Source organism: Gadus macrocephalus, chromosome 4, assembly GCF_031168955.1.
Source record: "Gadus macrocephalus chromosome 4, ASM3116895v1".
Taxonomy (NCBI): Eukaryota; Metazoa; Chordata; class Actinopteri; order Gadiformes; family Gadidae; genus Gadus; species Gadus macrocephalus.
The window spans coordinates 10386509-10526996 of NC_082385.1; the positions used below are offsets into that span (position 1 = coordinate 10386509).

At 46.3% G+C, this 140488-nt stretch overlaps 9 protein-coding genes and 1 pseudogene across 26 annotated transcripts in view; 4 read left to right on the forward strand and 6 right to left on the reverse strand.

The window, feature by feature from the left end:
• Positions 1 to 5807: 5807 nt before the first annotated feature.
• LOC132456001 (oocyte zinc finger protein XlCOF6-like) lies at positions 5808 to 9885 on the reverse strand. Of its 2 annotated transcripts, XM_060050123.1 has the most exons (4): positions 9534 to 9885; positions 8634 to 8787; positions 8344 to 8430; positions 5808 to 7973 (listed from the first exon to the last, which is right to left on the reverse strand). In XM_060050123.1, the coding sequence occupies exons 1-4, from the start codon at positions 9741 to 9743 to the stop codon at positions 6574 to 6576; spliced, it is 1851 nt and encodes a 616-aa protein (XP_059906106.1). In that variant the 5' UTR covers positions 9744 to 9885; the 3' UTR covers positions 5808 to 6573. The 2 variants fall into 2 exon arrangements, with proteins under 2 accessions (XP_059906106.1, XP_059906107.1); XM_060050124.1 differs by having other exon boundaries at positions 8634 to 9885.
• A 4453-nt stretch (positions 9886 to 14338) lies between these two features.
• On the forward strand, positions 14339 to 16560 carry LOC132456002 (uncharacterized). Its single transcript, XM_060050125.1, has 4 exons — positions 14339 to 14831; positions 15259 to 15459; positions 15767 to 15877; positions 16210 to 16560. The coding sequence occupies exons 1-4, from the start codon at positions 14565 to 14567 to the stop codon at positions 16258 to 16260; spliced, it is 630 nt and encodes a 209-aa protein (XP_059906108.1). The 5' UTR covers positions 14339 to 14564; the 3' UTR covers positions 16261 to 16560.
• A 1397-nt stretch (positions 16561 to 17957) lies between these two features.
• On the forward strand, positions 17958 to 28897 carry pip5k1ba (phosphatidylinositol-4-phosphate 5-kinase, type I, beta a). Of its 6 annotated transcripts, none has more exons than XM_060050144.1 (16): positions 17958 to 18117; positions 19794 to 19960; positions 20198 to 20248; positions 20370 to 20444; positions 21187 to 21317; positions 21941 to 22058; positions 22180 to 22332; positions 22992 to 23288; positions 24162 to 24346; positions 24650 to 24730; positions 25674 to 25722; positions 25886 to 25970; positions 26337 to 26471; positions 27509 to 27653; positions 27858 to 27891; positions 28141 to 28897. In XM_060050144.1, exons 4-14 carry the CDS (start codon positions 20373 to 20375, stop codon positions 27637 to 27639), a joined length of 1437 nt encoding a protein of 478 aa, XP_059906127.1. In that variant the 5' UTR covers positions 17958 to 18117; positions 19794 to 19960; positions 20198 to 20248; positions 20370 to 20372; the 3' UTR covers positions 27640 to 27653; positions 27858 to 27891; positions 28141 to 28897. The 6 variants fall into 6 exon arrangements, with proteins under 6 accessions (XP_059906127.1, XP_059906128.1, XP_059906129.1 ...); XM_060050145.1 differs by having other exon boundaries at positions 27509 to 27645; XM_060050146.1 differs by having other exon boundaries at positions 27509 to 27645; positions 27861 to 27891.
• Positions 28898 to 29803: 906 nt separating this feature from the next.
• Positions 29804 to 63808, forward strand: tjp2a (tight junction protein 2a (zona occludens 2)). 11 transcript variants are annotated; one of them, XM_060050135.1, is made up of 26 exons: positions 29804 to 29959; positions 36096 to 36246; positions 41640 to 41693; positions 44767 to 44891; positions 45503 to 45605; positions 46023 to 46758; positions 47127 to 47230; positions 47354 to 47507; positions 49886 to 49997; positions 50497 to 50627; positions 50952 to 51036; positions 51289 to 51439; positions 53220 to 53328; positions 53950 to 54169; positions 54786 to 54973; positions 55374 to 55469; positions 55753 to 55832; positions 56132 to 56342; positions 56713 to 56813; positions 57055 to 57282; positions 58033 to 58137; positions 59517 to 59714; positions 60089 to 60103; positions 61027 to 61104; positions 61647 to 61732; positions 62194 to 63808. In XM_060050135.1, the coding sequence occupies exons 3-26, from the start codon at positions 41649 to 41651 to the stop codon at positions 62327 to 62329; spliced, it is 3597 nt and encodes a 1198-aa protein (XP_059906118.1). In that variant the 5' UTR covers positions 29804 to 29959; positions 36096 to 36246; positions 41640 to 41648; the 3' UTR covers positions 62330 to 63808. The 11 variants fall into 11 exon arrangements, with proteins under 11 accessions (XP_059906118.1, XP_059906119.1, XP_059906109.1 ...); XM_060050136.1 differs by lacking the exon at positions 29804 to 29959 and adding an exon at positions 30007 to 30400; XM_060050126.1 differs by lacking the exon at positions 29804 to 29959 and adding an exon at positions 33181 to 33421.
• Positions 63809 to 64357: 549 nt separating this feature from the next.
• LOC132456009 (amyloid-beta A4 precursor protein-binding family A member 1-like) lies at positions 64358 to 84860 on the reverse strand (annotated as a pseudogene).
• Positions 84861 to 89412: 4552 nt separating this feature from the next.
• On the forward strand, positions 89413 to 105920 carry LOC132456005 (MAM domain-containing protein 2-like). The gene is made up of 15 exons (XM_060050140.1): positions 89413 to 89718; positions 89912 to 90022; positions 94328 to 94629; positions 97724 to 97808; positions 98154 to 98285; positions 99400 to 99677; positions 100497 to 100590; positions 100763 to 100909; positions 101409 to 101546; positions 101988 to 102133; positions 102974 to 103070; positions 103875 to 104030; positions 104612 to 104865; positions 105281 to 105365; positions 105496 to 105920. The coding sequence occupies exons 1-15, from the start codon at positions 89688 to 89690 to the stop codon at positions 105540 to 105542; spliced, it is 2103 nt and encodes a 700-aa protein (XP_059906123.1). The 5' UTR covers positions 89413 to 89687; the 3' UTR covers positions 105543 to 105920.
• Positions 105921 to 106723: 803 nt separating this feature from the next.
• slc30a5 (solute carrier family 30 member 5) lies at positions 106724 to 117578 on the reverse strand. Its single transcript, XM_060050139.1, has 17 exons — positions 117315 to 117578; positions 116971 to 117190; positions 116534 to 116656; positions 116338 to 116404; positions 116025 to 116110; positions 114868 to 114955; positions 114589 to 114676; positions 114391 to 114467; positions 113945 to 114115; positions 112998 to 113289; positions 112175 to 112383; positions 110782 to 110939; positions 110085 to 110214; positions 109475 to 109694; positions 108221 to 108447; positions 107599 to 107727; positions 106724 to 107020 (listed from the first exon to the last, which is right to left on the reverse strand). The coding sequence occupies exons 2-17, from the start codon at positions 117039 to 117041 to the stop codon at positions 106850 to 106852; spliced, it is 2307 nt and encodes a 768-aa protein (XP_059906122.1). The 5' UTR covers positions 117042 to 117190; positions 117315 to 117578; the 3' UTR covers positions 106724 to 106849.
• A 314-nt stretch (positions 117579 to 117892) lies between these two features.
• LOC132456007 (annexin A1-like) lies at positions 117893 to 122936 on the reverse strand. Of its 2 annotated transcripts, none has more exons than XM_060050147.1 (12): positions 122815 to 122936; positions 122095 to 122176; positions 121693 to 121795; positions 121494 to 121588; positions 121099 to 121212; positions 120927 to 121017; positions 120512 to 120648; positions 120328 to 120421; positions 119523 to 119618; positions 119204 to 119262; positions 118969 to 119091; positions 117893 to 118474 (listed from the first exon to the last, which is right to left on the reverse strand). In XM_060050147.1, the coding sequence occupies exons 2-12, from the start codon at positions 122164 to 122166 to the stop codon at positions 118418 to 118420; spliced, it is 1041 nt and encodes a 346-aa protein (XP_059906130.1). In that variant the 5' UTR covers positions 122167 to 122176; positions 122815 to 122936; the 3' UTR covers positions 117893 to 118417. The 2 variants fall into 2 exon arrangements, with proteins under 2 accessions (XP_059906130.1, XP_059906132.1); XM_060050149.1 differs by lacking the exon at positions 122815 to 122936 and adding an exon at positions 122487 to 122777.
• A 372-nt stretch (positions 122937 to 123308) lies between these two features.
• Positions 123309 to 138642, reverse strand: tmc2a (transmembrane channel-like 2a). Its single transcript, XM_060048408.1, has 21 exons — positions 137409 to 138642; positions 137010 to 137048; positions 136389 to 136610; positions 136091 to 136319; positions 135488 to 135628; positions 134757 to 134847; positions 134575 to 134656; positions 134389 to 134495; positions 134159 to 134257; positions 133637 to 133779; positions 132948 to 133095; positions 132055 to 132243; positions 131216 to 131395; positions 130439 to 130597; positions 129235 to 129363; positions 128260 to 128327; positions 127345 to 127584; positions 126455 to 126580; positions 125594 to 125672; positions 124982 to 125087; positions 123309 to 124458 (listed from the first exon to the last, which is right to left on the reverse strand). Exons 1-21 carry the CDS (start codon positions 137443 to 137445, stop codon positions 124238 to 124240), a joined length of 2835 nt encoding a protein of 944 aa, XP_059904391.1. The 5' UTR covers positions 137446 to 138642; the 3' UTR covers positions 123309 to 124237.
• Positions 138643 to 138730: 88 nt separating this feature from the next.
• The window catches only part of LOC132456008 (AN1-type zinc finger protein 5-like), a 6276-nt gene continuing 4518 nt past the window's right edge, over positions 138731 to 140488 (reverse strand). Inside the window, exon 6 of the mRNA XM_060050150.1 lies at positions 138731 to 140248. Within this exon, the coding sequence (XP_059906133.1) occupies positions 140100 to 140248 (149 nt within the window). The 3' untranslated portion in view covers positions 138731 to 140099. The remainder of the gene's footprint in view (positions 140249 to 140488) is intronic.

A 140488-nucleotide genomic window follows, 5' to 3' on the forward strand; every position in this document is an offset into this window, starting at 1 on the left:
ACACACACACACACACACACACACACACACACACACACACACACACACACACACACACACACACACACACACACAGAACAAACGCACACACACACACACAAGCACACTGAACAAACGCAGACACACACAGAACAGTCGCACACAGAACAGCAGTGCATAAACACCCACTCACAAAGAGTCACACCCATTCACACACACACTCGCTCACTCGCACTGGCACGCACACACACACACACACACACACACACACACACACACACACACACACACACACACACACACACAGGGAAGACACGCTCACAGAATAAGCACATACTCTAACACACACACACACACACACACACACACACACACACACACACACACACACACACACACACACACACACACACACACACACACACACACGCATACACACAAACACATCCATGCACACACACACAAAACACGGAACAGGCACACGTGCTCTTAAACACAAACACACAAAGACACGCACATACGCTATTATGCTGTGGCATGATGACGATAGTCCTATAAAAAGAAGACAGAACAGGATGAAAGATACATGAGTGAATAACAGAAACATGGCCAGGGAGCGTCTCCATGCACAGGAGAAAAAATAACACGTCATTAATCATTTTTGATGTGTCTGTTTGTTTACTGTTTATCCCCCCCCCCCCGACATGATGACATATGACAGCTTTATTGAGAAATTAAACATGAAGATCATTCTAATGAGCGAATGTTTAATTACTTAAATCTTTGAGTACATTTTCCTCAATGAAAGAAATGCAATGTGTAGGACCTTGGTTATATATTTAGACCTCCACAGGTTCATGGTTTTCCTCTGCCTGGTGAAATTAATATCACCACAGTTGACATGGTACACATCCCATGAGAACGCCCCCCCCCCCCCCCCCCCCCCCTTAATAAAAATAAGAAAAGAAATAGACAGTTGACAAAACATTGCTAACCAACAGTATGAAATAACAAAAGCAACGCCCTGTTGGGCCAATTAAAGCACCATTTTAAAATCTATTCATTCACAACAATTAGCTCTTATATGTTTAGGTCTGCGAACCACGCAGCGGTGTGAGCAGCCAGAATGTCAAGCGTTCGCCTCCCCCCCCCCCTCTGTCAATAGTGCAGCTGGGTCGTCTCTATGCGGTGGCTATTTAAAGCGCTTGTTTTGATTTCCACACATGAAATACCACTCCGTCTTTAAAACCCCCAGGGGGCCTTTTCCTTCTGTGACCTTTCCCTGTCAATCAATAAAACGATCCCCACTTTGATCAAAATGCCCGTATAGGACGTATATATTTATATATATCCATGTCCAGCGGTAGGGGTGGTCGACGGCTCGGTCTCTGGCCATTCCGTTACGGCCAAATAATTGATCATTTAAATGGTGCATAGCGGTGTGGAATAGTTTTGACAAGCTATTATGATGAAGCATGACATAATGAGTTACTGTCGTGTCTGACGTTTTCTCCAAGCGAGCTCACCGTTAAAGGGATCACAGAGTCCAGCAAGAGATCCATCACTGACACCATGGTCACCCACTGAATGAATTGCACCTGATACCACTCTCTTTAATCCATATATTTATATATATATATATATATATATATATATATAGATAAATATATATTTGCAGTATACGTGATTAAGATCCACAGACATTAATGGTGGCTATCCAAGGTCGCTGTCGTCATGTCTGTGCACTGTGGCCCTCTCCTCACTCACTCACACACACACACACACACACACACACACACACACACACACACACACACACACACACACACACATACACACACGCACACACTCTGACACACACACACACACACACACACACACACACACACATACACACACACACACACACATACACACACACACGCACGCACACACACACACACACATACACACACACATACACACAAGCACACACGCTGACAGACACACACACACACACACAAACACACACACACATGCACATGCACACACACACACACACACACACACACACACACACACACACACACACACACACACGCTGACACACACACACACACACACACACACACACACACACACACATACACACACACACACGCCCACACACACAGGCCCACCCTCATATGCACACACACACACACACACACACACACACACACACACACACACACACACACACACACACAAACAAACACACGGTCACCAGCTTTTGCAGACACCACACATTGATTGGGTCAATCTATGGCTGTCTACAGTGGCAGTTCACTGTGACACACCAAAGGCAAAAGCAATCCATTCATCCATCTATCCATCCAACCATCTCTCCATCCATCCTTATCGTAGCTCTAACCCGCCTGCTGTTACTGGGATCATTGCCTCAGTGTTCTCTAGTGGTCCTTCGCTCTGTGGTGAAGTCCTGCGGTCCAGTGATATATGTTCAGACATACACCTTCATATTAGAATATTGGTCCTGTGTTCAGTCCAGGACTCTACAGAGCAGTGGTCCTGTGTTGGACCCGGACCCTATAGAGCAGTGGTCCTGTGTGGGACCAGGATTCTACTTTAAGAGAGGGGACACTTGAAACTGGACTCTATCGATCGCAAATGAATGGTGCTGCAGAGCCAGCCTCTGGTCATGTGACACATCAGAACTGCAGGTTCAGCCGGTCAGGTCGGCCTCTGAGATATCTTGTGGACACCATTGTTAGATTTGTTCGATGCGGTTCGGAATACATTTCATAACAGTATAATTCAGTAAAATACGATACAGTGAAATATAGCACAGTTAAGTAGGGAACAACACAATAGAATAAAGTACAACACATTATAAATACAATGCACTACAGTATATTAGAGTACAGTTCAGATACAGTACAATACAGTACAGTACAATACAATAGAATAAAGTTTATATACAGTTAAAAACAATACAGTCAAATAGAGTGCAATACAGCAGCGAACAATGCAACAGAGTAAAGTACACATACAGTAAATAGAATGCACTGCACAATAGTTGAGTAGAGTTTTGTAAAGCACAGTACAATTGAATACAGTATACTACAGAATAGTAGAGTACATAACCAAAGGGTAAAGCAGAGTACAATAAAGTACAATGCAGGTAAAATTGAAGGTAAAACATGCTTTGCACTTCTAAAAATATACAAACAGTAGAATACACAGACAGACAGATGTGTTTATAGAGTACAAAGAGTCAGTAATGCAATAAATCGCCATTAGTTCTTTGTTCTCAGTCCCTATGCATGGGGGCACATTGCCATTAGAAATAACCTTGATTTAACCTGACCTCAATCCTACCCTGCCGAAGCCCAACTTGATGGGTTGAGAGATGCGAGCGGGAGATTACGACAGTGCGCTGTGTATGAAGCTCCTTCATGAGCTCATGAGGCAGACAATATGGAGGTCATTATGGATTTCATGGCAGAATGCTTTGGTTTGCCTTGCAATGATTAACGTCTGCATTCATTGGATCGTATCACAGCCAGTTGCATCCCGGGTTCTGAATCCATGGCTCATGTCAACACAATGGAGTCACAATCGCAACAGCGCAAGCTCAACTTCAGCTTGGTCTGTGTGGATGTGAGTGTTTGTGCGTTTGTGTGTTTGTGTGCGTGCCACGATTGTGTGTGTGTGTGTGTTTGCTCACAAATGTGTATGTGGGTGTATGCGTGTGTGTGTGTGTTTGTGATTGAGTGTGTGTGGGTGTATGTGTGTGTGCATGAAATGAATGTGTGTGCTTGTTAAGCGTGTCTGTGTGCGTGTGTACATATGTGTTTGTGTGTGTGTGTGTGTGTGGGGGGGGGGGGGGTACTGTGTGTGTGTGTGTGAGCATGGATTTCAGTTTGTTCTACATTTCGTTTAGGCACGATGTAGGGCGATAATGTGAAAGAAAAGGCAGATCAAATGGCTGATTAAACTTAAATGTTGGTAATGCCTTCGACCTTGTCCGGGGTGTACCAGGGTCTGGTACGCAGTGTGTTTAAACGGCTGCGTCATTGTGAAACTAATCCTTTTTAAAAACACTACATTCTTCACAGCATTATCACCGCGGGCCAAAAGGTTGGACTAAACGCAATAAACTGGTATTAGGGAAGTAGCTGCCATTCCTAGCCTAGCAAGGGGTTGGGGCACAGGGGGCAGGGGTGTGGCCAGCCGGGGTATGAGCAGCAGGTTTTGGGGCAGACTCTATAGGGGTCGTTATGGAGTAGTACTGTAGTTCATATGAACAACAGTGTGTGTGTGTGTGTGTGTGTGTGTGTGTGTGTGTGTGTGTGTGTGTGTGTGTGTGTGTGTGTGTGTGTGTGTGTGTGTGTGTGTGTGTGTGTGTGTGTGCGTGTGTGCGTGTGTGTGTGTGTGTGTGTGTGTGAGTGTGTGAGTGTGTGCGTGTGTTTGTGCATGCGTGTGGGTGTGTGTGTGTGTGTTTGTGTGTGAGTGTGTTTGTGTGTGTGTGTGTGTGTGTGTGTGTGTGTGTGTGTGTGTGTGTGTGTGTGTGTGTGTGTGTGTGTGTGTGCGTGTCTGTGTGTATAGATTTCCAGGGAAGAAACTGTGTAGTTTCGGTTTGATGCTTATTAAAGACTGCTCTGATACCTGCGTAAGAAAAGTACGAGTTCTAAAAAATCTATAAAGACCATCTTGATAAATAGGGAGAATTTAACCTATAACCATCCTCTCAACCTGCCAGCTCCGTGTGTGTGTGTGTGTGTGTGTGTGTGTGTGTGTGTGTGTGTGTGTGTGTGTGTGTGTGTGAGTGTGTGCGTGTGTGTGTCCGTGCGTGCGTGCGTTTGTGTGTTTGTTTGTCCGTCTATCTATGCGTCTCTCTATCGATCTGTTTAATACGTTTCGTATGTTGTTACGTGCACTGCAAATAGATGCATGTTCGAAACCATCGGCAAAGAGAACCCCTTATCAAGTTACATAAGGACACAATTTACATTCACCATGTGTTACAATTTGCCTTGAATATGTTTATAGTAATGCTCATACTGTGAATAATGTGAAGGGTTATTGGTGTGTTATGACGGTCCTTGTGCGCCATCTAGTGGCAGATTTAACATATTGGCACGGGGTCATTGTCCAGCGTATTCCACAGCTTCTCGTCTGCATTGAATGTGTTCGCGTGAGGCCTATGCAAATACAATGAGTTGACTCTCCGCCTAGAAGAGTTTCTGCTGGCGTCTCTAGTTCTAGGCTACTTAATGCCACACCTTTTACCTGGCTCAGGTTAGACCGACAGGTTAATAATGACTTCACTGAAGTTCTTCCACAAACAAGCGGAGGGCATTTGCACAGCAATAAATACGTCAACCACTGACATATTTACCATGCATTGTTTATTGCCTGAATGAAAGGATGAAGAATAATGCAGTACATCTGCTTCACATTTCATGAAACATGATTTGGGAGGGCAGTTTTTTCGATGGCCAAACCATTGCATCAATAATATGAATCTTTGTATTATCAAACTATGTTATAGACTATGTCTATAGGGCATGTGGAAAGAAATGTATTGCATTTTGTATGCTACTGTTTAGAATGAGAGAAACCCAACAAAAGCAGGTATTTGTCTTGTCTACATTAGGCCTGTGTGCTTTTAAACATGCCATTATGTTTATTAAAACTACTCCTCACAAGGTTAGGCTCTGCATGAATTCTATGGTGGATTCGCACAAACACACAACAGAACATACTGAACAAATATTTATGTCTGTTATATAAACATACAGTATATCAATAAATATATCAATAGATTGTATGTGACAAAATAATGGTTGGCTGTAACTCAATGTTTATTATAGCCTGGGGCAATGTTGTGAGGAAAAAACATCATACAAACCTTTGGGCATATACGGACAAGTCATCAGGGATTAATTTTTAATCACAATAACCCCTCAATAAGATATAATGTAGAAAAATATACAATTACAATGCAACCTACACATTTTTGTGCAGTTACACCCGATATGTCTCATTTTGGTGTTTCTTAACAAAAAATAACACAAGTAATTCAAGGCACAGATATTCTCACTAAATTTACGGCTGCTGTTAGAAACATCGGAATATGCCTCATTTGAAGAATCCCTCCATTTGCGACGTCAATACTACTAGACTCCCTTGGGCCTTTATGGCTTGATTAACACAATCACAATATATTAGATTCATTCAATGTACATTTACAAATTTGTGTCAATGATAGTTAATACTTCATAACAAAAGAAAATATACATATATATTCCAATGTAACTTTCATCCAACTGTTGGAAGAATCATGAATTCTGATCCTGTCAACGAACACATTTGAATGTGTTGAATCTTCCTGTCCAAAAATAATCGTGGGTCCTTTAGAAAGCAGGGGGGGGAAAAAAAACAGCCCCACGCTATTTCATTTGCGGGTCGCGTTTACAAATACGAACCGAAATCCACACTCCCTTTTCAGAGGGCTTAACACTCTCCAACGTCCTCTTCGGCTCATGTTCTCTGGCGTCGTCCGCCGCCGCCGCCTCGTGCCTCCCCAACCCCGCGTCCCCAGCGCTGCGTCTACTGGCCGCAGCTGAAGGGCCTCTCCCCCGTGTGCTTCTTCCCGTGGAGCTTCAGGCTCAGCGCGCCCTTGAACCGCTGGCCGCAGATGGCGCAGCCGTGCGGCTTGGCGCCCGCGTGCGAGAGCACGTGCTTCCGCAGGTTGCTGGGGTTGCGGAACCTCTTGCCGCACTGCGCGCACGGGTACGGCCGCTCGTCCCGGTGCACGCTCATGTGGTAGCGCAGCTTGGCCATGCTGCTCAGCAGCTTGCCGCACAGGTCGCACACGGGCTTCCTGCCGCCCTTCTGCCCCGTGTGCACCCGCATGTGGTTCTGCAGCGCGCTGGCGTGGCTGCACCGCTTGCCGCACGTCTCGCACACAAACTCCCGCTCGCCCGTGTGCGTCAGCATGTGGTGCTTCAGCCCGCTGCGGTGGCTGCAGCCCTTGCCGCACACCTCGCACACAAACTTTGTCGCCGCCGCCGTTGTTGTTGTGTGCTTCCGGCGCAGGTGCTCCTGCAGCGCGCCCGCGTCGCTGCAGCCCAGGCCCAGCTGAATGCAGCACGCCTCCATGGTCACCTCCTGGCCCTGCCCCTCCCCGCCCCGCTGCCCCAGCAGGTGGGCCACCCGGTGGGTGCACAGCGACGCCGCCGACACGTAGCTCTTGCCGCACACCTCGCACACAAAGTCCCGCGCCGCGGCCCCGTGCAGCGCGTCCTCGTGCTCCGTCAGCGCCCGCCCGCTGGCGAAGGGGCCGTCGCCGGGGCAGAGCGCGCACAGGAAGGCCTTGGCCACCGCCGCGCACGCGTGCCTCTGCAGGGAGAGCGCGCCGGCGAAGCGCCCCTCGCAGAAGGCGCACGTGAGCATGTGCGCCGCCAGGACGGCGTGCCGCCGCATGTGCCGGTTGTAGGTGCTCTTGTAGGCGAACTCGGTGTCGCACTCGTCGCACTTGAACAGCTTCTTGGCGGCGCCCGTGTGCCTCAAGGCGTGCGTCTCCAGCCCCTGGGCCCGGGAGAAGCGCTTGCCGCACAGCGAGCAGACGTGGGGTTTGGAGTGGGTGACAAAGTGCCGCTCGAACCAGCACTTGACGGCGAACGTCTTTCGGCACAGGGGGCACTGGATGGGATCCGGACGGCTCCTCTTGGACTGCTTGCCCCTGGTGGGGTCCGGGGTGGGAGAGGGGGTCGCGGGGTCAGCGGGGAGCGGGTCGTCGTCGACGTCCCCCAGCGCTGCTGCCGTTGCCTCCTCCTCCTCCTCATCCCCTTCCTCGTTGGCGCCGAGTCCCGGGACCCCCGTTGGCGGTGACATCGCCTGGCTGTGCGGTGATGCAGCATGCCGATGTGGTGACACCACCTGGGGCGGTGTCATGTCAGGTAGAGGCTGTGGTGCAGCGGTGCCATCCTCTGGTATCACATGATCACCTACGAAGATCAAACAGGTCAATGTTAAACTTTGTGATTGGCTGACAAAGCTCACAAAATGTGTTTTGTTTAATCGGATCGCTTTTGGGATGCAGTTGTGATGACGAGGGAAAATGTGTAGAGTTTGATTGTGCAACATAAGATACTTTGGTTAATCAGGTTGGATTGTCTTCATAATCTACAATTATGAAGATAATCCAACCTCATCCCCTTGAAGATGAGGATGAGGTCGGATTATATTCATAATCTACAGATAGGTCAATTATGGTGGTTTTAATTCATTGTCAGTACAATTGTTAACATGTAAAATTGAAAGGTAGTTAATTTTAGAGCTCTATGAATCTTTATAGAGACAAGTCTGCTAGCCCACCTTGGTCAACATCTTTGTGTCTTTCTGCCAAATCTGAGTCAGCTCTCTTTTTTCTCATACGGCCAGACGTTCTTCTGAATGGCAATTCTGGGATATAAAATGTACAAAGATTTAAAACTGCAATAAAGAATCAGAACAAGGTCAATTAAGATGACAGATTAATTAATTTAAGTAGAAAAACAAATGCTGGCATTTGATTTCCCATGAGGGGATCAGACCCTGTGTGACACTTGATGTTTAATTAAAGTAGGATTTGACCAGCATGCCCATGCAGCACTTCAAGGACTTACGCTTTGTGGGGCCACCAGCTGTTTTTGATTTGGCTCTCCTGGGTAGAGTCTTCTTCTCGAGAAGACCATCTTCTGCCAGGGACATTCTTAACATTGCTGCTATTTTCTCCACTGCTTCTTTGGTCCATGTTTCCATGAGGGATGCAAATTTTCTCTTAATAATAGATTGAAATTGTATGAAAGCATTAGAAACTATCAGGATGCCAGCCAATCAATTTAATGTACTTTCAAAAGCTTTATCAGCATTAAATGTGAAAATTTACATTCCTTTATTTTAAAGATGGCTTATTTATTTAGAACCATATGTTAATATTTGGTGTATGGAGCACTGTGGTGTTTTACTGTGCAGGGTGTGATCTTAAATATATATTTAAATATGTGTGTATGAATTTCAAAAATGTATTAATTTGACCAGGTTTAGCGATTCATGGAAGCTTGTGGCTTGCAATACTCAACCATTTTGAGATGTAGGTTAACTGTCAAATCATATATTAACGTAAAACTAGCAGCGGTTGTCCGGTGCAGACAAAAATAATGGTTTTTCTATTTTTCAAATTGTCTCACGTAGCAATTACAACACAGCAATTCGTCCATGACGAAGTATTGGAAGGTTATTGGTAGTAATGGGGTTTATCATTTTATTATTAAGTTGAAATTATCATTATGGGGAGAAGTATTTAAGAAGCCACCACGTTTCTCATGCGTAATGTGGAAAAAAGTTTTGATCAACCTAGGTTAAGGTATATGTACTACTTATAGAACTGTACATTATTACGGATGTATCACAAAATGAAGGCGTGTCCCCGACCAAAGGATTCTGCTGTGCCAGCCCTTTAGTAAACACATATAACGTTATACAAAGCTATCTCTATCTCTAGCTCTCTCAACGTATGTCACTACCGTCAAGGGGTTGATGAACTGCGTCCCTTCCTCCGTAATTCCGTTCTCGGCTTTAATAACAATCATATTACGTGAAGTTGGACTTGAACAACGTTTCGAGGTCATTGACGCGCACTCGTCCAGAAGTCGGCTCAGCTCCGAGACCGCCGCTTCTGCTACAGCCGCCATAACACTAGACATTTGTGTCTGGAAGATTTCGTGACTAAACATCTCACTAAATTTAACATTCACAAATAGCAACAAAATCCAGAGGCTACTACCCCTGTTGTATTATTGTAAACAAAGTCTACAAAGAGTGGCAAGTTCCATGGCATGAGCGTAGAACTTTGTTCTTCCGTTGTCTGCTTCTTCTTCTTCTAGAGATCAATGACACGGTACACCCAGTACTGCCCTCCATAGGACCAGGTGTGAAACACACCCGAATAGCTCCCATGTCAACCAGAGGCCCCTTTCAAACGCGGGCGTATGTAATGTGATGGAATAAAACACATTGTGAATAGATTTGAATCGTCAAAAATATAACTATTATCGATTATTGAGTATATCGGGTCCAATGAGGGGAGTACCCATATTATTAACATTCCTTGTTCAGCAGTGATCCACAGCTCAGTACCTGGGCAAATAATGTACACGGACACACAGACAAAGACGCACACATACACACACATACACATCGACACACTCAGTTTATTATTATATATATTATTATATAGAAAATACATACTTTACAATAAGGTTAGCGGTCAGGGAGTGATTAGAAAAGTATTCTACCCTCTATAGATGTTGACTTGACAGATAGGAGGGATTCAATCATGTGATCAAAAGTTCTCTTGACCCTGGTATCTCTTGACCAGACATTCAGATAGAATCACCAAGCAATCAGTTGTTATTATAAAGGTGAAAAAGCACCAAAATGGCTGCTGGGATTGAGCGTTGCATCATGGCTGCAATCAGAATGCTCAAAATTGTAATCTATGAGTTGGCACTCATATAATACATGTTTCGTGGAACATGCTGCTTCTACATGAAGCCAAAATGTATTCAGAATTACAGCCCACCAAACTCCTCTGTGCCTGGGATGCATAGCTTCTGCGGCTCCCCCTGTGATGGACTGTCAGCATCGCTCCATACAGATGCCCTGGTACTCTCTATACCCCTGATTGTTCCTTTAAGGTTCATCCAAGCTGCTCCAAGCAGAACCTCCAGCCCATAATGAGACACACAATGTTCCCTGGCTCCGTCTCTGCATTCCGCTATGCTTGTTGTTGTTACCGGACCGAACTCGGATGGAAATAAAAATACAGAAAATGCGAAGAGACAACCCATTCTATTTGATGACAGCAATAAGAAACAATGGAGCCAGATCCCACACTCACACACACACACACACACACACACGCACTCACACACACACACACACACACACACACAATCAAACGCACAGACACACACGCACACACAAACACACACATAAACACGCACACACTTGACTGCTGCTAAAGGTCTCATATATTACATTTCTGGATTTCGGAAAGGATTTTCAAATAGTGAAACATATTTTATGATAATATGTGCTGGTTTACGACTCACCGGAAGAAAAGGTCTTGCTGTTGTACATGCGCAGATCATGTTCCCTCCTAGCTATCAGATTAAAAAACAATGGCATATTGTTAACAATGACCATTGGCCATATTCCCAATAGGTTCAAACCAGCGAGTTCATCATGGTATCATGGCAGTAAACTCTAAATCATGGCCCTTAAAAAAACGGTGCAAATACTACAGTCAAATACTACAATAACTGTAATGGGAGCCAACACACACACACACACACACATTTGAGGATCCCTCTGCTTTTAATCATATTATTGTACGCGTGTCTGAAACCTATTACCATTAATTTGACAGACTTGACTCTCCAGACAATAGAGGCTGATACGGATGACATGAATGAAGAATGGATGCTAAGCAATCCATCTTTGCGTTGTGCATCTGAAAATGATTGTGAAAACATTTGTCCAACATGAGCTAACAGGGGGCCAATTCAGTGCCAGAGCTAGAATAGTTGATGATGTCACCATCCAATCAGGGGTGATTTATGATCCTCCTCTGTTGTTTATTAAAGCTGTCAATAACCACCCCTCAAAGCCTTCAGTCACAGAACCGTGTGAACGTACAGACTCTTGAAGATGTTTTACTCCCAGTGATGATGGCATCGATTTAAAGGGGACTTATTATACCACCAGGTGTGAGTGTGATTAGCCTTACAAGCCGTTTTGAAAATCTGCCTAATATGACATGGTGGGTGTATCCACCTAGATCTGTGCTGGATAGATCTATCTACCAGCCTACCCAGTGGACTGAAGTAAACATTGCTCATCTATCCAGCACAGATCTAGGTGGACACACCCACTAGTGATGTCATATTAGGCCGATTTTCGAAACGGCTTGTAAGGCTAATCACACTCACACCTGGTGGTATAATAAGTCCCCTTTAAAGTTACACTCAAACAATGAGAGTCCTTATGGTTTGAATTGGTTGCATTGATGTTTAGAGGCACCCAATCTTTATAAAGGTTAAACATAGGTTAAGCCACTGAGACATTTAGTCTGTTTGTGTGTGTGTGTGTGTGTGTGTGTGTGTGTGTGTGTGTGTGTGTGTGTGTGTGTGTGTGTGTGTGTGTGTGTGTGTGTGTGTGTAAGCTTGGTATGTGTCTTTAAGGCCCCGTCCACACGAAGCCGAAACAGGCGAAACCGTTACGGTTTCGATCTATCCGGTTTCGCAGTATCTCCGTAAAGACGAAGCCAAGCGAAACCGGGTAGATCTGTAGAAACGCTGTAGTACACATTCCAGGCCCATAAGGAGCGCTGCTTCTGCTACAGAAATCCTTGCTGTTGTGAGTTCTGAGACTCCGCGGGCTTAACAGTCATTGGCTAGAGGGTCGAGGGGTGGGGCGATGACGTCATGGTTTACGGTTTCAGTCGGTTTCAGGCGTCCACACGAATCCAAAACGAAACCGGGTAGATTTGAAACCACCTCCGAGGGTGGTTTCAGAAGTTTGCGGTTTCGGTCAGCGGATTCGCCGGCTTCGTGTGGACGGAAGGCCGAACCGTACAAGACCTTTGCGGTTTCGCCATGAAATCGGCTTCGTGTGGACGGGGCCTTAGTGTGTTTTAGTGTACCTGAGGCCCCGTTCACACGAAGCCGATTTCATGGCGAAACCGCAAAGGTCTTGTACGGTTCGGCCTTCCGTACACCCGAAGCCGGCGAATCCACTGACCGAAACCGCAAACTTCTGAAACCACCCTCGGAGGTGGTTTCAAATCTACCCGGTTTCGTTTTGGATTCGTGTGTACGCCTGAAACCGACTGAAACCGCAAACCATGACCTCATCGCCCCACCCCTCGACCTCCTAGCCTCCTGGCTCTTAAGCCCGCGGAATCTCAGAAATCACATGCGAGCATGCGCATAAGGGCAGCCTCTTTATGCGCATGCTCGCCTCTTCTTCTTATTTCATTTCTTCTGGATTTCTGTACCAGAAGCAGCGCCCCTTATGGGCCTGGAATGTGTACTACAGCTCTACCCGGTTTCGCTTGGCTTCGTCTTTACGGAGATACTTCGAAACCGGATAGATCGAAACCGTAACGGTTTCGCCCGTTTCGGCTTCGTGTGAACGGGGCCTCAGTGTGTGGTGTGTTTTTGGGACTGAGTGAGTGTCTGTGTTTGAGTCCGTGTTTTTGTTTGGTGTGTATGTGCATGCTTGGGTCTCACATGCATATATTTACATGCGTATTCAAATGCACACATGCAAAACAGGAATTTGTGTAGACTTCCTATAACACATACACTACCGTTCAAATGTTTGGGGTCACCCAGACGATTTAATGTTTTCCATGAAAACTTCAGCTGTGCTAACATAATTGCACAAGGGTTTTCTACTCATCAATTAGCCTTTTAACACGATTTGCTAAATCATTAGCATGCAGGAGTGATGGTTGCTGGAAATGGGCCTCTGTACAACTAGATATTCCATCAAAAATGGGCAGTTTCCATCTGGAATAGTAATTGACCACATAACAACGTGTCTAGACTGTATTTCTGATTAATCTAATGTCATCTTCATTGAAAAAAACACATTTCTGTGTGACCACATCCAGAGACACATGTCAGAGAAACAAGACACATGTTGGGTCAAAATGTTGAGAGTTAGAGTTATCTTGTTGCTTCTTGTGCTTTCACTTTTTTAAAACTAATACGTTTGGCCAGCAGGCGTCAGCATTGTACAACTATTATGCAAAATAGCGTATGGAAATTGTTGCAAATAACGAAATATTTGGCACCTGGTGAGTTGGTACATAGATTTATACTCATTTAGCAACCTAAGCCAACAGCTCCTTGGACTTTTTCTTAGTTACAATTTGAATTGTCTAATAAGTTTTCCTGAAGTGTGTATGTGTTTTTTTACATTTGAATTAACCTAAAATAGTAAACGTTTATAGTTTTTCAACTCAGCCAAACCACATGCTTATAAGACTAGGTAATTTAACATCCAAAGACAATATAAACAAATTGTGAGGAAATTAGAATTGTGTTTACTTTATTTCAAGCAGGGGGGATGTCAGCATGGGAACTCCGACCACGTCTCTCTCTCTCTCTCTCTCTCTCTCTCTCTCTCTCTCTCTCTCTCTCTCTCTCTCTGTCTCTCTCTCTCTCTCTCTCTCACTCTCTCTCTCTCTCTCTCTCTCTCTCTCTCTCTCTCTCTCTCTCTCTCTTCTCTCTCTCTTGTGCAAGCTCTTCTTCCCCTCCTCATCTCTCTATGTTCCACCACTCTGAGCCTGCACCGCCACAAGACACTTCCCGGACGATGGAGGCCTAATCTGGAACCATTTCTCCCACACATTTTACAGCCAGCCAACAATCGTAGTCTTGGGTCAAACCTCCAGTTATTGAACGATTTCATCCAATCAGAGGATCTGTTGAATTATCAGCCTTGGCATCTCAAGTATCCACCACGGCGGCAGGGGTGTCGCGATGGCCTTTAGCCGTGCGCTCTATCAGCTGTCCCTCCTACTGCTCTGCCTGGGGACGGCCCACCTGGCTCCGTTGCTGCCTCAGGTCCCAGACGCCCACCTGAAGATGCTGTCGGTGGGACTGGGGAGGCTGCTGCGGGGGGTGGGGGACAACGCCCAGCGGCTGGAGGGGCAGGGGCGGCGGATGGCCGTGGAGGTGGAGCAGGCCAGCCAGGCCCTGGAGAGCCTTCGTAAGCAGAGCTTTCTGGCGGGCAGGACCCACAGGCAGGTGAGGAAGGCAAACATACATCACGCATGTCGGACCATGAGGAGGGTGTAAATAGCCGAGACCCTCTTATCACCTTTGGCACTCATCAAAGTTCTGTATGGCAACACAGAGGCGTGTGTGACACTCCAACTAAATCCAGCAGGATATTAGTAAAAAGTAAACTGGATTTTACAACACAATGCCAAACAGACATTTATCCTTTCTCTCCGGTACATTGCGTATTTATCGTGTCATCGTTAGTTTGTAGACAGATTATTTGCTGTGTTTTTAAGGTTATTGATAAATCACAGTGATAGGACTACATTCTTGGATGTAGCTGCCAAAATCGTGATACTTGGTAGTTAACGATCATCTGTGCTACCATGATGGTTTCACAAATAGCTCCCGCAAAGCACATGGACTGTGCAAATGTCATGTGTACCCCCAGGCCAGGAAAAACCTCCAGCTGATGAGTGCCAGGGGGGACCAGCTAGAGGGGGTGGTCCAGGAACTGCAGAAGGGTCTGGGGCTGGTGGTGGAGGATCAGGGGATCCTGGAGCACAGGATGGCTCAGGTTCTACAGAAACTCAGGGCCGCATCGGACCCACAGAGGAACACCCAACCACAGCCCAACACAAGCCAGATGAAGGTGAATGAAACTGATTGCTACAACATCAAAAATGGTGGACGGAATTACTGTGCATGAGGGAACTAGATTGAGTTTAGATCTAGATTTTCTTAAATTATCCTTTGTTACATTATTTGGATATCAAGCTCTCGGTCATTTGAGGTGAATCTTTATTTCACCATGCCCAGTTGACGTAAAATGTTCCAGTCATATTGATATAGCATAACTCATAATTTCTCACACCATTGTCAAAGTGGTCTTGTGACTTTTATAGATCAGGTTATATATTGGTTATAAAATTGTGTTATTTCCGGTGTGTCACATAAAGGTCACAGTGGATAATCAGGCAAGGCGATTGGCTAGCCTGGCTTCCGAAGTGAATGCGCGAGATAAAATGATTAACAGACGTCTCCGGTCGATTGAGGACCTGGAAAAACAGGTTGGTTTATTTCCACTTAGCAATTTATTTATTTCAATGCACACACACACAGGTAAATACATGGTTGCTCTTCAATAAACATAATTTCCTCAAATAATTAAGGTGGGATGGCACGAGAATGGCATCTACTTCCATCATCAAACAAGTTGACTTAAGCGAAAAAGTTTTTGAATAAATAAAAGAGTGATACCAATGTCGAAGTCATTTGTCAACTTGTTGACTATTTCAAAAGACAATGAGAAGCTAAAACATGGATGGTTCTTTTTAGTGCGTTTAGTCTTATTCAGGAAAGAAAACCTCTTTTGAAGTTGTTACCTTGTTTTTATTTTCAGCTGTATGACATGAGAGGTGGTATGCCGCTCCCGCCAAAGGTCAGACTCTGACGCGCCGGGAGATGAGACGCAGCTGCATCAACACCCTAAACGATGGAGGATAAGCCTCGTAACTCAGTGCAGACTCTCTCTTACAAAGGTTTGAAATGAAGCTAGCTGTCAACCTCGGGAGAAGGATGCATGGAAGTGTGGACTAGAATATGTAAATGTGGAAATAAAGGACCTCCCTTTTCCTGTGTGTGGTGTGCCTGGTGTGAAAGTTCTGTGCCTCTTTCATTTGTTGAAGCTGCATTCTGCTGTTCAGTATCCATCCCAAAGCATTAAAATAAACCATCAAAACGTGTGAAGAAACTGTGTCTCTGGCCTCAAGCAAAACCGGTTCCTTCGTTTTCACGCATACTGCTCAGACCAGTGTGTGCGTGTTTTTGTGGATGCATGTGTGTTTCTGTGGGTGGGTGTATGTGTGTGAATGCGTGAATGTGTGTGTGTGTGTGTGTGTGTGTGTGTGTGTGTGTGTGTGTGTGTGTGTGTGTGTGTGTGTGTGTGTGTGTGTGTGTGTGTGAGTGTGTGTGTGTGTGTGTGTGTGTGTGTGTGTGTGTGTGATTGTATGTGTGTGCGTGTGTGTGTGTGTGTGTTTATGTTTAGCAGTGAAATTGACAAATAGTTTGTAAAGAAGTATGTGGAAATATGGAATCATATAACATTATGGGGGCATGACACTTCCTGTTTACAGGAAGTGTGGCAAACACACAATCCTCCTCCCAATGTCTTTTGTGAAAAAAAAAACTGTCAACCTCAATAAGTGAAGGAACCCTCTGAGCGAGAGAATCCAGCTCAAGCTAAATTTGTCAAAGGTTGTGTGTAAAAAGCCCTCATCTATCGGATGACCTCAAGGCAGGCATGTCTGTCCCCATCATAACCAAAACAAGGGCCACCACGGAACGAACTCTGGCCCACTGAGAAAGAGAGAGACATTGCGAGAGATGGAGTGAGAGAGAGAGAGAGAGAGAGAGAGAGAGAGAGAGAGAGAGAGAGAGAGAGAGAGAGAGAGAGAGAGAGAGAGAGAGAGAGAGAGAGAGAGAGAGAGGAGTGCTTTAGAGGTGGCAAAAGGAAAGACAACATGCATATGCACGTGCGTTTGTTTGTGTATGTTGGTGGTGTGTCTGTCTGTCTGTCTGTCTGTCTGTCTGTCTGTCTGTCTGTCTGTCTGTCTGTCTGTCTGTCTGTCTGTCTGTCTGTCTGTGTGTGTGTGTGTGTGTGTGTGTGTGTGTGTGTGTGTGTGTGTGTGTGTGTGTGTGTGTGTGTGTGTGTGTGTGTGTGTGTGCGTGCGTGTGTGTGCGTGTGTGTGTTGGTGAGTGAAGGATTGAGTGAGTGATTCTTGAGATTTTGTTGCCTTTCTTTTGTTTCTGAATATATTTTAAATGTATTTCTTATTGGTATGAGAGAAAGTGCATATACATAGCAAGTAAAATGTAAGCCAGTACAGTAGCCAATGTTTAACTTGGGCATGCCTTCAAGACAATTATACTAAGTAATATAAGAGACCTGATGATGATAGTACAGACAAGTAATTACTGTGGTGCAGAAATGAGTAAGCTACACATTAACATAACAGCTTACAGGTAGGCGGAGAGAGAGAGAGAGAGAGAGAGAGAGAGAGAGAGAGAGAGAGAGAGAGAGAGAGAGAGAGAGAGAGAGAGAGAGAGAGAGAGAGAGAGAGAGAGAGAGAGAGAGAGAGAGAGAGAGAGAGCGCGCGCGCGAGCAACCGAGCGAGCGAGCAAAGGGCGCGGAAGTGGTTAGGATGCTCGAGCGGGTTTATCTCCAACCCATATTTACGAGCGCGTCCTGAGGCAGTTGGATTATCTGCTCGCGCTGACACACTTTTACCGAGGACAATGTCTGCTCATGGTAAGAAGAACGCTTCACATTACTGGTGGATCAAAGTTTTGGGTTTGATGTAATTGTAAGGGGAAGGCTTGAGACGCGCGTCTGGCGGGACTTTGGTGCCCCCTATCGACGGGTCCTCTTCAGAGAGAGAGTGGGCGAACACAGAGCGGTACAATGTCTCCGAGGGTCTAAAGGTTGTCATGTTTTTATAATATGTATTGGTAAACTAAATGTGACTCATTACACATCGTCGTATGATACATGCTGAATGCGACCTGTGAGTCACCCATCTTCAATCAGATAAAGCTGAGGAAATCCACCTGTGAACCGGTAGGACACATTCGATCGATTCAAGATCGATCCTCGAAGCACTCAAGCGATAGAACCGGGTAGACCTGCCCTTCTTCAATGTTCCCCTCACGACCATTAAACAACCTAACCTTGAAATATTTAGTTCATTGATATTGCTGTAGGATATTCCCATAGGCCTGTATCTGACTATACTAAGTCAATATTAGGCCTACTTGTGCGTGCCCCATCATGGATCAATAGTTATGAAAGCAGCCATCTCCTCCACATGGAGCCTGATTTAGGAAATCAGAAAAGCTTTGTTGCGGTTGAACGAATCTTTAAGGATAGGGTCTCATGTGACGTGGCTGTGTGGCCCTCTGTCGTGCCTGCTGCTTGTTGATCCCAAGCTTCATTTGCATCATTTGGCTTCTCTCTCCCGTCACCCACACCCAGTGTCAACACAGCGCGCCTATCACTCGCTGCTTTATTACAGGCTATCCCTAGATGGATTCATAGTAACACTTAATTTGAAAGGAATCACCTATGATCAATGCTGCCTTAAATATAGCTTGGTTTCCTTTACAGTTTGAACCAGTTGTGATATTAATGTTCAACTCATGAGCATTCGTCAACGTTATAGAAGTACCAAATCTATTTAAATATATATTGTTAAAAATATATATTGTTAGTGGTATAATGCAAATTACAACCAATAAACAATTAAAATAATAAATGATTAATTAAAGTAAGTAATAAATAATTATATATGCATGTTTGGATAAAAAAAGGCCAATCTATGTGCTGGACTGTGTCTGAAATTAAGAACAATGTTATATCAGGTCAACTATCTGACCTCATTATTATTTTTTTAAGTATTGCCGGAATCTGTTGATGGAAAACTCCCTCAACTTCAACATATGCCTCGACCTTTCACGTGTTCCTCATCATGTTTGTTTCCTTGTTTATCATTTTTGTTTGTTGAAGGTTTTAATCTGTACTAGATGGGGAGGTGTGTTTGTGTGTGTGTGTGTGTGTGTGTGTGTGTGTGTGTCTGTGTGTGTGTGTGTGTGTGTGTGTGTGTGTGTGTGTGTGTGTGTGTGTGTTTGTTTGGGTTTGTGCGTGCGTGAATGTGAGTGTCTGTGTGTTTGTGTGTGCATGCACATGTGTGTTTGTGTGTGTATGCATATATGTCTCGGTTTGTGTCTATGTGTGCACATGCATGCGTGAGTGTGTGTGTGTGTGTGTGTGTGTGTGTGTGTGTGTGTGTGTGTGTGTGTGTGTGTGTGTGTGTGTGTGTGTGTGTGTGTGTGTGTGTGTGTGTGTGTGTGTGTGTGTGTGTGCGGAATGTCCTAAACGCAGGGCTTTGGTGTGTAATGCTTTCTCAATCCTTTCTAATTGGGATCAAGGGTTGTGGCGAGGGGTCCCATTGGAGCAGTGAGGAGTTTAATACTCCGGGGGGTCCACCACTGTAGCACCGTGCGGCTGGCCGGCGAAGACACACGCACACCCACACACCACTGGGGGAAAAGCTATACCCAGCCAACGCTGAGGCGGTGAGCCGCAGTATCCAGAGGTAAATATGCACATGTTCTAAGACAATGGTTACGTTTCGAAGGTTCATTTGATAGGATGGGGATATTTTTTTCATCCATTTTGGACTTTTAATGATAAGACTGAGGTGTCATTGTCCGTTGTGTTTATTTTTTCTGAAACTACATTTTGTAATAGAGTTTTTGTTCCTCTATGGGAAAGTATACACGTCATATCTAACCCTCTCTTGACCCTTCCTCTTTTCTCTTTGTTCCCGTAGGTATTGTGGCACAAGGATATGTGTTTTCTGTAAACCAAAAATCAATTCAAGGTAATTTGCCTTACTGTTTATCGCTGAAGAAAAGGGAAGTACATTTTTGGAAAACGGCTGCATTCCGAAGGGTTTGGGGAACCTTTTAACTTCCCCCCTTACCTGTTTCTCTCTTTCCCAGAATATGTCGACCGCAGCCAAAGACAGCGCAGGAAGTGCTGCCAGGGGTTCAAAAGCGACCAAGGACTTTAAAAAGGTCAGAGGCCATAGGTTTCATTGTATAGTCAGTATTACACTGCAACGACAATAAAATCAATGTGGAAATATTGGTTTATCATGTCAAATGTTACAATATAAACATTTCTCCAAAAAAGTTTGAAACGAACCAAAGGCTTTATAAAAAAGATGTGTTTAAACTACCATAACTGCACTCTCCATACCCTCGATATAATCTGTACATGCCTCAGTATTCAGGCTGTAGAACCGCATCCAAGCCACACTATTTGGATGTTTCATAACCATGCCGTTTATCCCTGCTATTTTCCTGAGATTTTCATTCAGGAATTCATCAGGATTATGCATGCACATGGAAACATCCTGATTTAAAATCGGATCCTTTAAGGCATGGCACACAGTAGATTAAAGGCGTTTAGTTGTGAAATCTTTAAGAAAGATACACAAAGATGTTGATTTTAATAATTGCATCAATCAATATATCACGCAATATTTTGTGTTAATAATAGCAAATGTGAAATCCATTTTGAAAATAAAAAGACGTTTGCTGCCTTGAATGGCTACATACAAAACAAATACCCATTTCACATACACACATCACCTAAAGGCCTACTTTGATAAAACTCTCTTGTGCAACAGGGAGTTTGTTGTGTAGGGATGAAATCCCTAAATCTCTCTCACATGCTTGTGAATCTGCTTGTGCACTTCAATACCAAATAATACATTGTTTGATTTTTCCATTCGTTCTAACTTTGGGCTCCCAGCCGACACCCGCTGCCCTGAAAGGAGCCATCCAGCTGGGCATCGGCTATGCTGTGGGCAACCTCAGCTCCAAGCCCGATAGAGATGTTCTCATGCAGGACTTCTCTGTGGTGGAGAGCGTGTATCTGCCCAGGTACATGTATTGTGTGTTTGCTTGTTAAAAAAATTATTTTAATATAAATCTGTAAATAATGTAAAGCATAGAGGTATCTGTCAATTATGAACATAGTCAGTCGCCTGACCTCATAAAAAAAAAGAAAAGCGTACTACTGATTATGTTTGTGGTTGTGGCTGTTATCATCAGAGCTTGGTGCTAGGCTTATGATAACGTTAGCGATCGAAGATACATAAGAAGACGCAGACCCTGTGCATTGAGTTAAGTGTGCTACATCTTGCTTGGTTTACGATTCCGTGATGGACTATTGCTGTAACAACTGATAGGATGCGGAGATAACTGCTTGTTAACCAGATCTCAGTCAAGTTCACACGCTCTTGGAACGCTCTAGTTAGTGAGTTGCAACTGTGCATGATGCAAACTGTTGTTGCTGTTGTTGTTGTGGTTGTTGTTGTTGTTGTGGTTGTTGTTGTTATTGTTGTTGTTGTTGTTGTTATTGTTGTTGTTGTTGTTGTTGTTGTTGTTGTGGTTGTTGTTGTTGTTATTGTTGTTGTTGTTGTTGTTGTTGAGTTTGTTGTTGAGTTTGTTGGTAACAGTGCTCTTTCTTTTTGTCTGCGATACACCTTTTTGCTCCGTTCCAGTGAGGGAAGCACTCTCACTCCGGCACACCACTACCCTGACTTCCGTCTGAAGACGTACGCGCCACTCGCCTTTCGCTATTTCAGGGAGCTGTTTGGCATCAAACCAGACGACTATCTTGTAAGAGCCACAAAGACACACAAACAGAAAGAAGATACAGGAAATGTTTGACTATTCCACATCCTGGTTCTCGACCAGAAGGTGAAGTCATAAGTGTGATAAAAATCTTCTGTTCCCGCAGTACTCTATGTGCAATGAACCTCTGATCGAACTCTCCAACCCCGGGGCCAGCAGTTCCTGGTTCTACCTGACCAGCGACGATGAGTTTATCATTAAGACAGTGCAGCACAAAGAGGCCGAGTTTCTGCAGAAACTGCTTCCTGGCTACTACATGGTGAGTCTCTCCCTGAAACACAAACACGGCTACTTGACACGTCACTGTCCGCTGAGGGAAATGATTTGCATGTCAGTAAAAGCCACATGGGCCGATGCAAAGCTAAAGTGAAGCACTTGCATGACACACTCCATAACACTACATAACCATTGCACCGCGGGTAACCATGGGCTAGTCTCTAAAGGACAGGTAACCCAATAGGTCTGTATTCAACCTGTCACAACATGTCGTCATTAGAAGCTGAGAATATATATTAATGGGAATTTACAAAGTTGTCAGCTAATTTGTGTAAATTACATCTTTCATACATATTCTACAAAACCAAACCAACACATCAACGCATCCATCTCTCCATCAGTCTAGACCCTGAGCAAACCAAACACATGGTTCTCTAGATCAGTCTAGACCCTGAGCAAACCAAACACATGGTTCTCTAGATCAGTCTAGACCCTGAGCAAACCAAACACATGGTTCTCTAGATCAGTCTAGACCCTGAGCAAACCAAACACATGGTTCTCTAGATCAGTCTAGACCCTGAGCAAACCAAACACATGGTTCTCTAGATCAGTCTAGACCCTGAGCTAACCAAACACACGCGTTTCTATATCAGTCTAGAACCTGAACTAACTCAACGCATGCTACCGACTTAATCATTGCAGAACCTGAACCAGAACCCGAGGACGCTGCTGCCCAAGTTCTACGGCCTCTACTACATCAACTGCGGCGGGGTGAACGTCCGCGTGGTGGTCATGAACAACGTGCTCCCGTGCGCGCTCAAGATGAACTACAAGTACGACCTGAAGGGCTCCACGTACAAGCGCCGGGCCAACCGCAAGGAGAGACTGAAGTCCTCGCCCACCTTCAAGGACCTGGACTTCCAGGAGATGCACGAGGGCCTGCACTTTGATGCCGAGACTTACAACGCCCTGATGAAGACCCTGCAGAGAGACTGTCGGGTGAGTAGTTTGTAGCCCGCTAGATCGCGGGCCGACGGGAGAGGACAAACCCGATTCACGGTAGCCCGGGTTATTGTCCATCACCATCCCCAAGAAAGCACACTGATTAGAAGGGGTCATCGGTCGCTGAAAATCTGCCGTTAACCAGCCAACTGGCGGTCTTTCAGTATCAATCGTACACAAAAAAGAAAAAGAGTACAAAATGAAAAAAAAGAACTATCACAAATAAGTCAATGTGAGCTTCGAAAATGGTATCATGTAATTTTAAAAGGACACTTTATGACAATTCAGCGCAATATATCAACACTGTGCGGTTATAATCCGGTGTAAACACATTCCACCGCCCGCCCTATCAATGCATTATGTAAGAGATATGTCTCTCAGGGACCTTACTATCGTCACGTATCTTTTGATTAAACAGTCCCCTCCGCCTCCAGGATTAGCGCCAGCACAGTAGAACACCTGACTCTTATTAACGGGCCTAACGAGCCTAGGAGCTGGATTGCGGTACAGTAAATACGCGGCTGTGCATGCCATGCCGTCTCGGAAACATTATAAGCCTCCAGTTAGGTAACTGTTGGGATGTTAAAAGGCCCCTTTGTTCAGTGGGAGCCACCTCATGACATCAGGTGTTTGTTCGAAGGGGATTTACAGCTTACGTCTTACTGTATGTGTATGGGTTTCGTACGCAAGGGGGGGGGGGCGAATCCACCTTTATCGCAGGCCTTAATGGCTGTTTACCAAAGGCTTAGCGGAGGGCATTCTTCCCGTGGGTGTTTACATGGGTGATGAGACACCTTAGGCCCACATGCGCGTGTGTTGATATAGGATGGGAGGACTCGGGTAAACAGAATGCTTTACCCTCCCTGGCAGGTGTTGGAGAGCTTCAAGATCATGGACTACAGCCTGCTGCTGGGGGTCCACGTGCTGGACAAGAAGGCGGGGAGCCGCGGGGGCCGCGGGGACAGCCGTAGAGGCCAGAAGGTGCTGTACTCCACGGCCCTGGAGTCCATCCAGGGGAACGCCAAGGACCCCGAGCCTGTGGTGGACGATGACACGTGAGGAGGGGGGGCTTTTATTGTGTAGTACCTTCCGCTCTGCTGCTGCTGTCTGAAGGTCGCTCTTTGACGTCATGACGTTCTGTGGCACATTGGGAGGTGAACCGCTTTTGTGAATGAGAGGATTATTTTCCAAGAGGATCATTGTTTGATTATTAAGACTTAGTTGTTGTTAATAGGCTTGGAATAGTTAGATCCTTAGACAGATCAATTATTAGTGCTGTTTAATTATTATTTACGCAATTCATACCAAAAACAATACAGTTCCGGTGACTTTTACAAATACAGTTGACTTTCTTACAGAATGGGTGGAATTCCTGCAAAGCATAAAGATGAGAAATTGCTCATCTTCTTGGGGATCATTGATATCCTGCAATCATACAGGTAAGTAAAAATGTGCTCATAAATGTCTGCTCATTCTGTTTCCTCGTTGGCCCATTTCTGTTTCCTTGTTGGGTGTTTCAGCGTCATAGTCCCAAGATTCCCTGATTAAATTAGACACTATGATAACATGTTTCCAGTTCCACTCCAAGATTTTGTCTTGCACTAATCTCTTACTCGTTAATCACACAATATAAGCATGTCATGCCAGTATTGGTGCATATTTCATGCACTCTAAACCCACGCACTATTCCACATGTGGGTTAACTGTAGTTAAAAGTGCTGAAGGTAAGATTTAAGGGCTATTATTTGAGTGTAATGTGTGAGACTCCGTCAGCTATGATGGAGTGAACAGAATGTCTGTTTCTAGTTGACCAAGCCTGCCTCTGTTTAAGGCAATTTAGATTCTAGGTTAACTTCTGACCAGATCAGGGTAACTGTTTCTGATTGGCTCATTGAATCCATCTCTCCTGTCAACATTTGACAGGATAACAGACAAACATAGGAGAGCATAGCAGAGATGGATCCTTTTATTGTTTAGTTTCAAACTTTTGCCCTGTTCTGCTCTGTTCTGCTCTCTCTTTACAACTCTTCAATGTTACCGACAGAACCTTTTGTGTGTGAAGCAACAGTCTTGCCTCCAGGATGCATCACATGTCCCAGTCGAACAAGATATAAGGGCGGGATCAGGGTGATTGATCAACATTTGATTGACAGTACCAGGAGCACTAAGAAGATGCTCTAGTGGTGTTAATAGTAATGGCACTCATTTAATATCAGCAATGTATGAATGAATTTCAGTGGAATAGATGTATTTTTAAAGGAAAGTGGGTCCATTTAATGTTTTTGTTGAGACAAACACTGCCCTCTACTGCTGCTGTGTGGTACTATATTGTTAAAAATGAGTTTTGACTTTGACTCATAGTTGAACTCCCTGTCATTTTAGGTTCATCAAGAAAGTAGAGCACTCCTGGAAAGCTCTTGTCTACGATGGGGTAAGCAATCCTATGTGTGTGTGTGTGTGTGTGTGTGTGTGTGTGTGTGTGTTTCTGTAAAAGTGTGCACTTGTGTGTACGTGCGTTTTTGTTGAGTGCCATTTGATTCTGTGTATTTATTTTTGAGTGCACGCTTAATTCTTGTGTCAATGTTCATTTTCAGGATACAGTTTCCGTTCACAGGCCTAATTTTTATGCCGACCGATTCCTGAATTTCATGGGCACAACGGTGTTCAAAAAGATCAATGGTAAGAACTCCCACGTCTTTAGTCCAAAATGCATCAAGACTAGCGTATACGGCACAGCTATTATAAAATGTATAATTTCAAGAAATGATTTAATGGAACCGACTGAATTAAAGACACACTATGCTCATTGTTGTCAGATGTTGTGCAATATCTGCCATATTGGTTTAGTATCTCAACCAGAGACTCAGCCCTGCAGGTTTTATGTGAAAATGTTAGTTAAACAAACTCACTTGGGAAACTGCTGAAGCGCTTAAACACAGAAAGAATAATACTTACCTGTTTCCTCTCTCTTCTTCTCTCTCTCTCTCTCTCTCTCTCTCTCTCTCTCTCTCTCTCTCTCTCTCTCCACCCCCTCCCCCCTCCCAGCCCTAAGGGGCACCTCCTCCAAGAGGAAGCGAGGCTCCCTGTACGCGGCCAAGTCGGCCTCCCAGGAGGTCCTGTCCCCTCTCCGGCCCGGCGAGGAGAAGAGGACCCAGAGCATGGACCACCTGGATGGAAAAAGTTACGTGGAACGATTGTACGCGCTTTCATTCACACCCAGTAGTGTCAGCTCAGAGGGATGGACAACAGGAAGAGTAGAGTAACCACAGGCCAATCACAGAGGGGCGAGGTCCGCCACACACTGCACCCATTATCGTGTCAAGAGAAAGTTGAAAGGTGCATCCATATTCATCTCAGAGTCCGCTAAAGAACTTGGTCTTGGACAGAATCAGGGTTATAGGGGTGTGGTCAGAATCCCTGCTCCTCCAACCCCCCCTCTCCTCGCTGTTTTGTGTACTTAGTACCTTCCTAGAGTCTGAAATGCAGTAGTTTCCTTATGCTGCATCGTCAATGTAGTGGGAGTGCATTGTAACTGGTCACCCGCTTTGCTACGTAGCCAGGAGGAATAAGGAAATCAATAGAGGAATAAGGAAATCAATAGATTTCCTTATTCCTGAATGATTTGAATTTCAATTTCAAATACGTAATTTGCACCTTGATAAGGTGTAATAACTTAATAAGAAGTAGGTTTCAGATTTCAGTTGTCCATCACGAAGTAGGTGTATGGAGTAAGTAGTTCATTTTAGCCCTTTGGCGGATACAGTTCTAACTGTCAGGTACAGCTGGATCACAGAAGACATGTGAATGTAGTGCATTTATGAGGAATAGAAAGATGAGCTGCTCTTTCCCAGTTTCCACTGCCAAACATTCAAGTCTCAAGTCAAATGTGTCCTACCAAATGTTGTGCATTTCATTGACTTAAAACTAAGATTTTTGACTGACTTTTATTTAGACTTTTTGTTATGTATAGCAAGATATACATATATTATATTTGAATTAAAATAGAATGCAAAGCATAATCATGTTCAAACAAATCCTTGAAGAGGCCTCCATTTGTTTATTTGTGGTTTGTAAATGTGAGGCTGCAAAATCAGGTCTCTCTTGAAAAAGAGCCTCAAAGAGACTAAAGCCTGCTGCTACAGCCTTAAAAATTATTTGATATCAATAAGTAAGTTTGAAGTCCACCTATTCACTGCCGACTCTGTTTCCCTCTGAAGGCTTTAGCTCCTCCAACCAGCCAGATCTGGTCCCGAAGAGCAGCGACTTGGCCCACGTTTCCTTTGACCTGGACTGCCCCCGTGACGAGGAGCCCATATTCAGGTCCTTCCTCGGGTCTCTGGGTTTATAACGTCAAGTATGTTGGTACGGCCCATTATGGCGACCATATTTAAGACAAAGGTTAAGATTGTTCAGCAAATTAATATAAATTCAAATAAATGGTTACACTGTGGCTAAGGCCAAAAATCCCAATACAGTTCCCCCAAATCCCTTCCTTAAATGTATAATAGGGCGGGAAATAATTCCAGCCACAAATGCATTGGATAACAGCCTTTACTCTTTTCACAGCAGCCAATCAGATACAGAGATGGACGTCTACTTGGTGAGAATAAATTTGGTGTGTCTGTGTGGAATAATAATGCATTTCCCATTAATACAACAGGAAATGTTCTGTCGAAACAGTGGGCTTACATTATGACAACAGACCACTCAATGTTAGTGTTTTATTATAACCTAGAGAGGGCATAAGCACGACAACTAATCCGATATCTGTACCTGCTGACGTACACAATATGCCAGCGAGAGCTCTTTTAAGAAAATAACCGTTAATTATTCTTTCTTGTTTCGTTAGTGAGGTTGGATGACCTCGCCTCCGCTGTGCCTTTCGAAGAAAAGCTCAATTTTTATTTTCTTGACACACACAATGCAATAGGTGATCTTGTCTGCAGAAATACGAAGTGACTGTGTGGCCAATCAGAGGCCGAGATTCTTTACATCTGTTTTTCTTTCTTGTTTTGTTCTACTTCAAGCAGGGTTCGTCATATCACTGTTCAAATGCTACAAACTGCTGGTAGATCTCAGAGGCTGGATCCCTTGAATATCTAAATATATTTATTAGATCGAACTACTGTAACTATTGATTATTAAGTCAATTTCAGCCACATTTGTTACTGCTTAAATGTGTCCTGTCTCAAATGAACTGTTGCAATACAGTTCTACATCTGTTTCCTCATTCATTCTGTTTTTTATCATGGACAATCTGCCTGCTATGTACTGTAGATTTACCCTGACCGTGTTACATCTTTCAGCACTGAATTTCCTTTTATTATCGGCTTGAGTCAATCATCCTGAGCAAGCAATGATCTTACTTAACATTTTACTCATTCATTGGAATGTATTTGACTGTGTGTGTGTGTGTGTTTCAAAATATGATATTGTAACATATAAATGCACATTGATGCATTGATTTAATCTTTGTATATATTGAAAAAATGGCTTAACGGTGAAATCATACCCATTTCAATTCAGTGTGGCTGTAAAGTGTTCATTATTGTATTATAGAATAACTTTATTTGCTAAATAAATACATACTTTATGTTGAAAATGAATGGTATTTGTGTGTCGAACTCTCTCAATTTGACTATCTTTCTTTGGTGTACCAACTTTAGTCACAGGGGGGCGCAAAAGCAAAAGGATTTCACTGATGGCTCTGCTCTAGTATTTTTTTTTAATTATTATTATTATTATTATTATTACGTGTTTATTAGTGCGTGTGTGTATGTGCGCGATAGTGTTATCAAAAGTGTTATTTAAAACTGGTCAAAAATGAATACCAAAGAGGGATGATAGATCTACCTGGAGATATGTTATATTGTCAGGGCCACACAAACGGCCATTGTCATATAAAACGGATTACGATGCATTTAGTTTATGCATTGCATTGCATTCATTCGATTAAGGCCTATTCGTTTCGAATCGATGCGTGATTGAAAACAAAACAATTTTCTTAAGCTTTATTTGTCCCAAGTATGACTTGTTTGTGAGCCTCTATTGTGGTAGTAAACATCTCTACGCTTTTGTATATGCACACATAAAAGTAGGCAAAAAGGACACTTACTTAAGCCTGACACTAGTCTAATTCGGTCAGAGGGTTAGTGTTCAAAAAGACTTCCTTCTAGACAAACACAGTCCTATATGTCATTCAGTCAAGCCACAGGGTCTGTAGGTCTGCCTGGATTATGGAACAGGTTCAACTAGTTTGACAACCATTGAAATTACACCCGAACCACTACGGTTGTTATCATCAAGAAAGAGAGAAAGATAAGGAATGCGGCAAATATGACTTTCTTTTGTCACAAACTTGATAACCTATTCATGATTGAATTAGACCTTCGCCGCATTAAAGGAAAGTGCGAAAAATATAATTATATCCGTCCATTCATGTGATTTTATGTGTGGGATTAGTAGTTCATTGGATATGAAATTGAAGTTAGTCATAACAAAAGAAAAAAAAACTTGGCCGACATTGCAGAAGTTTGAGCAACAGAGCTTTGAGTCATTGCCACAATAATCTGACGCTACGGGACACACCTGCAGCCAAGATCACGCCCACACCTGCTACAACCCGGAAACCAGAGAGCGCAATTTGACGAAAAGGCAAAGTAGCGTCAGTAAGTAACCTTTTTGATCGCTTTTACATTATGTGAAACCTACAACACGTCAAAACGTACCAACTAATAATTTAGTACATGGGAAATCGGTCTACTGTCTTGTTATTGTCGAAAAATTGAATATGCGTCTAAAACACTAGTCCATATATGGGCATTTACCGTAGCCTGTTGAGTTTACTGGCAGCAGGTGTTTAATGTTGTCGAATTAAAAGTGAACAAAATAAGTCATTTTACAGGCCTACCCTGTTATTTTTCCACCACCAAGGCCAATATATGTTCCTTGATTTGAAAACCTAACACGCCGATTTGAATTCGGTCAAGGCCTTGTTCCGTAGAGCCCCAGCGACTCTGCTGTTGTTATTGAGGAGCTATAAGCCCTGTAGTCTCGGGTAGGCCCCGATACAAAGAGCTAAACGTTCTGCAATGTATATTCAACAACAGGTGAGTATTCCCATTGAAATGATAAGTAATGTATCATTTTGTGTAGGCTATAGCTATGCTTTAGCCTGAAAGCTCGGCTCTGTTAATAATTAATCGGAACAGAATAGTGTAGCCTGTACAATAGATTACACTGTGCATTGGATAAACTTCCAAACACACCATCTGTAAGTCCATTTTGCCAACGAGAATTGTATTTCGAATTTGTATTTTGTAAATTACATTTTGCTTTTGATTTTAACAAACCCAAACCTGTTCATCTCAGATTACGCCAGGGGTTATAATAACACCCCCTCCTCACAATGTCCCAGCGACTTTAACAAAGTTATCTATTGAAGCATGACCGCTCTAAACTCTTTATAATGAAAACCTTACCTTACCCAACATCTAGCAATAAAACGGTTAATGATGTGATTCATTATCTGCGAAATGACACACCCATAACATGTAAAGGTACTTGCGACAGACCGATTTAGGAAGCTTATTCAAAATAGCCTTTACAATATAAATAACAACAAATATATTTTGTATTTCAATTATGCAGATTTAGTTAGGCAAGGCCTAATTGTTTTGTGTGTTGGTGGTAACCATATCTAGATACTGAAATGTTTTGATAATGCCAAATGTTTGTACAGACACACGCAAAGATTTATGGATGGTCAAGACGACACTAATAGTCAACACACCCTTTATCCCATCCCTCCCCACCCGACTTGACCCAACCCTCTGGGCATCGATTTGGAGAGTGAAATGTGTCTCCATCTGGCCAACGCACGCATGGCATCATGGGCGTTGCATAACGGACCCAGTAAGAGAGCAGTAGTTCTATGCAATCAGTCAGCGACTTACAATGGGTCATGGATCTTTGCCATGACATTAAGGCAGTACAGTGCGAGCTTCTCCAGTTCGATACTATTACTACTACTACTACTATTGCAGGAGCACTACAATGTTGCTATACACGTGGCAGAAACCAACTGCTTGTGTAAATGTTAACACATTTAAGGCCGTTGATTAAGGGCTGAACACGCGTAGGGTTGGGGTTCCTCTGCATATTTCCACTGACTCAGAGTTCAGTGTCTTGTAACTGTTTTCCTGGCATTACACTGCACTCCTGGTCATTAGGAATAGTTTGTTTTAAAAGTGGAAATCTTTTGCAGGGAAAGTGTGGTTCTTTGTTTCTCCAGCACCAGGATGTTTAATCAAACTTTGTTCATTGAGGTTAGCCAATTTTATGACAGAAATTACAACAGTATCTACAGTTCAAAGCATAATGCCTAACAAAATGGGAACCTCATGTTAATCTTTGACACACACACACACACACACACACACACACACACACACACACACACACACACACACACACACACACACACACACACACACACACACACACACACACACACACACACACACACACACACACACACACACACACCTCTCTCTTTACGGGTTGGCAAGTCAGAGCACGAGGCCTCTCACGTATCCCAGCTTGTATGTTCGTACGGAGGTGTTGGATTAAGTGGTTGGGCCTGACTGCCTTCTGTTTCTACCCAGCGCCATGGTAAACGCAGGCTTAGCATCTTAAATGGGCATAAGCAGGAGTAGAGGCATTCTATCTTGTCCCTGCGGACAGACAAGATATACAAGGCACCGATTAAGCCTCCCCCTCTTGTCCAATGTTGTTGTGGTTACCTAACATTTTAAAAATAGAGGTTTTCATGTCTGGCCTGAGCCCGCTACGCTTCGGCTTTTTTTTTTGTCCTTCTGGAGAACCGAGGGATTTCTGCTCCCTGGCAGTGAAATCTCCAGCCCTTATGAACCCCCAGCACCCGACCCCCCAGCCCTAATCCACACAGCCCGGCCGCTGGAGTATAAATCCCACCGGCAGCTTGCATTGGCCCACAGACCCATCATGGTGCCGCGCAGATTAGGACTTTATTGATGTGGCTCCTCACGGGACGTGGCAGCGTGCCGACCGATGGAGACGGGATACGAAATGACAAGATGCAGACCTTTTAAATCTGATCCCATAGGGGGTCGATGGTGTGTGTGTGTGTGTGTGTGTGTGTGTGTGTGTGTGTGTGTGTGTGTGTGTGTGTGTGTGTGTGTGTGTGTGTGTGTGTGTGTGTGTGTGTGTGTGTGTGTGTGTGTGTGTGTGTGTGTGTGTGTGTGTGTGTGTGTGTGTGTAATGCGGGTGGGTTTCCGTGCAGCGGGTGAAGGAGATGGGCACATGCACGGGTGTTAATGGTGGGAGGAAGCTAAGCTTGGATGTGGGATTACAGAAGGAAGGGGCCAGGGATGGGAGTAGAACGTGATCCGGACCCAGCTTAGTACCACAATTATATACCGGTGGCTGCCACAGCACTGGTGGCGGACGCAGCGTTTTCATTAGTGTAATGTCCAGAGTCTCCCAGAATTATGTAAGAGATGTGGCGCCGTGCCCGCTCAGATCTGCCCACCGGCCGGGGGCTGTGACATGGCCACGGTTTGTCCTTCTCCGCATCCGTCGGCAACACAAAAGGACATCTGTCAGGGAGAGGAGGAGGCAAAGGCAGCGGCAGTGTAGGGCACCCGACCTGAAGGCATAGTGCAGCCCTGGCTGCTGAGCATCAGAGCGGGCGCCAGGCCGTTGTGGAGCCAGTGCCGCCCCACAGCTTAACGGCGTTGTGTTCGGCGGAGGGAGGGAGGGGGGGGGGGGGGGGGGGCGAGGCGCGGACTCTCAGAGCAGGGGATGAGGAGTGAAAAGGGAGCGTTGACGGAGCGGCGGTGGCGGCGGTGGTTGGAGGAGGAGAGCTGTGTAGCGGTCGTGTCAGCTGGCCCCGGGGACGAGTGGATGCCCTGCGGGCGCCGGGGCGTGAGGAGCGTGAAGGGCGCGGCCGTAGAGCGAGGCGCAGGGTCGTGGTAGGGGAGGATGAAGTTCAAGAAGTTCATCACCATCATGCAGGCGGCCATGGGGGTGGTCCCGCTGAACAAGCGGGAGCTCTTGCCACCCGGCCGGAAACTCTGGCGGCCCCAGGGGTAAGATGTTCCCGCGTCGCATGGGTTTGTTTGCACGCGCGTTTTTGCATGGGGCGCCGCGCACACGTGCCGTGCCCGCCTTGTGCAGGCGCTTGCCTGGTGTGTAGCCGATGTTTTATTCAACATCGGCCGAGGCTTTAAGCTGTAAGCTTGGAATGCATGCACATGGCTTGCTGATTTTTGACACGCCAGGGGGGCGAGCCAATCAGCGCTGCTGCTGTAAGTAAAGTTGAACGCGGTCGTGCGTGTTTGGTTGAGGCGGGCGGTAGTGAAGTTTGTTGTTTCATTAGTGAGATGTATGTTGTAGATTACCATTACAAACAAGTGATAGTATGTCAGGCTAGGTGGAAAGAACGAAACCGAGCGATTGCATTCTGACAATGTAGTGATTTAACAGCGATTTAATACATGTATTGAAAAATGAAGTGACGATTTGAAGTTCAACATTGTCAGGAGGGAAATAATACTTTTTCTCTTTTTTCTCATACTACATATCTGCCCAGCCTAGTTTATCCTGTTTCTGACAAACATTTGGCCTGCAGTTTAGTCTTTTATTTTTTTACCCCATTTAATTCCTTTTATTGTAAGGCATTTGAGGCTGTTCAGAGTAATCATTAGCAGAAGTCCATCATTGGACACAGAATCCTGCCTGCATTTGCCAAACTCCAGCTGCTACTCCCGTTGTACAAATTGAACACAGCAAAACCCTACTTTCTGACTCCCTGCCACAAACGTTAAGTCAAAAAGAGGTTTTGGCTTAGCCACATGTCCCAACATGCTGTCAGCGATTGGGCCAGAGATGCAGCAATTCAAGTGACTGCAGATTATGGAATTATAGCAGGTACAACCAGCACTCCCCTGGGGTGACCTTGTCTTTCACAGTGAGGTCTACATGGTAGCCTGTTTATTTATGTCGCATCTGGCATACGCCTTGTGGGACTCTGTGTACCTGTTGGTCATTACCTCACCTCACATCTTCGGTACGTGCCACAATACTGAGCTGGCCCGGGAAAGGAATGCGTGCGGATTGCTATCTGTAATCAATCTGTGAAGAAAGGAGTCTTTATATATCATGTCTGCACCTCTGTATTCCCTGACTGAAAGGGTGTGCCTTTTTTTTTAAAGGAAAACCTACCCCAAGGCAGTTTGACTTGAATTCATAGTTAGGGTTAGCTCGTCCGAGACCCAACGTGTGACCAACTAGTGAAGTCTGAGGTTCTGTCGACGTTGAGAACAGTGGCAGTGTTTGTGTAGCCCTCGGCAGGGGAATCTAGTAAAGGGCAGCCATCAACCAGTGTTTCCCCAAACAAATCTCAGTGGGGATCTCTTTCTTGTCTTGTTTCTGCTCCATTCGTTCAGCGAGGGGGTGCTTTCATTTAGTTTTAGGTTAAGGAGTGGCACACTTACACATTGTGTTCTGTTGTTGCTGTTACCTTACCTATTATTGATTGCTCGAATATTAATTTTTACACTCCCAACATTTTGTAAGACATCAAAAATCCCATTTTTGCTTCATGCATTAGTCTTACATGCAATACGTCTAACAATCAATTATTTGAGTGTCATTTGTAAGGAACGCCATAAGCATCTGTCAGTTATTGGGGGGGAAATGGGCAAAATGTCTTGCCTGTCAATGACAGGCAATGCGTCAATGTAGGGAGGGGGGGGGGGGGGGGGGGCAGAGATTGGAGGGAGGTTGTTATTTTGGAGTTGATTACTTTCATAATCCTGCTCTTTTCTGCTTTTTTTTTTCTTCTCTCTTTTTAACTAATGAATCGCACCTACAGCCTACACACGCATTATAATTCTGATGGTTTCACTGTACTTGTCTATTTGAGAGACACCGTTCAAAGGTTTATGTGCCACAAAAATAATGTTTTTTTGGTTTTTCCAAACTGGAGGGATTTCTTGTTACCTATGTTTACTCACTACAATATTTAATATAGTAATGTTCCTGGCAATACAGTGCCAGGAACCGGACACCACATCAGTTTATTTTTAGGCGAATGCTTAGTTGCACACTCTAATTGTAATGGAATGTTGTGAGTGCAGTAAGCATGTTTCTGTTATTCTATCTTTAGACCTCCTTCTGATTCATCAGCATCTTGTTATACCAAAATGAACGCTGATAGGTCTTTGTTACACATAGAACAGATACACTGTCAGTTTGTTTGGTAAAATGTAACACACGTGCAGAAGATTTACTCCGATGACAAGACATGAGAAGCAGCAGATTCTCGTCTCAGACTGTATCGTTGTTCCGAGCGATCAACGAGAACGTTCAAACTAATTAATCTTGAACCACCGCTGGCCATTCTCCACTGTCTGCAGATGAAACCGGGGTTGAAAACCTGAGGAAGGAACTTCCTTGCCAAGTGTCGGTTTCCGAGAAAATACTGTTGGAGGGCCAATGCTGATTTTGAGCCTGATGGTTGTACACAACCGTCTACAGATACGGCTTGAAGCCATTAAGGGCATTAAGTTATTTATTAATACACACATCAGTATATGGAGTTGTAACCATTGATCTGTTTCTTAATGACGGGGAGCCAAACTCTACATTTATATCATAACGTAACATATGCTGGGGTACTCCACATTTCCGGGTTCACGTCGCAGACTAACTAGTGTAAATAGTTTAACTTTTTAACATTTTGGTTCTTTCTTCCTCCAGGGAGCAGCCAGGCCCTGAGTCTCCCCCCCGCTCCAGATCAGACCTCCTGACCTCCAGCCGCTCCTGGGACAGGTTCCACTGGACCAGAGAAGCACATTACCTGTACCTCCGTCGCCTCTCCTCCTCACGCAGTTACTCCGCCATTACCCAGGTAGGGGCCGCTCCAAGTCTATTTCGTCGTCCTGCTCCCTCTTTGGGCCTTCACTGCTGGTACCTCAGCCCAAGTCATCGGTGTGACATACATAGTGCAACCAGTGTGTTTTTTTTTACTTTGTTTATACATTTTGCGTGAAAGGACTATGACTGAAATGTGAGGCAAACAGAATAATATGAAGTACTCATTTTCCGTTGTTGAGAATAACCTGTTTGCCATGAATTATTAGATGGTCAATCAGTTAACGAATCCCGTCACAGAGATAGCAGGGCCCAAAGGGACGTCTAAAGTTGACAACGTGTTTTTCTTTAAGCCATAATAATCCGACTGGGATAAAAGCAACCAAATTGATAATTTATTCATTACTTAAAGGATTCATGCAAATAATGATCAATACATTTATGTTCTGTCTGATAACATGAAATAAACGTACACATTACATACAATCTGATGAAACAGCACCATTACCTTTCACACCAAATCAGAGGTAAATTGGGATTTATTTAGTTAGTGTTTCTACACACGCGTGTAGATTCTTGTCACGCCCCAAGGGTTACGTTCAAGCATGTTTAATGTTTTTCAGATGATTTTAAATAAAACAAAGTCTGGCCTTGCGACAGTTCATGTGTTTCAGGTCCGGCCAATAACCCTCTTCAACATATTCTGGTTCACCCTTGCCCTTCTGTCTAATTGCCTCCCACCGACCAATAGGGTAGCCCCTTCTCACGTCAGCTGCGATTAAGCAGAAATATGTCTCTGGAAGCCCCATTGTTCTCACTGTTTGTCAGGTTATTTAGGGTAGTGGAGCTACTTTGCATGAGAATAGATTCCACTTGTTCAGGAATGTTGTGTTGACTTTATACATAGTTCAGTTTTTTAATGGCAACAGTTGTTTATTCCGTTTTGAAGTGTATTTCTTTTTTCATATTTATTAGCAATAAATCTATCAGGCTATTGTTATTATTGTTATTATTATTTTAACCTAATTAAAATGTATAATCTGCAAATAGTTTTGACTTATAACCAACTTGTACGTTCAGGGGGATTTCTAGGGCGCATCTTCATTCTTAAAAGTGTCCAATGTGTCCTTCGATGAGCATCGTCATACGGAACGCACGCGCCCAGAAACACAAACCCACGAACACACACAATAGGTCATTGTGTGTTAGGTTCTCGGGCGAGTCTGTTTTTTCCGGACCTTTTGAGTGCAACTGCTTTTCCTCCTCCGCGCTCGTCTGGGGAGCTCACAGTAGGCTCCCTTAAAAAAATCAATGCGATTTTGGAAGAATCCATCTTGGCAACATCGTAGTTTATTGCGCAAACTAACCTGACTGTTTTTTATCGATGGGAGTGCGGTAGTCGTTATTCGGTTTAGCAAAACATATTTTCAGGAAACGATTACTTTCAGGAAACTATCTTTAACCCATCTCTTTGGACTTGCCGTTGGATAAACACGACCCCTGCTCAGTTGGTACACCCTAAACCTTCGGGGCACGGCGCTAAATTTTTTAGTTGTGGATATTCTAAGCTTTTGGAGTAGTACCTCCATGAAATATTGAGCCATGTCGGCTTGTATACAACCCTACTGTTGAGATACCCTACGGAAGGTGACATCGGATTACAGAATTTTGTACTTTATTAATCATCTTTGGAAGTCCAGTTCAAAGTCCACGATGCCCGTAAACGGAGGGGGTCTCCTCTCTTTGAGCCGATACGCGACACAGTATTTCAACGTGAGTACAACCAGGCAAAGGCGGACACGGATTCAAACCCGATGGCGTGACTAGTTATTGATATCTGCTTAATACTCGTATGACCCGGACGGGTTGACTATGATAATTAACGCCATCACGAGTTACCGGGAATGCGTGCCTGTTGCATCCTACCCCAGCACCTGCTGCCTACATGCGCACTTTAGTCCCGTTGACGTTTTAACAACATGCGTCAGGTTGTGTCCGGTTAACTACATTTATTAGCTTTAAACAGGGGTCATTAGAGTGGACAGTGCCGCATCTTGGGTCTATAGCGGCAAGATGTGTTAGGTTGGCCTCAAAGTAAGACTTTTCTCATCAGCATTGTACAGTTATGTAGTCAGTGATAGTAGCGATGTACATACTGGTGAATTATGTGTTATTGTCCCTGCTGTTTTTCGTTTGTCGCTGCTAATTTCTTTATTTTCTTTCTGGCTTGCAACTCCTGCTGTGTTCTTCGCGTTGTAGTTCACCATTCTGACCAGTAGAGGGCAGATTAGGACAATGTTTAGGTTGTACAACAGTCATCCTGATAACTTTTCAACCGTCTCACAGTAGGGATGTCGTTTTTGAATTTATTTAGTCAGGATTAAAGCAACCCTTTATTTTGTCTCGATCTCCCCTTGCTATGTGCCACATGCTTTTCACATTGTCGCATGGATTGTAGATTACAGTGTTACTAGTGTATTAACTATTATTTGACATAAACAAAACATCCCTGTTTTGGGTGTAATTTACATTGTCTGTTAGTTGAGATGGTTGTGTTGAAAGTGCTGTGTTCTGTATATCTTTGTAGTTGTCAGGTTTGAAATATCAGTGGAAGTGTGTGTGGGATGGTTGAGTACTGCATAAGTACCCTTCACAAAATGCCTGTGTCTAAACCACATTCTGTGAAGATGACTTCACCTTTCATCATTAGAACTCAGTGGGTCTTGTTACATAAGGGTGTACAACTAATAATCTGGATGTAGAATTTGTTGGCTTCTTGGCAAGTAGTTAACATTACAATATATTATATTCTAGGTTAGTTTATTTGATAAAGGCATTTCATGCCCTTTTCTCGTGACTATAAATAGCTTTCTCTAGCTGTTGACGTCCACAGGAAATGGAATCCCTATTGCTGGCTGTCCTATTCCTGTGCAGGAAGCTACATACTTAGTGCTCTCTTGTTATGATACAAAGGTTGTATGCCTAGTACCGATCTTTTGGATAATTTATTGTTGCATAAACCTGGATTGTGTGTATTTATTTCCATCAAGCATGTTGCCGAATATGAACTTTAATCTTGCATGCATAATGGCATAGCAATAAAAATAGCCTGCTTATTCAGCCTATGCTATAGCTTGTGGCATTTTGCAATATGATTGTAATTTGAGCTGAACATGCAAAGATTGCTGTACAAGCACATCCATAACAAGGTGACACACAGGACAATTTATTGGTATTTAGCCTTCATGTCTGCATTGCGCGTAACTCTGTAGTTAGAAATCTATTCTATGTAAACCAGAAGCCAAGCAGGCCTGTATATATAGCCAAGCATGCCTGTATTTATACAGGACAGCTGAGCATGAGCCTTAGCCAAGGTACATTCTCAATCAGTGTTAGTAAGTAATATCTGTCCATAAAATGAGGAAGTAATATATTGGTAGACAATATACACGAGGTCAGATTCTGACTAAAAGTGATCAAAATTTTCTCCTTTAAAATCCCAATAGTGTGTTATGGGTAAAACAATATCCAGCTCTCTCGTGACGGATGACGAGGATCCGAGATCTTGCTTTTATTTTATTTGCGGTCAGGTTTTGAGAAATTTAAATACAATGCATTGTTTTTCTAAAAACAAAACAAATGCTGTGATTTTAATAGGTGCTCCATCCACAAAGGAATAGACCCAAAGCATTGAGTGTCATCCTAAATTCTTCAGTTTCTAATGAGCAGCAGTTGGGAGGGCTGCTGTTCGGGAGAGGATGGTTTGAGGCACATAGTACAACTAATTCTACAAGATGCATGGCATGCAACCCACTGGCAAGCAGACTAATGGGCAGCAGTGCCAGGCCAAAACGCCAGAACATCCTGTTAAGCTTCAGCATGCTTTTAATGTTCTCATGCCGTTTCGTAGTACATAGTTCATATGGCCTTTCTTCCACTGTAGGTACTGTCTGCAATGCCATTTTATATTCTCCAAATGTCCATAATGTGGGTAATGATCTGTCGCCAGATCAACTCATGCCCTGGTTGTGCTGTGTGCCAGGGATGTGTCCAGTGCACTGACTTCACACCCCACCATTCTCGCCAAAAGGATGTCCCCATCATGTTTAGGTCTGGAACTATATATGCTCCATTTTCCAGGTAGTTAATTGTACCTATTGGTTACTTTGGAAAGTTGGAGGTCATGATTCGTAGGGGCCCAATCTCATTACTTGAAAGCGGGTCAATTGTTATGCACAGAGCTAAGAGTAGATTAGGATGCACAACGACACACGTTCCTAGCCAACAACCCCTCCAGAACTTCTCCTTTTGTATATATTATCCCGACGAATGTCACCGGTCGGGCACCGGACCAAGTTTGTGCGTGCGTGTGGCTGGCCTGTGCGTGTGCGTGCCTGTTAGCGTGTCCCTGTGTTTACATGGAGAGCAGACTGTGGGATTTGCGCTGTATGTAGGCCAGCAGTATCCCTCTTACGTCAAAGGCAGGCGAGCAGGCAGGCAGGCAGGCAGGCAGGCATGCAGGCAGGGCGGACAGATGCCGGCTGAGCGTTTAGCGGTAGCCGGTGTTGCCGCGGGTATGGAGGTGTGTCGGTGACCGTGGCACATCTGGGTGGGCCAGAGTACCGCCGCCGCCGCCGCCGCTTCTGCTGCCACTGCCGCCGAACGCAGAGAGAGGCCGGACCGCCGAGATGAAGGCTGTACTGGGGCTGCATAGGAAGTGGGCCCACGCGGTCAAGACCATCCGGATCTTTCAGGGGCTCGTGAGTGTGACCCGGGTTGAGAACAGGACGGGACGGGTCTTTTGGGGCGAGCCGCCATGTGGTTTTGATTTTTTTTTTAGTAATCAAAGTGTTGACTTTGAGTTTGTTCTTCATGTGATGGTACTGATAATTTTCAGTTTCATTGATGGCATGGAAACGATGTTGCAGACCGATAGGAAATTGGACTCGACTTTGGGTATTTATTCCAGAGAATCTGGCAGGTCAAACTTTTACGCTGAGAGGAAAGTACTGGCTCTGTCGATGTGCCATTTAGTGGAGATCGGGATTATAGTTGTGTCATTTGCAAAGCAGTTCATTACGCATGTTCAGCCTTTACTTTTATCAAGGTGTTTTTACCATCTGTTTCCTGGATACCTGAACTGTTTATGTATGGCTAAGCATTTACTTACTATGCCTTCTAGACTGTAAGTCCTTCTTTGAAGGTTTAATTTAACAAACCGCACTCGGGCAGAGATTCACACTTTAAAATCCCAACAATGACACCTTCAGAGCTGGTGTAATCACGGTGTTCAGAGAACGCTGGTTGCGTAAGGTTTTCCATTATTTAGCTGCTCAGTGAAATCTGATCGGCCAACGTAATCATGCCTAGTCTCTCTCTCACTCTCCCTCTCTGTCTCACCGTCTCACCGTCTCTGTCTCTCATCCCCAGAACCCAGCCATGGAGGAGACCGTATGGGAGATGTACACTGTCACCCTGCAGAGGGTGAGTCCACTTATTATTATTGATCATTATTATTATTACATATTACTAGTATTATCGTTATCTGGAATACCACATGCAATTCCATTTGAAATGCATTCACGGCTCAGGCCGGAAGATGATACTTCCATCCTACAGAGCGACTCCATCTGAATTATTAAACCGGCGTCCATCCGTAGCGCTGAGAAACTAGACGTAATCCTACATGCCGCGTGACGCTTGTCACCGCACCACGGGGAAGACACCGATGTGTTGTGACCACGTGTATGTGCATCTAGTAACGCGTCTCATTGATGAGCCAGCTGAGCTCATTGCTGGCCACCCCAGTGATGGTCTAATGTTGGCCTCTTACCACAGCGCTCTGACCACAGGCACCGCCACAACCAGCTGTCCTGGTGCTTTTATACTCTCTCTGTCTGTCTCTCTAGCTCACTCGTGCTCTTTCTCTTGCTTTTCATCTCTCTTTCGGTCTCTCTGCTGTCATCATACTCCAGCAAGAGAGAGAGAGGGACGGCTCTCTCTCTTGCTTTTCATCTCTCTTTTTCATCTGTGTCTCGTCCCTTTTCATCCCACTCTTTCATCTCCTTTTAGGTCAATAGCTGCTGTCCTCTGCATGTTATTTTTTTTGCGCTTAAATTTGGGTCTTTCCTTGTTTTGTCCGAAAAACAAGGATACACACACGCGCATAAATATGGAGAACATATTCATTTTTTTCTAGTCGAACGATTATATAAGTGGACCCTGGGTAAACGCAAGGCGGTCACCTGGTTACAAATCAAAGCAGCCTTTTTGAGGCTTAGCCGATGCTAAGTCGATTCCCCACTGGTTTATTGTTAATCTTCATAAGCACCATTGAGTAGAGGACAATGCATGAGGAGACGTGAGCGTACTGGATAATGTAACCTTGTCCAGCAGGGCTACTGTAGTGGAGGTCTCCTCAGTGCTGAGGCAAACACGCCAACGGCAACATCGCTTTAATGGAAGCACACAGCGGGCCGAAAGTGCCCCGTCATCCAGATCACACCCATGAGTTTGCACTTCGTGGGGGGGGGGGGGGGGGGGGGGCTGGGGTTGTAGCACGTGCTGGACCATGATGACTGTTGTCTCTAGGGAGTCGTGTGGGTAATGGGGATCAACGCGGATCGAGCAGGTGGTTTAGAAACCTGGACGAGACCGCCACTGATGTTGCCTATGTGGTTGATGCTCTGGAGAAGAGTCTGGAGAGCTGGTGGAGAGACCGTAACTGATGTTGGTGCTCTGGTGAGGAGATCGCTTCTCTAGTGAGCTGGTTAAGACAAACATCAGGTGCTGCTACTTGCAGCTCGCACGCCCTTTACAATCCGTCTACTCACAGGTGTAATGCCATTTAACACAATTAAACACACTTCCCTGTGTGTAATCACCAAGGAGTACATATCAAACGTGAAGCCAACGTGGGCGTAAACGTATTCCCATCGCGTGTTTGTCTCCGGTGCTTCACCACGGCAGAGAGCTAAAATTGAGCTGGGAATAACGTGAGGATTATCCCAAAGACAGGATTTACAGAGGTTGCACATTGAAGATGGCCCGTGCCCACAGGGGAACACACTGGCTGAATTCAATAATTTAACACATGAACTAAAGCTCTCTCATCCAGCTCAAGGCAGATTGGAGCGTATCCTCTTGTGCCCCTCATATTCACAACCCCCTGTTATCATAGTGTGGATGGAAGAAGGAACATGGGGAAATACGGTTTTGCTTGGGGTTTTCTACCGGTGGCCGTCCGATAAGAGACTCCACTGTACTCCTATACACAACAAAACACTGCAAAGTACTAGATGTACTCAATTTTACTGTTTCGCCTGTAATGACATAATTTATAATATAACATACTTCATAATTCTAGATGACATGCTCTAATTATTCATTTGTTGTAAAGGGTGAAAAAAAAAAAAGACCAGTGCCCCATTTAGTTTTTTTTCCATAGCTCATGTACAGCAGAAGCGTTCTGTGAGCCTGACTCTAAGTCTTGAGTCTTTATTTACACATGAGTGGAGCCCACCACCCCCACTGTCCTACACGCAATCTGTCAGGGTTTCATCTCCCGGAGGTCTCAGCAGTACGAGTAGCACGCGTGATGTTCTGGAGTGGCTGTATATTCTCTCTCTCTCTGTCCCTCTCTATCTCGGTATCTGTCTGTGTGTTTCTGTCTCTCTGTCTGTGTGTTTCTGTTTGTCTGTCTGTTTCTCTCTCTCTCCTTCTGTGATTTTCTCTCTTTCTCCCGGTGAACCATCTGGCAGGCAGAGAGGTGGTGCTGATTGCATTTATTCAGGCCCATATATATTTGGGTGCAGATGGGAGGGAGGGTGTGTGTAAATCTCTAGTGTAATCTCATCTGGTAGAATCAAGACGGCAGCAGGTACATTTGTAATCTAGGAGCAAATTCCAAACACAAAGATCGGGCGTGGACATTTCCCTCTATGTTGTTTCTAAGACATCCGTAAAACATAAAAATGGGCCTGCTGCAAGTAAATACCTCAAATTCTTCAGGTAGAGATAAGGATAACGCACTGTTACAGGAAATGGGCTGTTATAATAAGACACACACATGCATAAAAATGGCACACACGCATACACACAAACATGCACACGCACACAGACGGATGGCTGGCTAAACTCCTCACACACAGGCCCCCCTGCAGTGCAACGGAGGGACAGAGTGTGTAATCACACTCACAATCTCCTTAATCACCGGCCCGCAGCGTGCAGACGGCAGCCTCGGTCTTATCCCAACACACTCGTACGCACGTGGTTAGCATCACACGCTCTGGGCATCGCACGTTCGTTCTCCCCCTCCGTCCGTCCATTCATTACTCTAGGCAAAGGATAAGAGCTGAATCGTACAACACGACGCCTTGACCTTTCACAAGCGAGACCCAGAGACGTGGCTCAAGTCATATGTACTGACTCAAACCATCGGTGATTCCACACTATGGAGGTCGTTCATCCTCTTATATAGATTGTTACACACAGACAATCACACGCGCGCACACACAAAAGGGAGGTTGTGATGACATCATTGTGTTGACACCCGCAGGATTCAAAGATGGGCTTCGGCATCGCCGTCTCCGGGGGACGGGACAACCCCAACGAGGACAGCGGGGAGACGTCCATCGTGGTGTCGGACGTCCTGAAAGGAGGCCCCGGGGACGGCCTGTTGTTGTGAGTACTGTTGTCTGGGTCCCTCTCAAAGCGTTCCTTGAGGCCCTTAAAGGGACTGTAGCTCCGGTTTGTTCAATGAAGGAGAGTCCAGTTAAGAGAGGGAGAGAGAAGAAAAGAGCAGGATTTTGGAACTTGAAAACCCCCCACAAAAAAGTCCTCTCCCTCTGATTTTTCGCACCTGTGATTGATAGGCAAGATGGATGCTTTGAACCAATCGCAGAAGAGATGCCCTTATTGGTCAATAATTAGCCAGGTGTGGTCTTAAATCTAAATTGTCTAATAGAGAGGCAGGAGCACCTCAAAACCACAGCACATTTTCTGCTCTATTAACTAAGGGATGGCTATACCATTTCTAACAACAAATTACACTCAAATAATAGCTCCTAGATCTTTTTGTACACTATGCGACAGAAAAGACACGATAAGAACGATGCAAGATGCTGGGGTGAATGCAGTGAAATTTGCAGCCTCAGCATCATTCGTCTGCCTCTGTTGTATTTGTCAGCACCAGTCGCTCTGTGAGAAATCCGTCCCCCAGTGTGTAATCTGACCATGAGCGTGTGTGTGTGTGTGTGTGTGTGTGTGTGTGTGTGTGTGTGTGTGTTTCCCAGTGAGAAGGACCGAGTGGTTCAGGTGAACGCCATCCCTATGGACGGAGTGGTGCACTCCTTCGCTGTGCAGACCCTCAGAAAGTGTGGGAAAGTAGCAAAGATCGTGAGTATTACCCGAGACTTTATTCTACCAAATCAGACACGTTTCAGGGGATATGTAGATACGTTACGACGACAGCCAATACGATCAAGAATTTTTACTGTGTTTGAAGCTGGTAAACATTAGCCTGGATTTGAAGGCTGCATTCATTTGCAAGAAGTGAACGTATCTTTAGTTCTAGTTAAAGATAGTCGAGGATTTTGACTCATTGGGTATTCCAGGTATCAGTTAACTGTGCATTGAGTAGATGACAAAGGCTCAAATGAAAGTCAGCATCTCAAAATTGTCAATGTTTGTTGTGATGAGTCAGTGACATGAGACACCAGGCCCTTGTCTATGGGACCGTGCTTTATCATCAGATAGCTTGTACTGCATTTCATCTGGTGCCATCACATTGTCGTCGTCCCCCCCCCCCCCCAGACGGTGAAGCGCCCCCGGACCATCCCGGCCTCCTCCGCCAACCGCCCGCCCTCCCCCGACGACCGCGTGTTCCACAACGACTACAACGACGACTACAACTACGACCAAGACCGCCGCAGCGTCTACAGCGGGGGTCCGCGGGACCACAGCCCCGAGAAGGAGCGCGGCGGCGGCGGCGGCGGCGGCGGCGGCGGCGGCTACACGGACTCGGGCTACCAGACGCGGGAGCGCGACTACGACAACCACAAGGACTACGACCGCGGCGGCGGCGGCGAGCGCGGGCGCAGCGCGGACCGCGACCTCAGCCCCGCCCGGCCCTACCGCCGCGACGGCAGCAGGGGCCGCGTGCTGGAGCCCGAGCGCAGCCCCGACCGCCGCTACCGTAGCGACCACGCGCTGGAGCGGGAGTACAGCCCCGACCGCCGCTACCGCAGCGAGCGCACGCTGGACCGCGACCACAGCCCCGAGCGGCGCTACCCGGGCGACAGCCCCGGCCGGGGGTCCCGGGACCCCAGCTACGAGCGGAACCGGCCCCGGGCCCCCAGCGACCGTAGCGACCGGGACCGGGACTACCGCGAGCCCATGAAGCGCGGCGGCAGCCGGGACCGCCTGGACCGCTCGCCCTCCCCCCCGCCCCCCGCCCTGAGCGTCCCCCTGCCCCGCCCCGCCTTCCGGGACCTGGAGCCCCTGGAGAAGCCCGTCAGCGTGCTGCTGCTCAAGAACCGGCCCAACGAAGGTCAGCGCGCACGCAAACTCACACGCACTAGCACACACATTATTTCCTCAAAATGACACTGCCTAGTAATGACGCTAATGAGAACATAATGACGCACTCGCGGTCACGTAACTTAAAAAAATAGATGAATTAGTCACATGGAAGAGGATGCCTCTTTCAGGCCCTGTACAATTCAAGTCATTAATAAGACGTCCATTCAAGTGTTGCAACTCTAAATCAGCACACACAAATGTCATTTCATTTTCATATCGGAGACTTTTTGTGTGAAACGTTATGAACATTTTAAATGTACTACATTATTTCATGACTGGTATATGTCCTGTGTTGAATGTCCCCCGAGACTAAAACCTGTCCTTCCTCACCTCCAGAGTATGGTCTGCGTCTGGGCAGCCAGCTCTTCATCAAGGAGATGACCAGCACCGGGCTCGCTAGCAAGGACGGGAACCTCAAAGAAGGAGACATCATTCTCAAGGTAAGGCTCAAATTCAGTGCCCACTTTTCAGGAATTAGGGAATAAAACTGTCAGCATTATTAATATGAAGGACATTGAGGTCAGACGAAAACGACGGCCATTTTCTCCTTTTCCCGCCCTCAGATCAACGGCACGGTGACGGAGAACCTGTCACTTAGCGACGCGGGGAAGCTCATCGAGAAGTCGCGCGGGAAGCTGCAGCTGGTGGTGCAGAGAGACAGAAGCCAGGTGCTGGTTCGAATCCCAGCGATGGCCGACAGCGACTCGGAGCTCGATGGTGAGATCCCCTACAAACTCAAAGGCAGCCGCACCTATCCAGTTTAACGGAGCATCCACTGATAAGATCTGATAGGATATGGCCTCATACCGGTGGAATATATACCTGTGATCTCTGTGTTCTGTGCTGTTGTGGTCGCTGTATGTTGTTGTTGATTCTTCACCCCTGTTTTGCATTTGGGAAAATAAAATCCATTTTATCCACATAACTCACCCTCCATAATTCTTCTATACACGCAACCCTGCACAAAAACCTGGTCACTGTGTATTCACTTACATGTGGATAATAAATGCATGTTCCACATCAATATCATCATATCCATGTAGAAATCTGTCTGATGAAAAGTATTCACCCGGCAACACAAATCATATAAAAAGAAAAAAATCACCTTCAACGCTACTCATTATTTGCTTTTCCTCTTTTTTTGGTGGTCACATGAAACCATGCTGTCCCTTGATTGGCTGGAGCCTCTCCTCTAGGCTGTTAGAACACGCCCCCCAGAGACTTGTGACCTACTTTGACGTGTGTGTGTGTGTGTGTGTATTTGTGTGAGTCTGTGTGACTGCGTGTGTTGTGGGCCAGCGAGCACTGTGACATGCTTTTGGCCAGGGGAACTAATCCCTCCCATTATAATCCAGCTATTGGATATGACAGAAAGTCATTCTGTTTGGCCCCAACACATCCCCCACAGCCAGGGACAACAGGGCCAGCGCTCTGTGAGCAGGGATGGACTCCTGTGTCGGTAGGGATTAATCAGATCAGACTTAAAGCCAGGTCAAGTGCAACTATTGTAAAGAAAATACAGAATCACCCAACATTGTAGAGCAAAAAATATTTGTTACTTCAAATTAGAGCTGTCAAGCGATTAAAATATTTAATCGTGATTAATCGCATTAATGTCATAGTTAACTCACGATTAATCGCGATTAATCACAAATTCTTTTTCTATGCTAAATATCCCTTGATTTTTTTGTCCCATAATTCTTCTCATTTTAATTCTCTTATCAACATGGTGAAGTGCATTGGCTTGTCTTGTGCAAATGATTTTTTATTGATAACAACATTGGCATATACTGATCAAAACAGGACGATACAAAAAAAGAGCCTATAGTGCAATTAAACGACTGCTTTGAACAAATGTCATTTGAACATAGCAGTCAGGCTACTGCTTCTTTGTTTTGAGCCAAAGAAAAAAAAAAAAAAAAAAAAAAAGTAAATAAAATATTTGCGTTAATCGCGCGATAATTTTTTTAACGCCGTTAAAATTGGTTTGCGTTAACGCCGTTAATGACGCGTTTAACTGACAGCTCTACTTCAAATCCAATCCGATTTTAATGTTAGCATTAGGAACAAAACAACCGCAGATTACGTTCTCAAAATTCTTAGAAGGTGGTAGGATTGTCAGGCTCGGCATTGGGTAAGAAATGCATCGCTATCGGCAACACGCCCGTATATTTTTGATTGCGCATTTATCAGGTTAATAAGCATCACTGATTCCAGATAGGCTGGAGTTTAATCTTGGAACTGATAAGTGTGTCTTGAGTAGCCAGATACACATGTCTTTTCCTTCCAAAGAATGCAAATATATATCAGCAGACTTCCTCTTCCTCAGCAAAACCAAAAAAACATGTGGCATTTAACATGGCGTGGGTTCCAGGGAAAAGTCATCCTTGATCAAAACTTTGACTTGGTTGGGAAGGACTTAAGCAATGATACTGACAAATAGTACTCTGTAACAGTTTTAGGAGCAGAATGTAATGGACTGTCTCACAAAGTGGTGACTCTTTAATAATAAATGATACATTTATATGGATTAACATGATTGGTCAATATGTACAAAACACAATTACTGAGAAGGTTTGTTGACGCTGACAATAAGGAAACCGATCATTAAGCAACGTGGCACAGACTGGACCGACCGGTTTATGAGCGTCACACGGAAACATGACCTCATGGTAATGAATATGTGCTCTTTAGACATGGATATATATTTGGGTCTAGCTTGGAGGGAGGCTGTGTATAAATCTCTTTTGTAGACTCGGGAGTATATTTAGCATCAAGAACTTTTTCAGTGCTCATGAATATTTATATAACATGATATATATACCTATTTATAGTTAGTACAAGTAGATATTTCCCTAAGAACTGCTTGCTGTTGTTCTCGGGTGCGTTCACACGCGGCTTCATTTCATCCCAGAGGGGCCCCTGGGATTTACTCATCGGAGCATATTCATATTCATATTCATAAATTAATTACAATAAATTAAGAAGGAGGGACACGTGCAGAACAGCTCCCGACCGGTCGGCGCTCGTCTGGGTTGTGGGTGATAACGGCCTCTGTTGTGCTCCTCCTCTTCCTCCTCCTCCTCCTCTGGCAGACATCTCTGAGATTGAGTCCTACCACTCGTACTCCCCACAGGACGACCGGCCGACCCACCACTCAGATCTCTCCTCTCACTCGTCCAATGAGAGGCTCCGAGACAAGACCAGGTAAAGCGACACCGGGGGGCCAGAGAGAGAGGGCCACGCCCACATTCAACAGTGCATTCCTGCGCTGGCTCGCGCTGACTCGGCTAAACGGGGCGGGCCGGTCCCAGCCACAGTGCATCTCGATAGGGTTTATTATAAGATCCACCCTTTATGAGGGATCTATAGACTGTGTGAGTGCGGTAAGCTGTAAGATATAAATACTGCGTGTGTGTGTGTGTGTGTATATATATATGTTTATATCTATCTATCTATATTGAATATTCTTGGACATGGACAAAGGTAATACATTAATGCGTCAGTAACAGAATTATGTATCAGGGATCAATATTCAGATTCTTTAAGCTCGGGGTCTTACTAAATGCCCTTATGTATGCCGTTACAAACTTCAGTCATGGCTGATAAGCACCGTAGTTGCACAGAAGTGCCGTCAGTCTCCAGCGAGTCCGGCCCTCCTCTGACATACTGCGGTGGCCTGTGTGCGTGCCGTCCACTTTTATAGCGAGGACCCACCCAGCAGGCTGGCCAAGATGGGCGCCATGCCAACGCCATTCCGGGCTCCTGATAGGTCCGCGGAGGACCTGCCCCCTTTGGCACCTGACAGGGAGGAGCCCAGGTCTGAGACTCCCCCAGGTAACTGGATCACTGGCGTGTCCTCCTCTGTTTGTGTTTCAGATGACATGGTTTGATATCTGAGTGACGGATTACTGCCTGTCCAGTGCATTGTGTCCCATTTGATTGTCTGGGAGTTAAGTCAATATAGTTTTGGTCCATGAATTCAAGACAAATACCTCCCAAGTATCGGCACCTCATTGTGTGTGTGTGTGTGTGTGTGTGTGTGTGTGTGTGTGTGTGTGTGTGTGTGTGTGTGTGTGTGTGTGTGTGTGTGTGTGTGTGTGTGTGTGTGTGTGTGTGTGTGTGTGTGTGTGTGTGTGTGTGTGTGTGTCCTCCCCCTAGCGCCGGTTGCAAGGGTGATTCCCAAGATTCACGGTCTGCCAAAGTTGCCACTCAAGCCAAGCGCAGAGGACCAGGAAATATACGGGTGTGTACCAGTAACACACATCCCTGACACATCCTGGTGTTACCAGAAGCATCTGCCCTACTTTCATCATTGCTCTTAACTTATCAAACCACCATCAAAACTTTTCTACAGAAATGTATTCAGTCAATTTCTAAGTTGTTTGTTTTACATATTGTACTGTACAGCTATGTGGGAATGAAAAGTGCTGCATAAAGGGACATTATGATAATACTTAGATTATAATCTTGTGCGTGTGTGTGTCTGTGTGTGCAGGCCCAACACGGTGATGGTGCGCTTCCAGAAGGGCGACAGCGTGGGTCTGCGGCTGGCGGGCGGTAACGATGTGGGCATCTTCATCGCCGGCGTCCAGGAGGACAGCGCCGCAGAGAAGGAGGGGCTCCAGACCGGAGACCAGATCATGAAGGTACACCATCAAACCCCTCCCCAAGGGTGTTACCGCCCGAACCCGGGGGGGGGGGGGAGGGGGGGAGAGAGAGAGAGAGAGAGAGAGAGAGAGAGAGAGAGAGAGAGAGAGAGAGAGAGAGAGAGAGAGAGAGAGAGAGAGAGAGAGAGAGAGAGAGAGAGAGAGAGAGAGAGAGAGAGAGAGAGAGAGAGAGAGAGAGAGAGAGAGAGAGAGAGAGAGAGAGAGAGAGCGCGAGAGCGCGCGCGCCCTTGGGAGATGAAACCCTGATAGAGAGAGACTTCCTAGTCAGAGGTGTTTTCGTTACACGTTCTGCACATTGCTTTGACAAGAGCCCTGGGCTAAGTTTGGCACCCTGAACGCAGACACCAGTGGCTTAAGGAATTAGTTGTAAACAGGAAAGCAGAACTAGAACATGTTGAGGAACAGTTGGATATGGTCTCGCCTTGCTCCGTTTTCAGCCCCCTCCCTGCCAGAGACCTTTCTCTGACCCTCATTGTTAGTGGGTGACACCTTTTCGCTGCACTCTCGCCCCTCCCTGCCAAATGCCTTTCTCGGACCTGCAGTCTTGACTGATCAGAGAGTTAATATGATTACACCCTCACCCTGCCCTCACCGCTGTCCCTGCCCGATCCCCGTCTCCGACCTCCGCTTTTAGTTGATCAAACTGTAAATATACTGTCACTTTCCCGCCATTACACTGAATGAGTTGATCAAACAATTGATGTGGATTTACCTCTCTCCTGTTTTGATCCTCGTCCCTGCCAGACCACTCTCTCTAACCCCTTATTGTTCTTAAAATAATTGATTGATGGAGAAACTGATTGGTCACACACAAAAGACCCATTGTTTGCCTCACAGTCCAACAGATCAGTAAGCCAATGTTACCAAGGTAACATTGGCTTACTGATCTCTTGTTCGACTCTTGTTTGAACTAGAGGGGGTGCAGGTGGTTTGTGACAGGGTTGTTTGAATCACCAATGGGAATCAGGGGGGTTGCCCCTTTCTGTATGTTACCAGCCAATGATGGCAGATAATGGATAGCCTAGCCCTTGCGATATCTTTTGATATATTACGTGATGTACTGTGATGAATTAGAGAAAGATAACGGTTGTTATGGTGAATAAGCTTCTGATTCTTCTTACCCTGGGGACTATTGACTGGTGTACAGCTCATAGGAAGTAAGAGACTGGGGAATGTTAACTGTTGTACAGCTCATAGGAAGTAAGAGACTGGGGAATGTTAACTGGTGTACAGCTCATAGGAAGTAAGAGACTGGGGAATGTTAACTGGTCTACCGTTCATAGGAAGTCAGAGACAACAGAAATTGCAGTTTTGGCAGAACGTGATAATAACGATACAATTCGTGGACCTCTCTCAGCCTACATATACTTGCAACAAACTCTGAACCTCTGCCCTCTCCAAATGCTCACGATTACAGAAATGTCGGAAAGGTACAATATATAGTCACTGCGATGTGTGCTATTTGTTTATAACACCAGAGTTCCTACCATCTCCATTGTGTTTCTTTAGTCCCTGCTTGAGCGGTCGTAGAAATGTTTATTGTCCCTCACAATCTCAGCAAGTCCTCGACTGGTTCAATGTGAAATAAACTGAGAGCGGGACACAATCGTCCATATTTATTCACAGATACCAAATATTAGATACTAACGTAATCATTCTCTCGTGTGTGTGTGTGTGTGTGTGTGTGTGTGTGTGTGTGTGTGTGTGTGTGTGTGTGTGTGTGTGTGTGTGTGTGTGTGTGTGTGTGTGTGTGTGTCAGGTGAACAACATGGACTTCCGCGGCATGGTGCGAGAGGACGCGGTGCTCTACCTCCTGGAGGTTCCCAAAGGGGAGGACGTCGCCATCCTGGCCCAGAGCAAACCAGAAGGTGAGCGTTGGCAAGAGCACAGCGCTGGGATGTCCCATACCAGCCGGTACTCTTAAGCTTAAGCTGGTCCAAAGGAGCACTCCTTAACTCAGCCCTGTTGAGTTAAAGGAGCAGTAGACAAGCAACCTTAACTCAGCAGTGTTGAGTTAAAAGGTGCTCCTTTAAGTCCACAGAGTTGAGTTACAAACTACTCCTTTACACGTCCAAATAAATATAGTAGTGGCACACAACGGCGCACGAGTCTGTCTGTGTGTGAGGGTGTTGATGAACACATTTGTGCCAGTCTTCGTTTTCATAGCAGAACGGGGGGTGGGTGCAGCACCCTGAACCCAGCACCCACAGGTGCATCAACGTGCCCTGGCAGGAAACACAGACACACCGTGGCTTAAGGACTTATAGGCAGATGTAAACTGCAAGAGGCAGCTTGGAGACAAATCTGCCAGCTCATGTTTTATTTGCTCTGGCAGCAAGTCTGACCCCGGGCTCCCCGTTCAGACTGATTTCCCTCCGAACCAATCACAAACCGTTCATCTCATACGGGGGCCGGTCTGATTGGATGACTGACAGATAGCATAACCAATAGGACGCCAGGTGACCCCCCCGGTCTTCTTCCTCTCTCAGTGTACAAGGACATCCTGACGTCGGGCCGGGGCGACTCGTTCTTCATCCGGACCCACTTTGAGTACGAGAAGGAGGCTCCGCAGAGCCTGGCCTTCTCCCGGGGCCAGATCTTCAAGGTCACGGACACGCTGTACGACGGCAAGCTGGGCAACTGGCTGGCCATCCGCACGGACAAGGAGAACCAGCTGCTGGAGAAGGGCGTCATCCCCAACAAGAGCAGGTGGGGGTCCGAGCTCCGCCTCTCCAGCCGTCTAGATCAGATATCCCCCCCCCCCCCCCACAGAGCAGTCCCAGCCGTCAGCGAGGGGAACTGCTCTGTTAGGGGGGGGATATCTGATCTCCGGTGGGCGCCCTGCCTGAACGCTTTTCGATTTTGTGGCCGCTGCCTGCTCGCTCCTGACTGGCCCTTAGGGGAATCTCTTTCCTAATTGGTTTCGGGGTGATCCGTCCTACCTGTCAATCATGCGCACAAGTTGATTGACGGGCAGGGTGTTGCAAGGTGTTGCGTTGGTGTTATCGTAGCTCCCCCGCGCCACTGGGGAACGTAATCTCAAATCAATGCTGGGTGTGCCCGTTTGTCAATCAAGAGCAATGCTGCCCTTTGTTTTGCGATACAGCCAATAAAGTATTTTTCATTGAAAGGGGTGTCTAGGTGGACACTCCCACTTATGATGTCACTAAGGCGCAGGGAAGGGCAGATTTTCAGACGGCTTGTAATGGCTAATCGCACTCACACCTGGTGGCATAATATCACCCCTTTTAAATGTAAACTGTAACCCCTTTAAATGCACCCCCTCCCTGTTGACGTGCTGACACCATGTATGGGACTTCCACAGGGCGGAGCAGATGTCCAACGTGCAAAACGCCCAGCGGGCCGCCGCCGGCACGGACCGGGGGGACTTCTGGAGGCTGAGGGGTCAAAGGGCGGCCAAGAAGAAGGACCTCCGCAAGAGCCGGGAGGACCTGAGCGCCGCGCCCGTCTCCACTCGCTTCCCCGCCTACGAGAGGGTGGTGCTACGAGAAGGTACCCGGGGACCACGCCCTGCTAACGGCACTGGGCTGATGGGGAGACCACACCCCCCAGTTTGAGCCCCGCCCACCCTCTATTTCATAAAAGAACACAAAAAGGCTATCTTGTTTCGTATTTATAATTAGTTGCCGCTGACTGTCTCCCCTCGCTACCCTCCTCAGAGTTGAGGGGGCAGGGTTGTAGCCAGAATCTTTGATCGGATGTCCACTGTTAACCTAAAATGGCTGATAGAAGGGAACTCTTTGATGGTATGCGTTTAACCCGAAGAGGGCCAAAATTGCCTTTACGTCAACATTTTGAGCAGAATAAATCCATACATTACACTACTGCGCAAGGACTCTTTATGTGCGTTGTTTGCTGAGGCCATGCCCTGATCTCTGTCTCTGTCTTACAGCTGGGTTCAGGAGGCCCGTGGTTCTGTTCGGACCCATCGCTGACGCCGCCAACGACAAGCTGGGAAACGACCTGCCCAATGAATTTGTCGTCGCCAGTAAGTATTGAATGTGATACTCTGGTACTCCACTAGAATACTGGTTTACTCTGCAATGCTAGGATTGAGTCATTATTTAGACATGTCAGTAAACTCTTCACCAGGTAGAATTTAATCAAATGTTCACCTCACACGCCCTCAGCCCATTTCCTGCGGCTGCTGTCGGATCTCTTTTTGCTAATGGCTTATCGCTGCAGGAAACCCACAGCCTAAAAGAATGAAACCTGCCCCGAGGAATGAGGTCAATTCTAAAAATGGGCCTCATTTCCTTCTCTCTTTATAGAGACTGAACCCAAGGACGCAGGCAGTGAGAAGTCTTCAGGCGTGGTCAGACTCAACACAATTCGACAGCTCATTGAACAGGTACACCGTCAATTTCCATCCAATTATGGTAAAGTGAGATTAATATTGATTGAAAATGACCATATGGATTGATTTTATGTTATTATTGTGCCCAGCCCATATGTGCTTATAACACGTCGTGACAAACATACACATGATAACATACCAACAAACATTCAGAATTGAACAGATCCATCAGAGATAATGACATAATCCCACACACACACACACCCCCTACAAAACCCTAGAGAGTCAGGGACAGTCACACAACACGCCAAGCCCACTGAAGACAAGTGAGACCTATTGTCTTGGTGCTTCAGGACCTGCACGCCCTGCTGGACGTCACGCCCAAGGCGGTGGACACCCTGAACTACACCCAGTGGTACCCCATCGTGGTGTTCCTCAACCCGGACAGCAAGCAGGGCGTCAAGGCCATGCGCAACCGCCTGGTGCCCGGCTCCAACCGCAGCGCGCGCAAGCTGTACGAGCAGGCCGTCAAGCTGAGGAAGACCTGCTCCCACCTCTTCACCTGTGAGTAGGGGCGGACGGGCCTGTCTGGCTGGCCGGCCGGCTGACAAGCTGTGTGTCTGTCTGTCTGTCTTGCTGGCTGTGGGTCTGTCTGGCTCTGTCTGTTTGGCTGTCTGTCGGTCTGGCTGTTTGGCTCCATCTGGCTGGCTGGCTGGCTGTGCGTCTGCCTGCTCTCCGTCTCTTTGTCTCTCTGTCTGTCTGTCTGTCTGACCCTTGTCTTTACGTCCATCTGTCTGTCGGCCTGTCTATTTGTTTCCTCCGGACTACCACTGTTGTACTCAAAGAACATAGCGTTCACGCTATTAGACCTCTGCTATATTTGTCCATTTTCGACCGACCCGTGAGATCTTGCTCTGTGCTGTGTGTCTCCCAGCAACCATCGACCTGAACTCTGCTAACGACGCGTGGTACGGCAGTGTGAAGGACTCCATCCGGGAACAGCAGGAGAGAGCCGTCTGGGTGTGCGAGGGCAAGGTGAGGCCAGCTGGGACGTGGAATCGAAGAAAGATAAACACTTTCGGGTTTTCATAAGGCCACGATTAAAAGCGTTCCGACCCGGCTGGAGATAATGCATGACAAAATCATTTTCGGTAGTTTCATTCTGAAGGGTCACTTTTTTCAGATGACGGTTGTAGTAACAACACTAGCCACTAGGGGATGCGGGTGGTAAAACGCATATAGTGCAGCTTTAAAATCGGGTTTATATTCTCAACAGCTGGACGGTTCGGAGGAGGACCTGGACGTCCACGACGACCGCATGTCCTACCTGTCGGTGATGAGCGTGGACTACCTGAGCATGGACAGCCGCATGACCAGCGACTACGAGGACACCGCCGACGAGGGCGGAGCCTACACGGACAATGAGCTGGACGAGACGCTGGAGCTGGAGCCCCAGCCCGTCTCCGCCATCGGACGCTCCTCGGAGCCCGTTCTGCCCGACGAGGTGAGGGGGTCGGGGGGGGGGGGGAGGGGGGGCCAGACGCTCACATTTACACCCTCACTTAAAGCTGGGGTAGGCCGTTTTTTTTAGGCTTTTTTTCTTTTTCTTTTATTAAATTCTGTTGACATCCCGGCATCAATCAATAAATGAAATACTCAAAACAAAAAAAAGAGCTTAATCTGGTATTTGTGGCTGTCGCAGGCCTTTCAAGCTCTTCCAATCATTTCAATCAGCCTAAATGCAGGCCTACTGCTAAATCTAGCGAGCTAGTCACATGGTTTTGGGGGATAGGCTTTGGAGTGTCAGTTGGACACTTTGTAAATCAAGCTTACTCTGGCTGTTCCTCCATATGGCCTACCCTAGCTTTATGTACGAAGCATCGCAATGTTAAGCTCAGCTTCCATATGTGCGATCTCTGTGTCCTGACCTGTGGACGTCATGTAGACCGTGTGTGTCCATCACTCCTAACTCTTCGTCACTGTGCATCTTTGTGTGTGTGTATGTTGTGTTCTCTGTGGGACTCCTGTGTTTGTTTGTGTGTTGTGCTCCCTGTTGTGTGTGTGTTGTGCTCCCTGTTGTGTGTGTGTGTGTGTGTTGTGCTCACTGTTGTCTGTGTGTGTGTTTGTGTCTGTGTGTGTGTGTGTGTGTGTTCTCCCTGTTGTGTGTGTGTGTGTGTGTGTGTGCTCCCTGTTGTGTGTGTGTGTGTGTCTGTGTGTGTGTGTGTGTGTGTGTGTGGTGGTCCCCCTCCAATAGAAGTCTCACCCTGAGCCCAGGGCTCGGATGAGGAGGTCGGGCAGCCGGGAGGCTCTGACCCAAGACCCCAGCCCTCCCCCCTCCTTTGTCCCTGAGCCCCCCAAGGTGAGGTCTAGACCAGGCCAGATCCCCCTGACCACATGGGACCTGCTTCCTTCAATTGCCCAATATCGGCCATACATGATGTATAGATGTTTCCATAAATGATGTATATGTTTCAATATATTATGAATGTATTTTTCACTCGTATTGCGACTACTTCTCAGATTCTTCCTTTGACTTTAATATTTTTTGTTTTTGGTTTTGATACACATTATTTTATTATTGTAAATACAATATAGTATATTTTTTATAGCATCCCGCTCTACTTCCAAGCCATGTAGGCCTTTACCGATGTATGGTTATTATATAACATATGTATAACATATACATAAGTTATAAAACAATAACCTTTATGTCATATTATATCCATATGATATTGTTATTAGGGCCCGACCGATATTGATTTTTGAGTGCCGATGCCGATGCCGATTATTTTCAGAGAAAAATTACGATTACGATTTAATCGGCCGATTAAAAAAAAAAAATATATATATATATATATATAAAACGTAGTTTTTGATACCTTAAATATACTTTAAACACTTTTGACGAATATGTGAATTGAATGCAGAACCTTTGAGTGTTTTAGAATACATTTACAGTAAAAAATGAGTGTAATGTAAAATGTAAAATAAATAAATAACTCCCAATGTGCTGCGCTCGTGAGCAGTGACTAACACGTGCGTGCTGAGCAGTATGGTCTCACCGTTAGAGTCTACAGTATAACAAATTAACATGGCCTGGGACCTAAAGAAAAACAGGCACAACATGCTCAAACAACGCGTCTTGTGTACATTGGTGAGGTGAGCGCGCAGCTGCTTGAGCGAGCGTGCTTTCATGTTGTACGGTAAAATTCAATCTCCTCTTTTTTACTCCAGCTAAAGTTGTTAGTTAGCAAGGCGAGTAGGAGCGCAATCTGCAGGATACTAATCGCAATAACATTTATAAAAAAAAAAAATAAAAAAAATAATAATAATAATAATCGGTTGTAATCGGCGTCTTTTTTGGCCGATGCCGATTATTTTCAAAAAGGCTATAATCGGCCGATTAAATCGGCAGGCCGATAAATCGGTCGGGCCCTAATTGTTATAATAACATATGTATAAAACATGTATAACTTGTACACATAAGTTATAATAACAATAACCTTTATATCATATTACATACATAAGTTATAATAACTATAACAGTTCTATGATAATATATACATATGTAATTGTTATTAGAACCTATGAATATAACATGTATTGTTATGAACATAAATCATAATTGCAGTAACAATGAAGTATGTCATTGTTTATAACATGACCTATCTCTGGTATAATGTATGTATACAGCCTGTGTATCCAGTATTATATCCATAACGCCCCCCCCTCCCCCAGCAGGTGCGCATCCAGAGCCGCACCGAGTCGTCGCGCGGCTACGACTCCCACTCCAGCAGCACCCTGAGCAGCGAGGCCCCGGGGGCCGGCCGGCCCCTGCCCCCCCCCGTGGCCCTCAAGCCCACCTACGGGGCGCGGCCGGCCGAGGAGCCGGGGCGCGAGGAGGAGGACCCCGCCAGCCGCTCCTTCATGGGGAAGGTCAGCTCCCTCCCCGGGTTTTACCTGCTTCTGTATTTTATTGATGTTTTTATTCTATATTTTTTGCCTTCTTCTTTCCTGTCTGCTCTGTTTTAACTCAAGCAGATATCTTTGGAAATGCTTTTAGTTTTTTTATTATCATTATTTAGTACTTGTCTCTTGTATTTCTAGTATTGTATTTCTAGTTTTAAATATATTCGTATTTCTCTATTTTATACATTTTTTTACGACCTGATCGTAAGCATGACTTGCGCCAAGCGTACGTTTTGTTTTCTGTGATCTATCAGGCGTTTGATACCCCTTCTGTCTCTTCTTCCGTTTTCTTCTCTCTCTTCCTTCCGTCTTCTTCGGTTGCTTCTAATTCCCAAACATAGAAATACGGTGGACAGGTAAACGATCGGTTCGCATGTATTCAGTCCATCGTGTCCCTGTTCATCACAACCATCGTCTCGACTTCACCATCGTCATGGTGTTCGTACCAGCTGCATCCCATCAACTAATCAACCCGCCCTGTTGACTTTCATTTTGTCCAACAATGCCGTCTCATGTAATTGTTTATTCCACGGCCAGTCAAAATGTTTGCATTCATTTCAAATCACAACTAGAGTCTCATCATTGGTCTTAACTTATAGCAACCTTTCCTCAACTCTCATCAGCTGGCCATCGTTAGCTAAAATAACCCTCCTAGCTAACATTTGAAATCTGCGAAGGAAGTTGCTTAAATCCATGAAAATATTTGAATATGAGTGTGACAGGCTCACATGCTTTGTGAGCTTTCTTTGAGCTCGCAAAGCATGTTTGCGTGTACATGTGCAGTATCAATGTAGTTCTCCTTATAGTCTACACGTAGTTTACAGTATTTTGGCTGAACAGAATCCAACCAGACTTTGTTTTAACAGCTTTTCCGTTGCTTTTCTGTTCCCTATTCACTAGAGTAATTTTTTATTCATCGGGTCAGAACAGGAACACAACCTATAGTATGAGCCAAGAATTTTGACAGTTTTATAGACAGCATCGCCTATTAAATATGAATCCACACCCATCTAAATATTTTAGTGTCCATGGTACGATCCACTCCCAGATGCACCGTTATCGAAAAGATACACCCTGCGTTATCTTCTGAACAGTGCGTACCTGCTAGTGTGTTCTCCATTATGTGTACATCCTCCCTTCAACCTGTGAAAGTTGACTAACCCCAGAGTGTGTGTGTGTGTGTGTGTGTGTGTGTGTGTGTGTGTGTGTGTGTGTGTGTGTGTGTGTGTGTGTGTGTGTGTGTGTGTGTGTGTGTGTGTGTGTGTGTGTGTGTGTGAAGGTGAAGGCGTTCGAGAAGATGGACCATCTGGCCAGAGCCCAAAGGCTGCTGGAGCTGCAGGAGGCTGAGAACGCTCGGGTAAGTCAGGAGGAATATATACTGGGCCTGGGGGTTAAGATATACAGACGCCACTCAAGCACTGCTGGTAGACGAGTACAAGTACGTATACTGGCAGTCGGGCATAAATATAAATGAGAAGTAGAAGTAGTAAAGCTACACAACTACTTCAATCAAATACAAATACAGCATGTATCTTTTTGTGTGCTTTATTCTCGTTGTATTCTTAAGAAATCTGAAAGTTGGTTGTAGCATCGTTTCTCCGATAGCAAATCATCCCTGTTTATGCAAGAGCAAATGGTCCCTGTTTCTCGGGCGACATTCAGTGTGAGGAAGCAGGCTATCTAAACAGAGCGGACCAAGTAAACAATGCAATTGTCGCTGGTTAGCAACGCAGAGCCAGAAGGTTCTGCTGGCGGGCAGACCACCCGCTAAGGGTCCTCTGACCAGTCCACTAAGGGTTACAGCAGGCTAATGTCAAGCAGAGTACGTGTGTGTGTGTGTGTGTGTGTGTGTGTGTGTGTGTTTCGGTGTGTCCTGACTCCGCCCTCTGTGTGGTTCAGCTGGAGATCGCCCAGAAGCACCCTGACATCTACGCTGTGCCCATGAAGCCACCGAAGCCCAACGCCAACCGACCTCAGCCCATCGGGTAAGGTCAGACAAACACTCACGCATACACAGACCTGCACACACACACACCAGCACATACACACACACACACACACAACCAAACACAGACAGAAAGACACACATGCATAAAGACACACTAACACACACATACACAGACCAGCACACACACAATCTAACAAACACACACTCACTCTTACACAAACAAACACACATACACACACACAGAAACCACGCACACACACACCACCCCTCATGCACACTAGCACACACAAGAACAGACAAACTAACACCGACAAACACACCAGCATGCATGCATACTAACATGGACACACACACACTTATCCACCGACGCACGCACATTGATTGCTGCTTTACAATGATCAATCAGCGGTTGCGTGCTTGCTAGTCATGCTTCGTTGGATAACATGGAAGTCAATGTCAAAATATAAAATGTGTGTGTGTGTGTGTGTGTGTGCACAGCTCCAGCTCCAACCCGGAGCCCCAGTCGAGGGGGGGGCAGTACGACGAGGACGAGGAGGAGTACCGCCGGCAGCTGGCCGAGCAGACCAAGCGAGGGCACTACAACCCCCAGAAGTACAAGGACACGGAGCTGTAGGTCACATGACCCCGCGGTCACATGACGGCCTGCTGCAGCCAATGACATTGTCCAGTCCCCCCCCCCCCCCCCCCCCCCCCCGCCTCTCCCCCTCGCTCTCACGGACGCTTGCTTGTTTTTCTCGACACCGAAGCAAAGCAGACTCTGTCCGTTGCCTCGGTAACCGCACCACAACGGCCGTGTGTGTGTGTGTCCCTCGGTTTTAAAGGTTCAAATCCCGACGTCGACTTTTTACAAAGCAAAGTTTTACGATGTCATTTTTAGTGTTGCGTGTCGAGTGTGAGGTTGTGCACATGTGTATGTGCGTGACAAGCTACACACAGACACAGACACACACACACAAATAGCATTATAAAATGATATATTTTTAACACGTTTATTTTGGTAGTTCATCTTCTGCATTGTATTATTTCTAATTGTACCTTTATTCCCCCCTTTCATAAACTTTATATTGCAGTGTATATATTCTTTATACAGGTCTGTTCATAGGTTTTTGTTACGTTAGGATACAAAATGTGTTTATATCGTGTACCTGCCAGGTGAAGTCCCAGTTGGGATTCACTTGGTTCTCTGTAATTGCTCCCAGGGTGTCTCTGCTTCACCAGTGGACACTTGTAACCATAGTTTGAACCACTGGGAAACCCCCTAGAAGCTAATTTGACCAGCAGACACAGATCCACACCTACAGTGAACCAAGACTGCTGAATAAGGCTGAGACCCCCAACGAAAAACCCAAGAACAATTCCCTCTTTTCGCCCTTTGTTGTTTTAATTATATTCAATGTTCAATAGATATTTTGTTTTCGTTAAACCGTCTTTTAGATAGAAGTTGCGTGTATGTCTCTCGTCAGATTAGAAAGAAAAAAAATCTGTTTTTTTGTTTTTATAAAGAAAAGTGCCTTTCAGTGCTGACGTCAGCTCACCGAAAGTACTTTGACAGGATGCCAGGCCGACCCAATCATGGATGCACAAGATCTGGAAGAATTAAAGCATCCGGGAGGTGAACGCAAAGACTAACAGAAATGTTATGTATGTCATGTTCTGTATTCCTGTTAAACAGACATCGGTCCGATGCAATGATTTATACAGCCAGTTATATCTAAAGAGGATGCAGAGCTAGACTGGTTTCTGTGGTTATTTGAGCACCTACTGGCTGATCTACTGTTCCTTGTGTTTAGTCCCATGTACCCTTCTCTTTATTATCTGCTTACAACTGGAGACAATCACCTTTTTATGCATATATACAGTATATATATTATATATATGTGTGTAGCAGAGTACCATCAACACTTTTTGTACATGGGTATTTTGGGGGGAGATGTGACGACTATCATTGCATTGGGCTCACATGGGTTTATTTTGTTAATTATTTTATGAACGTGTACTCTGTCCCCCGACAGCTAAAGAAAATTGATTCTTGATATTGATCTCAAAATTCTGAAATTCAATAAATTAACGTTAGATTATTTTTTGCATTAAATGAGCTGTGAGATACAGTGTGTTGTGTGGTTCATTTTGGGGTTCCAGCCCTTCTGCAGGTTGGAAATCCAGATAGCGTTCCTGCAAATTCCCAGTCAGATGGTAAATATTAAGAGAAATTTGAAAAAAATCTAGGGTGGCCAGATGGAGCTATAATAAGCAATTTGAGCCATGAGGCCCTGACTGGTTCAATTTAATTAAATTGTATTAGTATAGCCCTTAATCACAGGTACTGTCTCAAAGGGCTTAACAGGCAATATATTTATGACATCCCCCTAACCCTAGCCCAAGATAAAACTCCCTTCCATTAGCAAGGAAGACATCTTGAGAAGGAACGCCGAGTGGGGCTTCCTCCTCCCAGGGATGTTCAGGAGTGCCATGGCTGTCGTTATCGACCGATACTAGAAGAAGCATGTTTGTGTGCGTTGTCATATTTTAACGGTCATACGTGGGTTTGAAACCCCCCAATCGCCGCTTAGGGCTACATCTTTATCATTCCCGTCGAAGATAACTGCTGATATGAGTGCGGTTGCAAGTTAAACGTCCACAGTGGCGGCCTTGGGGGAGTTTATTTTTTCACGTAATACAAAGGAGGACAACCACGCCTGGATTAATACATGTGTCGTTTACATCAATTCAGGCTATCCCTTTCTATCACCTTGTCTGTTAGCCGTCAGGATGAATGATATTGAAATGTGTTTAGCTCCAAACCCAGTACAGTGACTTTAGACCAACAACAGGACTCCCTCATTCATCATAACAACTTCCAGTATTCCCTAAGTATTATGTAGGGTTTCTTTTGCATGCGTTTTCCGTATATATATATATATATATATATATATATATAACCTCTCCAGTTATTTGTCTTTATGTTCTGGTCCAAGATGTGTAGGTCCATATTTGTAAGTACATTCAATTCATATAACCATTTAAGGTAAATGTAATCATAATCATTCTATTTTTCCAACTAAATATGCATAATAAAAATACACAACTTATCTTTGGTTATACATAAACCATATCACATAAACACTCCGCCTACCGTGAAATAATCTGTATTTACATGTTAAACATGACACATACTCATACAGATTAAGGCAAATCTGTGCTGTTGAGAACAGAATACTTGTGATATCAAACGAGATACGTAAAGTGATGTTTAAATAAAAAAAGATATGGTAAAATGGCTAATATCTTGGATGTTTTGTGGCTGAAGTGGAGCGAACGAGGAATCCCAGTGAGAGGTGTGGTCTGACGTAGGGGGTCAGAGGTCAGGTGTTCAGAGGCCAGGTGGGCAGAGGTCAGGGGTCGGAGGTCAGGTGGTAGGAGATCAGACGTCAGGTGGTCAGAAGTCAGGTGATGAGAGGTCAGATGTTCAGAGGTCAGATGGTCAGAGGTCAGGTGGTATAAGATCAGATGGTAGGATGTAGGGTCAGAGGGTAGGATGTAGGTTGGTAGGGGGTAGGATAGGGGTAGTCAGGCTCTCAGATGTAGACGGGCTGTTCTTGTGCGGTCAGTAAACGGTACATGGCAGCAGGCATTGTCTTCATGTGGATCTGCAGCAGAAAACACATCGGACGGACACAGGGGGTTAGAGTCATCAGATCCTTCGCAGTTTAAAACACATCTATTACAGCTATATCTAATGATGCACGTAGACACGTCATCAGTGATGGAACCTGGCCTCATCGGGTGGAAACATTGCCGTATCCACAAAACAAAAACAAAAATGAACAGTTCTAATTAAAACCCTGGCTTAATAATCCACACGTATTATTATTATGGACCAGCACATCATGTGCTGTGTGTTCTATGTGCTGATGTGCTGTGTGACCTATGTCTGCGTGCTAATGTACGACATGTCCTAGGTTCTTTGCATCCTATGTCCTGTGTTCTATGTGCGATGTGTCCTATGTTCTGTGTGCTAATGGGCTATGTTTCCTATGTTCTATGTGCTATGTTTCCTATGTTCCGTTTGCTAATGTTCGATACGTCCTATGTTCTATGTGCTTTATTTCCTATGCTCTGTGTGTAGCATGTGGGTACGTGGGCCCACCTCTCCCATGGCGTTGGACAGGATCTGGACAATCTTCTCGTGGGGTGTGGCCACCACACTCTGGCTGTTTATCTCGATGATGCGGTGGCCAACGCGGACCCCTCCCCTCTCAGCGATGCCCCCCGCATCAGACTACAGATCTGCACACATACATAATCACACACACACACACACACACACACACACACACACATACATAATCACACACACACACACACACACACACACACAGACACACACATATAAACAGTATTCCTTCCTCCACTAAACAACGGCTAAGAGATAACAGAAAAATGTGACAGAGCTGCAGTTAAAAAGAGTTGTTCAGGAGAGGACTATTCCGGCTTTCCTCAGTCTTTCATGGGAAGAATGCATTGTCAACCATTAATCGATAGAAAAAATGATGTCATAGTATAAAAACAAGATAATATCATTATCTAACATGAAACTTCAGCAATAAAACAAATTATGCGCTATGATCCACAACCTAACTCAATAATATACTAGGTAAAGACATTAGTCCATGCATAAAGTTACAATAACTAAATAATCAGCACAGTTTCTGTTTTGTTAAGGCTTTAGCTATAACTTCAATGTGAGATGTCGAAGCAAGATAGGAAAAGAATCTTGTCTCGAGGAAGAAGTTTGGGGAGTTTGAACACATGCATTACATTCTGTTTGAATGTTTATGCAGTATTTCATAATCCTGCCCTAGGCCCGTTGCTAGGTAACAGTGGAACACTTTTTTGAGGGTTTACATGGGAGTGTAATGCCTCCGTTCTACAACTTGTCCTTGTCTCAGTCTGCCCCCTTTTTGATTAATCAGTTCAGGTTTAACACATTTATACAGACGAGAACTAGCCTAAACTAATATAACCTTAGCCGCGTGTGTGCCTGCAGTCAGGAACACTAAAACATTGACGCAAATCATTTGAACTCAACGTTCAATGTCTGACTCAATGACTTTTGTCATTCTGTGAATGAAGGATGCAGCATTTCAACGTAATGTACCACAATCCCTCTAATACGCCTGTTGCCAACGGTAACAGCCAATCCCAAGGCAGTTCCATTTGCACATTGTTTCCTCAACAAGGATGCAGCGATATATAATGAAGGAAGCTTCATTATATCCATCCATGGGATACTTTAAAGGTGACATATTATACCACCAAGTGTGAGTGTGATCAGCCGTCACAAGCCCTCTGCGTCTTCTGACATCACAAGTGGGGCGTGTCCACCGAGATGTGTGCTGGATAGATCAGTCTGCCAGCCTACCCAGTGGACCGTAGCACACATTGCTCATCCATCGTCATACATCGAGGTTGGACACGCCACTTGTGATGTCAGAAGAGGCAGATCACACCTGGTGGTGTAATATGTCCCCTTTAATAGGATGCTAAAAGCTAAATGCGTCCGAGCCTCGCGGGGTGGGTGGGGTGGCTCTACAGCGGGTCTCTCACGATGCCGTTCTGCACACTGAAGCCCAGCTGGTAGCGCAGGTCGGGCCGACGGATCAGCACCATGGTGACGGGCGGGCACCGCACGATGTTCATCTTGATCCTGGACTGGGACTTCAGACCCTGGTGGGGGGGACAGGGGGACGGCAGGGTTAGGAAGACCGAGCGAGAGAGGGAGAGAGAGAGAGAGAGGAGAGAGAGAGAGAGAGAGAGAGAGAGAGAGAGAGAGAGAGAGAGAGAGAGAGGGAGAGAGGGGAGAGAGAGAGAGAGAGAGGGGAGAGAGAGAGGGAGAGAGGGAGAGAGAGAGGGGAGAGAGAGAGAGAGGGGAGAGGGGAGAGAGAGAGAGAGAGAGAGAGAGAGACGAGAGAGAGAGAGAGGGGGAGAGGGGAGAGAGAGAGAGAGAGAGAGAGAGAGAGAGAGAGAGAGAGAGAGAGAGAGAGGGGAGAGAGAGAGAGAGAGAGAGAGAGAGAGAGAGAGGGAGAGAGAGAGAGAGAGAGAGAGGGAGAGAGGGAGAGAGAGAGAGAGAGAGAGAGAGAGGAGAGAGAGAGAGAGAGAGAGAGAGAGGGGAGAGAGAGAGGAGAGAGAGAGAGAGGGGAGAGAGAGAGAGAGAGAGAGAGAGAGAGAGAGAGAGAGAGAGAGAGAGAGAGAGAGAGAGGGAGAGAGAGAGAAGGGCGCACAAAAAACAGAGAGAGAACTGAAATTTGAAAGAGAAAAACACTAAATTTGATATCAAAAGTACGATTTTTTCAACGAAATGTGAGTTGAAACCTGCCCTATGTCACTCTTCTGCTGAAGATATTGTCTTTATAAAACATATCAAACCAGAGTGTTTCCTTTGAATAAAATGTGCCTGTCATGAGTCAATCGATCAAGGGTATCGGATAGCACTGACGCCAATGTTCTGAAAGGTTACTGGGTTCAGGCCTCATCTGACAATGTCCTGTGAGCAGCCACTATAGTACCTGAAATCAAAGTCACCTTGGATTTGGTTCGTTTTGTTTTCCATGCTCGGGGTTTCATAGGGTTTCAACCATTTAATGAATAACCATATTTCAAGGTGAATTTGTAATAATATGCATAAATATTAAAATGTCCATTCCATTGTATTGCAGTTTAATCTCTTGTGTTTTGTATTGAACTCATTTAGAGTTCACCTCAACTCTGCATCAACTCCCTGACATCCCTCCTACGCACTTATTGTATGCTCTACGTCCGGGCACTTAACATACGCACCTATGTATGTCGTACATTCTGGCACTTAATGTACAAACGCATGTATGTCGTACGTTCTGGCACTTAATGTACACACTTATTGTATGTTGGACGTCCTGGCACTTAATGTACACACGTATGCATGTCGTACGTCCTGGCACAAAAAAAATCGTACTAGTTGCGTAGCATCTTACCCTAGCTATCTTTGTTGCATACGAGAAACGGGTTAACCCAGCGATTATTGGTGCATGGCAATTGTTTCAATAAACAGCCTTACTGCACCAACAGCAATATTGTTTCTCTTTCTTCTGACAAATGTACATATTGTAGGTCACTTTGGAAAAGCATCTGCTAAATGCCCTCAATTGAAATGTAAATGTATTGGAAAAGTATAATGTAAATAAAAATACTGTGTTTATATATGTTTTTTTCGGGAAAAAAACCAATGACTGAAACTGAGACTTCCGCCGTAGCCATCGGGGCTCGCACCCAGGCTGATAACAGCGAAGGGCGTCCCACCTTGATGATGCTCTGCAGGTGTTGAGGGGAAGCCCCACCAGACTCGTCCCGTTGATGGTCATGATCTGGTCCCCGATGTTTCAGCCGGCCCCGACTTCTCCGCCGGCCCCAGCGTGCATCATGCTGGCGATGATGACGGTTTGGGAGGATGGAGCCCCAGCCCGACTCCACGATCACCAGGCCAGCCATCTCGCCTTTTTTGCTTCTCGATGTAAACCTGGGGGGGGGGGGGGGGGGGGGGGGGGCAGTGGTCACGTATACCACTGAGTATGATGTCGTGTGTGATTTGGGTTATGGGTATATTGGTAGGAATGTATATGTTTGTATAATGATGAGTTGTTTTTACGATGTATACCTGGTCACTATGTGAATGAGAGAAAGACGTTTCTATGCCAGGACCTTATTAAGATACATCTGTTTATTGAAGGTAGCTTCTGTGTCTTTATGGACAGCAGCGTGAAGAGAGACAGGAAGGTGGAAGGTTCCAGAGGTTGGAATCTGGGCACTAAGAGGCGAATTCCTTAGTGCACGGTTTGTATCAGATTTCCCCCTGTTTGACTCTGGTCAGTAAAGCCTTTTTGATGGTTGTAACAATTGTTTGTCCATTTAGTCTCCATGACTTTGTCTATGGTTCTTAGTCGTTCTTTAGGATGTCCACGTTGTTTCTTTACGCTAGAGGACACGTTTTTGATCATGAGACTGCAATTGTCGTTTTGCAAGAGACTCTGTTGTTGGGGACCGGATCGGTTAAGTGTGTGGAAGGCAACGATTTTCGCCAACACAGCTCACCACACACATAACGACCAAAAACAGTAAATTGTATCTCATCCATCGTCAGGGGTGTGTCTTGAGATTCTTTTAACATAAAAGCATGATGTGTACCAGGCTTTAGCCTGCTCATAATCAGGGATGTGAGCGACCCCTGATGTTTGTCCTACTGAGAGCACCTCTGTGTAAAGGGTCTGTTCCCAGGCTCGACCTCTGACAGTGTACCTCCCCCTGGTGGCAGACTCACGTCTTTGCAGTTCTCTGACTGGAGAAGTGGATGAGGTCGTCGTTGTACATGTCCTGAGTGTTGAGCAGGTCGCTGTACTCCCTCTGGCTCAGGACCTCCGGGTCGATGCCGTTGGCGCGAAGGAACTCCTGGTAGGCTACGCTGAAGGACTGGCCCGATGGACTGGGCTATGAGCTGGGCTGGTGGAGAGGTGGAAGAGAGACATAGAGAGAGAGAGAGAGAGAGAGAGAGAGAGAGAGAGAGCGAGAGAAAGAGAGAGAGAGAGAGAGAGAGAGAGAGAGAGAGAGAGAGAGGAAGAGAGAGAGAGAGAGAGAGAGAGAGAGAGAGAGAGAGAGAGAGAGAGAGAGAGAGAGAGAGCACCACATTCTTTATGCAAAGGGATAACTTTGAAAAGCACTTTTGTTTCTTTTAAAGCATTAATGACTTGGCACAGAGACGCCTGAGCACAGATGTTACTCCAGTGAAGACACTAAAATCATGCAAACAAACAACACGCACAATCTAAAATCTAATGCACACCTGATAACCCTCAATATAATATATGAATTAGAAGTAGAGTACAGATTAGTGTTATCCATCACTTTTAACCTGTTACAAAACAACAACAACAACAACAACAACAACAACAACAACAACAACAACCACCACGGATTGCTGACGTACGTCCTCGGACTCGAACACGTGGCAGATCATGCGGTAGAGGCGGGCGGTCGTCCCCGGACAGGGTCTCCTGCTCGCCGCTGGGTTCCAGGGGCTCCTGCGTGGCGCTCGGGACCGCACCATCTTGCCCCGCGCCATCAGCACCACCATGTTGCCCGATGTCGGCGATGTAGGAGATGGTCCGGAGCGGCAGGTCCATCATGGCCTCCTGGCGGGGGGGGAGGGGGGGGGGGGGGGGGGACACACACACTTCTTATAGACCCCACAGAGGGCTAATGGTCGCCTTTCACTGCTAACTACTACCCACAGTCACATGTCCGCCTGTGACTGTCCTCCGCGCAGTGATACTGAAGGGTCGTTAGCAGGAGAGCTGGCAGCCATACAATAACCAAGACTGAGAGCACTTCTTTACAAAGGCGTGGTTGTCCTTCAATTATCTTTACAGCTGATACAATTTTGAGATGAGTCAATATATGCGGACTGGCAGGTTCAATGTTGATTTATTATAACTGACTTCAGGTGGCTATTGGTTACTTCAGGTTGCTATTGGATACTTCAGGTTGCTATTGTTTGCTTCAGGTTGCTAATGGTTACATCAGGTTGCTATTGGTTACTTCACGATGGTGTTGGTTACATCAGGCTGCTATTGGTTGCTCCAGCTTGCTATTGGTGACCTCAGGTCACTGTCGGTGACTTGGGGCTTCGGTCGTTGACTCCAGGTCGCTCTTGGTTACCTGAGTGTCTGCGTTGAGAACCTTGATCCTCTGCGTGGACATGAAGAGGTCCACCTCGCCAGCAGAGGGCGTCTCTGCTTCTGTACTCTGCAGGATCACAAGACAAACAGGAAGTGAAGCGTTTGACAACAATACCTATTTCAATGCCCCCACGTCTCTTGTCTTACTTCAGCATGACCTCCACGCTGAATACACTATAAGGGGCATATGTACGTCACTACATCCATTCTCTTGAACAAGGGTATATTAAACAGAGGATAGAGAGGTGCAGTATGGGCTGGGACATCTTGCTAGAGGGTTCCAACCAGTTAAGCACTAGGTACTGGGGATTGAAGGCAGAACGTGGGAAGTAAACACCCCAGTCATCTAACTTCACCCTACAATGTCATCGTGATTCATTTTGACCTCATCAGAGAGGGTACCCGTCGTCATGGCAATGTTAAAAGGCACCAGTGCTTCCAGTAGAGAGGACTGGTGCTTAGGTCACATCATGGAGACGATGTTTGGATGGACCAGCCGATCAGACATCAAACACAGAATTTCTGGATGCGAGTTTCCTTACATCGAATTCAGCATAGTTACAATTATGAGTGCACTTACTGAAAGCAATTTTATTTGTGGAAGGCAATGAGTTAAATTAGGAATATGATTAATAATATAGTATGGTTTTTCCTTTGTCACACATTGTCCTTCTTCACCTGCTCCATTGTACAGATGATTCCACCTCCCTCGGTCATACATTATGCATATACTCATGACATCTAACCCTATTGCATGAGAAGCTATTTCCTTTTTTATTTTCCTTTTGTCCTTCTACCTTAAATCGGTGGTTCTTCCGTCCACACCGCTAACTAAACCCGCTGAAACCTCCCCCCGACCCCTTGAACTTCTCATCTTCAGTGGAGCTTCTAAAGCGTGAAGCAAACCGGGTCCTACATGACAATCAGGAGATGTGCATAATAAATGTTCCATAAATTATCCACACAAAGGGGCCTCTGACATATGGAAGACCCGCGACACGCCATGAATTATGGATGTGAGATGCAGAGATGAATTCTAATCAAATCATTAAAATCAAAGACATAAACCAACAACGGAGGTTGCAAAGGCTTTTGTCTGCGCACTTAAAACACATCCTCTTCTTTGAGAAGACTTTTAAAAGAGCCATGAAACAAAAGTTTCGAGGGATCTCATTTAACGCACGATGAAATACTTAGTACTTGGAAAATATGGTCCTCTGAATACGAAATACACCAGTGGCTCCCGTGGTGATGAATGAAATGACATCCCAGCTATGCAGGAGAGGAAGCTCAAGCTGTTATAACCAGTGTATGAGAGACCGCAGGCTGGAGTACCACACCAAAACACAAAGGACACTTGCACACGTTGTCACATCAACACAGAAGTCTGCAGACACACCAGCCCTGTTCTCCGGGAACTAGGGATGCTACGAGACACAGATGACAGAAGAGACGGAGACAGAGAAAAGGGTCTTACCTTCTTCCTGTTCTTTGCCTGCTTTTGAGCAGCCTTCAGTGACCAGAGAGCAGAAACCAAAACAAAGAGCAGAGAACAGAAAAGCAGAGGGACAAAGAATGAAAGCCGGTAAAAGCAAAGGAGTAAAAGAGCAAAAAAGAGAGAGACCGAGAGAGAGAGAGAGAGAGAGAGAGAGACCGAGAGAGAGAGAGAGAGAGAGAGAGACCGAGAGAGAGAGAGAGAGACAGAGAGAGAGAGAGCGAGAGAGAGAGAGAGAGATACACATTCAAAAACACACACACACACACACACACACACACACACACACACACACACACACACACATACACACTTACACACGCACAGAAAGGGGAATAAATGCAGAGTGAAAAAGCAACAGAAAAGAGAGCGCGGTACACTCAACCCAACTCTTAAAGAACAGGAAGCAGGGTGTGAGACGCACGGCTTATTCACTCTCCATCCCACATGTCATTGCGCTAACCAGAGACCAGGGCTGTGGGTGCGTCGTGTGTGTGTGTGTTAGTGTGTGTGTGTGTGTGAATACATGTCCCCGACATTTTGACCGTCCATCACGTCTGCCGTCATCGGGCCCCTGCAGACACCACACCTCGCGGAAGCTCGGAAACTTTCCCCCCTTCGACACAAACTCTGCTCCTTCGTCACGACCCTTCCCCTCGATCGGATCGACAGCACGGGCCCGCGGCGTGCCTGATTGACAGGTGACACGTCGGTCTCAGAGCCAGCCCTGCTGTGCCGGCTGACATCCACAGGATAGAACAGGCTGTCCAGAGCTCCAGTGATGCAGTCGTGTGTATATATAGTTATATAGAGCCAGACACTGGCGCCCTGCGGCAGTCGATGAACTATCATAACACGAGCAGAGCTCCGGCATATCACCACTTCCCTGCTCACAATGGACACTTTAGTGTGTTAGCGTTCCCTCATGTATGCCGACGCATATCTGGAACTTTTACAACATACAGACCAATATGTATCCGCTTTCTTGATTGGGTTGAGTCGGGTTTCCATGACAACGCAGGAGCCATGCAAACGATTGTGTGCGCGGCAAAGATGTGTGAGGGCGTGTGTGTGTGTGTGTGTGTGTGTGTGTGTGTGTGTGTGTGTGTGTGTGTGTGTGTGTGTGTGTGTGTGTGGTGTGTGTGTGTGTGTGTGTGTGTGTGTGTGTGTGTGTGTGTGTCTGTGTGTGCCTGACCTACTCATGTGGGGTGCATTCAAACGATTCTAGCAGTAGAATTCCTTCAGCAGTAATTGGTCTGGCATTGCCACAGTTTTGTATGTAAAATAAGGATTCTCAATAACTTGAATAAGGTTCCCCTAGTAACAGCTAAATCTTGCAATTCCAGAAATATAGTCACAGTTCAAACATGATTAAATGCTTACATACATGCATGCATGCATGCATGCATACATACATACATACATACATACATACATACATACATACATACATACATACATACATACATACATACATACATACATACATACATACATGCATACATACATATGAATAAATACGCACATACATTTGAATACATCGATACATACTCCATATATACTACATACATGCATTGCATACATGCATACATACATATGAATACATTCATACGTATACATACACACATACATGGCCTTTATGTGTATGTACACTTAAATGTCAACACCGATTTCAAGGAATGTCTGTTTAGCAACCATTATTCAATGGGTTTTGTGTAAAATGCCCTACTAATGGTCCGTAGAGGTACTATATTAGGCTCTCTTTGTCTCAATAGTGTTTCGGCTTCAACTGTGACCATTCTGCTGGACACAGCATTTGAAGTTAAGAGTCTTCCCGTCCCTTCCCAGACAGACTGACTGACGCACAGGTCTGACGTACGCCCACGCACACACCATGAGTCAGACACATCCCTTATTGCTGCGTGACATCACTCTGACATTTCAAAATCAATGTTTCTTTTATAGAAATGTCAATTTCACCTGGAAATGTTCCATTGTGTGCTTTTCGTTTTGCTTAGGGGGGAGGATGACAGGACATTGAAAAGGATGAAAGGACCTTAAAAGTAGAGATGTAACTATGAGTCGACTTATCAACACGACGTCCGAAATCTATTGATAATAATATCACCGGACTGAGGCTCTCTGGTGTAAGTTTCTCTTCTCCTAAAACCTTTAGTCTGACCATATGACTAATCAACAGAAATATTTTCTTCGGCTTCCTGATGTATGATATGTTCAATCGGCAGGATCACACGATGTACTCCTGTGCATTATATTTAGCGTAGGGTGGTAAAACCGATCGAAAATAGTTCCACTGTGTTTCAAATGACTCATCCCTGTATCCCCGGCGTGTGTGTTAGAGCTCTGCCGCGCTCAGCTAAAGGAAAGTGAGAGGAATGTGATTGAGGTGTTGGCGCGACGTGTCTCTGCTTATCCTTGTCCTTTGCAAAACCAACAAGAATTTGGACATTCATGTGCAATGATCTAAGTGTTGATCAAGGCTACGAATATAGAACCAAGAAACGAGCAGAGAGGCAGATTGGATTTTTTTAAAGAAGCTTTCTGAATAGCTTTTTCATCCAATGGCTGTCTGCACTGAATGCCCACTTTGTCCCGACTCACAAAGCCAAGCGCATTCACGTTCATTAAATATTAAAACCGCCAAACGTTACGACTACCATGCAAAAGACCACCATCACGGATCAGTTTGATTGACTTCCTGCCAACGCAGCCCAAAAGGACCATCTCTTTCTCGCGACAGGCGCCCCTTTAAAGTGACTTTCTCAAGGGTCAATCAAAGTGTCCTCAGCCTTCTCTGGTGGCCTAGTCAGACAATACACAGGGACTTAACACTCTTACTTTACAGTAGTTCTTCAGACGCATGTGCCTCCCCAGACAGGGAAGAACCATTGTGTGTGGCTTCACATCGTCTGTCTGAAGAGACTGGTGACACGGTCCTGAGGTCCGTTGCACTACATTTCCCAGAATGCTACTGTTGGCATGTCAAAACGCTCATTGTCACGGTTATTTAAAACAGAGAGAATTCTATCAACACATGATTCTACCAGTGGAGATAATGCTGACCATAGAAAGAGCCATAAAGACTTTAAGACGTGATTAGAATTTGTGTGCTACATTATTGGGCATAAATTCCATGTCTATGGATAAGAAATTAGGTTATATTGATTCGTGTGAGAAAAAAACCTGTCCCCTGTCCTCCTGCTTCAACCCCACGTCTCGAAATAGAGCGATAGATCCACACTGCAGCAAACAACAGACCAGTTCAATGGTATAATGCTGCTGCCTTGCTCATGAGCACTAACTCATGAACCACATGAATCAAATCCCACACAGAACAGCCCTTTGTCTTTGAACATCACAGTGCACACACTGATTTAGGGATATTACACATTCACTCATTACTCATACCAATGCAATAACAAACGTAAACGTGAAGTTAATTGAAATGCTGGATTCATCGTCAATGGCTGATAAGGAAGGGCTGTGAGAAGGTTGTTTCAAGAAACTGGTACAATGTAAACCTTCCCAAATCAGGATTACCGGCCTGAAATTGTTCAATAAATGTTGGTTATGGAAAAGACGATTACAATAAAACATATCTCAAAAAAATTACATACATTTTATACGTAAAAACGTATGAATAATTCCCCCCACCCCTCCCCCCGATGAGTGTTGTGCTATTATATGTATATAAATTAAGTTTTTTTTTGTTATTCAATTTTTTTTGTATGTTAGCCTGTGAGAACCCGATATAGTGTGTTGGAGACTGTATTAAAAGAAGGAGACGTGAGTGACTCCTGCGCTCACCCTGACTCGGTGCATGGCCTCCTGGGCCTGCTGCATGCGCGCGCTCTTGCTGGGCGTGCGCTCAGACAGCAGGTGGGTGGAGCCTAAGTAGCTGGCAGCAAAGATGATGCCGTCAATCAGGTCCTCTGGGTCACATGGTCCTGGGACTGGAGCAGAGGGCGGGGGAAGGATGCACCCGGGTCAGATAGGGACTGAAGTGTGTCCAGTATGTCCGAAACATACACTTACGGACACAACCGATATGTGTGTGCGTAACATACACCACACACACGCACACTCACAAACACACTCACATGCATACACACACACACACACACACACACACACACACAGAAACACACACACACACACACACACACACACACGCACACACACACACACACACACACACACACACACACACAGACTGAAACACACACACACACACACACACACACACACACACACTGAAACACACACACACACACACACACACACACACACACACACACGCACACACACGCACACACACACACACACACACACACACACACAGACTGAAACGCACATGCACACACACACACCCTCAAACAAACAAACTCACACAGTGTTGTGCACACATTTTATAGTGAACTCTGCTTATAACACCACACACCATTGTGAGAAAACAGCAAAATACACTTTCCCATCTTGCATCCCTTCACATAAAATAAACATTTTAGGAAGAGAATTGCCAGAAACTCACCTTCCACAAATGTTGGAAAAGAGTGCAGTGGTCTGCGCATCTAGAAATCAAACAAATAGAAGACTGTGAATAACCAGGAATCACAAGAGCATATAGAAAAAACACAAAAACATTGTCCCACAGTAAAATTGACAACGGACAAAAAAAGCGTATTTTCTAAGAAAAAGACTTTATTTCGGTAACGATATATTTATGTAAATGCAGAAGCGAAACCTGCCCGATAGCAGAAACTAAAGAAACGATAGGGGCTGTTCACAAACCACATTAAGGCACCAGGATATAAAAAGCGACTTTTCACCTTCAGAGCCAATTCCCCGTGCCAAGAATAGTGTGCCAAAACCAGAACAAACAGAACGTACTTTACATTCAACCTCTTGAACGTGACTCAAACGTTCCCCCCGTTTAAAGACTCAAGATATCCTATTTGCACGGCCCGCTTACACACTGATGAATGAAATCCCATTTGTCCCACCTTTTCCACTGCGCTAATCCGTTGGAAATAATCACACGCCAAACATAAACAAATGCAAACGCACTACGCATCTCAAACCCCACTTCATGTTGTCTGTAACACCTCTGAATACAGGTTAGACACCCACCCAACATGCAAACATCCGCCTCATAAACTCCTCTATGGGACGAGACTCAGCAGCGAATCACAGAGCCCGCTCACCTCCTGCACCGAGGGATGCTGGGCCAGACTGGGGGACGGGGGCTGGCCTGCTGGCGGCTGATTGGCCGGCGCCGGCCTCTGCTGCTGATTGGGTAGAACGGGTGGCGGGTAGGGCTGCGGCTGGACGTAGGGCTGGGTCTGCCGGGCTCCCTCGCGATCCCTCAGCTGGGGCGGCTGGGCCAGGCTCTGAGGGTGGTGTTGGTGGTAGTGCTGCTGCTGCTGCTGCTGCTGCTGCTGCTGCTGCTGCTGCTGCTGCTGGTGGTGGTGGTGGTGGTGGTGGGACCCCCTGGAGGACTCGGGCCCCACGGGGCTGCCCGGGTCCCGCAGCACCGCCGAGCCGTAGTGGTCGGGAGACTCCGACATGGACTGGAAGAGAGAGAGAGAGAGAGAGAGAGAGAGAGAGAGAGAGAGAGAGAGAGAGAGAGAGAGAGAGAGAGAGAGAGAGAGAGAGAGGATTAGTATGGGGTTGTGTTTGGTTAGCATCACGTCTCATTATGATCTGTTTTTCTGTTTGCTCTTCCACTGTTCACGTTGGTTTATTATGACAACTCATGTTTCGCTTTGGTGAAACAAATGATCAATTTTGACACGCCAATGAAGCACCTTGAAATTGAATTTGACGTAGAGAGAGAGCAAGAGAGAGAGAGAGAGAGCAAGAGAGAGAGAGAGCAAGAGAGAGAGAGAGAGAGAGAGAGAGAGAGAGAGAGAGAGAGAGAGAGAGAGCAAGAGAGAGAGAGAGCAAGAGAGAGAGAGAGAGAGAGAGAGAGAGAGAGAGAGAGAGAGAGAGAGAGAGAGAGAGAGAGAGAGAGAGAGAGGGAGAGGGAGAGGGAGAGAGACAGACAGACAGACAGAGAGAGAGAGAGAGAGAGAGAGAGATTAAGCGAGTGAGCGAGCGAGAGAGAGAGAGAGAGAACGAGAGAGACAGACAGACAGACAGACAGACAGACAGACAGACAGACAGACAGACAGACAGACAGACAGACAGACAGACAGACAGACAGAGAGAGAGAGAGAGAGAAAGACAGAGAGAGACAGAGATGAAAGAGAAGGAGCAGCAGCAGAAACCGAACTGGTGCACTAGAGGAGGCGGTCGTAATAGTAAACAGTCTCAGCAATAAAGATGAGGAGTACCAACATCCATCCAGCGGACAATATGCCGCAACACAGCGAGAGCACACCTTCAAAGCTACCGCCCTCGGCCCTGGCAACAGCCGAAGAGGCACACGGGTCGTAAATCTGCGTAAACGCTTCTCTCCCCGGCGCTTTACAACCGCCTCGTCGCAGCAACGCTGACACCGACCGCTGAGACGATCATCGGCCCCATCAGCGCAAAAACCGCCACAGCAACAAAGTATCGGCAAAACCACCTCGTTCTAGACCGACAAGGGGGCGGAGCGTACTCACCCCGCCGTGACAGCCCCCGGTCGTCTGGTAGCCCTCCTCCGTGGGGCTGACGTCCTGCCTCATCACCCAGATGGGCTCCACGGGCTGGTCCGGCGTGTAGGGGGACCTCACCGTCTTGGTCTTGACCTCCTCTATGGCCTCCTTGATGTCTTTGATGGCCATGCTGATGGCGTCCCCGGATCCCTTCCCGGGGTCTTCTCCCGGCCCGGCCGGCTCGTTGGACCGGGCGGCGTCCCCTTGGCAGGCCGGCGCCGTGACGGCCGCGCCCCCGTCCTGGGCTGCGTCCTCCCCCCCCCCCCGGGGCGGCCCGTGCTCCGCTGCCGCGCTCCGGGAGCTGAGGCTGCCGTCGGTGCTGTCGCCCTCGCCGTCGGACTGGCCGTCGTAGTGGTGCAGCCGGGAGCCCACCGAGCGGCTCTGGCAGGCGTGGCTCTGGAAGGAGCCGAGGTCTCTGGAGGGCCGGGGCTGGGGGCTGCCCCGGCCGGAGGGGGAGGCCGCGTCGCCCTTCTGCACGTCCTCCGGGCCGCCGCGGCGCTCCGAGGAAGGACTCTCTCGGCAGGACTCCTCTTCGTCCTCGTCCCAGGACTCGCGCCTCCCGCCCCGCCCCCGGTGGGGCTCCCGGCCCAGCTCGGGGTACGGGGTGACGAGGGCCTCGGGGAAGGAGTCCGGGTAGGACTTGGTGTAGGGCTCCGGGTGGGTCTCGCTGAGCGGCTGGGGACAGGACCTGGAGTGGGACTCGGAGTAAAAGTCTGCGTACGTCTTGGGGTAGGCGTAGGACACGGAGTGGACCGAGCCGTCCTCGTCGGGGTCCGGAAGAGGGTCCTGGTCGGGGCTGCCGGGGCTCAGGCCGGCGTCCTCGTCGTACCGGTCCCGGTGGGGGAAGGGGGAGGCCCCCGGGGAGGAGGGAGGCGTGGGGGAGTGCAGCGGCGGGGGGCTGTGGAGGTGGCCCTCCATGCTCAGCGAGGCGGCGCTCTCCGTGTCGGAGCAGAGGTCGTTGGCCTCCGACTCCGGGGCGAGGCTCTCCTCTGCGCCGCCGCCGCCGCGTCGCACTCCCTCGTCTTCCTCCTCCCGCTCCTCCTCTTCCAGCGCCCGTTCCCCGCGCTGGTCCTCCCTCCAGTCCTCAAAGGCCTGGGTGTGGTCGTGGACGTAACCGTGGCGACCCGCCACAGCCGCTACAGCCGCCGCGCGGCCGTCTCCGTTGACCCCCTCCTGCCCGTCTGTTCCCTCCGCCTCCTCCGCCTCTTCCCCTTCCTCCCCTTCCTCCCCCCCTGGCTGCCCCTCACCCGCGTCTTCCTCCACGACGGGGGAGTCGGCGCGTGGGCGGGGGAGGGGGTCTTCCCGGGCGGGGGGCTCGGACCCGGCCTGCGTCGGGGGGGCCTGATCGGGACCCTCCCCGTGCTGCGAGGCCCGCTGAGCCGGACCCGACGGGCCCTCGCTCTGGGGCCCGTGCGGGGGGGGGGGGCCGCTGCTGGGGCGTGGCCTCGCCGCCGGGCGGCCTCTGCCTGTGGGCCCTCAGCCGGGGGTTGGGGTCGCCCATGCGCCGGTAGCGGGAGACGCCCGGGCGGGGGTGCGACACGGGCTGCGGCTCGGCGTCCGGGACCATCCCCTCGGCGGGACGGCCCTGGCCGTGGGCCGGCCCCGTGCCGGACGCGGGCCGCCGGCGCTGCCGCGGGGGCCCGCGGGCCGACGGGGCCGGGTGGTGTTGGGGGGGGTGGTGGTGTTGGTGGTGGTGGTGGTGGTGGTGGGGGTGACCCGGTTCTCCGTCCGGGCTCTGCGTCTGACAGGGCCTCCAGGACCGGCGCTCCGCTGAGGCGCCGTTGGGCTGCCGGCTCCGGGGGGGGCCCGGGTCTGTGCTGCTGGGCTCGTCGGCGTCGGCGTCTCCGAGGCCCTCCGCCTGGTGCTTGTGGCTCATGACTGGTGTGTGATCCGTGTGTGTGTGTGTGTGTGTGTGTGTGTGTGTGTGTGTGTGGCTCTCAGAACATGTTCCTCCTCCTCCTCCTTCTTCGAAAGAACGCCACTCTTGACAGCTGCCTGAAAGAGCCGGCAGACAGAGACACAATGGCTTCTGTCACACCACATACGTCGCACGCCGTGTAATCAGACAGGGCGCCGATGGAGGGTGAAACAATAAATGGAATATTATTGGTTACAGAGGACAGCTTGTTATAACAGCAAGATGTTAGCAAACTTGTCTGAAGGACAGATGTCTAAGATGATTCTATGTTAAGCCAATGAATGTGGCAAACGATTGTGTGGCTGTGTGTGTGCGCAACTGCGCAAACGTCTTTGGGTACGTACGTGTGCGTGGGTGGTTATGTCTGTGCCTGCATGTGTGTTTGTGTGTGTGCCTGCATTTGCGTCTGCATGCATGCGTGCACGTATGTGTGTGTGTGGTGTGTTTGTGTGTGCGTGCGTGCGTGTGTGGGGTGTGTGTGTGTGCGTGCGTGTGTTTGCGTTTGTGCCTGTGCATGCATGTGCGTGTTTGTGTGTGTGTGCCTGTGCGTGTGCCCGAATATGTTGCGTGTATGTGTGTGTGTGGGCTTGTGCATGCATGCGTTTTTTGTGTTTAAATAAAAACATGCTGGTCTAAATCCAGTGGATTGCCTCCGTGTGATTTAATCTGAACCACTTTCCCCCCCCGTTGCCAACGCTCCCTCCAGGGGCAGGCAGATGGCCCGACCGGGAGGAGAGAGTCAACAGAATCAGGGGAAGAAAACGAGGGGGAGAAGAACATCCTCGACGAGAGACGAAGAGACGCGGCTTAACAGACAAATCTGATCAGGGGCGGGCTGAGGCAGATGGACGTGTTATTGATCTGAATATGAAGGGGCTTCTAAAGGGATAAGAACACTGGTCCTTACAGCACTGCTGCAGGAAGATGCAATATATGTTATTAGGGGTTAAAGGATGCTATAATTAAAAGCATTAGGGAAATCATGAAGTGGTCTTCAGGTTCATCAAATAATGAAGTGTGGTGATAGAGTCCCCATCGGAGGGCAATGTCCTTTCTTTTCATGCAAGGCAGTTTGGTCTGTTTGTGGAAGACAAGTGTTATCGTGAATAAAGTTTAATGAAATCGATTTTATCATCTCGTTCCGTACATTTTGAACAATCCCAAATGATCTCAATCACCCTCCTTGAGTCTGACGGGATTCTTCACCAAGAGCAGAAAGAGACGTATATATTATACACCCTCTTATCGACGTGATGCCCTCGATGTCAAACGCAGAGAGCGGTCTAAGTACGCATGCTATCCTGTTGCCACATTATAAGACCGCACCGTTTAAAGCGATGTAGTCAAGCCCTCCTCCTCCCCCACGGAGCACTGAAAACATCTCTGGCGCCATGGTGATCGCCTTCAGCGCGACATAAGACGCCTTCAACGACGCCTTCAGAACCCGAACCCGCGTCCGCCCATCAGCACAGCCTCGCGGCATACTTTCCCTCAGATATCATCTCGGTTCAGCGTGCAAGTGCAGACATTTTGTTTGACTCGAAGACGAACTAAGGCAAGACTGAGTGCAGAACACGAGAGGCGCCCGTGGGACATTCAGAGTAGCGGGGGCCTCATTTGAAGCCCAAAGCGGAATACATTTCAGGGGGCCCGCGGCCGAGCTGGCTGTGTGCTGCTACACACACTGGACGCAGGTGTGCTACACAGACACGTAGACACACACACGCACACGCACACGCACACAGACACACACACACACACACACACACACACACACAGACAGACAAGACGGTAGTGTGTGTAATAGTGCCCCCCCCCCCCCCCCCCCCCCCCCCTCCTGGAGGGCCTGGGGTTGAACGGGTCACAGATGGGCTGGCACTACTGGGTCCATTACCAGTCTGCCCAGTCCTGCGGAGATGCAGTGAGTGGGTGGGTGAGGTGGGGGCTGGCGGGGTGTGGGGTGGGGGATGGCGTGGTGTGGTAGTGGTGGCAGAGGTGGTGGTTGGAGTGGTACAGCCTACTCGTCGTCACACCTACACACACGCACACCGAGTACCATAAATACGTTTATGGAGGTCAGAATAGAAAAAGATATATGAAAAATAGGCTATGCGTTAGGCCTACACACACACAGACCCCAACTGAGACAAGCATGGTCGTTGTTTGATTAAATCGATATATGCTTTAAGTCATATGATTTAGCCTACATCGTTGACATGTCACGTCTACCAATAAGAACTATTTTACGCATCTACCATTGCGCTGGCAAATGTTTTTATTCTAGTGGCTCGTTGGTGATGGAGGACATTTTATTGCCATTTACCACCGGCCTGTCAGCTCTCCGTTACAGGCGACTGGTTCACCGTACAAGTGACACGTTGACGATGAAAAAATACAACAGGACACGTTAAGACGCTCTCTCTACGGTACTAGTACCGGCTGCTCCAATTAACGACGGATCAATCACGGACGTATCGTGCAAAATAAAGGCGTTACGATCGACTACATCCCGACCAGCGATCCTACCACGGGATAGACGCAACCCTAAAACTAACGGGTTGTAGGCCGGTACACCGGCTGGCCTACTTTTGCATTTGCCCTATAAATATATAAGTGTGATGTGATATTTGCCCCCCGGTTCCCAACGCAGCAATCCGCCTCACTGCCTGCCTTGCTCTCTCCGAATCCGGCATGATTTATATCTGCAGGTGTAGCAGCCCCTAGTTCCGCCAGCACGGGACACGACCCACCTTGCGGGCTGCTATCAACCGCTCCGAGGGGGGATTCTGCACCCGTCCCGTTTCATCCCGCACGTCTCACTTCATCATAATTAAAAGGACTGAGTTGTCGACCGCCTCGCCTCACCTACCTGCACTGTGTCACTGTGAAGGGGTGGGCCGGGCCGCTCTGCCCATCTCCATCTCCATCGCTGCCAGTCCTCGTCTCTCGCGCACAACTTGCTGCTCGCTGCTCGGATTAACTCGGCCCCGCCCTCCGAGCCGTGACGTCAGAGCGGATTACCGACGCACAAAGCGCCTTTACAAAAGAGACGCCGGTGCAACACGACAAAAAACCGTGTTACGGTGCACCGGAGCGCGGCGCCGTTCCCTTCCCGTTTCCCGTTAGTTTAATCGTCGTCTCCTGGTCGTCATGTGTTCAGGCCGTGTATCATACAATTTATCCCCCTGTTTTTACCAAGCCGCCCTGACGGTAACTGATCCGGTGTTGTTGGGCCCTACACAACACGCTGTGCTCCATAATTCCCCTTGGAACACTTTCTCACCTTAGTCACGTGCCGCCGTATTCCCCCCAGATCAGGCGTTACCGTGACAACGTGAGGCAGGCGGCGGCGCAAGCAGTCAGGCACGCGGGGTAACTATGGTGTCCAGTCGGTTGATTGATGGTCTACTTCATGTCGTTTATAACGGGTCAACACCAGAGTCGTAGACGGGTTGGAATCGTACAGCCTACAGACTTGACCCAGATTAGTCGAGAATAGTAAACATAGGCTTACGAGGCCAACTTTCACCCCAGCCACCCTAGAAAATCACATAGGCAACTCACATTTTAATCTTCCCTTATCGTTTAGCTTCCCCATTCTACTTGTATTTCTAACGCAAGGCATCAATTATTACTGACTATGTCTGCATATATCGAGGCCTCCTACCACTGGGGGGCCAGAAAGCCCCAGAGAGTAGGTAGGTCGACGGCAGTGCGTGTGCACTCAGTTATTCAGCAGCAAGTCTATACACTGCAAGCAAGTGAACATGTACGAAACCCAGGGACGGAATGAAAGCTAATGAATGTTTTATCGCGACCATTAAGCCATTATCTCTTGTCACGCCAATCTCAAGTCGGGCCCTCAATTCTGCCCCCCCACAGCAGCAGCGCCCGCAATACATTGCTCGACTCGAAGCCCCCTGTTCAGAATCTATCACCTCAGCGCGGTGGGTCCTGATTGACCTGCAGAGGGCGCTGTTCTACCACTGCTCGCACCGAGGATAAGCGCGATGTTGCTTTTTGGTGTGTTTGTGCAGCCTACTTTGCTATATTGTAATTAGCCCATTTGACAAGTGAGGCATAAAATAATGTAGCCTTCATATTCTCAATACTGGATGGGCATCTAACACAAGAGGACTTGACTCTGACTGGACCGCGACCTACCCCAGGGAAGGGTGTTTCCCAACGAGAACCGACCCCCAATCTTATGGGGCAACAGCAAATTTCTAACACGGCGGGTCTGTTCAATATTCAATGGTGGCCACAATGGTTGCCTGTCAAATGGACAGCCCACACATGGTACGGTTAAAAAATGCATCTCATCTGCAGGTTCTGGGGAAGTTAAACCTGTAACGTTTCTACATAATCTTTTTACTGAAATAGCCCAAATAAAAGGTTTCTCAGGAAAGGAGCCCATCCATGATTTAATCCATCTAAGGAATTTCTCTCCATAAATAGTTTTATTTTGGTGCCCCTCACCTCACCAGTTACAACCCCAATTGCACCACACAATTAACCACTAGAGGCTGCTAATGAAACAACATACATATGCAGGTACGACATAAATGTTTGTATTTTTATAAAGACTCTGAACTAAATAGATAGGCCTATATGCAAAATATACACAAATAATTCTTCCATTGTTTTTATTACAGGTCTTTTTTGTTCTTCCGAAACAAATGCATGTAAGAGGCTTTGGACTGGAAATGACTCCATTCCTTCAGCATGGCCCCAAGGCACTGAGGTACTAACGACGAAATCAGCCTTTCTGGACATCACCAGCAGGGAATTCACCCCTCCCCAAAAAGACCAAAATGAAAAATAAAAAGGGAACTAGAGCAAAAGAGAAAGAGAGAGAGAGAGAGAGAGAGAGAGCCAGTGCTTGTGGATGAGAGAGAGAGAGAGAGAGAGAGAGAAGAGAGAGAGAGAGAGAGAGGAGAGAGAGAGGAGAGAGAGAGAGAGAGAGAGAGAGAGAGGAGAGAGAGAGGAGAGAGAGAGAGAGAGAGAGCACCAGGTGTAACAGATCAAATGGGGATCAGTTGCCCCTAACGTGGTACTGCTGTGGGGAAACACCTCTGGGGGACCGGACACGCTGAAGGACTTTGGGAGGAGAGGGGCCCCCTTCCTCCATGCTCTCACTGCTGTACAGCTAGTACACACTGGCTCTGAACGCACGATGTGGCGTCTGTCATGCTCTGTGAAGTAGACCAATCAGACCCAAAATAATTCCGGAATATTTATTAGCCATGTCATTTTTTGTTTGTTTGTTTATTGACGATCGCTCCATGGATCTTTAAGTTTCCAGATAGTTACTTTTTAATTTTGATTGATACAATTCTTAAATAAAGTTCTTTATTATTCTATGCTCTGTTCAGTTGTATTTGTTTTTAACACATCTACTTGTAACGGGTCTCATGTTAACATTGTGCATCCATCCACAGAAACACACACACACACACACACACACACACACACACACACACACACACACACACACACACACACACACACACCCACACACACACACACACACACGACACACACACACACACACACACACACACACACGCACGCACAAACATGCAAGGCTTAGAGCATGGGATATGTTTTAATTTTCAACAGACTTATATTAGCCCTTCTCTTTAAACATTGATATATTTAATAAATGTTTAGAGAACGGGTGTTGAGTAGTGGGTGGCAATAATAGACTAAATGCTACTTGCATTTACACTTCTTCAATTACACCTCGGATGAGTCTGGAAATATTGAATTCATCCCAAAGTTGAGTATTTATCATAGCCTTCACTGTGGGTATTGTAACAGTGAAAAGTATTACATAATAACTTAACTGGCTACTTTCCGTGTACACTATACACGCTTGGTTGCCACTGACTTCAGGGAATAACTATTTGTTCTTCCAAACATCTTGAGAAGAGATTTGTTCTGTACAACCCTCTTCTTAATTATTACGGCCTGAAGCCTCAACCAAAACAATGCGAAGACGCCCCACTGTTCAGTAGGCTTTGCTATCTTCTACAGTTCCTATGTTAATAATCTTGGAGTTATGTTCAATCCCATTTATCATAGAAACATTGCTCAAATCAGACCAATGATATCTGCAGCAGATGCAGGGATGCTCATCCAGGCATTGATATAATCTAAACTAGGCAACTGCAATGCAGTGTTCTTTGGTTTACCCAACTCCACTAGTGCAAGCCTCCAGCCTGTGCACAACGCCGCTGCTAGACTCCTAACTAGAAGCAACACATTCAACCACATCGCTCCCTTTGTCTCCTCTCTCTGCTGGCCTCCAATTAATGTCGGATCAGATCGATAGAACACCCTGCATAGTGAAGCACCATCCTACCTGAAGGACTGATCATTATGCCCTATTGAGCGTCTCGTTCCCTCAGAAGCTGGCCTTCTTTCCAAACGTTACAAAGAAATCTGCAGGAAACAAGCATTCTCCTATCAAGGGCCCTATGTCATGAATAGTCTGCCAACCTGTAATCAGAGAAGATGACTCTGCTGAGGAATGAAAAATCGTATCAAAGCTTTAGTTAATTTTCTTTCATATTGCCCCTTAGGGTTGAATTGAACCCTACAGGCCACCAGTTTGAGGGGACACAGTGACAAACGTAATGAGATTATATTGTATTGTATTACGCCATCCAGTTTTACAAATCGTATATGTAAGCATAGATAACCCATCGTCCAGTTCCGGTGTGCTCAGAGTTTTCTGAGTGTGGTCTTTGGTCCAGAAAACCCGCTGAAATTGTCTTTAGGGCCCTGAGATGAAAAGCGTTGAAATAACCCTACAACTGGATTATCCATCTATACAGCTTTCTTTCCCTCTTTTAATATTCCCAATGTTCCCTTACTCCACAAGTCAACGGCCACTCTTAATGTTATTTTTCCATCGTTCACTTTGCCCACTTAATTTCCCTCCTCTGCACTAAACCTTTTTTAGTCCCACACACATTTATGTTTCCTCTGTCATCCATTCTGCCCTCCATCACAGTTTTACACTCTTTTTCCTTTCATTATTTTTCCCTTCAAAATCCTCTCTCTCTCTCTCTATCTCTCTCTCTTGCTTTTTCTCTCCTCTCTCTCTCTCTCTCTCTCTCTCTCTCTCTCTCTCTCTCTCTCTCTCTCTCGCTCTCTCTCTCTCTCGCTGTCTCCCCTCTCTGTCTGTCTTTCTTTCTCTCTCTCTCTCTCTCTCTTTCTCTCTCTCTCGCTCTCTCTCTCTCTCTCTCTCTCTCTCTCTCTCGCTCTCTCTCTCACTCTCTCTCTCTGTTTCTCTCTCTCTCTTCTCTCTTAGCAGTTTTTTTCCCACCATGCTTTCACCCCTCACTCCCCTTCCCTTCCACTCTTCTTTCCTGTCATTTTCTCAACCTGCCACTCGAAGCCCCTCCTCCCTCCCTCCCTCTCTCATCCCTCCCCCCCTCACTCGTTAATTCTCCCTTTCACTTCTTTCTCTCTCTATTCTCTTTTACCGTCCTCTCTCTCGCTCTCCCTGCTTCATCTCCCTCCCTCTCTCCATCTCTCCCCCCCTTCCTTGAGCTCTCCCCCACTCGCTCTCTCCCTCTCCCCCTTCTCCGTCCCTCCCCCTTCTCCTCTCTCACACCACAGTCCACCTCCCCTCCCTCTCCCTGCTCCATATCCCTCCCTCACCTCCATCTCCCTCCCTTTCTCCATCTCTCTCCCCCCTCCCCTTTCTCTCTCTCTTCTTCCTCCTCCCCCCTCTCACATCCCAGTCCACCTCCCCTCCCTCTCCCTGCTCCATCTCCCTCCCTCTCTCCATCTCTCTCCCCCTCCCCTTCTCTCTCTCTCCCCCTCCCTCTTCCTCCTCCCCTCTCTCACATCCCAGTCCACCCCCCCTCCTGAGTGTGTGCGGTGTGCCTGTGATCGGCTGGAGGGGCACTCTGGACTGCGCTTTCTGGACAGTACTTCACCGTTTCCTCTCCAGGCTCTCTGAGGACACCGAGCTGCAGGATCCTCTTTGTTCCGCAGAGAAGACGTTGAGGCTTGTGACTCAACTCTAACCTTCCCCGTCCTGCGGGATCTCCCGGGGGGAACGCTACGAGCCATTGCTTGTTTCCTTTTGAATATATAGAATTGAAAGAAGGACAATGTTTTCACTACTCCTCTTCACCTTCGTGGGTGAGTGTGCAGGTCAACCGAGATACGCGGTGCAACTTCGGCGCAACAGTGCCAGCGGTTTTAGTTTTTATTTTCTGCATGAGGTCATGTTTGTCGTTCTACCGACTGTTGGTTATGATTCATACTAACCGTTCTCTCTCTCTCTCTTTCCCTCTCTCCCTCTCTCTCCCTCTAACTTACTCTCCTCTCTCAGCCTCGGTCTGTTCCCAGAGCAAGCTGCTACCCGGCTCCTGTGACTTTGAGTCCAGCACCTGTGGCTACACTCCAGACACACACTTCAGGAGCTGGACCCTCAACAAAGATGGTAATTTCACTCTCTCGGTCTCCATCAACTGTCTGGTTCATGAATAGACACTCTCGAACCCTAACCCTAACCCTAACACTGAGGTTTTGTAATCTTTTGTGGCACCACACACTGCTTTTGTCTTTTTTGTTTGCTGCTGCGGTTGTGTAAGTTGTCGCTCGACAAGTGGATGTGGAAGTGGAAGTTGTCAGTGCGTTCTGCCTTTATATGTTTTGTTTCGCTGCACCGCGGCTGTATGTGACAGTGTTTGGTGCGGCGGGGAATACTCTGTTGTAAACATTTGTGGAAGTTGACGTTTGACAAGTGGATGTGGCTCTTTTTACGTCGCATTGGACGCTAGAAAAAGTTTCCATCTGGAATGCATTGGCTCTGATGGTTGCAGGAACATCTGCAAACAGTCAGGGGAACAGACTTAGGTATTTGTCTGCTGCAGTCTGGATGAGCACCACAAGGTAGTAAACAATCCTGAAAATTAGCTCATAATACCTGAGATTGATATTATATTTGGTGAAGAAAAAGGTTTGATTAATATAAATAAGGCCTTTGAGGCCTGAATATTCGTGATGATTTATTTGACTTTGTTTAAATATGCATAAATAAACTTTAAATAATGCATCTTTATGCATTATCCTGCATTTTGTTTGGCTGCCACGTTGAAAATAATTTCAATTTATAGTATGACCATGGGTTTTTCTGCACAAATGACAATAAAACACTTTGACTTTTCCCTTGAAATGTGCACGGCAGATGAGAAAACACTGGTCTTAAAACACTGTGCTACTTGTAAACCAGAGGAGAGAGAAGTGTTCTTCCAGAAGTCTGTGTTTCTGTGTTACGCACTGAAAGGCTGAAAACAGAAAGTGGGCTGCTCTTTCCAACTCTTCCTTTTTCCATGGTGACACTTGTTATATAAAAGGTCAGCATAGTAAATTGGTTAAATATGCCCCCTTCTTAAATAAAATTTAATCTCTCTCTCTCTCTCTCTCTCTCTCTTGCTCTCTCTCTCTCTCTCTCTCTCTCTCTCTCTGCTCTCTCTCTCTCTCTCTCTCTCTCTCTCTCTCTCTCTCTCTCTCTCTCTCTCTCTCTCTCTTGCTCTCTCTTGCTCTCTCTCTCTCTCTCTCTCTCTCTCTCTCTCTCTCTCTCTCTCTCTCTCTCTCTCTCTCTGCTTTCTCTCTCTCAGATTCAAATTCAAAGTGCTTTATTAGCATGACAGTATTTGAATACAATATTTCAAAAGCATAATCAAGTTATGCAAGAATAATTGTACAAATAACAGGTCATAATAATAACAACAATAATAACAATAACAACAATAGCAATAATAATAACAATAATAATAACTCTCTCCCTCTCTCTCTCTCTCTCTCTCTCTCTCTCTCTATCTCTCTCTCTCTCTCTCTCTGCTTTCTCTCTCTCTCTCTCTCTCTCTCTCTCCCTCTCTCTCTCTCTCTCTCTCTCTCTCTCTCTCTCTCTCTCTCTCTCTCTCTCTCTCTCTCTCTCATTGTTAAGCATTTCTCAGGAGTAGTAAAAAGTAAAATAAATAAATCTGAAAAGTCTTGGGGAAAAGGTCTCAGGTCTTACTAAAGCATCTTGTGCACACGTGAGTGGTGTGTATGCGAGTGTATGTGTGAGTGTGCAAATGTGCATGTGTGTTTTTATGAGTGTCTGTTCTGTGATCGTGGGTGTGTCTTTAACAAATGTGTACATGTATTGGCAGTGAGGTAAGGTCAAGAATATTTCAACAGCAACATATAATGAAGGACAGACCATGATGATGGAAACAACTTGACTTTAGGAGGAGGAAAATAGAGCAGTGAAGGGAAATACTGCTCTATCGTAACACAAATGATAGTCAAAAGCACATTGACATCGGATAAAAAGGGTAGTATTGGTGTAGTAGTAAGTAGGTAAGTAAACAAACAGACAAAATGTCTATAGTGACAACATGAAATGATAGTGCATGTGCTCCATTCTGGTTGACGTAGGTAAATAGCACTTAGATCATCAAAAAGTTATCAACAGCACATCGTGTTACACGTTGGAAAGATAAATGTTCGACAGAGTACAACAACGTCAAAGTATTTTAGCCTGTATTATTTCTTTAAGCTTAGCTGCAGCGGTATATCGTGCACCCAACTTCATAAACCTGAGAGATAAACATCATGGCAGTGTCTCCTGTTATTGCAGTGCATTGGTCAGTCCTGATCCAGCTCTTGCAGCCTTCTATGGGATTATTTTGGAACACACTGCAGCTACTGGACTCCAGCCTTGTGTTTTATTTTTCTGCCCTTATTCACTCCAGTGAGGGACCACATGTGATGACATAATCAACAAAATAAATAACATCATACATCAATTAAAATGTTAACATGTGTGATTTACATCCAAGAAGGATGTATATCCTGATTATGTAAAACTCCACATTAAATGCACATGGTGCATGCAGCTTTGAAATGTTCCTGTCTATCCATTCATCCATTGACAACAAAAAAGAAAATCCGTAACCACTCAAAGGTTTTTTTTATAAAAGCCTTGTTCAGAACCAACCAAAGAGTAAGCCTGGCTTTCTGCTTGACAGCAAAATGTAAACAAACATCACAACAATTGTAAACACCCTTTCCCATGCGAGCACTCCCTTCCCTGCAATACCTTGACCTACGACCTCTCTTGTTTCTCCGTCTCATCCGTACAAACTCTGCGTTTCCTCAAAGCGTGCATCTAGCGTGACATAGATGTATTATAACTTATAAGGTGTATATAACTATGGCGTTGCTTCAGGGGGAAGTGTTTTTTTAAGCATATGAGCATTGATCGTGTGTTGATGGTGTTGTGTTGATCGTGTTTTTATGATTGTGTTGTGTTGATGGGGTTGTGTTGATCGTGTTTTTATGATTGTGTTGTGTTGATGGTGTTGTGTTGATGGTGTTCTGTCGATCGTCTTGTTTTTATGGTGTTGTGTTGATTGTGTTGTGTTGATGGGGTTGCGTTGATCTTGTTGTGTTGATGGTGTTGTGTTGATGGTGTTGTGTTGATGGGGTTGTGTTGATCTTGTTGTGTTGATGGTGTTGTGTTGATGGTGTTGTGTTGATGGGGTTGTGTTGATCTTGTTGTGTTGATGGTGTTGTGTTAATCGTGTCGTGTTGATCGTGTTGTGTTGATGGTGTTGTGTTGATGGTGTTGTGTTGATGGTGTTGTGTTGATGGTGTTGTGTTGATGGTGTTGTGTTACTCGTGTTGTGTTGATGGTGTTGTGTTGATGGTGTTGTGTTACTCGTGTTGTGTTGATGGTGTTGTGTTGATGGTGTTGTGTTGATGGTGTTGTGTTACTCATGTTGTGTTGAATGTGTTGTGTTGATGGTGTTGTGTTACTCGTGTTGTGTTGAATGTGTTGTGTTGATGGTGTTGTGTTACTCATGTTGTGTTGATGGTGTTGTGTTGATGGTGTTGTGTTACTCGTGTTGTGTTGAATGTGTTGTGTTGATGGTGTTGTGTTACTCGTGTTGTGTTGAATGTGTTGTGTTGATGGTGTTGTGTTACTCGTGTTGTGTTGAATGTGTTGTGTTGATGGTGTTGTGTTACTCGTGTTGTGTTGAATGTGTTGTGTTGATGGTGTTGTGTTACTCATGTTGTGCTGATCGTGTTGTGTTGATGGTGTTGTGTTGATGGTGTTGTGTTACTCATATTGTGGTGATGGTGTTGTGTTGATGGTGTTGTGTTGATGGTGTTGTGTTACTCATGTTGTGTTGATGGTGTTGTGTTGATGGTGTTGTGTTACTCGTGTTGTGTTGATGGTGTTGTGTTGATGGTGTTGTGTTGATCGTGTTGTGTTGATGGTGTTGTGTTGATGGTGTTGTGTTACTCGTGTTGTGTTGAATGTGTTGTGTTGATGGTGTTGTGTTACTCATGTTGTGCTGATGGTGTTGTGTTGATGGTGTTGTGTTACTCGTGTTGTGTTGAATGTGTTGTGTTGATGGTGTTGTGTTACTCGTGTTGTGTTGATGGTGTTGTGTTGATGGTGTTGTGGTACTCATGTTGTGCTGATCGTGTTGTGTTGATGGTGTTGTGTTACTCGTGTTGTGTTGATGGTGTTGTGTTGATGGTGTTGTGTTGATGGTGTTGTGTTGATGGTGTTGTGTTACTCGTGTTGTGTTGATGGTGTTGTGTTGATGGTGTTGTGTTACTCATGTTGTGCTGATCGTGTTGTGTTGATGGTGTTGTGTTACTCGTGTTGTGTTGATGGTGTTGTGTTGATGGTGTTGTGTTACTCATATTGTGGTGATGGTGTTGTTGATCTCCTGCCCCTCAGGCCGCTTCGTGACGGTGGACACCGCCTCGGAGGGGGAGCACCAGGAGGCCCCAGAGGAGGGAGGCGTGGCGGCCCAGCGAGGGGAGGCCAGCGCCAGGGGGGTGCTGCTGAGCCCGGTCCTGGACCAGGAGGACTGGAGCTGCCTGAGGCTGGTGTACCAGATCACCGGGGCGGGCGGCCTGGAGGTGCTGCTCCGCAGCGAGGGGAAGGGCTTCGACCGGCCCCTGTGGAGCAGCCAGGCCCCGTCCGACAGCTGGGTCATCTCCAGCATGGACCTGCCAAACACCACTGAGCCCTACAGGGTAAACCGCTAGCAGGGGCTGCTCCTGGATTAGCCTTTGGTGTACATTTTGTTTTTTTTGTTTTTGGTTGGGTCTTGTGAATTTGTTTTGGTTGATTTCTAAAATGAGCCACACCAGTGTCTTAATACTCATACAGTCAATAATAATCAATAAGAATAACAGGGTGACAAGCACGCAAAACCAATAATACTATCAATAACAATGAACAATCAGTAAACAGAAGGTAGTGTTTAAAAGCGATGTTGAAGAACTTCCCTATCTAAATAAATCATCCCAACCGGTTTGGAGACAAAAAGTACTCGCTCAGCAGACCCAGTAGCCCTGTGTATAGTATGTAGGTCGATCCAACAAAACAAATGATGTAGAGGCCCAGGGTTGCTTCCCTTTGTTTAAAAAGAGACGCATAAAGGAGTGAGACGAGACGGTGATAAATGAATGGATGCCTTCACATGCACATGAACTACCGCAGGCACGCACGTGCACGCATATACACCCTTGTATAAACAATTGTTTGAAGAGTACTCTTTGTTGGTGGTGGTGGTGGTGGTGGTGGTGGTGGGGCTGGTGGTGGTGGTTGAGGTGGCAGTAGAGGTGGTGGTGTAGGAGTTGATCACTGGTGGTGTTGTTGGGGGAGGTGTTGGTGGTGGTGGTGGTGATACTGGTGGTCTTGGAGGTAGAGGTGGTGATGATGATTGTGGTGGTGGTGGAGGTGGTTGTGGAGGTGGTTATGGAGGTGGTTGTGGAGGTGGTGGTGATGATGATGGTGGTGGTGGTGGAGGTTGAGGTGGAGGTGGTGGTGATGATGATGGTGGTGGTGGAGGTGGTGGTGGAGTTGGAGGTGGTGGTGTCGGTATAGATGTTGGTGTTGGAGGATGTGTTGGTGGTGGTGATTGTGGGGGTGGTGGTGGCAATGGTGGTGGTAGTGGTGATGGAGGTGGTAGTGGTGATGGTGGTGGAGGTGGTAGTGGTGATGGAGGTGGTAGTGTTGATGGAGGTGGAGGTGGTAGTGGTGATGGAGGTGGTAGTGTTGATGGAGGTGGAGGTGGTGGTGGTGATGGAGGTGGAGGTGGTAGTGGTGATGGAGGTGGAGGTGGTAGTGGTGATGGAGGTGGAGGTGGTGGTGGTGATGGAGGTGGTGGTGGTGATGGAGGTGGAGGTGGTAGTGGTGATGGAGGTGGAGGTGGTAGTGGTGATGGAGGTGGAGGAGGTGGTGGTGATGGAGGTGGAGGTGGTGGTGGTGGAGGTGGAGGTGGTGGTGGTGGAGGTGGAGGTGGAGGTGGTACTGGGGATGGTGGTGGTGGTGGTACTGGTGCTGGGGGTGATGGTTGTGGAGGTGGTGGTGGAGGTGATAATGCAAACGCCATGATGTTATTGAAGGGGGAGGGGCATCTCTGGACTCAACAAGGGGTCTCCTCACCACATAAACACAGAGTTCAGACCCGGGTGAAGTATATCATCCATTACCTCGCCTAAGAGAGGCCACAGCGAGGGCTCCGGTCGATCAGTCACACTGCTGTGTTCTTAACATGGCCTTCCAGACCTCTTGGCTGGGTTGCTCTTTGCAATGAATATGGAATTGAAATCTTTAATTCCACCAATTAAAGACCTGGTGTTTTAAGCTGTTTTTTTTAAATAATGATTCACTCAAATAGTGTTTGCTGCTTTTTGAAGTCAAAATAGATAGTGAGGTGGATTACCTTACATTATATGGGTTTATTTGGCAGATGTTCTTCATCCAAAGTGACCTCTACGCAAAGCTCTGAACAATCATTGCCTTCAATCAATCAATCAATTGATTTATATAGCACATGTTGCCTTAATACTCATGTAGTTAATAATAATTAACAATAATAACAAGGTAAAAAGTAAGTAGAACTAAAAAAAACATCAATAGCAATCAATAACTAAGAATAATCAGTCAATAGAACGTTGTGTTCAAAAGCCATGTTCAGAAAGAGGTTAGTTCCCTGTCAAATTGATGAACTCAACCAGTTTGGAGAAAATGTCCAAAATGTAGTCAAAATCAAAAGAGATCGTGATTTGGATTAAGTTACATTCCTTGTTTGTTTGGCAGAAGTTTTTCATCAGTGACGCTCTGAAGAAAATCTCTGAACAATCATTGCATTCAATCAGTATTGGAAGAAGGACCACTCTAAGGGCTGCACAAACACACATCTAACAACATCCCAAAGCACTGCAAGATATCTGCAGGGATCAGAACCGGGGGAGTCATATAAAGAGAATGCACACACCCTCAAAGTGCAGACAGACCCATGCATACACAAACCCACAAAAGCACACAATGAAAAAGCACAAAATACACCTGATGGTCAGCACAAGATCTTTTTTAACACCGCAAATTCAGCCAAATCTGCAATACTAATATAAAGCTCATAACTGCAACATGCCAAGGGTGAAACCTGGCAATAAAAACAGAGAGTTAAAGAAAAGGAACAAAAAGATAAAAGACACAGCAGGGATTCAGCTCAAGACAAACTGCATACGACCGTGGTTTAAAAAGTTTCCAACCTCAACTTTGAACTTTTGTGCATCTGCTTCCACACAAGTAGTTTTTAACCAATCAGCATATGCCGGTAATATCCATGTCACCGTGTACGTAATGGCATCGCTCTTCTTCACACTAAGTGTTTGGCTCCTTTATATACAACAAATACCTACTGATGAGCTTGTGTTGATCATGATGTGTTGTTGATGTTAAGAAGAAGAAGAAGAAGAAGAAGAAGAAGAAGAAGAAGAAGAAGAAGAAGAAGAAGAAGAAGAAGAAGAAGAAGAAGAAGAAGAAGAAGAAGAAGAAGAAGAAGAAGAAGAAGAAGAAGAAGAAGAAGAAGGAGGAGGAGGAGGAGCTTACATCCTAGCTTACTAGAAGCAGAAGGTTACCACACAGTAACACTGTGTGGCATGAACCAACAGGAGTTGGTAGGGCCCTTTCCTTAGTCCTCTTGTATGTATGTTTTGTGCTGGTAGGTTTTTGAGGATGGGTTGTGTGTTGGTTTGACATGTTGACACGTTATTCCCGATGTGTACTTCGTAATGGGTTGCTGCTGTGTTGATCATGTCGTGTTGTCTTCATCAGGTGGCCATCGATGGCAGTCCCGGGGAGTTGCAGGGCAGTAGCGTGGCCATCTTTGAGATCCACATCAGTCCAGGATATTGCCTGGGTCAGTGACATCACTCCGGGACTCATCACTCCAGAACACATCTTCTTTTGATTTACACCATATGCACAGCCTAGCTGTGCTGTTATGCATCTCTCACCACCTCCCTCCTTCATTTTCTTTTTGATCTGCCTCCCTTCCCCCTCTCTCTCCCTTTCCCCTCTCTCTCTCTCTCTCTCTCTCTCTCTCTCTCTCTCTCTCTCTCTCTCTCTCCCTCATTGAAATTCAGCTCAATTCGAAAGAGCTTCATTGGAATGGAAAATAACAGACACATTGCCAATGCATGTTGTTTCTTTCCGTTTAAAGGTTGATTTATGAGACGCATGTTGTTTGTCTTCCTGTGTGTAGAGTGTAACTTTGAGGAGACCCACCTGTGTGGCTACAGAAACCAGTGGAACACCAACGTGAACTGGTACATAGGAGGGGGGGTGGCTGTCCAGAGCGATCTGCCAAGCGATAACACATACAGCAAAAAAATCGGTGAGTGACGTTCTATAGCTTCTGTGATACCTCTGCTTCTCTCTCTATTGCTCATTGTTTTCTGCATCCCCATGAAGGATCCATGTGCATTATTCTATAGTACTAAAAGGTACCATGTCATTTTGTGCAACTTTGCACTTTGCAACATCACATCGCAATGAACGCCTCCCTTTTGGAAGCATAAGGAGCATTTTATTGTTAATTATTGTGTTCATAGGAATTTCATTGTCATGTCATTTATCGTGAAATGATTTGTCACCATGAGATGACAGTGTTGTGTTTGAAACTGCCAAAGCATTTCTCAGGCTAGACAGGGCATCTGAAAGCTTCCTTCCGTAAATCAGTTTATCTTCCGTCAAATATCTCCAATAACAAAACAGGAAACAAGGCCTAACTTCCCCACAGTTTCTTTTTGGTTTCCGACCCAGGCTCTCTGCTGTCTCCTAGTAGGGTCTCATAGTAGGACTGCTGGATCAGCAGTTCTGCTGTAACATAGTAGGACTGTTGGATCAGAAGTTCTGCTGTAACATAATAGGACTGTTGGATCAGAAGTTCTGCTGTAACATAATAGGACTGCTGGATCTCAGATTAGCATTACTGTACACAGTGCTGCAAACCATGTTACTAGAGAACCAAACCCAAGTAATTAGCCAAACAAAGCTAGCTACAGATTGTTTCCTACAGGGAATATACTGGTCTGTCTATGTGTGGCCATGTTTTCGACCCCACATCCTGTCTGAGAAACAAACGTGCACAGAGTTGAGATTGTTATTTCTCCACCATTAGTCGGCACAGACCAAACAGAGCTGGACTGCATTTGTCGATCGTGGACGGATTACTTTTATTCTAGACATTTAGTGATTGACATACATTTAAAAAATGCAAAAACGTGTCGTGAAAAGTGAGATAATAGAGCTTTAGTTATCATAAGAATATATGATAACATCTGTCATATTTATACGATCAATCAGTATAATACATGTTCATTTCACATCATACACTTAAGCTGATACGTGGTTAGTTACAGTCAATCGATCTGTACGTCTATACAGCAAATACGATACAAAAAAACACAAGCATAATCAATGACCTCATATCGGACATCTCTTCGTAGGCCACTTCATGTACGTGGACTCCATCTATGCCAAGACCTTCAAGGAGGTGGCCAAGCTGGTGTCGCCCATGACGACCGTGCCCATGTCGGGCTGTCTGGGCTTCCAGTACCAGCGCGGGGAAAAGCCCGGGAACCGGTTTTCCGTGTACACCCGGGACCAGCTGGGCCAGTACCAGGAGGTGTGGAACGCCGCCTCGGAGAACCAGACCAACTGGGCCGCCGACCCCTCTGAGTGGATCCCAGTGCAGGTGGACGTCAAGGCTCCGTACCCAGTACAGGTCAGTGGAGAGGGGTCTGTCTATACCCAGTACAGTTCAGTGGAGCGTTGTCTGTCTATGTCTATGTGTGTGTGTGTGTGTGTGTGTGTGTGTGTGTGTGTGTGTGTGTGTGTGTTTATTACATTATGAGTATATATATATTAGAGCTGTCAGTTAAACGCGTTATTAACGACGTTAACGCAAACCAATTTTAACGGCGTTAAAAAATGTATCGCGCGATTAACGCAATTGTTTTATTAAAAAATATATATATATTTCTTTGGCTCAAAACAAAGAAGCAGTAGCCTGACTGCTATGTTCAAATGACATTTGTTCAAAGCAGTCGTTTAATTGCACTATAGGCTCTTTTTTTGTATCGTCCTGTTTTGATCAGTATATGCCAATGTTGTTATCAATAAAAAATCATTTGCACAAGGCAAGCCGATGCACTTCACCATGTTGATAAGAGAATTAAAATGAGAAGAATTATGGGACAAAAAAATCAAGGGATATTTAGCATAGAAAAATAATTTGCGATTAATCGTGAGTTAACTATGACATTAATGCGATTAATCACGATTAAATATTTTAATCGCTTGACAGCTCTAATATATATATATATGCAAACACACACACAGACACAACTCTGGTCTCAGCGTGTGTCTGCATTCGTGTTTACCTGTGTGTGTGTGTGTGTGTGTTTGTTTGTGTTTGTGTGTGTGTGTGTGTGTGTGTGTGTGTGTGTGTGTGTGTGTGTGTGTGTGTGTGTGTGTGTGTGTGTGTGTGTGTGTGTGTGTGTGTGTGTGTGTGCGTGCGTGTGTGTGTGTTTACATGCGTTAGGTGGTCTTTGAAGTGGGGTTCAACAGTCAGCGCGGGGGTCGGGTCAAGGTCGATGACATCACCTTCTCCTCCGAATTCTGCAGCGCAGACACTGGTGAGCTACGCTCAATAGTGATCTACAACCACTGGTGAGCTACGCTCAATAGTGATCTACAACCACTGGTGAGCTACAACCACTAGTGAGCTACAACAGTGAGCTGCTAAAAACAATTCAAGGCTCTCAAACTTTTGCATATCAATTGAAATTCCAACTGTGTCCTTCACAGAGCCGACCTTTGACCCTTCCATTGCGAACTGCGACTTTGAGTCTGGGCTGTGCCACTACACCCAGGACACCAACCTGGGCTCGGCCTGGAAGAGGGAGGCCGTCAAGCCCAACCTGTTCAGGGACGGGGACCACACCACAGGGGCAGGTGGGTACATCTAGCTCCCCGGCTAGCTCCACATAGCATGGCGTGTGGGCTTTGTTCCTGCCCGGGGCTGAGGACTCTTGGCCCTTGGATAAAGTCCTTTGGATCAGCGGGCCAGATGTCGCTGGCTGGAGCTGTACCCGGGAATATCCCTGTTTTAAAGAATATGATTTTTACCTCAGACATTATGTTGACGTATGGGCCGCAGAACTGCAAATGTCCCCATATTACCATTTCTGGTTGCCTTACTTTGTAAAGTTTGAAGCGTCCCCAAATGCCATTGCTGGATTCATGATATTCACTGCATTAATCTCGTGAGTTGCAAAACATGATGCATGTTTGAAGCCGACGGGGTTGACAACACCAAAGACGTGCGTGCAATAAACTGAGATGAATGCCAGGTGCAGTCTGGGAAACCAATCCTCCCAGCTTTGCACACGCACCAAGAGGAATCTGGGACCTCTGAGAGAGAACAGAGATGAGCTCCTCTCTCTTTCCGCAGGATCCTTCCTGCTGTCCCAGTCCAGAGTGACCCCTGGCTCCAGACCGGGAGCCCGTTTCAGCTACGTCAGTCGCCTGGTCAGCCCCCTACTCCCTGGGAACATGAAGTACTGCCTGAGGGTCCATTACTCTCTGAGAGGTGAGCCGAGTACTCTCTGATATACTGCACTCTGAGGGCTCGGGGAAGTACTCTCTGATATACTGCTCTCTGAGTGGTGAGTGAAGTACTCTGATGTAGGACTATACTCTCTGAGTGGTGAGTGAAGTACTCTCTGACATAGTACTCTCTGAGTGGTGGGTGAAGAATTCTCTGACATACTGCTCTCTGAGGGGCTAGTGAATTACTTTCTGACATTTATACTGCTCGCCGTGCGGTAAATGAAGTGTTCTCTGAGACAGACTGTCAGACAGAGTGGCTGTTTTGAGTTTGGTTGATTGGGTAATAGCCTACTTGCTGATCCTCCGTTGATTTTTCTGAGACGGATGGCGGTTGATTGATTGATTGGTTTGTTGATTGATCGGTTGGTGGGTTGAGTTGATCCATTGATTGAAGTCCTGTCGAACGTGTTTGTAAGTGCAGGTTTCAGCCAGACGGAGCAGGCCCTGGTGGTGTACCTTCAGCATCAGAGCAGCAAAAAGCAAGAGAAGGTCTGGACCCAGGGGGAGAGGTCCAAAGGCATCTGGATCGCCAATGACATCACCTTCCAGACCACACAGCCGTCCAAGGTCAGGCTCTTAATCGTACACGTTGCGCCTTGTGGACGCCAAACAAAATAAGCCTTTTTGGGTGGGTTCCTCGGAAACAATCGATTGTTGATTAAAGCGTGCAAGACGAGGCAAGGAGGACACACATATTTCGACCACATGTATGCGTTTAGTTTGCGGAGGGTGACATGCTGAACTAATAAAGAACACTGCATTTTACATGATTCAATGATCATCTGGAAATGAGTCATTCCGAAAAAAAAAAGCTTTAAAATATCCTAATGTGTACTTCCATGAGCAGGGTGGGAGTACATTATGGTGGTGTTGCCTTCTGGCCACTTGCTCATTAAATGAAAGCTGTCATAGGACAGGCTTTCATGAATCGGTTTCATTCTGAACCGATACATCACTGCTTGCATAAAATAGCCTACTACTTGGATAAAATTGTTATCTACTTGGATTAAATAGCCTTCTTCTTGGATAAAACTGTCTACTACTTTGATAACATAGTCTTCTTGAGAAGAAAAATTCATCAGAAATAAAATAGATGTATTTTAATGCAGCACAGTGGTGACACGAAAAAAACAACTATTGTTTTTAATAATAATAATCATTGTGATCCTAATTAGTATCGACTGAAGGACACACTGAAGATATCATTTGTTATTAAATAGTCTTGATCAAAGCTTTGTACGTTTGTCCACATGTGTGGTTATCATTAGATGTACACATCTGTTTCTGAGGGTGTCCGTGTGTGTGTGTGTGTGTGTGTGTGTGTGTGTGTGTACGTGTGTGTGTATGTGTGTGTGTGTGTGTGTGTGTGTGCGTGTGTGTGTGTGTGTGTGTGTGTGCGCTGTGAAGCTGCTGTTTGTCAGCATCTGCAGGAGTTTCTGGGACTGTGGCTCTGTGGCGTTGGACGACATCAGCCTGAGCCTGGGAGACTGTGAGCTGAAGGCAGGTGAGAGGAACCATCCATGACCCATTCACCTCCATTCAACCCAGAGAAACCTTTCGCTTCTCTCTGGTGGCCGCCTGTTTGGGTCAAACAATAAAATGTACATCAGGGAAAAGACACATCTGCACTTGAGTGTCACCTCGTTCCCGACGTACTCTCGTCAGGACGGAACACCTGGCACGGTGTGATTCAAATGTCTGTTATTGGCTAGAGAGAGAGAGGGTGGGACTTCCCAGCATGCTTAGTTCAGAGGCAGCGATATCCACCTCAGCTCCATGGGTTTGGCTGCGATGGGCGAGAGAGAGGATGGGATTCCGATAGAGGGATATCCACATTCCATTTGATTTAGTGTCCGGATATTGCTTTGGCAAATAATTCGACAAACAACTTCACTCACACGGTTTGCCTTTAAGTCATGCCAGGAATTCATAGATATAAAAATTAAATGTAGGTCTAAGGTACACCAATTCCTTAGATTTGTTACATATAGTGGTTCTTCTATCATATTTTTTTCCAAGAATATATTTTCAATATAAAATATGAAACTATAACAAAAAAAACATTAAAAACAAAAGAAAAAATACCAACGCAGCGATGATCCTGTTACTCTTACCTCCTGACCCACCGGCGACCCGCTGGGTTTGGAGCATTAGTTTCTGGCTCGTGTTTTCAAAGGCAGCCATACAACAGCTACAAGCACAGTGTAATCATCCTCTGTGGTTTCTGTGGCGCCGTGGCCTATTGTTCTTCAGGGAACTCGACTCCCTCACCCCCATGTGTTCCTGGTTGTGGCTCTCTCCCTCACAGGGCTGTCCCTGTCCGTCCCCGGCCACTGTGACTTTGAGGCGGGCCTGTGCGGCTACGCCCAGGACAAACGGGGGGACGCTGGCGACTGGATGTGGAGGAGGGGGTCCACCCCGACCTCCTACACCGGCCCCAGAGGAGACCACACCACGGGACTGGGTGAATACCCCGCCCTCACCACAGATCTATAGAGCAGTATAGTCAATGTTATCTGTGAATGAATGCTGTATATATGAGGGGGACAACATCTATAGAACAGTATAGCAAATGTTATTTATGAATGATGCTGTATGTGTGATGGGGACGACATATATTTGAAGCAGTATAGTACATGTGTTTATGAACCGATGCTGTATATCTGACAGGGACAACAGGTCTTTAGAACATGGCTTGGTTGGGACAGGTTATGCAGATCTACAGGACAATATAGTAAAGGAGTGAATGCTGCACAAGTGACAGGGACCTATGGGAGAGAAGCGTAAATGTTATTTATGAATGGATGCTGTATATGTGACACTGACAGGGACAACAGATGTATAACACGTGGTCATTTATGAATGAACTCTGTCCCCACCACAGGCTACTACTAAACACGGAGGTGTCTCCCATGCTGTTATTTATGGATGAACTCTGTACGACCAAGTGTTACGACTAAACATGACGGCGTCTCCCATGCTGCTATTTATGAATGGAGGCCACTCCCACGCTGTGATCATGAATGACCGCTGTGTCCCCACCAGGCTACTACATGTACATGGAGGCTTCCCCCCTGGTGCCGGGACAGGGCGTGAGGCTGCGTTCGAGGGCCCTGCGGGGGTCCCACCTCCCCAAGTGCCTGAGGTTCTTCTACCACATGTACGGCTCGGGGGTCGGGGAGCTGCGCGTGCACCTGGCCCGGGACGGGGAGGACACGTTGCTATGGAAACGCGCGGGGGAGCAGAGCGTGGCCTGGCTGCGGGCCGTCGTGGAGTACCACTCGGACTACCAGCATCAGGTACAATATATATATATATATATAATATGTATAATAATAAATATAACATATATCCCCTCATCAGCATCAGGTACATTATAATAAAGAAAAAATTAAAATTTGAAGAAGAATATTGTATTGATATAGATACAAATAGAAAGGTTAATCCCGTTTTTAAAACAATGGCAACATAAAACATATTGAGGTGTACCTCAACAGGTGGGTCACAGCACGGTAGAGTTTGGGACCCCTGCTAAATGCAATGCTAGCTCAGAGAGCTGGGGTCATCTTTCTCTATGCTGCACACAAAGTAACACTTTAACATGGCTGACCATGGGGGCTGTACATTGTTCATTCAACACACAAAGTGCAGTGAGCCTATAGGGAGGGTCTGACCGAACCACAGGTGTTAAACATGCTTTTATTGACTCCCTAGATCGTGTTCGAGGCCACCAGAGGTTCATCAGTGAGAAGTGACATCGCAATTGACGACATCGTCGTTGAGAACGGACCCTGCAAAGGTGACTCACAACAAAGAACCACCCAAATTATAGCTTCAAATCACTAATATGTATGTAGGCCAATTTTTATTATTCAAGTATATCGTAATTTCCATCATTTTTATATGCATTTTCTTTTTCCTCCTAATAGAAATCGAGATCCATGTGGCAAACGGAAGCTCAAACGAGATCGAGTAGACTGGAGAGACGAGACGAAGTCGGGGGAGAAATGGAAACCTAGGGATGCATGAGCCTGAAGAGTTTTGCACATGACGGACAAATCTTTTTTTTTTCTAGCTACTGACCCTTCTGGGTGACAAGCAAACGTTGTAAATGTTGTTCATGCCGAGCTGAACACAGTAAGCCAAAGCATTCATAAGCGTTTTGAGGACGAACCCGTCCTTTCGCCGGGTAGATTAAGCTGTTTAGTGCACAAACCTTTTGTTTTAATTTAGTCATAGTAAGCATTCCCTTCTGCATTGTAACCACTGAGGCCAGTGAGGGTGTGTTTAACTGTGTGTTTGAAGATGCATTAGATTAATGCTCCTTGCTTCAATAAACATGATTGTTACTCAACCCCAATGTCAGATGATTTTCCTTACTCTGACATTCTTGCCAAGTTGTAAAAACAGACCACCAAAACAGACTTAGAAGGCCAAATTTAGATGTGTTTTGTAACAACGGCCAGTGAACTTCCTGTGAGCATGGTCCACCAAGTCCTCCCTGCTGGGAGTAAGCCACACATCTGTTACTCTTTGAGCGTTCCTACAGTGTGTGCCATCAATAACACGTGCCATCCAGACGCCTGTTTATCCTCTGAACAGACACAAAGTTTAATGTCAAAAGACTGAGATTTATCTCAATGGAGTTCCCAAAACCTTTAGATCCCATCGTCAGGGTTCAAGACAATTCATATTGACATGATTTGCCTTTGAATTTCTTAGTAAACAATACGATTTATGCGAGGGCTCTGCACCAGCGCAGATACTGCACTGAATGGGCTGCAACGTTTCACTATTTCACCCACGGCTGTTATCTTGACCAGCTACTGACTGTATGTCGACGTGGCATCTTCAGTTCCTTCTTCATAAGCGCGCTAGACTTAACCTTCCTCCAGTTGCAATGCCACGGTCTGGCCGCTCTGCCGCGAGACCGACGAGTCAGAAGAGACAAGATACAGTCTCTGGTAACGTGGCAGCAGTGATGTGCCTGCCGTGGTTAGTTCGTGCCACGGTCCACTCTACCCAATAGACATGCAGCTCTGTTCTGTGAAGCGCAGCGCACACAAGCTGCCAGATCTGTACACAGGAAGTTCAAAGTTCCGCTCTGCAGAATCCAAAGTGTAGAGAAATGAAATAAAAATCACAGCAACGGCGGGGTTAAAATCGGTATACTCGGTTTATTTTACAAGAAAACACAAACATATACATTTTAGTGAGCGAAAAAAGAAAAATAACTCTCAGAGGTAAACAAAGCGAGTTGTACTTTGGTCCGCGTTCCCTGGGCTACATGATACAAGTCCCGTCCTTCAGGCACTGCACGCTCTCCATCTGCTGCGTCATGGCCAGCACCTCGTGGAAACCGCTGCTCAGGCCCGACATGTGCTGGAAGTAGGCCTCCTTCTCCACCTGCACCGACAGGTTGTTCACCCCGGCGTCCTTCAGCACACTCGTCACCTGGGCAACCACACACACACACAACCAGCATGTAGCTCATAGCTGCTTAAGAATGAGCGAGGAGGCTTAACTTGTTGCCAGGGACCTTCTTTGTGGAGATGCATCATGAAGTGAGGCAGCCTCGCCAGGTAGCATCCCATGACATACGCCCAAACTAAGTCACGTTTGGGCGTATGTCAATTTACCATGGGGAGTCACTATAACAACTAAGATTTTTTTTCTTGAAAACAATTACTTAGAATAACGATGTGAAATGACATACGACAGCGGTCATATAAAGTCTGATTGAAAAATGTATTAACGTGGTTATATCGTACAGGTGTATGGAAATTAAAAAATCAAGCGGACAAGTTACATGCCAACCATCAAGTGAAAACTAGGTGCCTTTAGGATGCTTCCTACTGAACCAGGACATGTGTGGCATAATTCATATATTTGCCACGGACTTTGACAAAACGGATATTGCTCAGGGATGTTTTAGTGAGGCCAGGAAAGACAGTTACGATGGGTTGATCCTGGGTTTACATCATTAAGGGCTTTTAGAACAGTAAACCCGATGCACATGGACCAGTCCGTACCTGCTGTATGACCCTCTGCTCCAACACCTCCGCCATCACCTGGATGTGAATGGTCCCGGCCACCATGCTGGCCGAGTGCCTCCAGAAGTGAGCGTCTCGGTAGGATAGGACTCCGTCGATCTTCTCCACCTACAGCAGGACGGGGGCCAACAGATGGTCAGTTGGGACTCAGATACGGGAATCCTCTAACACAATAGGATTACTAATGGAATTCAATATATTGCGCCTTTGTCTTGGGGAATCACGTCTTGGGGAATAACATCCTATCAATCGATGACATCTGCCTTATTTAACTAGATCGCCGGACATCTGGGACCTTTTGTACAGGTCATACACACGCACACATGTTATCCAATACGCCCAAATTCGACCAATCACAACAAAGTGCTCATGAAAACATATCTCCCCCCCCCACATACCCTGCCGAGGCGATTGCAATGTAGAGCTAATCGGTCTGGGGGGCCTCAAGTGTACAACCATCTGAGGTCTTTGTAGCTGGGAGCAGCAGCGGCTACGTCAAAGACCCATGGCCCCTCCCTGGTCTCCCCTTGGTCTCCCCTTGGTCTCACCCTGGTCCCCCCCCCCCCCCCCCCCCCTGGTCTGGAGGTCCCCCCTCGCTGACCTTGGCCAGCGCGTGGTCCAGCTCCTTCTCGTGCTCGGGCGGGGCCCGCAGCACCAGCACCTCACAGGCGTCCTTGATGAGCGGGATGACGCTGAGGAAGATGAGCACGGCGATGAAGAGCGAGCAGATGGGGTCGGCGATCAGCCAGCCAAACTGGTTGATGAGCAGGGTGGAGATGATGACGCCCACGCTGCCCAGCGTGTCCGCCAGCACGTGGAGGAACACACCTGGAGGGGGGGGGGGCAGGGGATTGGGTAGAGAGAGAACTTGTTCGATGGGCGTCTCCATGTAAGGCGCACCGACAGATTTTTGTTTAGTTTGATAGTTAATTGTTAACAAGCTTGATTGTAAATTCCTATCCGGTTTGATTTTTCATTTCTATTTAGCTTGATTTGTCAGTTGTTTAAAAGGTGACATATTATACCACCAGGTATGGGTTATGAAAATCGGCCTCTTCTGACATCACAAGTGGGCGTGTCCATCTAGATAGATCAGTCTACCAGCCTAGCCAATTGACCGTATTACATCTAGGTGGACACGCCCACTTGTGATGTCAGAAGAGGCCGATTTTCAAAACAGCTTGTAACGGCTGATCACACTCACACGGTGGTATAATATGTCACCTTTAAAAAGCTTGATTGTAAACTCTTAACTTACGTAAAAACCGGTTCATTAATTAAACGATTGCCTGTAAGATGGGCTGCATTCTTGGTAATATTAACACTCATTCTAATAAATGGTCATGTGTTTCTCCTTTCCCTGTGTTTTGCCTTTGCCTTCTCCGATGTCAACGGCCCTCAGAAATGCAAACATGACCGTTCCACCTTGTCCCATCCCGCCCCCCACAGTCATTCCTTATCTCCGCGACTTCCTCGACTGCCAAGCTAAACTCAGTGCGGTGACATCAACTTGGATGGCCGTTCTCAACAGCTTATCGCCTCTACCTTCCCTCACGTAACACCCCCGTGTTACAGGCCGGCACACAGCTGGAGAGCATACCAAGTGACATTTAGGATCATTATATTATATGTCATAACAGAGAAGCAAAACATAGGCTTGGGGCCATTCCACAGCTATCACGTCTATAAGTAATTATATTACACAAAATTAAATTCAATAAAGAGATTCTGATTCTGATTCTGATTACACAAAATTGTAAACGTTCTTTCTCAGCATGGTGAGAGTCAAAGGTCACCCAATAGGATGAACCGATTCCACCAAGTCTTCCGGTGGGCTCGTGTGTCGACCAATCACCTCTCATGTTGGCGTTCATCCCTCCGCCCCCGCCTCCGTGAGCGTGCCCGTGGCTGCCGTGAGCGTGCCCGTGGCCGCCGTGAGCGTGCCCGTGGCCGTGCTCATTGTGGGAGTGGCCGTGGTCGCTTGACGGACAGCTCTTGGCGGCGCCGTGCGAGTGGGCGTGGCTAAAGGCACAGATGCCAACCAGGTTGACGAGGAGGCCTCCCACCGACACCGGCTGTTGGGGGAAGGGGGGGGGGGGGGGGGGTGGAGATGGAGAATGATTCAAACGTACAACAAACGGGCGTGTTCGGAGCGGGGAGCAGCAGCTACAGGCCTTCACTCATAGCTGGCGTGTTTTGCCAGTCTGAGTGCATACAACACAATCACAACACAATTACAACGTCACAACGTGGAACAGACCAAAATGATACACAATTACGCAAGATGACATACAATCAACAAATATGTGATTTGGGGGTCATATTTTGCAGCGAGGTTTTTAGAATGTAAACATGTGACTTGACTTGTGAAGTTCCAACTGCCGCCGATTGTGGATGGAAAAACAACGCACGCACTGTTGTCTCTTCCTCTGGTGTGAAGGCAGGCGCAGCCGAGGGGCCTTTACCGTGAGCATGTCCGTGTTGATGTCGGGAGGGTCGAAGAGCCGCGACACCGACTCCACGAACACGAAGAAGGCGATCACCATGAGGAACAGCCCGTTGATGAAGCCAGACAGGATCTCCACGCGGCCGTATCTGCGGGCGGGGAAGGGGGGGGGGGGGGGGGGGGGGGGGGTGGAGCGGGGTTAACCAAACAATACGGACGGGAATCACGCACGTCAGGTTTTTGTTTTTTTAGGAGTTTTAAATCTCTCGCAGTCGTGATTGCTTTCTAAACGATGTGACAGTGCGTGCCTTTTGTTTTTATATGATGGTATTATTCCTCGCCCTTGCAGTGAATCATGCAGATCGTTATTCAGGGCAAACGGGTACACAAAGGAAATTGGCACCATGGACACGGCAACAAATCTGGAAGCTGTGTCTGCGAGCGCATATGAAAGAGTTATTAAATAAGGATTTTGGTCCATAGACGATCATTCAACCCCCGCCCTTGATGGACCAAATATGGATCCGCAAATAATCTCCAAGCAACAACCGCGCCCATAAGGTGAAATAGAAGGCTTCATGCTGAGGTCACACACGCTATGTCCATATCTTTCATAGTCTAAGGTTGTCAATGTTGGACCCGATCTAGAGGTTCAAAAGTGACGGAGGGGTCCCAGACCCAGGTCTCCCCCCCCCCCCCCCCCGTCCTCCACCCACCCGTAGGAGTAGATCTTGGTGGCCTTCCAGCGGGTCATGAGGGCGGCGAACAGACCCAGGACCAGCGCCGAGCAGTCGAACAGCATGTGGAAGCCGTCCGAGATGAGGCCCAGGCTGTTGGTCCACGCGCCGTAGAAGAGCTCCACGAAGGTGAACGCCTGGGGGACGGGGAACACGCACGGGCAGGGCCTTGTTTGGTTAAGGCAGAGGGAGGAGGATTCTGGGTATTCGGCGTCTGAGCCAAACAGATGGGCTACATCATAGACACGCTATTGACAGAGCGAGAGGACTTTTACATTTGTCTACACATTTTTTCTTTTTCTTTATTTTTTATTAGCAAAATCACAGGGACAAACCCGGATTACAGTCTGGCTTGCCTGCTGTACGATGCTTCCAAGACAAATGTGGAAAAAAAAACAGTTTATATTTTCTTTGTTCTTGTATACAAATTAAGAGGGGCGACCTCAAATCCTGGCCGACTCGTTCGAAAGACATTTAATCAGCCAGGTCTTTGATGGTCGTGTCGGGGACATTGTGGGTGTAACAACGGGACATTCCATTGGAGGCATGTGGGTGCTGAATGAGTGATAAAGACCTATGCAGCTGTGGGAACTGGGAAACCCTGCCATTTGATTATATTTAAACCATGCAAAAGGCACAAACAATTTGGCCTAATTGAGCCGCATACATAAACAAGCAATTTTGGGACTGCAAGCAGTGCCAGTGTGTCACTACCAGTGTGTCTCTACCAGTGTCTCTACCAGTGTCTCTACCAGTGTGTCTCTACCAGCGTGTCTCTACCAGTGTCTCTACCAGTGTGTCTCTACCAGCGTGTCTCTACCAGCGTGTCTCTACCAGTGTCTCTCTACCAGCGTGTCTCTACCAGTGTCTCTACCAGTGTCTCTCTACCAGCGTGTCTCTACCAGTGTCTCTACCAGTGTCTCTACCAGCGTGTCTCTACCAGTGTCTCTCTACCAGCGTGTCTCTACCAGTGTGTCTCTACCAGCGTGTCTCTACCAGTGTGTCTCTACCAGTGTGTCTCTACCAGTGTGTCTCTACCAGTGTGTCTCTACCAGCGTGTCTCTACCAGCGTGTCTCTACCAGTGTCTCTACCAGTGTCTCTACCAGCGTGTCTCTACCAGTGTCTCTACCAGCGTGTCTCTACCAGTGTGTCTCTACCAGTGTGTCTCTACCAGTGTCTCTACCAGTGTCTCTACCAGCGTGTCTCTACCAGTGTCTCTACCAGTGTGTCTCTACCAGCGTGTCTCTACCAGTGTCTCTACCAGCGTGTCTCTACCAGTGTCTCTACCAGTGTCTCTACCAGTGTCTCTACCAGCGTGTCTCTACCAGTGTCTCTACCAGCGTGTCTCTACCAGTGCCCGTCCAGTCCTACCAGGTTGAGACAGAGGAAGTAGAAGATCTGCCGGGAGTCGTACTCCTCCAGGATCTGCTTCAGGGACTCCTTGATGAAGCGGGGGAGGCTCTGAGAGGTGTGCTGCAGGGCGTCGCCCATGAAGTTGTAGAGCGGGGTGCCCTCGGGGGAGTAGCCCACCAGGGTGCCCTTCTGCCCCTTCCTGGAGGGCGCCGACAGGATGCTGGAGGCTGCAGCACGACCACAGCAGGAGAGATCATGTTCAAGTGCCCCGGAACCCAAAATCGTGTTCTTTAAGGTTTTGGTTTAAACGTGTTAGTGTGTCTTCTATGATCTTAGACAACGGCTTCCGCAACACAGTCAAGACTCACTTGTTCAGAGTTCACCTGGACTTATTGCGTACTTGTGTAAATGTACTTATTGCAAGTCAATTTGGATAAAAGAGTCAATGTCAATTAACAATGTACCCAAATGTAAACATAAACATAGGGATCTATGCTATTTTTTAACTGTTACTTAAATAATAGCATAATGCAGAAAAGTTTTTGTCTCGGCCGAACAGTTAGTGAAGGACTTTAGTAAAAGAATGGTGAGATTAAACCTGAACTTTGAAATACGTCCCATTAGCAGCATCTAGTGGCTTGAGTTGTTGCTACATTTACACCTTTTTTTCCCCAAAGAATGTTAAGCCTCTTTGGTTGTCATTTGGATGCTGACTGCTAGTCATTTTCTTTTGTTTAGACTAGTGGTCCACCTAACCACCGCCCGGGGGTTTGGTGAACCACCATTTAAGAGGAAAAGGAGGAGGAGGAAGAGGAAAGAGGAGGCGGCCCCGAGTACTGACCCAAGACGAAGATGACGGCGCTGACCACAACGCCCCCGGAGAGCACGTGCTCCGTGCCCCCGCGGCCGTGCAGGGGGGTCCGGACGGACAGCAGCCGGTCCGTGAAGGGGTGGCTCCAGAAGTGGGCGAGCAGCAGGGCGCTCAGGAAGAGGGCGGCGGTGCTGTAGCGAGCGCAGCGCGGCGCCTCCATCTTGGCGGCGCACACCGCCTCCACGTAGAACTCCAGGATCATCACCGAGAACACGATCAGGGCCAGGGGCAGGATGAGGCCCGACCACGACTCCACCTTGCTCTGCAAAAGGACCCCACAGTCAGGACCCTCGATTTGGATCGCTGTAGCGCTAGCATAGCCGCCAGGCGCTAGCTCACACAGGTTGTCCTTTAAAGAGTCTGTGAACTCCTTTTTTACAGCAGAAATTCAAACGCTGGGAGATTCAAGAAAATGTGTTTAGTGATGATGACGATCCTAAAAGAGATATTACAAAAATCATTGTAAATATGATGGTAGAGACACGGTATATTGTAAATATACGCCTACTCGAGCAATCTGCTCCAATACCTCAGCTTGACGCCTGGTACAGCCATCGCTACGAGCAAGCAAAGGCTGCACAACAAAGTCACAACTGTTCTGTTTTATGCACCGCAATGGGGAATTGAGCTCCCTACCGATGTCAGGACCGCAGAGTCTTCAGCAAGAGACTCAAGACTCACCTGTTCAGAGTTCACCTGGACTCATAGCCTCCCCCCTTACCTCCCCTCCTCCTCCCTTACTCTCCTAACAACACCCCTCTCACACTCTTATTGTGTGATTGTTCGTCCTAACACACAATTCCAGACGCTGCACGGTTCAACAGGCACACCGTGTCAGGCTTCGAGGACGGGTCGTTGGGGGGGGGGGGGGGGGGGGGGTGGAAGTGCAGGGTGACCAGGAGCAGCGCGGAGCCTACCTCGGTGGTGGCCGACAGCACGATGACCCAGGGCAGCAGCACGGCGCTGGACACCAGGTTGTCCAAGGCGTAGAGCCGCTTGGCCCCGCCCACCTCAACAGAGAGCTTCCTGGAGGCGGAGTGGAAGCCCACCTTCAGACACAGCGAGACCACCAGCAGCACCACCCCACCCTGGAGGGAGGAGAGAAATGTAAGGAGGGAAAAATTCGATCCGGAGAAAAGAATGTGATCGTGTTCGTCGCAAAGTTGCACGAGAAACATTCTCGTGCTTTTTCTCTGCCGGTACTTTCTGTTGCTTTTGAGAATTACTCACAATCATGTCCAAGGGTTAAATTGAAATGTTATCCGTTCTCTGAGTGAAGTTGAGCGCTTTCTCTGAGGCACTTGGCCCTCGTCACCAAGTGAGGGCCACGCCTTTACTTTTGCAGGCTCCTCGCCAGACTTACCTTGTGATCGGCCACACCAAGGAACGCGATGGCAGTGTAGAGGAAATGGGTGAGGGCACTGTCGTGGTGACCCTCCGCTGGTGAGAGACGGTCAAGGCACCAGAACAACACTGACGGGCACATTATGCAATGAACCGGTCATTTGGAGATTTGCCTTTAATAAAAATAACAACGACAATCAAACAAGCGTGAGGATACGATGCTCCGCCATCTTGGCCATGAGGTCATCGTTGTCGAAGAGGAGGAGGCAGACCACAGCGATGATGAAGAGGGCAGCACCTCTGGTCTGGTAAGGGGCGAAACAGATGGAATCCATTTAGGAATGGCTTTGTACAACTATAAGTCAGACATACTAAAGACAACATAACAAAACATGAATCCAATGATCGAAACATCCACATAAACATATACATGCCAGGTGGGGTCTTCCTTAGAACAATGCACTCAAAGCGCTGCACGGTACGGATGTGGTCTTACCTTAGAGGGTCCGCCCCCTGAGGTGGTGAAGAGCACTGCCAGCAGAGCGAGGACCACCACATCGCTGTGCTCAAACAGCAGCAATGTCCTGGAGGAGGAGAAACAGAGGCTCACCTTGTGGTAACTTATGCATGCATTCACCATGACAACTGAATATCATTTATTTATAGGCCTCACCCCAACTGTATGTCATTTTTATATGTAAGGGGATAGCTATGTAAGTTATAGTGTCTAGCAAGATGTAATGGGAAAATTAAATTTTCACTTTCTGTTTCTCCAACTGCCATTTGTTGGTAACTGCCGGTTTTACTGACCCCATGGGGAAGGTCGAGGAGCAAGGATCCCAACTCATAAGGCACGGCTACGTCCCCCCCTGTATGACATCCTAAGGAGGTCATCGATAGTTTACTGCCATCTGGTTAACCAATACTATAGTTTAATTAGGGGGCAGATGATTGTATGTAACCCTAACCCTCGGATTAGTGATTGTTTATTGTATCGTTTATTATTTAAATAAATTACCGAAATTGTTGTTCTAAGTTCGGATGACTCTTTATTCGTAAACAGTTAAGACAGAAACGATTGACGTGGTCCAAAATTCAACCACACAAGGCACCATCTGCTAAGAGTTATTTTACAATATTACGATGGAGAAAAATAACAATAAGATGAAGTTCTATTGCTTCACCAAATGCTCCCTTTGCTTGACACTGTAAACATGTCATCATCACACAGTCAAGGAACTAAATCGAATAACTGGTATACTTGTATGATAGTAAATACTATATATGCATAGTATAGAAATTATAAAAGCTTATAAACTAGGCTTGTTTTTGTAGCCTATTCTACAAATTTGCTACAATCAGTGGGATTGGACATTAATACAAGCAATGAATCTAGGCAGGTACCCCTCACACACATAAGAGCAGAGCTTCCTTTAGTTCCTTCATCTCAAGGTCTTATGGGAAGCAAATGACGGTTAAATTAATCATACGGATGGGTTCTTCAGACCAAACCAAAAGCATGTTCGAACAATTTCTGGGGATAAACGTTGGAAGTCTTCTGTGCCACCGCAGGGAAGCTTCTATTCACTGATCCCTAGCAGATCCTACTCGTGAGCCAGAGTAGTACAGGTCGGTTAGTGGCAGGAACGTTACCTCAGCGGGCCACAGAGCGTGAGTCCGAAGAAACCCAGTAAGGAGATGATGCATCCTAAGACGGAATGTTTGAGTAGCTTTATCCACTGAGAGAAGACAAAGAGGAGAACAGAATCACTGGGCAGTTAATACTGAGATTTGGACATAAATAATCATAGCCTACGTCTTGTCCATAGCCGGAAGATATTTAAAAAGGGAGTGTAAAATAGCCAGTAACTAGATGATCAATGTAACAATTCATTGATTCTTCAATGACTATTAGTGATTAGTAATGATTTTATGTTGCTATCGGAGACTTATAATCTCAACAGACCTGTCTTTTTGAAATGGCTTTTCCAGAAGAGAAAGGCTTTTGAAAGAAAAGCAAAACCACTGCACTCCTGAAAGAAAGAAAAAACGTAAATGTAAGAATTCAAACGTCGGAATTTACATGCAAGGTCAAGTAATTGGGTAAAAGACTTAGTACATCAACAACCAAATACAAATCGTCTACATCTGGCCTTACTTACCCTAATTTCAGTATGAAGATAAACTGGACAATATGGACAACTTTGAGAATGTCATATGACTCAAAGATCCCGACAGCTTTAAGGACTTTGGAGATGAGCAGTAAGATGATGTACCTTGTTAACCTGTGGAGTGAAAAACACAGGGGAAGCCAATCATATGCATGACCGAATGTTCATGCATATGACTCCCATGTTCAGTTTGGGAGTCAAACCGAATGTAGTCTGACATTACTTTGACAGGGCAACAATCATACCGGTTGGGAACAACTGCCATAGTGGCTAAGATCCTATTTAGCATAAATGACTGACTGACGGAATAGGCATGGCTCTGCATATTATAATGTGAAATATACAATGGAAGACATGTCAACATTTCCCATTCATGATTACATTGTGCGACGTAATAGGTACAGGTTTGAGCTGGGTCGTAAACATACCTGGCATTGGGCACTTCAACCATTCCGAGTTTCCCACTAGAGAGAACATTGCTGCTGTACTTTTCATCCATCTTCACTCGTCTGGGAGCGGAACAGCTGGGAGGAATGGACTTCAACCAAAGCAGAATATCCTACAAAGTGTCCTCGTCTGTCCCAGAGATCCGATGCAGGGACGTCTTAAGGGACATTTCTGGAGCCTGCCGACTGATCTCCGGTCGCTCTACCAATGTGCATCATTTTAAAAGTAAATATCAGACTAATGTAGTGTATTACAACAAATCTAGTGTATTACAACTAATATTGACAGCATCTATCTGCTGATTGTTAGCTGTGAGCTAGCTTACCATTGGAATATAACTCAAGTATGTTACCCAAGAAGTCCTCTCTACACTTGGAACTGAATGCCGATGGCAGCATTTACCTAGTTCAAACACAGACACAAATATTGTGTAAATCAACCATTTCTTTTAGCTGAACATAATCAGAGGCACCACAAAAATCTGAAAGAACAACATCTAGCTGGTCAGGCCAGACTTCCGGACACGGGGAAACGTGACACGTCACGACTGTGTGTTCGTGAAGGTTGCTCTTGCGCGGCCCATTTCGCTTGCGTAAAATCAATAGTTAGACGATAGAGCAGGACAGCTTTACGCATAAATCTTACTTTATTTTCCAAGTGACCAAAACCACACAGAATGAAAGACAAGGCATTAATTGTCTATTTGATATACATTGCATTTAACACTTGAGATATATATATATATATATAGTAATAGGCATACAATGATAAGAAATAACAAATGCGTCTGCCTATCCTACTTTGCCAAACTCTTGAATTAAAAAAAACATCCTGACTTTATTTATTAGAAAATTGTTTATTCTATTGACCAATGTAATTTAAAAGGAACCAATCAAATCGACAAAATGTATGCCATGAAATTTTTAATTACAGCGAGAAATATTCTTTCAACTGAGTATTTTTGTATTTAACAGCCCACTTCATATTGCTGTACATTAACAGATTTTTTTTTGTCCTTGTTGTGGTTTAGTAACCAGTGGTCAGGAAGAGTTAATAATCCAAAGTAGCCAGTTGACAAAGCATTCAGCCACACAGTTTATGCTGCCATCACTTGACCCATTAGGTCGAATTGAATGTGCATTAAATGGGTAAACCTAGTCTGCATAAAACATCAAGTTATTGTTTATTTGTGTTATAATGGGAAGAGTCCGGTCTAATTGCACTGGAAACGTTGTGGAGAGGAGCAATGGTAAATAAGGAGTAAACAAGATTACCAAAGTACAGGACATTTATGAGTTAAATATTACATCTTAGTGACGAACTTTGATATATTCAGCATTAACATTTGCTAATTTTTTCCTTTTAATAGACAAGACTGACAGCGATCAGCAATAAATCCACGTCCACCAGTAGACCAGCAGCTGCGCTCTAGTTGGGTCCGCACAAACCCAGCAAGATCTTCTCCAAGTGGCCCTTGGTGTCATCCTGCAAATCACGGAATAAATCAAAAGGATTAGAACATTTGTCCCCATGTCAATGTTATTTGTGTGGCCCTCAGAAAAAGCCCTAAATACCTTTTGTGTTCCAGGTTGAAAACAGTTCCACTCGTGTCTCACAATGTGTTGGTTAACATTAATGTGTGTTTGACTAAACTTTACGAGTAGGGCAATCAGCATTGGTACCACAACATGTGTCACCGGCCCACTCAATTTATCCAGATTGCATTTCTTTTAATCTCGAGGCAGCAGTTCTTCTTGCCCTTTTACCACAGTTTGAGTCTCAAAGGGCTTCACAGCCCACATTAAAAAATGACACCACCCCCCCCTTACCCAGAGTCATTTAAAATGGCAAGGAAACACTTTATCAGGGAGGGAACCCAGAAGAGGGATCCCTCCTAGCTAGGCGTGCAGTAGGCTCCATGATGGGCAGATGGAGCGTCAGCAGCATAAACAAGCACAGCAAAGAAAACAGATTCGTACCAAGATGCACTGCTGCAGGGTCTTGCCGTACATCAGCTTGAACTCGGAGATGATCTTCTTCAGGTCCACCTCGGAGCGGCCCACAAGCACCCTCATCAGGGTGTCCTCACAGGTGCCGTGGCCCTGGCGGAGGGCGACAGTCACGGGTTAGAAGAGTCGCTCGACTAGTTCGCGTTTACCGACACATCGAGTATAGTCGCACACAATTATTGAGCATGTCAATATTGGTCTTTACCTCCATTGCTTTGTGCAGTCTTTCAGCAAAGAAAGCAGGCTTGCTCCAGGAACACTTCACTAGACGCCAAAACATACAACACTAATTCAATCGTTGGAAATACAGCAGGATATTTAAAAATGACTACCATATAGCTCCAAGTATAGCTACCCTTCCAGATAGCTAGTCCCTTGGCAGGGATGCATTACATTGTAAAGTATCACGGGATACCATTCCAACACTGGTTTGTATTGGTTACTGGCTGCAATTTGGCCTGCAGCTAACTTATTGAGCAGGTTTAGATCAGGTATCTTGGTGTGAGACGGAGGGTTTTTCTTACCAATGTCAATGAGGCAGTCTTCAATGTCTCCCCTCAGCTCCATGTCCAGGGCCTTTGGTAGGTTCACGTCACTTATCTTGGAATAATGCTTAAAGGCTGAGGATTACACACACAGATATGTAACGTTTAGATTGTAGATCATCAAATGAAGCAATACAAATATTGGCATCCTATTTTATACTGTGGAAGGCATCAATATGCCTGTTCATTGGCATGTCTAAATGTGTCCCGTGTTATGGTACTGCAATTATTCAATAAAAAAATGCAACAAGGTCATGTATGATTTTTTCCTTAATTGAACACATGCTCCTTCTTGATGCCCCTCTCCTGACGTAGGAAGGACCCTTGCAGCTGAACATCCATTTGCTCTGAGCCATTTCAACGGCTACGGTTTCATAAGACCCATCTGGTCTAATGTCCAGATCAGAATGCATCCATTTATTTATGTTGACATTTCAATCTTAAAATGCAATTCTCAAGTGACTGAAATGAGACAGTTGACGAAAACGACGTTTGTGTCATGTTCGCCGGGTTATGCGTATAGTCCCATATTCAGAGTGGATCCACTGGTTTGACTGGGCGTGGTAGGATCCACTGAGGCTGTGTTCAGACAGAACTCGGAATGTTATGAGTCATCCATAACCGGTCAAAATAATACAAATCATGTTACCTGCAGATGTCTATCATTGGTCATGACTGTCGTTGGTCATGCCCGTCAAGTCCCTCCTTTGGTTTGCGTTCATCCCTCACCTAGCAACTCCTCTGCATTCATCAAGAACCATAACCATGTTCAAACAATGCTTACTCTGGGTCAGCTGGGGCCCGCTACGGGTGGTCAGGATGTCGATGAAGACCGAGATGTCGATATCTTTGTGTTCCTCGCCTGCCTCAAAGAGTTCCTTCAAAACAAAAGACAAAACAGACCATTGTGTCTGACCTAAAGAAAAAAAAAAATAGTATGACAACATTGAGAACATAAGATGGCATACCCTCGCATCCTTTTTGGCCAGTGCTAGGTCTACGATATGACCCTCATTTTTGTTGGCCTTCAACATGGCGTGCAGAGCCAAGGCAAAGTCCCCGTCGGTTTCACTGTCGATGACCTCTTCCATGGTCTGCCCGTATTCTGGGGGAGGGAGTGAGTTAAAGAACATAAAAGTAACACCAAGACATATTATCCGTGATCTATCTTTTGGAATAATCAAGTATTTTCAGTTTAATTAAAATCCATTTGAGTTCTTCTTGCCCTCCGTCATATTTTGATTTACCGAGATTTAAAAATTGTTTGAAAACCTAGTCCAAGGGTATGACATGATCCAAACATGATATGAAGTGAGGACACTCCTTTGCACAAATGCTGTCCAAACATATAGATAAGGAACACTGAAAAGCGGAGAGCTGTACCTTCTTTAAAAGCCTCTTGAAGCTCGCGAATCTGTTGATTTGTCCTGGATGCGAGAACTTCCACGATGACGTCTTCATTCGTGCCGAAACCCTGCACAGGTGAGCAACAACGCGGTTAGAATCACAATAAAAGTGATCAAGTCAGAACGAGTCATTGTTGGACATTATTCACCTTGGTGGCTTTCCTGATTATGAAGGCATCATACTGAGCAGGTGTCATGAGCAGAGCCAGAACAACATCTTCCAGGTGGGACCTTAGCTCAGATTTCAGCTCATCAGCCAGAGACTGGAACGGAAGAGCATTGAACAATATGAACCAAAAAAACATAAAAATGCACCTCAGAAAGTTAACCGCCCAAATTGGCCCAGTCGGCCCAGAATGCTTAAAAAGGAAAAGCAATTATCAAGAAGGATGAATTGAGTGTAAAAGAACATTGTGTCATAGAAGAGAACTCCTTTATTGCTGAAACAGCACAGACATTGTGTCACAAGTTTGTCAACTAGGACTTAGCTAAACGGCTGATCTACCCTACAGCAGTGTACATCAGTCAGGAAGGGGAATGTCACCTTTCCAGTGTCGGCCTCGAAGGCCCTCTTGATCTCCTGCCGTTGTTCATTGCTTCTCTGCACAAGCACTGAGATGATCGTGTCTTCGTCCACATCTTGAAGAGCAAAAAGAACAAAGCATTAAGCCTCCTAGTATCCAGAAGCGGGCTGGGTGGATGCGATTCTTTCTTAAACGACACAAAACAAGAGTGGTTCTTACTTCTGGAGTTGATGGCTTCCTCCAGGAAAATAACGTCCTTCCTTGGGTTGAAGTTCGGGTAAGGGGCGATGGTTCCGTGAAACTCTGGCTTCTTATGGGTCACCTGTGAAGATAGTTCAAAATTAGAACCTTGAATAACAGCCATTTAGCTCATGGGTATAACTAGCATATGAAATGTCCACCAACTCCATAGAATTTATATAAATATAAAGAAGAATTTATATAATTCTTCTTTATATAAATTCTATGGAGTTGAATTCTACATCTTAGATAACTCCATACACACATCCAGTCGGAATGCCTCCGTCATGTCATGTTAGGTGCATTTTCATAGCAGTTAAAACTCCATTAAAGATTGTTTTTGTTTTTTTGTGTTTATTTGTATTCTTAACTGGTACTCACTTGGAACGAATCGTCCTCTTCAGAGTCCCTTTTACTGACAATATCTTTGAAGAACTTCTTGAAGAAAGTCATCTTGGCGTTTCTGAAATTAGAAACACATGGACTAATAAGACTCCTTTCACAGAGACATCGTCGTAGGACAAACACAGGTGCCCCTCATAATGTTAATAAGGTATCTGCTCTTTTTATGAACCAGGGCGCGGTTTGAAGGCTAAACTAGTAAAGATATCCCACATTGACCATGGACCATTTGCCCTGGTCCATTAGCAGGCTTTCAGGCTTCAATGTCAATGGACACTCTACAGAGGTCTGACATAGCAGGGCTGAGTAGACCCAGGTGTAGCCTGTAACTTTAATAATGAATGCATTCCATTTTGTCATTGTTTACTTGCTCAAATTAACCTCGCCTACATGCAAAAATGTATCCAACACTTTAAGCTTGTTACACTCAAGTATCATTTTAAAGATTTGAAGATAACTTTGATTTGCACTTTTGATCAGCATGACAGTTTCAAAGTACTTAGATACAAGGATGGACATGAAAATAACAAAGCACAGTCCACACATAATCCTCTACAATTGAAAATGAAAGCTTTGCATATAAAATGCAAAGGCTGCTATACTATAAAACCACATCAACAGAGAGACACGTTACACACACACATGCACACAAGAATAGTAGGAGCTTCTGTGTCAAAAGTTCAGATAATCAAGTCTCACCTGTTGGCAGACCAATGGCAGAATGCAGATGAAGAATGTGGAGTACACTACCCAACGCGGGTTTCTGACTCCACCCACGTCAACCTGATGGGTAGGTTTGGGTGCAAATGGTTGTATCACATGCAAAACCGGTCCTTTGGAAGGCGAGGCAGTCCTTTGTTATTTCCTCAGTGTGAGCGAAGAATGTAACAATTACTGTGTTTCATTTTGGGATTTTTCACCCACTTAAATAATATTAATTCTGAATTTAGGCTTTCAGTAAGCTTGCGGTCCATGGAAACACCTGACAGTGACCATAGGGATAGTTATATATCCCATCATGATACATCCACCTCCTGCTAGCTGAATGAAAGACTTGTATAATGCTGTTTCTATTTGGATCATTGCTGATGGGTTGCGGACCGGACACAAGACATTTTCAAGTAAAGATCTCGGAAAAGTGGGTTTCAGTTAACCAAGACGATATATAACTCAAACCCAAACAAACAAAGTAATTGATGTTAAAATACGTCAAACTTTATTTGAAAAAGGAAGGTATATAAGTGCATAATCCAATTTTGTAAAATCCTTGAAACTTTAAAACTTTCGTATTCCATTTCTAATAAATTTAAATTGATCACTAGTAATTTGCTGGTTTTCATGCTTTTCACTGGTCAAGAACTTGAAACCGAAAACAAAATATCAATGAGATTACCTGAAAAAAATAGATAATCAGTTATACTGTGTATATAAAAAAAAGTTCAAATTAATACTTGCAGAATTCCAACACACAAAACCAACACACACTTCCTCTGCCCAACACCTTAGGCATGTCAAACGTTTACTTACAACTCCCTAGTATTAACTAATCCGGGTCACATCTGCTGCTGTAAGGTAAACAGCACTGGTCACGTGAGGAAGGTTGCCTGTATCCCTGGAGGATAAATAACACCTAGTGTCATGTCAACCATGTTGGTATTCTGGCCTGCAATGTCACATCATCTTACCTACTGCATCTTTATGTTTTTGTTGAGGTTTGTTTTAAGGAAAACAGGACCCAAATTCCCAAGTTCCTGAAGGGATGTTTTTACAGTATTCCTGTGTATTTCTAAAAAGACATTAGTAACACTTAATAATAAAGTTCATAACAAGCCATTCGGTTAGTCAAATGAATTTAAAATAAATGTGAATAGATGCTAAAAAAAGTTTGCTAAACGTTTAAACAGTCTAAATGCATTCAACGTGTGTGTGTCTGTGTGTGTGTGTGTGTGTGTGTGTGTGTGTGTGTGTGTGTGTGTGTGTGTGTGTGTGTGTGTGTGTGTGTGTGTGTGTGTGTGTGTGTGTGTGTGTGTGTGTGATCAATGCATCTCAGAAGGGTTGAGGGTTTGTAACGAAACAAGATTTGGGTGGGGCTGGGGGAGATGACTCCACACTCTTCTCCTCCTTATCGTGGAGGGGGCCCTGGCCTCCCTTGGCCTCTCCCCCCCGGGCCGGGCCCCCCCGGGTGGCCAGGCATCGGTCCGGGTCCCCTGGGGCCGGGCGGGCGGTTCACAGGCCCCCGTACGTTGGGGTTGGGCGAGGCCAGGGTCACGTCCTTCTGCAGGTCCTTCTTGCCGGCGGCCCCCGGCTTCACCTTAGTGGGCTTGGGGGGCGGCTCCTCCTTCTCTGTTGAGGGTAGAGTTATGACCGATTATTGAAGCTGCGGTGGGGAAGACTCCAGAGTGGGGGAAGAGGTGAAAATAACAAGATTTGGTAAATAAATCAAGAAAATGTCCTATGATTGTGCTATGATTCCCGCGCCTGTGATTGACAGGCAAGATGGATCCTCGGTAACCAGATTAACCAGTTCAGAATTAGAAATTTAAAATTGAAATTGTGTCAACATATACATATATAGTATATCAGAGAGCGAACCTTTCACAATATTAGACAATGGAATGCTGCCATTTTGTACAAATTACACTGAAATATTATCTTTAAATCCCCCCCCCCCACACACACACACACACACACACACACACACACACACACACACACACACACACACACACACACACACACACACACACACACACACAGAGGCTATCCTTTCCTGTGAGGGACTGTTCTACAGGTCCATACAGTATGAGGGGGAATGTTTGCCCCCCCTTCCACCGAGCACCTTGAAGCGGTCTGAACCAGTACTGACCGGGCTCCGGCGCCAGCGAGCGGTTGGGCAGCAGGTCCTCCAGGTCCTTCTGCACCTGGTCGGTGCTCTCCGTGTTGTTCCTACGGTTCTTCTCCTCGTCCCGGGCCTGGGGGGGGGGGAGACACACACAGTCAGAGAGGGAGAGAAACACAGTCAGAGAGGGAGAGAGAGTGAGACAGACACAGTAAGAGAGGGAGAGAGAGACACAGTCAGAGAGGGAGAGAGAGACACAGTCGGAGAGGGAGAGAGACACAGTCAGAGAGGGAGAGAGAGACACAGTCAGAGAGGGAGAGCCAGACACAGTCAGAGAGGGAGCGAGAGAGACACAGTCAGAGAGGGAGTGAGAGAGAAACACAGTCAGAGAGGGAGCGAGAGACAGTCAGAGAGGGAGAGAGACCAACACAGTCAGAGAGGGAGGGACACACACAGTCAGAGAGGGAGCGAGAGACAGTCAGAGAGGGAGAGAGACCAACACAGTCAGAGAGGGAGGGACACACACAGTCAGAGAGGGGGGGCGAGACTCACAGAGAGGGATAGAGAGGGGAGATACACAGGGCCAAACACGTTTTCGAGATGAAAGAAAACAGATGCAAACTTTTGCTGTAACCTCACCATCTGCATCTTCTTCTTCAGTTCCATGTTGGCCCCTTGATAGGCCTCCGACACCGAATTCAGATAGTAGATGGCCAGTCTGCACGGATATATACGACAAAATATGTTTTCAAAAGGAAGACGTCAAAGGTATTTGAAAAAATAAGGCCCATATGTTATAATGGGCCTTATTCAGCCAGCCGCCATCTTGGTGCTAAACACTAGGATGTAGAACCAAGATGGCCGCCAGCAGAATAAGGCCAACCGGTTGCAAATTTGGTTCGGTTTGCTTCCTTAAAGTAAGTAAGATATTATCACTTTCATTCTGATTCAGACTTTGGTTGGGAAAGCGCCCACAGAGACTGGAATTATCCCTACAACAAACACTACAAACAAAGAAGCAGGAAACCTTAAAGGGGAACCATCACGCTGGGCTATTTTAGCAATCGAGATTGATGCTCCATACAGTCAGTGTGTTGAACAATAAAATCACACGACCTGCCACATTAACCCCTCCTCAGGAACGATGTAGAACTCAATTCCCAGATCGATGACAATCGATCTGGGAATTGAGTTCTACATGGGTCCTGGGAGAGGGGTCCACGTTGGTCCTGGGAGAGGGGTCTACATTGGTACTGGGAGAGGGGTCCTGGGAGAGGGGTCTACATTGGTCCTAGGAGAGGGGTCCACATTGGTCCGGGGGAGAGGGGTTTATGTTGCAGGTCACGTGTTTTTATTGACAATCCCACTTCTCAGGTGGTTTTCTTATCCACAACACACACAAGGCCGTGCTCAGTTAAAGAGCCGTTGCTACGGTTCCTCTTCAGCTGGGTCAGTGGGAGGGCAGCAGAGTGACGCTGATGGTCCCAGCTGTGTACTCACACCATGAGCAGCACGGCGGGGATGATCAGCCCTGGGTTGGCCGCGTAGCTGAACAGCGTCCCGAGGAAGGCGGGCAGGTCCAGGTCGATGGTCTCCATGATCACGTCAAACATCTTGGCCTTCCCACTGAGAGACGACCATGCGTAGGGGAGTGTTTGCTATTAGTGCTTGTCGGGTTAGGTTTGAGCCTCACAAATCAGACTTTAGTTTCACAATCGGATGCCTCTGATTGAAGATGAGCTCAAATCTGGGAGACCTTGTTCGTTTGGGTGTCGTTTTGCTTCCTGTTTGATTCCACCAAGCGCTGTAATTGGCTGACCTCTAACAGAACCTCTCCCGAACTATTGAAGTTTCCCAGTGGAAAGAAAAGCTAAAACCTCCTGTCTAGATACCAACGTCCTTAAAAAAGTTTGCAGTAAAGGTTTCAGATCCACACTGTGCAGACCGGCCACTATAGAAACACACTTATTAAAATTCCCGTCCTGAAAGCTTTGTTTACTGTGAAAAACCCTTCTCTTCTTGCCGCGCTGAAGTTCTGCTATAAGATAGTAGGATCCAGTATAAATGTGTGGGCATGTTGTCAGTCGAGCCTTACTGCATTACTGCCCTCATTCAGTGCAATTGGGTCGGTTTAGCTCAGGAGGTAGAGCAGGTCGACTTGTGACCGAAAGGTTGCTAGTTCGATCCCCTCCCAGCTGAGTGTAGATGTGTCCCTGAGCAAGACGCTTCACCCCAACTGCTCCTGGCGAGCCGACTGTCGCCTCGCAGGGTTGACTCCGCCGTCGGTGTGTATTTTAACCGTCGTATGTCACTTTAGAGGAAAGTGGCTGCTAAAGGCTCTTATGCAAGTCCCCGTCATCACCCCGCGGGACCCGCCCGTGTCTCCCAACCTGAAGGGTCCGCAGTCGAAGGAGGGCGGCAGGGTCATGATGGTGTAGACCACGGGCAGCAGGCTGAGGAAGAGGATGAGCAGCAGCAGGCCCATGTAGAAGTTGTTGGACTTGGAGGCCTTGAAGACCCTCTCGTGGGGCACGTTGGTGGCCATCACCGCCCAGCACTGGTAGTACATGGAGGAGAGCAGCCGCAGCACGTTGATCCCCACCAGCCCCGGGGCGTAGAACGCCCCCATCCTGAAGCAGGCACACACGCACAAACGCACACACTTTATATTGTAGGGCTTTATTAATGTCTCTATATATCTATAGTGAAGAGGACAGGACAGTAGTAATGGACAGAGGAGTTGAGATGGACAGGCCAGTGGAGGTGAACAGGACAGTGGAGATGGAGATGGAGGTGGACAGGACAGGACAGTGGAGACGGAGAGGACAGTGGAGGTGGAGGTGGACAGGACAGGACAGTGGAGACGGAGAGGACAGTGGAGGTGGAGGTGGACAGGACAGGACAGTGGAGACGGAGACGGAGAGGACAGTGGAGGTGGAGGTGGACAGGACAGGACAGTGGAGACGGAGAGGACAGTGGAGGTGGAGGTGGACAGGACAGGACAATGGAGACCGTGAGGACTGTGGAGGTGGACAGGACAGGACAGGACAGTGGAGACGGAGAGGACTGTGGAGGTGGAGGTGGACAGGACAGGACAGTGGAGACGGAGAGGACAGTGGAGGTGCACAGGATGGTGGAGGAAGCAGGACTTCCACCTCCACTGATAAACGTAATCTCTCTGGAGTGCCATTTATATTCAACTCACTGATGATCAACTCCAACAAGTGTAATGTGTTGACTCCTTCAGTCGACCCACTCTGAAAGTGGCCTCCAGTGAAAAGGATGAATGATAGAGAGGTTCCTACCAAATCATGCCTTGGTTGAAGACCAGGCCCAACACGTTGCCACTGATGTCAAATTCCCCATAGGAGGGCTGTAAATAACACAGGAAAAAAACACACATTAATAAGAATTACCATCATTTATCTCAGCAGTAACCCAAGCAGAGACGATCTAGGGAAACGTTTTGTTTGATTGGAAGGCCCTCCTTCTATGATTTCTGAATGACTCTCTATCCACACATGATGGCTAAATGCAGGCATGTTTGATCATTTATGGTTTGTAGTTCTCGTCCTGACCGTTAATACCGACAGGTAGGGCTCTGATAATACTTTCTAATTAATTCAGCACTTGTTATAATTCATTAATTATGGGAGGAAACAGTGAGGGATTTGTGAGACGACCAGGGGACGGCAACCTTCTCTATCAAAAGAGCCATTTCTGGTCCCTCCCCCCAAATAGAAATATCTGGAGCAACAGATAACACAGTATCTAATGTTTTAGAAATAGTTATACATATAAAATAACCAATAGCCCATAGTTTGTTGCATTTATGAAATGTGTGGCTGTGTGACGTTAATTTTAGTTGACCTAATCTAAAACCCTTTATTTTTGGTGTTTTACTGTCACAGTATCACCTTGATCTCAAAAATAGTAGAAGTTCCCTTTGAGATAAAAAATTTAAATAGTTTATATACTTTTTTTGAAGCCACTGCTAGCCACTGCAGAGGAGTGGAAGAGCCGCATTCGGCTCCAGAGCCGCGGGTTGCTGACCCCTGGACTAGACCAATGCAAATCTAAATCATATACTCAACATGAGATCATCTCCTTAGTGGTCGAGTACCATTAGGGGAAAGTTACACTTTGAAATGATGCAGAAACTGCATCTTTATGTTTCATGATGTTTTGACGTGGAGTTATTCATGTCCTTCCTTGCTGCGGCTGTGGGTTAACTCTGGCTGCCAGTGTGTCTGGCTAGGCAAGCTCCACGATGGACTTACAAAGCCGGCCTCCAGGTCCCAGCACCAACAGTAGTTGAGGAAACGGACGATGACCGCCCGGGCAAAGTCCCCGATCAGGATGGTCAGGTAGGTGACCTGGATGTCAGAGACCGTCAGCTTCACAAACTCCTGCGTTATAGAGGAGCAGGAAGGGAGGGTACAGACAGACAGACAGACAGACAGACAGACAGACAGACAGACAGACAGACAGACAGACAGACAGACAGACAGACAGACAGACAGACAGACAGACAGACAGACAGACAGACAGACAGACAGACAGACAGACAGACAGACAGACAGACAGACAGACAGACAGACAGACAGACAGACAGACAGACAGACAGACAGACAGACAGACAGACAGACAGACAGACAGACAGACAGACAGACAGACAGACAGACAGACAGACAGACAGACAGACAGACAGACAGACAGACAGACAGACAGACAGACAGACAGACAGACAGACAGACAGACAGACAGACAGACAGACATACAGTTATAGTTGGATAGACAGAAAGACAGACCGTTCAATAGGAAAGCAGGCCGGCCGATAGATAGATGGATATTAGGGCTGCACAATTATGGAAAAAATCATAATCACGATTATTCAAACGATTATTTTTCAGTTTGAAAACAGTGATTCAGCATTTCTCTCCAAAAATCACTTTGTAACTGAGAACGAAAAAAGAAATTTCCCTTAAAAAATTACACATACGTTCAAATAGAAAATAATGTACAAATATGTATCCAGCTGGATAAAAACAAAAAACTTCAGCTTGGAGATTGTTTGACCGTAAAATCAAAATCACGATAAAGAATGTATTAATTGCACAGCCCTAATAGATATATTGTATAGAGTGGAGTGCATGTGATTGATGGCTGGTTTAAGCCACCCCCACCTGGCCTGAGTAAGACTGATCGGACTCTGGGGCTGGGTGAGGCTGCTCACCCGTTGTACATTGAGCAATCAATGTGCAACAGGTTGAACCAGCCATCACCGCACACGCTCAGAAAGATCTCCGGCATGGCAACATGGAGCACCGGCTCATGTATCATAGTCGATGAACTCCTACAGTTAAGCTTTTCTCCAACCTCCCCATCCCAGCCCAGCTAAAGCCACCTAGGTGGCGTGTAGCAGCATGGTCATGACTACATATAGACAGATGGATACATGATAGAGGATTCATGTGTCTTTACTATGCCCACGCCCGTCTCCCAGCAGGGTCCTCTGATGATGTCAGAGGGGTGCATGGGCGGGGGCGTGGCATCGGTGTCGTTGGAGTTGAGGGTGAAGTTGGCGTAGTACTCCTTCATGTTCCAGAGAGAGGCGTTCCTGATGGAGCCCTCCAGCTCCAACTGAAAACAGTCACAGCGTGGGCTCATTCAAAAGAGCTTTTATTGGCCGCGCAAATTAAACATTTACAATGTAAAGCAGTACAATGTAAATGTACAGTTAAAAGGAAAAATCACAAAGGGAAAATGACAATGTTTACTATAAAAATATAAAACATTGAAATATAAAATACAAAATGGCTTTAGCCTATACATCAAATGCATGAATTTGTGTATCCGTGTCCATGACCCGATGGTGTACCATAATGTTGTTCTTGAGGACACCTAGTGGTAGGAATTTAAAATTCAGGTTGTTTCTACTTCTGTTGGCCACTGCTGATGTCTAGACAGTTTTAGGACCTTGTTTGCTTCTGTAACCCCCAGGCACCATTTAAAGTTCCTCCACTTTACACGGTCAACAAACAGCCACAAGCATCCAAGTTGTTGTTTTTTCAGATCACATAAGAGTAACTGCACAAAGTCCACTCACCTTAAAAACAACAAAACAACCTAAAGCCTTACTTATGTCAGAATAACAAACCTAAAGCTAGTACTTCCCACCGCCTGACTAGAAAAATCTAAACAGAACCACAAATTACAGCTAGAAAACGCTCTTCAATCACGACTGTCATTACGACATACCTTGGTGTTGACCTCATCGAACAGGGCGAACAGAAAGGTGTACAGATTCCCCAGGAACAGGGCGAAGATTCTCCCCAGCTGCCACTTGAGGGCGATACGGGGGTGGTACTCCTCCAGCTCAGCGATGGTCTCAAACAGAGGAGGACACACCAGGCCCAGCAGAGACATGATGATCTCCAGCTGGACGGGGAGGGATAAAGACCTGATGGAACCCCTCGCAGCTACACACCAGCTGGTTCACACCTGCACCGTTCACAGTCACGTTCATTTATATTGACATTAACATTTAGGGCTTTTATCCAAAGCACCTTACAATAAGTACATTTGTCAGAAGAAAGGGAAACAATATTACTCATTGAAACGCGTGCAACTTAGCACTTAACAATTGCTAAGTAAACCAATTCCCCTTACACAACAAGATAGCTAGGATAAGATGCTACACAATGCTAAGGACTTTTCTTAAGTACCATATTCACCGTTGTATGCCATAGATTCAACAACATCTGACTTGTATTGCCCTTAGTCCCAGAAACAGTCAAAGGGCTTCACAGGCAAAATTCTATGACACATTCCAAAACCGAAGCCCTCTAAATGACAGAGTAAAAAGAAAACATAAATCTCAAGGAGGAAGCCTTGAGAAGGGACACAGAAGAAGGATCCCGCCTTCCAGGGACAGTATAGTAAGGGATGCCAAATTAGCAGACGTATAATGGTAGCATAAACAACGAGATCACGTCGTTAGAAAATAGTCCATAAGTAATAAGTTAATCAGATGATACCACTGATGATATAAGAATGATCATTGCACCTTGCTCAAATTACGAAAACCAAACCATTACCTCGTTTTTCTCGTACCAACTGAGGTCATCCCTGCTGGCAAACTCCTGAGACCTCTTCACCACGAAGTAGATGAGGTAGCCACTCCCCCCAAGGCTGCAGATGATCATGAAGTTGGCCAGGACCCTCAGAAACCGCCGCAGGTGGATGTTCTCATCCTTCTGGTTCTCCTGCTCGTCCACGATGGACTCCTGGTGTGGGTCCAAAATCAGGTGCGTTGTTCTACGTGCTTTTGGATATTCATTTTTTTCGGTTTGATTTCGGTTCCTTACTGCAGTTGTTTATGTGGTGGTGTTTAGTTCTTAATGCTAGGGTTATTGAGAGAAAGAAGAGGCCATGTTTGCTGGGGATATGATAACATGGCCCATGGAAATGAGACCAAACTAAATAGCCCCTCAAGGGGAGCAACGTCAAACCATAGAGGAATTTCCACTAGATAGAATGAAATGGAAGAGGATGGATTTCTGGATCCATGCTGGAAACAACAGAGACCGCGCCTCTTTCAAGAACATCTCACAAGCTGACTCGTGTACTTTTCAATAATTTAGTACTCTCCGACGCACTTTACTGAACTGGAATTTCCTAAATGAATGATTGACTCACTTTGCATTTCGGATTCCTATGGCTTCTCCACACTCATTCCAGTTAAAGTGCCAACTAAGGGTGGCTCTAAAACTATTATATATCTTTTTTTAAGACTTTAACTCTCTGAACATCTTTTCTCAGCATCCCCTGTAAATTGCTTTGTAAAAAAATGTCTGCATTATGACTAAATGAAAACTTAAATGTAAATATGTGTAATTTCATCCCTTTAATCATATTGATTGATGGAATGATGGATTGACTGTGTGGGTACCAGCAGATGACGTCATAGCGCTGGGGTTCCCACGGTTACCTTAAAGCTGGTGGTGATGGAGGCGTACTTGTTGTCAGCCGTCTCCGCGTTGCCGATGAGGTAATCCCAGCTGGTGAACATCTTCCAGGCGAAGGTGAACTCCCCGTCCTCCCCATCGCCCCCTCCTACATCTGCATTCTTAGCCATCCTATGAACACAAACCGTATCAAAGCAGCACACCACATGAATGACTAGATTCGGTCTAACTTGATTCAGTCTATAGGATGTTAACCATACACTCAGGGCCGTCGTAAAGGGGTGAAAGGTGATGACGATTCTAGGGGCCCACAGCCCAGGGGGGGCCCACAAAAAAAAAAAAAAAAAAAAAATTAACTACCAGCCCATAGTACTAGCCCCCCCCCCCCCGTCAACAATTGCTCCCTCCCCCCATCCCCCCCCCCCCCCCCCCGTCAACAATTGCTCCTTCCACCCCCCCGTCCCCCCCGTCCCCCGTCAACAATTCAGCGCAGGGGGGCCCATCAGTACCTCTTGTATAGGGGCCCAGGACTTGGAGCAACGGCCCTGCATACACTATTGTGAGGTGATTTATATTCTTACCAACAGTGCCTATGTTTGTGTGTGTGTGTGTGTGTGTGTGTGTGTGTGTGCATGAACAGAAATATATAAATATATCGACACCTAAGGGCTCCAAAAAGACTTGATGGAATAGCGGTCCTTCCAGAACTCACGTTCGAATCACGACCATGAGGCTGTAGCCGAAGGTGCCGATGCCGACCATGAGGTACGACAGGGGAAGACGGAACTGGAGCAACCCAATAGTCCTCTGGTTGTTGTAGAAACCGTAGAAAAGCACGGAATACTTGCAATAGCCCTGGGGACAGGAAGAGACAACGTCAGACGGATGAAGAGGGCTTGGAATGGGGTTCTCCACAGCAAACACTTTAAATCTGCACTAAGTGAGTGTCGCCATGAGCAGTCTCTAGTGACCTGAGTGGGAACTACAGGTATAAGCCTATCACTACAGGGAACCGTGGTCTGATGTTTTGGGCCAGAGTTAAGAGGGGACCAGTACGAAACCATTGATAGATAAAAAGTCCCCGGTTGGATCGACTCATGGAAGGGCATGTTTAATCCTTAAGAAACGTTATGGTTCAAACATTTTTTTTATGGAGTAAATAGCTGCAGTAGAAAAGTAGCATAGTGCAGGTTTAATGGTTCGTTTAAGTGAGAGGATTTGATGTTGGATCTACGTTGAAGTCCATGAGGACAGAGTAGTCCTGGGCACTGTCCGCTTCTGCCCTGGGCACCGTCTTCCTGGGGATAGACCCATACGGAAGGCCCATCAAAACCTGGGGGTGGGATACAAACAAATCATCCACAGGTACTAGGCGGCAATAGCCAATGCATTACGTTTCAGCAGCGGACTCAATGCTGTTTACGTCCAGATTCATATTCCTGTGTTGTTATGAAAAGGCTCTACCTCTGGGATTACGACCAAGCCAAAGGTGAAGCCAAACAGCACGAGGTTCATGCCGTACATCCACCGCAGAAAGATGAAGTAGGAAGCCACCGATGAGCCAAAATGACCTGAAGGAACACAACGCCGCTGTCAGTTACCACGTAAGTCCACTAGAGGGTAGCGTTGAGAACATGGGATTTTCCTTACTTTCCACTTCTTTAATCTTTCGTTCCCACGGTATACACGCTGTTCTGAAGTTCTCGAAATCTCTTTGGAACTTGATCCATTTCTGGCAGTAGCAAAAACATTTATGCACATTAAGTCAGACATAACACAAATCAAAGGGCAAAAGGCAACAGGAAGTATGCACACTATTGGTCCGCTCTAACCTTTTTCATCATCACTTTGTAAGCATACCACTTCCTGCCTTTCCCTTTGCCTAGAGCGCCTTCAAACTTATCAACAAACTGCTGAGACTCCCTGGAAAGAGAGACAGGAGGAGGGGTCAGTGATATGTGGCACATTCAACCATTTACACAAGTAGGATGCATTGTAAGCTGCCATCAGCCCGGTTCTTCCTCGATCCTCTTTGTTTCTTTTGATCGAGTCTCATGGTCCTCATGCATTCGCCTATTTGGCCGTGGTTATTAGCCAAACTAGGAGACTCAATCAAGGAGACTAAATCAAAACCAGATCGAACCTCAAGTTAGGGGGGTGAGATAAAGTAGCTGACTGCAGCATTAACTGTAGATGCGTTGACGTAGCTCCTACATGTTGAAAGGGGATACCTGTTGTCCATGCGGCTCTTTGAACCAACCCCTTGGTTGCCCCTGGGCCCTTTCTTGAACAGTAACCATCACATCGCGTGCTCTGTTCTCATGCATAGAAGCACTGCTTCATGCATCCTGCTGTGACATTACCGTGGACTGCAACATCAACTCTGTGTACGTCGAACAATCCCCAGTTTCCCCCATTGATCACAATTTGGGATAATTACGCAAACGGTTCATCTTCACCGCTCAGTTCCCGCGGACACGGAGAGGACCTTACGGAATGTTTTTATCGCAGCCCACACAGTGTGAAGCAGAGCTCTTAGACACGTGGACGGTGTTTGCACCACCTGAGATGGGTGAGCCTCCTCCGCATCCGCCAGGGCTTGTTCCTGATGGTGGCGATGAGCTTCTTCTTCTCCTCCACCTCCTCCATCAGCTTGGCCATCTCACCCTCCGACATGGAGTCTTCCTCGTCAGAGTTGGATGAGCTGAGGGTTAGGTGGTGGTGTTGGGTGGGGGGGAGAGGGAAAAACACAGACGCCAGTGTGAACCTAAACCTTTACAGTATTCTAGTGTGCCCATGGTATACAGGAACTGCAGTGGTGTTCTCTTTGTTTCACACTGCGTCTACGGCGGTCAGGCCCTGATCACGTTAGTGACATTTGATGACCCTTTGCGCTAGTGTCCGCTGACAGTGTCACCCGCGGGTCCGGTGTGATAAGGCATGTAATACGTGTAACACAGGATGTACTTGTACTTGGGATTGGGGTTAAGGTTAGCAAAAAAGGCTTGAAAACAACTTAGGAAGGCTCGTTCCATAACGTGATTACACAATAAGTGCACGCTGCTGGTTACACATGTAATTACACTGTAACAAGGACACTGTGATGCAAAGTCTGACCGCTCATTCTGCATCTGATTCCAGCACGAACCTAGGAAATGCTTCCTACCTGCTACCTCCTCCCTTCTTCTTCTTCTTCTTGTCGTCCTCTTTAGCCTTCCCCTTCCCCTTGGCTCCCTTCTTGCCCGTGGCTCCTTTATCACCCTTGCCTCCTTCCTCCTCATCCTCTTCTTCGTCCTTCCCTTTCTTCCCACCTTTTTTCTTCCCTTTGGCTCCCTTCTTGTCTTCCTCCTCCTCGCTCTCTTCATCCCCCTCCTTACCTTTCCCTCCTTTCTTCCCCCCTCTCCCTCCTCTCCCCCCTCCTCTTCCTCCTCGCCCTCCTCTTCCTCCCCGGCCCCCCGCCCCACGCTTCTTAGGGCCCTTGCCGTCTTCGTCATCGTCATCGTCGGCATCCTCATCGTCGCCATCTTTTCCCTTGCGCGCCGCTTTCCGGTTCCCGCCCCTTCGACCCCGCGGTGCCGGCACCTCATCTTCGTCCTCCTCTTCCTCGCTGGCCGCCTTTTTACCGCGACCTCTGCCCCCTCGTCCTCCTCCTCTTCCTCCTTTCTTTGCTCTCTTTGGGGCTTCCTCTGTTTACACACATACACGTTTATACACAGAAACACACCACCAAATATACACACACACACACGAGCCCACAAACAGACACACACAGACACAAACACACACAACAGAAATCACGGCACATTCACAAACACACTCAAACAGGGACGTGAACACACACAAAGGATGTGAATGCATGTGCAAAGGGAAACACACACACATAGACAGAAACAGACACACACACAGGGTTGTGAGCGTGCAAACACACAGTTATATGTGCGATCACAATGGAAGATACAAAATGGACACTTTGGAGGCTGTGGATAAGCCAGCTCCTGGGGGTTGCGTTACACCAGAGTCTACGGCTCTGCTGGACTTAATGGGGCGTGTCACGTGCTCACACTTCCACTCACATATCCACTTACCGTCGCTGTTGCTCAGCTCCGTGTCTATGTCTATTCCGACTGGAAAGTCCCATGCAATTAATCACACAGCATAGTTATTAATATTACCCCACAAATGAGCGGGAGGGGTCAACCTCACCGACCCTTGCTTTTCAATTAGAGCAATTTGTTAGATCCCACGGTAGCAAATTATTAAACATTCCCCCCCTACACATATATACAGTACAATGCATACTTCCCATTATTCCATGCACCGTACTAGAAAATAATAATTATCAACTTTTTAAGACATACAAAGACCCTTCACATTCTTTCAAGACAAATGTTTACCCACTAAACAAAGACGTAGATATGATATATAAATATATATATATACACATACACACAAACAATTCAATAAAAATATCCTAACCCACTCACCATCCTCCAGCTGGCTGACATCTGTTTTCCGCGGCATGTTGAGAGCAGAGAGGGATTCTGCCTCGTTCCTCTACCGTGCGGTGGGCTGGCGAACGCCAAATCCTGGCTCACCTCGCCTCAACCTCCACTCAGGTATCGTGGCGGCTGCCGCCAGGCCGCCGTCGCTATGACGACAGCGACACGTGACGGTCCAGCACGGCCTCTGTCAGCAGGGGAGGGGTGAGGTGGTCATCTGTCTGTGGATAATGATGACGGCGTGAGGAGTCAATATCTTCCCATAGAAGAGGTCGACCCTGCAAAACACTGGGTTGTTTTCATGGCTGAAACAACAGGATGAAATGGACGGATATTTTGTGCCTTTTTTTCATCTATTATCACACTATGGCCCGAAGAAAAAAATAAGCAGGTGTCAAGTACGCACACTACCCAAGTGTACTCGTACTGTAAAGACCCTATTGAAATAAGTACAGTTTAGTATAAGAGCTGAATGGCCGCATCACTCAAGCAGCAGACACTCTCACTCTCCTCTCGGTCATCGGAAACCAGACAGACTGAGGAGAGACACTCTAAACTTTTAATGAGAGCTACGGTTTCTTCCAGTCAGACCCTGACACGGTCACACCAGGAAGCAACCAAAAACGATACATCATTTGCATGGATCCACTATTTCTGGGACCGACAAGGCGTATAACATAATGACATCACCTTTGAATCGAAGAGAACCCTTATATCAAACCGTTGCTAAAAAAAGATCAAAAGGAGGCATGGATGAACAGCTGAGCCACATTGAATAATAGAAGAGAGGTCGTCTTCTAACAGATTGTTCCAGTACAACACGTCAGTGAGGCCAGGAAATGAATGGATGACCTTTCTAACCTCTACCTTGGAAAACAATTTAATAACTGATGTCAAGTATTTTCCAACCTTCTCTCTTAATAAGTGCTCATGCTGGCCAGATATTGTATACGTGGTTCACATTGTGAAATGGTAGTGGACATGGTGAGAGAAGGTGTACCGGCAAATGCTTGACCCTGTTGGTTGTGTGATGAGGTCAAGGCTAGTATTGACAGAGGCTTTGGATATGAGAAGGCTTATTTTTCTAGTAATATAAATACAAATTAAATAAAATGACAATAATCAGGTGTACCACATTAAGTGGCCTTCTGCTTTCTCTGATTACCTTAAGTTACATGTGATACAATACACACCCAGAGCGCGTAAATGCATGACGGGCCTGGCAGTTGTTGACATGTTGCTGAGGGAAGCCTCTTTAGAACATCACACTCCAGTGTGAAGCTTTAACACAACAAAAACAAGCCTGGTTTTATTGTATATCTCTGATGGTTTTATTATTTACATGATGTGCTATTTGCAGTAATATTTGTAGGAAGATTATGTGCACAGCAGTTTATAAATAAAGATTGTTTGTACAAACGTAAAACAAAAAATAAAATGAAAATACGATCACACACCCACAGATTTAACAGAAGGAAATAAAATGCTATCCATGGATTCACAGTCACTGTGGCACACGTTAACTGCTCTCAAGACAACCCTCTATGTCCCTCCACACTATTCACACTCACTTGATACAAAGAATGCAAAAACAGAAATGTGTCATCTTCCACGGCAACAAAAAAAAACGGATATTAAATTAGTAGAGCGAGCCATTCAAACCTGTGAAAATTAATTTAAGTTCAGCCTACCTACGCTACCAAATCCAATGTTATCCTCACTTTCTAAAAAAACTAAAAATAAAAAACATTAACGGGATAAAAAGGCGTCTTAACGGATAGAAATCCGTTCAATGGATGGTTTGTCTAACAGAAGAAAGGTTAACGGGCCTGAAAGGCTTCTGCCATCCAGGTTAATGAATATAAAGCACATCACAGCTTCCAGCCCTTCATTCCACACACAAGGGGAAATCCTTTTCTTTTAAACAGTCAACCTAATCCGTAACCGTTTCTCAGGTGCAAAACATGGCCAGAGGAGCCAGTCAGCAAGGAAAAGAAAGAAAAATTATTTCACACACTCCTCCATTTGTGGTGTGTGTGTGTGTGTGAGTGTGTGTGTGGGTGTGTGTAGCGGTTCAATATATTTATTTCATTACCACGCAAGGAAAACAATGTTCACGAGTGAGGAGGCGAGACAGTCCGTTCTGCCCGAACGCCTCAGCGGGTTATGGACGCGTTGGTGCTGCCGCTATTACCGCAGACATCACAGTCTAGTTCCATAAGGCAGCGGGTCCACGGTGTCCCCCATGAGCACCGTGAGACGGCACCACCCAATCAGGCCCGACGACGTCTCTAAAGGATCCGATTGAATGCCGGCCGCCGTCACGATGTGAGCGGTGTCACACTTTTGTTTCACTTTTCTCGCCGCCACAACCGGCCCCCGAAGGAACTCCTCAACCGGCTGTTCTTTCCACACGTTCTACGTCGTGTTCCTCCATTAGAAACACCTCCCGAAACGTCCCCTCTCAAAAAACCACAATACAAGCAGAAATAAAAAAAAAAAAAATGAATCTGTCAATAATAATAATAATAAGAAGAAGAAAATAAACAAAAGTCTTTTTTGTTGCAACAAGTGGTCCTTCAGAATTCAAGCTAGGCTTAGGGGGGGCCATCTCTCTTTTAGTCCAAGGCGGTGGGCTCGGCAGGGTACGGTCAGGGGTGGGTCTGCGGGCACCGCTCATATTCTCTGGATCTTTTCGGCCACCACCACAGGGTTCTCCTTGCGGATCTTGGCGGCAGCCTCCGCTTTGTAGTCGTATGGACAGTTGTGCTTGTCCGAGTATCGGTGCCCGCCGCAGAACAGGTTCCCGCAGCGACAGTCGAACCCTGGAGGGACCCAGCGGATTAGTCACAGAGGGCCTTCGCACACAGGAAGAGCATCGCACACACACACACAAAACATTTGCTTTGCCCAAAGAAAAGTAAGCCATTCGATTGGTCGAGAGGTTTCAAAAGGATTGGTCAGGCTGTATTCCCCCATTCAAAGCCCTGATGTCTGCAGACAACTCTGACCGCTAATGCTTTCGGAGCTCTGGCTGAATTTCTGCACTTACTTTACCATCCATG

What these genes read in the sequence shown, in the direction of transcription:
- LOC132456001 (XM_060050123.1), bottom strand. Translation starts at nt 9,743, where the DNA reads ATGTTTAGTCACGAAATCTTCCAGACACAAATGTCTAGTGTTATGGCG. An exon ending in AGCTGGTGGCCCCACAAAGC is followed by an intron (nt 8,431 to 8,633) that starts GTAAGTCCTTGA and finishes TTTATATCCCAG; the next exon opens with AATTGCCATTCAGAAGAACG. An exon ending in ACACAAAGATGTTGACCAAG is followed by an intron (nt 7,974 to 8,343) that starts GTGGGCTAGCAG and finishes TGATCTTCGTAG; the next exon opens with GTGATCATGTGATACCAGAG.
- LOC132456002 (XM_060050125.1), top strand. Translation starts at nt 14,565, where the DNA reads ATGGCCTTTAGCCGTGCGCTCTATCAGCTGTCCCTCCTACTGCTCTGC. An exon ending in CGGGCAGGACCCACAGGCAG is followed by an intron (nt 14,832 to 15,258) that starts GTGAGGAAGGCA and finishes GTGTACCCCCAG; the next exon opens with GCCAGGAAAAACCTCCAGCT. An exon ending in TTGAGGACCTGGAAAAACAG is followed by an intron (nt 15,878 to 16,209) that starts GTTGGTTTATTT and finishes TTTTATTTTCAG; the next exon opens with CTGTATGACATGAGAGGTGG.
- pip5k1ba (XM_060050141.1), top strand. Translation starts at nt 20,373, where the DNA reads ATGTCGACCGCAGCCAAAGACAGCGCAGGAAGTGCTGCCAGGGGTTCA. An exon ending in TGCTTCCTGGCTACTACATG is followed by an intron (nt 22,333 to 22,991) that starts GTGAGTCTCTCC and finishes TAATCATTGCAG; the next exon opens with AACCTGAACCAGAACCCGAG. An exon ending in AAGCTCTTGTCTACGATGGG is followed by an intron (nt 25,723 to 25,885) that starts GTAAGCAATCCT and finishes GTTCATTTTCAG; the next exon opens with GATACAGTTTCCGTTCACAG.
- tjp2a (XM_060050126.1), top strand. Translation starts at nt 33,315, where the DNA reads ATGAAGTTCAAGAAGTTCATCACCATCATGCAGGCGGCCATGGGGGTG. An exon ending in AAACTCTGGCGGCCCCAGGG is followed by an intron (nt 33,422 to 36,095) that starts GTAAGATGTTCC and finishes TTCTTCCTCCAG; the next exon opens with GGAGCAGCCAGGCCCTGAGT. An exon ending in TTCGACAGCTCATTGAACAG is followed by an intron (nt 55,833 to 56,131) that starts GTACACCGTCAA and finishes TTGGTGCTTCAG; the next exon opens with GACCTGCACGCCCTGCTGGA.
- LOC132456005 (XM_060050140.1), top strand. Translation starts at nt 89,688, where the DNA reads ATGTTTTCACTACTCCTCTTCACCTTCGTGG. An exon ending in ATTCTGCAGCGCAGACACTG is followed by an intron (nt 100,591 to 100,762) that starts GTGAGCTACGCT and finishes TGTCCTTCACAG; the next exon opens with AGCCGACCTTTGACCCTTCC. An exon ending in ACTCGGACTACCAGCATCAG is followed by an intron (nt 104,866 to 105,280) that starts GTACAATATATA and finishes TTGACTCCCTAG; the next exon opens with ATCGTGTTCGAGGCCACCAG.
- slc30a5 (XM_060050139.1), bottom strand. Translation starts at nt 117,041, where the DNA reads ATGGATGAAAAGTACAGCAGCAATGTTCTCTCTAGTGGGAAACTCGGA. An exon ending in ACCAAGATCTACTCCTACGG is followed by an intron (nt 110,215 to 110,781) that starts GTGGGTGGAGGA and finishes CCCCGCCCGCAG; the next exon opens with ATACGGCCGCGTGGAGATCC. An exon ending in TGGACCACGCGCTGGCCAAG is followed by an intron (nt 107,728 to 108,220) that starts GTCAGCGAGGGG and finishes GTCCTGCTGTAG; the next exon opens with GTGGAGAAGATCGACGGAGT.
- LOC132456007 (XM_060050147.1), bottom strand. Translation starts at nt 122,166, where the DNA reads ATGACTTTCTTCAAGAAGTTCTTCAAAGATATTGTCAGTAAAAGGGAC. An exon ending in TCAAGAGGCTTTTAAAGAAG is followed by an intron (nt 120,649 to 120,926) that starts GTACAGCTCTCC and finishes TCCCTCCCCCAG; the next exon opens with AATACGGGCAGACCATGGAA. An exon ending in GACTGCACAAAGCAATGGAG is followed by an intron (nt 119,092 to 119,203) that starts GTAAAGACCAAT and finishes GCCCTCCGCCAG; the next exon opens with GGCCACGGCACCTGTGAGGA.
- tmc2a (XM_060048408.1), bottom strand. Translation starts at nt 137,445, where the DNA reads ATGCCGCGGAAAACAGATGTCAGCCAGCTGGAGGATG. An exon ending in AGGAGGCTCACCCATCTCAG is followed by an intron (nt 134,848 to 135,487) that starts GTGGTGCAAACA and finishes CTCTCTTTCCAG; the next exon opens with GGAGTCTCAGCAGTTTGTTG. An exon ending in GGGAGACGGGCGTGGGCATA is followed by an intron (nt 129,364 to 130,438) that starts GTAAAGACACAT and finishes TCTATAACGCAG; the next exon opens with GAGTTTGTGAAGCTGACGGT.